This window comes from Adiantum capillus-veneris, chromosome 7, assembly GCF_014529385.1.
Source record: "Adiantum capillus-veneris isolate H3 chromosome 7, ASM1452938v2, whole genome shotgun sequence".
Classification (NCBI taxonomy): domain Eukaryota; kingdom Viridiplantae; phylum Streptophyta; class Polypodiopsida; order Polypodiales; family Pteridaceae; genus Adiantum; species Adiantum capillus-veneris.
Window position 1 is genome coordinate 38,701,498 of NC_140937.1, and position 144,179 is coordinate 38,845,676.

At 47.4% G+C, this 144,179-nt stretch overlaps 1 protein-coding gene across 2 annotated transcripts; it reads left to right on the top strand.

Annotated features, from left to right (window-relative positions):
* Window positions 1-1,884: 1,884 nt before the first annotated feature.
* SHOC1 (shortage in chiasmata 1) lies at window positions 1,885-105,405 on the top strand. 2 transcript variants are annotated; one of them, XM_086515809.1, is made up of 9 exons: window positions 1,885-2,107; window positions 2,333-2,751; window positions 2,950-3,018; window positions 3,167-5,211; window positions 62,281-62,473; window positions 101,583-102,116; window positions 103,079-104,081; window positions 104,317-104,804; window positions 104,893-105,405. In XM_086515809.1, the coding sequence occupies exons 2-9, from the start codon at window positions 2,338-2,340 to the stop codon at window positions 104,971-104,973; spliced, it is 4,827 nt and encodes a 1,608-aa protein (XP_086371935.1). In that variant the 5' UTR covers window positions 1,885-2,107; window positions 2,333-2,337; the 3' UTR covers window positions 104,974-105,405. The 2 variants fall into 2 exon arrangements, with proteins under 2 accessions (XP_086371935.1, XP_086371936.1); XM_086515810.1 differs by lacking the exon at window positions 1,885-2,107 and adding an exon at window positions 2,123-2,240.
* Window positions 105,406-144,179: the final 38,774 nt, after the last annotated feature.

Sequence of the window (144,179 nt, forward strand, 5' to 3'; positions counted from 1 at the left end):
GGATAATAAGAAGACTCATGCTTGCTTGAATACACCTGGTTTTTAAAATAGTTGAACTAAGAGTACTTTGTATATCAAGCGTGCAAATGATGGGTTTTTAATCATATATGAGTAGAATCTAGTTACAAGTTAAAAATATAATTTATCTTTACTGTCTCTTCCAAATAAAAAGAGTGTAGCTATGGTTAGAAGCACAATAAAAATCAAGAGTTTTCAATATCAAACACAAGTATTCCTCTTAAGTATTTTACAAATATCTTCATAAACTTGCGTCCAACTTTGTAATGCCAAATCTAGTTCTTAACACTAGGAGGCACTAAAGGAAACTAAGGGGAATCTTTTAATGGTCACTACAATTGGGGAGAATAGTTGCACCACCTCCCTCCACAAACTTGTTTAAAAAACATGCGTATGTTGGTGTGTGGGCTTTGTTTTGTGGTACCACCAACTCCTTGTGAACTCCTCTTTGTATTTTGTTAGGGTCTTCTTCAAAATCCTCTTGTTTAGTTAAATCCTGTGGAAGCTGGTCATGAGACTATCATGTGTACTTGATGAGTTTAAATGAGGTGTACATCATGCCAAAGGGCTCTCCTACTTTCATGGGTTGAATCCCCTTTATAGGGGCTACTTTGGGAGCTCCTTTTACACACTCACATGCTTGTACTACTTAGTTGTACTACCTCCCTTGAGCTTTGCTTTAAAAGCATGTCTTGTAAGGACTCTAGTGTTAGTTTATGACCAATAATTTAGTTCATTTTCACCTTGATACATTTTGTGTATCGTGCCATTTATTTTTCCTCTAATAACTATGAATGCTTCTCTAATTTATCCACCATATGATCAACAATTGATATAAAAGCCATAAGAGGGTAGTATATCTTAACTCATTATATTTGGACCTCTTAGCCAAGCGTGATTATGTACTTGGGATCTAGTCCCTAGTGCTACTAATTACTTTAGTTAACTGAACCTTGATTAGGAGAAGGCTTAGGCATTAGATTAAGAGATCACTAGTACTTTATTTTGTGTGCATTGCATTTCTATATGCATAATAAAAATCACACATTATTCCATTTCTATCCTCAAATTGATGTCTTTAAGTGGTATTGGAATTTTGGATTAATAGAAAATTGATTAGCACTTTTAATTGTGTGTCCATCAGGTCATTTTCTTCCCATGTTTGCCATAACTTTCATTTGCACCGTCATTGATTTCATTCGATTTCAAGTGCATTGGATTAATTGCAAGTGCATTGGGTTGGTTGCTACTGAAATCCTCTTCTATAATCTTAATTTTGAGCTCATAGTTCCCAAATCCGGGCCCCTAACCACCTACCTAAGTTTAGGTGTGTAAAAAAAGCAAAGTCAAATAGATTAATTAAGAAGCTCCTCATGTGGAAAGCCCATTGGGCTAGTTGGGTAGTGCATGTAAGGAGGCCTTGGGTTATAGTTACCTTCTTTATAGCAAGGGGAAGGTGGATGGATTTGAAAATTCTGCTCAATTGCACTTAAGTGGCTTGGCCGGCGGGCCATATATGGGCTATTTACATGGGCCACATATCACACGGGAGAGCCCCCTTTTATACTCAACCTTTTACAGGGAAAAGTAAACTCAGACAAGAATCTCATATTCTCAACCCATACATGCAAAAGTAAGCTCATACAAAAACGGTAAATTCGATTGGGCCCCTCCTCGTCCGATGGTCCAAGGCTCGGGAAAGGTAAGTTCTCTTTATCCAAAACCTATCCAAAGAAGGATATGAAGCGGCTTAAATTTCAAGATTTTTAGTTGAGAAGTTCAAATTTGTATAGGCCTATAATTTTTACTCCTTCCAATAAAGGCTCTCCATAAAATGATTTTCCCGAGCCGCAGTCCCTTGTACACCAAATTCCAATTCCTCACGACGTAATGTTTTGCGCACGTTTTCTCTGCATGAACGTTTTGATCGGCAGCTCGCGTACCCTTCGAGAAGATATTAGCTGAGCTTTATCTCGACCTTTTATGGCCTTTTGATCGTTCAGACCATGAAACGTTGCTCTCTGTACTGGCAGTATCCTTTCTAGAGTCAAAACTCGTTGTTAAGAGTTGTCACGAAAGCGCATTTCAGGTATGCGGTACAATGCTTCCCTCTTGCCCTGTGATTTTGTTGTGGTGTGTGCGCGCGCTCCATAGTTACATTCACAGCTTTTGGAAGCAATGAGTCCTTTTCGAGTTCACTGCCCTTTCACCAAGCTCAGAAAGTTGGTTGCTGTTGTGTTTGTGCCTCTCTCTATCTCGTGGAAATGTAACATCTCAGTATGAAGGTTTAGATTTTATGTCTTTTCTATGCCAGGAATCATGCGACTACGCTTCCTGTGGACTGATTACTTCGAGGAGGCTTCAAAGGCAGCAGGCGAGCTCTACCAACAGAACCAGCTTCCCGTTACAGTGCCAAGCTGCTGCCTTTATCCAGCTGCAGGATGTGCGGATTTGGTATCCTCATGGATACTACCTGCACTTTTGGGTGAAACGTGCCTAGTGGTGGTCGGCAGCTCTGTGGAAATGCAGCAGCTCTGCATCAGCATGGTAGAAGTACACTTTTTGGCAGCTGTTTTACCTTGTAGACTTGTACAACCATGGAGCTTCCCTCAGAGAGACACATTAGAGTATCTCTCAAAAGCTGGCTTCCCGGTCCAAGCTATTGAAAGAGGAGAGCTGAACTCAAAACTTTCCCCTCACTTTGAAGTGATGACGTTGGACGTGCCACAGCAGGTGACATGTTCTCATCTTGTCATTCTAAAGAGTAGAGTTTAGTTGTTTCCTTGATCTGCGAGTTTGAAACCCTTGGCTAGTGCTTGCTGACTACCAGCATGCAGTTTGAACGCCGTCGGGGTGCTCATTGCCTAAGTTTTACTGAACTGAAACTTATTACACCAAGTTTCTTAGCCTTGACAGTTTGTTACTGGACAGAACGAATTGGCGACTGTTGTTGTGTCAGAAGTGTCTGGCAGAATTGGTGGCTATGTCAGCACATGGGAGGTAAAGATGAGATTTATTAATGTCACCACATTGCTTGAGTGCAATGGGACTTCCAGAAGTACCTAGCAGTCATTTCATTTTTATATCAACAGAAACTGTTAAAAAGGATTTTGATATCGTTTGCACTGCCATTTTTTGCTTTGATCAGAGCCAATTGCACAATATATCAGGTGATAAGCTAAATACTTTATACATAGACACTGGAAAAGGGAGGCCCCCCTACCGAATTGAAAATGCTTCAACAAAGGATTTAGTTGGACATTCTGCCAGCTTGCAAGCTGGATTGAAACTAGTGTCCGGCGGAGGCACTCATGGCAGTTCCATGTTTCTAGAAAAATCAAAACTGAGCTTGCCAGTTCTAGAAGCTCCCAAGATGGAGGAGGCATTTGCTTGTTTGGAAATGCCATCTTTTTCACAGGTTGTGAACATGAGGACGATGGAGATGGGAATTCAGTCTTCTCATATTCATTTATTTGACTTAATAAACATTCTGGAAACAGAAACTGCCCAATCGGCTACAAGGATATTTACTATTAAGTTTTGTGAGCAGCTGCCACAGCACAGAAAATATTTCGTACATTCATGTGGAAGCTCTCATATGCAGCCTTTTGACTTATTATCACATGGCAAAGCTTTTCCAAGTTCTTCATCTACTCAGGCTCTTGGTGTGAAAGGATTGCCGTTGTTGGAGTTGCCCGTTCCCTTGTGGGAGGTTAATGAAAACATGACAAGTTTTGGTTGCAAATGCTTTGTTAAGGTGTTTGACATGCCTCATCAGCTCGTTTGTGTACATACTCCTCCAATTCTGGACTCCAACCATTCTGACACATTTGAAACCCTTATCATTGGACCTGAGCTAGTGTACAAAGATTACATTTTCAGCTCACTACCAGTACCAGCTCTGGGAGGAAACGAAAGAAGTTGTATTGCATTAGATGCAATGCAGGAAGCTCTCTTTGGGTATAAACATGCTGTGCCCCTTGCACTTGATTTTCTTTACCTGGACTGGCATTTTTCTCACAAGAGAGATTGTGGAAAGCAACCTTGCTTCGTTCTTGAGAGCAGATTCCTAGACATTGGAAAGTATAAACCTTTGTCATATGCTTTTCCTTGCAAAAAGAGTACTGATTTTCATGCTATGTCCAATGACAAAAGCATGGATGGTGAAACGAAGTGGTCTTTGCAAAAGGAAACTCCTGTTTGTAGTCCTAAGCAGAGTTGTAGCTTGGAGTCAAGAGAATCAGCTTGTCCTCTTCTTCCAGCTTGTCAACATAAGTCCCTTGAAAGGGCTTCTGGAGTTGGTGTTAGGATTCTTGCCGGATCACCTAACAAACATATGGACTCCCCTAAATTAGCGGCTTCTGTTGCAAAGAAATCATCACAGGATCTGTTCGCGTGCAACGAGTTGAGTTTTTTCCTACAGGCACGTCATGGGACTGTCAATGCAAACACTGCTCTTGAAGGTTCAGAGCAGAATACAATTCGAGAACCTGGAATTCTTGCTTCGTGTACCCAAGGTGCTTATCAAATGCACTGTATCAGGTTGAGCAAACCTATTTTGAAGTTGCAGGAATGTTTAAAGCTTGATTATCTCCGAATCCTTCAGAATGATGCGAATTTGGCCCATGAGCTAGAAAATCATGAGATCCTAAATAGCCTGCGAATGGAGGCTGATGCAAAGGCTGCTTTAGTTTTGCTGATAAAAGGGAGGGCAAAGGATCAGAACGCTCCACATGAGCAACAGCTATTAAGAGGACTTATTTCATTATACATATTGCAGCAAACAGCAGAGAATCTTTGCATGTATGGAATACAAGTTGGCCATCTGTACATGGAGAGCTGGTACTTAAATCTGAGGTTCTTGCAAGATTTAGTCTGCTGCTCTTATGCTGAGTGTGAAGACGCATATAGACAGGTGGAGAAAGGCTCGCTTCTTGATCATCCTAAATTGACTTGTCTGGGAGACATTGTATCAAAGCACAAGTGCAAAGTATGGAACCCAAAAATTTTAGTGATTGCTGAGAGGCGTGCTCTTTTTACTCTCTACAAGAAGATACTATCCTGTAATTTGAAGCCATATCAATTTGATCGTGAAGAGAATCTCTTGCAAAATTATTCCACAAGCACAGATTTGTTGAATCAAGCAGTCACAGAGGCATTACCCAAGTGTGATTGTCTTATGGTTCCTCCCGAGTAAGTGAATTTCTCTCATGCACTCAAAGCTCACAATGGTTGCATTGCTGCTTCTGTCAAAGCTTGTCTGTTTGCTTCTGATTGTGACTAAAGAAACGGGAAGATCTGAAGGACTTTATCATTAAAATATTGTAGCTTTTAATTTTATCTCCCTGTTTGTGTAGACATAGAAATTACACAAGTGTCAAATAATAACTGTTTGATTGAAGGCCTGAGGCTATCCGATCTTGAAATGGAATGTTATTAACATAGATGATTGTTGTGAGCAAACTTAGCAAACTTATCAAGACAAGGTTGCTTTGAAGTTATAGTAGATACTTTTTTATGACATAAGCATAAATGAAATCCATCATTATTTCATAGTTGCACTTCTAAAGAGAGAGAAATGTATTGTCTGCTTAAATTCTTAATTGTTTTGCTATTTTCAAGATTGTAATCCTAGTATTATGGAGATGGTCCTTGTTTGTGGCTGGGCACCTTCGCATGTGGGCACTTCCATTACTAGGGGGTTATCCTTCTCTCCATGTGTGGTGCTGCCCCTCTTTGTATTCATCGTGCCTTTCATCGAGTGCCTCAAGGCTTGGGCCTTGCACCCCTATCTCTACAACAAATTCCCCCCACCCCCCCCCCACCGCCCCCAAACACCCACACACACATACACACTACATGCCTCCCAAGTTTGGTTTGCTTGTGGTCTATCTGCATAGTTTGTTACCACCTTTTGGCAAGATTTATGGGTAAGTGGCTTTTAGAGGGATCTGCTAGTTTTTGTCTGATTGCCCATAGTGGCCTATGCATAGGGATATGGGCGAGGCAGATGCGTCATCCCCGAAGCGGCCTTTGATGTACACTTCAAAATCTGGAGTCTATCAAGCGTGTTGCTCGTAGGCTCAGTTGGAATGGAGAGCTATCTGTTTTTTTTGTGCAGAGATGGATGGATTTTGGCTACATTTTCAGGGGCACAATCGTCTGGCTTAGCACTTGCAAGGGCCTCATCTTACCTTTTGATGGGGAGGTGGTTGAGCTTCTTCTTGCTGACATAAGCATGTGCATGGTAGACTGATGCCTTTATCGGCACCTGACTTTACTGCCACAGCTCAGGATCAACATATCACATTCAAGTTTCACACTAAGCATTGGGGCCTGGTGTATTTGGAAGCCACACTATTCTCATGTTTTGGGGGCAGTCTTCCTCTCTTCCGATAGAGAAGAGTAGGAATGGAATGCTGCTGCCCAAGAGAGATGGTTGCCTTGACTTGCCATTGGTAGTGTCCCCTTGGGTATTTCTTTATTGAGTCTAGTTGAAAGATAGAAGTTTTAGTCATGCAAGATGACCGAGCACTATGTCTAATGCTCAAACATTTGTTTTCTAAGTTTGCCAAAGCTGGGTCAGTTAGCCTGGGTGAGCATCTTGGCAATATATCTTTGAGGGGAAAAGCAGGATCCTGAAAGCTTTTGCGTTCTCAAAAATCTCATGCTGCTGAAGTCTCACCTCAAAGCATATTATGCGTGAGAATAGAAAACATGTGAGAATAAAAAACATAAATCTGGGCATAAGCTTGCCATCCAATAGAAATTTAAACAAAGACAAAAACCTAAAGCTTTTGGTCTGCAGGGGCACCCAAAAAAAGCCGAAAATTGAGAGATATGCAGCCATAAAGAGAGAAAAATTGTCTAAAATGTGTATGATTGCTCATGTGGCTTACCTGTGGGACTTGAGCAGCTCTCTTTGGGCATGATTCATTTGTGTCCGATGTCTGATGCAGCATCCAATGTGCTCCATGTCATTGTTTGTAGAGCTATCCCCTTGTCATATGGTATGGAGGGTGGTTGTATGCTTTTCAGCAGAGTTAGCCTACACCATGGTTTTGTCCTTCGGGGATAAACTTGGCTGCTGCGGGTTCTTGTGCCTTATTTGTTTTCTAAGGAAATGGATGAGGATTCAGCCTTAATGTTGACAGCATCAGTATCCGTCATGCTCAGAGTTGTTCTCTTCCTTCAGACGGGTGGATACAGTGGCATTATGCTCCTCCACAGTGGTTTGTTTTTTGCATTCATCTTGTAGTCCCCCGTACATATTAGCCTAGGGCACCTGCCCTTGTTTGGTTTTTCAGAGTCTTGCAATGCTGCCCATTGAGACAGGCTCTTTACAGCATCTCATGGGATTTTTCTGTTTGTAGTAGTACAGACAAGTTTCTTTGAAAAAACAAAAGAAATTTGTTATGAGGAGAGAAAATCTGTCAAGGGATAGAAAATCAGATAGAGAGAAGGGGGTTTAGAGAGACAAGATTCTGTAGAGAGAAAATCATAGCACAGCCAGAGAGTTTGCTTGCTTTGTCCCAGAGATATGTTAGGACCACCTTCCTTTGAGCCAAAGCTACCCGTGCTCAATATTCGCAAATACTAACAATTTGACCCTTAGCTCACCAGCTCATGGGTTTAGCCCAGAAAATTGTGTTTGCTGTCTAAGGATTTGGGCTATAGCAGAGTTCACTTTGACACTCATGGGAAGTGTGATGTCATGTCTTACACTTAGCCTCCAGATGGATGTTGTGCCATTTTCTGAGAAGTCAGCCACAAATCTTGGCTGAGTATTATGCCAGCTGCTGCAAAAAATGCTAGTTAGGTGTTGCCAAAGGCTAGGGACTCTTCTCCTGTAAGAAACCAAGCTGCCTTTCCGTAGCAGGGCGATAGTGTCACTGGCACTTGACTCGGAGCAGTTACAGTTGGTCTCGGGTTCACACTTGGTGGATGCTCTTGACTGGTGGACTAGACCGTGTCGGTAGTGTTACAGGCTTGGACATTCCAAGCGAGAAATCAATAGCAACACACGAACAAAAACTGCAAAATCATTGAACTTGAAGAAATGAAATGAAATGAAATGTTATATTAACGTCTTCAAAAGGCCATAATGACCTATGAGACCCGAAAGTTACAAAGTGGTGGATCTGATACAAAGTCAGAGTAACAAAATAACCTAATAACCTACCAACAGTACAAAACAAAGATATATACTATGGGGTCCTAAGCTGGTCGATGTGAGCCAAGCAACAAACTAAGCAAAAAATGGGCGGCTTGTTGGGATAGCTGAATCACAAGAGATCTATCATCGGTCGTTGGTGAATCTCATCAATTTCCTCCATGGTTAGTAGTCTGACCGGGCGTTGTGCATGCCTGGCCAGCGTGCTTCGAATTTTCTGTTGTAGCCTTCGTCGATGCTGTGTAGTTCTTCGCAGTCGCGGGCGCCTGGAATTCCCCAATTCAATCGCTCGGTCAATCAGTGTGCCTCTGGTGTGAGACGAGGGGGAGCTCTGCTGTGGGAGTGGCTCTTGCGGTTGTCCCGTGTCTACTTTGAAAAAGTCTGTGATCCGTCTTTGAGACTGGCTAGCCTCTCCATTCATCAGTCTATCTCTGTGTCTGCGTAGCTCGAGCAAGAACAAACCCAGACATCTCTGATCTTCGTATCCCATGACTCTTGAGAGTGGTCCAAAACCCTCTCTGAATAGGCAGTGGAATCGGCCTCGTATCTCGTAGTAGACGGGGCAGCGGCATGTATAGTGTAGCTCTGTCTCAGGTTCCATGTTACACAAGGGGCATGTCCTGTCTTCTGCTGGTACTCCGTTGTATCTCCCAGTTTCAATCCGCAACTGGTGAGAGGATGTGCGTAACCGGCCAATAGCACATCGTATCCCATGAGACAAGTGGGTATCCATGTATTTGGGTCTCGTCACAAAACCATCTTCCGTAAGCTGGAGAAGGTGGTCTCTGTAGAAAACCATCTTCGTGCCCAATTCGTGTGCTGGTTGTATCCATGTCCTCCTGGTGTCTAGCTGGGTCAGGTCTTGGCGGATGAGCTTGGTGATTTCTGACTGTGTAAGAGTGAGAGATGGTGCATCCAATGAGTAATGGAATGGTGGCAGCCTGTCGATGCTGAACCCATGTGCCTGAAACCATGATGTCATCTCCCCATACCAGCATGTTGTATCTCCTTGTATGGCTAACTGTTGAGAGGATTCAAGTGCTATGCGAGCATATCTGTTTCTAGAAAGTTCCCATGCGTGGCTTATGAAGGAGACTGATCTGGTGAGCGCCTCCACCACTAGTGGGGGGGCCGCTAGCTCTGCTCGGATAATGGCTCGTGGTACTGATGCCTTGGCTCTAATGAGCCGCGAGATCATAGAGACGAGAGGTTTCTCCATGTTCCCCCAACCGTCTGTGTGACCCTGCCCCCCGTGGTGATCCAGTGAAGGTCCCCATATCTCGGTTCCATAAAGCAATGCTGAAGCCACCAAGGTGTCAAAGAGCCAGAGCTTCGTCCGGGGCTCCTGAAACTGGACCTGCGAACACATCCTTTCCAATCTACCCAATGCTGCGTGGGCTCTAGTAAGTCTGGTCTCAGCTGCTCTTCTGAGTGAGAATGCAGGTCCGCTGAAAACCACTCCAAGGTAAGTGTAAGCGTTTGTGTACTCCACAGTCTCCTGGCCGTATGTGAATGTAGGTGCTGACCTCCTGATCCACTGTGGGGTAGTATTAAACACCATAACCTTGGTTTTACCCAGGTTGACAGACAAACCACTTTCGTGGGCAAACGTATGCAAAGCATCCAGTTGACGTTGCATTCCCTCTGGGGATTCGGAGATCAACACTATGTCATCAGCATATAACAAAAGTGGAATCCATGTCCCTGCCAACTGAGCCCCTTTATCTCCATCGGTGTCAATGTAGTCAGAAATCTCATCCACATACATACTGAAAAGAGTAGGAGAGAGCGGGCAGCCCTGCTTCACCCCAATAGTGGAGTGAACCGGTGTAGAAAGTCCCTCCGGGGTGCATACATGCCCTACTACTGATCTGTACAATGCCATGGTCCCCCAAATGAGTTCTGTGGGTACTCCCATTTCCTGTAGTCTGCGCATCAGTCTAGCTCTTGGTACTGTGTCGAAAGCTTTGCGGAAGTCCACAAAGCTACAATAGATCCGTCTCCAATGAGATCTGTCTTCCTCGATGATGGCCCTGAGTGTCAGGATATGGTCAAGAGTAGAGAAGCCTCTCCTGAATCCTGCATGTCCAGTTGCACGTATTCCCTCCCTCTCTGCCCATCTACTCAGCTGTTGCTCAAGAATGGATGCATATAACCGTGCCAGTGTGTGCCTGATCATAACAGTGCGATAATTCCCAGGCTCCATGGGGTCTCCTAATTTGAAGATAGGTACGATCGTAGATAGGCTCCAAGTGTCCGGTAGGCCCTCACACATGGCACGGTTAAACATGACTGCTAGAAGCTCTGCTAGTAGGTCTTTGGCATGCATGAAATGCTCAGCGACTAGGCCGTCATGATCATATGCTCTCCCAGTCTTCATCCTGTCAATAGCTTTCTTCACCATCTAAGCGGTGAAAAAGACACATGCGTGTGGGCATGGATCGGGGGGGTCGGGGAGGGGCGGCTGTCCAGATACTGTGTACAAAGATGATGCGTACTGACCCCAGGTCTCTGCGGAGGAAATCGCAGGGGGGGGGGGGGGACTGCTCATGAAAGAGCCGCCATGCCTCACGTGAGTCCTGACTCAAGAATAGCTGATATAGATCCTGCTCGAGTAGAGCGAAAAAAGCCCTCTTCTTCCGCCGCACGAGGCGTCGGAAGTCAATCTGTGACTGTCTGTGAGTGACGTCCCCCAACAGCACCTCCTTCTGAGGTCTGGCTCTAGTTTGGCGGCACTCCTCATCGTACCAGCTGTTCTGAGGCATGCTCCCTTATCGGCGGCTCTGCTCAGGCTTGGTGTGTGGGTATGCCTTTGCTGCTGCCTCATGTAATGTTTGTGTCAGTATAGTAGTTAGCTTCTCCAGAGGTCGCCCCGGGTCCTCAGTGCATAGGCGTCTGTAGATTCCGTCCATGTATACAGAATCCGTCTCCCGTGTGAATGTGTAGCGAGTGGGGGCTGCTACTCGTGGCCTGTGTGCTACACTGAACTGGAAGGAGATGGTCATCGACACCAGAGCATGATCCACTACCACCCCGACCGGTCTGGGCCCAACTGTGAGATCCTGGATACTAGAGATGAGATTCGGCTGTGCCATGACATAGTCCACAGTGCTAGCTCCATGTCTGTGTGGGAAGCATGTAAAACCTCCCGCAGTAGGATATCTCTGTAGGCCGTTCAAGATGGCCAATCCATGTGCAGTGCCCATGTCTATGAGGCGTCGCCCACACAGTATATTCCACATCGTGTGATAGTCTGGAAAGGCCCGTCTCTGCTACATCTAGCTCTCTTAGCATCTCCTCTGAATTATCATAAAACACTGCCTGGTGATGGGCAGTCCTAGCATTGAAGTCCCCTAGGATGATGATGTCACCATCCCTAGAGAACTCCCATATGTCATCATCCAAAATAGAGAAAGGGGACTATCCTCTGGGTGATGCATAAACTGATGTACTCGGGGGAAAGTAGCAAATAGCTAGATAGAGGTGTCTGCCTGTCTCTGCTTTTAGTCTCACCCACATGTACCTAGCTTGCTCGTCCGTGCGGGCTATGTGTATCAGTGGCTGCAGATCCTCTCTAAATAATTTTGACCCCCCCTGAGCCCCGCCCTCTGTGCTCTGAGCGTGTCTCCTGTCTGTAGGCTGTCTCCCACCTGTATCCATTGATGTGTGGCATGGATTGCCCAGGGGCCTGGTGTGTCTCAGAGTAAAAGATGATGTCTCTTCCAGTAAAGCTATCCTCAAAAGCTCCCACATCAAGACGCATAGATGCATTGCAGTTCCAAGCAGCTACTTTGAGTGTGGTCCCATAAGTCTTGCACCGTCATGTGGAGCGTCGCTCTAGTATTACCACTTTTCCGTCTCGATAAAAAGCGATCTTGCCTTTTTCCCTTGCCGCTCTAATCTCTGGCATTGCTTCCTGCATATGAGTGATCTGCGAGAGGGTGAGATCATCCCCGAGAAAATGCCAGTCTCTTTAAGAGTTGGTCTTTTCTTCAAGAAGGACTTCTTCGGTTCCATGGAGGGAAAACAGAGGATGAGTGCTCTTTCTTTTGAGGTTTCTCCACTGCTTCCATTTTTCTTTATGTTGCCCACTCTCCATGCCCTTGTATGCGTCGGCTCATGAATCCCCATCAAGGCTGTGAGTTCTTTACTTCTTCGTCCACATTGCCTTTGTCTTTAAGACCGCAAATTCTCACATGTAAAGCGCGCACCCTTCTCCTCTGCTGCTCCTCAAGTGTCTGATTAATGATGTTGCTGGGTGTGGACGTGGGCGTTATCTCCTTGCCTTTCCCTTTCTTGGCCACCTTGATCCATTTCTCGGCTTTGTCCGCCTTCTGTTGAGTTTTGGTAAGAACATCCACCCAAGAAGTCATCATTTCTTTGTGCTGCTCTTCTCCCTCTTGGATGGCATGTACTTGCTCCTTGATCGTGTTCATTTCTTCGATTACTGAGGGTTGCAGTTCGCCCTCTTCCAGTGTGTTTCTTGATCGTGCTTCGGCGAGATCTTTCTTGAGTGACGCGATCTCTTCCTCTTGGGTCGTCACTCGGTCTTCCAGCGTGCTTATCTTGCTCTCTTGGATGAACACGCGTCCTTCGAGCATGTTTATTGTACCCCAGAGATTGCGGTTCATCTTGGTAATGGTCTCCGTCATTTCCTCTTTGCATTTTTGAATGGCATTCTCCAGGGGGTCGGCTTGTTCGTTCATCTTCCTCATGCTTGATCGCCGTCCGCAAGGGGGGGGTGGGTTAGATGTACGTGTGCACCCGCACTAGCAACGGGCGCGACAGCTGGGCGAGTGGGGGAGCCGTCCGCAAGGGAGAAGACGCGTGTACACCCACACTAGCGGCGGGCGCGGCGAGTGGGGGAGCGTGAGGCGATACGACTAGAGAGGGGCGTCGGTAGTTACAGACGGGAGAGAGGGGGGGGGGGGGGGGGGGGGGGGGGGTTAAGGTATGGTAAAGAGAATGGGGGAGGGGGGGCGAGGGTTAAAAAAAATAATAAAATAAAATAAATAAAATAAATAAATTTACTTCCTACGCGTAGAAGAAGGGGGGGAATCCTACGCGTTAAAACAGTTTTGGGGGGGGGGGGGGGGTTTGAAACCCTATGCGTAGAGGAAGAGGGAGGGACATCCTATGCATAGCGAAGCATGCGGGGAGGGGGGGGCGGGCCTGTAGAGGGGGGTGCAGCACACGAACAGGGCAGGGCCGCGGGGGCAGGGCGACGGGCGCGGTGGTGCAGCTCAGGCAGCGCGGGGCAGAGGCGGGGGGGCAATGAGGCGGGCGCGTGGGTGCAGTGCAGGGGAGGGCGCGAGGGTGCAGCGCGAGGGGCAGAGGCGGGAGGGGGGGGGGGGTTGGCAACACAGTGCGGGCAACAGGGCGCGCGCGCGAGCAGCACACACACACACACAGAGAGAGAGAGAGAGAGAGAGAGAGAGAGAGAGAGAGAGAGAGAGAGAGAGAGAGAGAGAGAGAGAGAGAGAGAGAGAGAGAGAGAGAGAGAGAGAGAGAGAGAGAGAGAGAGAGAGAGAGATTGAATTATCATCCACGAAGGTCAGATATGACCCATGGGACCAAAAACAAACATTACAACGATTCTGACTAAGCAGAAGATGACGATACATATTAGTTAAGGAGTGAGGGTCCATTGGGAGAGTAAAAAGAAAGGAAAATGGGGAAAACAAAAACCTAGGGAGGGTCAGCTGTGGAGAGAGCTAATTTGGGGTTTCGAAACTCTTGGATGATGGCTTTACCACCTCAATAAACTGCCCATTTACCTTTGTTGCGGGCTTCATGTACCTTCTTGAGCTCACTTGCTTTGGCTTTGAGTTGGTTTGTGGTTAACTCTTCGGTGATCCAAAAACGTTGTTCCCTTGAGGAAACCGGATTGGCGTAGTAGCTTTTTCCGTTCTTCTTTGTCCTTGAAGGTGAGAATACAATGCTCAGGTGGCTCATGCTTGTGTGTGTCATTGATCCAGGAAATGGTTTCAGGCTCGATGCTGACAGGATGAAGAGTGTCATTGAGTTTGGAGATTGCCTCTTCGAGAGTGTCCTCGCTTGTGCACCAAGGTGCGTGAAGTCCTTCAATCCTGACCTTCAAGCCAAGGGATTCTTGTAGTTTGCATTCTTGTAAAACTGCTTGAATCTTGGTGGTCGATCTTCTCGTGTGTGGCTTCACGAGCTTCCTTCACTGCTTTGACGGTTTCGGTAAGGGACGCTTCAACACCTTAGGCTTTTGCGAGTAGGGCTTGGCTCTCCATCTTCATCTCCTCTAACTTAAGCAAGCGTTGTTTGAGTCGCTCATTCTCTCCAATAAGTTCCTGAATCTGGGCTTCAAGAGCAGTAATCCTTGCTTCTTGACGAGTGGCGGGATCCTTCTTAGGCGCAGTTGCCACCGCAAGGAAACTCTTGCGTGTGCTGGCCATTGGTGTGTTGAAGGAGGCCATTGGATCTTTGGATCTTCTTGACTCTGTTGTGTGAGAAGGCCCAACTATGGGAACCAAACTCAAACTTGTTTGATGGTGCTTAAAGAAAATGAGAAGCAGGAAAACGGTAGTTAGATGATGTCGAAACGGGGCTCTGCAACTCGCAGAAATGGGGCTATCAGGTTATTGCGGCTGGCGATGGTGTGCACATGCTTCTGCTGGCAATGGCGGGACAGCGAGGGCCGGCTCCATTGTTCTTGCTGGTGGTGGTGGGATAATGCTGAGGGATGCAGACGCCCCCCCCCCCCCCGGAGGGCTGCCCCTCGCCCCAGGGGAAGACTTGCTGGCTAGGGTTACAGTTACGGGGAGTTACACACAGAGAGAGAGAGAGAGAGAGAGAGAGAGAGAGAGAGAGAGAGAGAGAGAGAGAGAGAGAGAGAGAGAGAGAGAGAGAGAGAGAGAGAGAGAGAGAGAGAGAGAGAGAGAGAGAGAGAGATTTATCGTCCACGGAGGTCAGACATGACCTATGGGACCATCACAAAAGCATTACATCGGCTCGTTGCTTCTAAGTGAAACGATCGGATACATATCAGTTAAGGACTGAGGGTCCAATCATCAAGATAAAAAGAAGGAAGAAAGAAATAGGATATAGGGAGGGTTGGGTAGATCCTTTTTAGGGGCTCGGAACTTTTGGATGATGGCTTTACCGCCCCGGTATATTGCCCATTCACCTTGCTTGCGAGCTTCGTGCATCTTCTTGAGCTCATTCTTTTTTATCTTCAGTTGACTTGTTGTCAACTCCTCGCTAATCCAAACCTTTGTCCCTTTGAAGTGTCGGGATTGCCGAAGTAATTGCATCTTATCCTCTTTGTCCTTGAAAGTGAGAAGACAATGCTTGGGCGGCACTTGCCTATGTGTGTCCTTGATCCAAGAAACCGTTTCAGGTTTGATGTTGATTGGTTGAAGGACGACATTGAGCTTGGTGATTGCTTCCTCGAGAGTGTCCTCGGTGGTGCACCATGGCGAGGGAAGCCTACCAATGCGAACCTTGAGGGCATTTTTTTCATGGAGTCTTTGTTCGCGGAACCCCACTGTCACGCAAGTCTGTACTTTAGCAAAAGCGGTCGATTGGGCTTGAGTGACCTTCGCCTCCACTTCTTTTACTTTGTCGGTGGCGAGATGGACCATGGAGTCGAGGCGTGCCTCGAGCTTGCTAGGTGGGCTTTAAGGTCACGATTCTCCTCCATAACCCGATCAAGGGCTGATTGAAGCTGTACAATTTGATTGAGCTTGCTAGGGGCTGCTACAACTGCGCAAAACTTGGTCGGACCCTTGCAGTGAGCTTTGGGGTATTCATCTAATGTGTTGCAGCGTGACTAGGTTCTGGGCAAAGTGGCCTCAATAGACTTTGTAAAGATCCCAAGGTTAAATCTTTGCAGTAAAGAGTGGTTTTGCAAAGGGCGTGTAAATGAGGCAGGGCGGCGTGGCTACCAAAAGGCACAGGGGCGACAAGGCGCGCGACGAGCAGAGACTGGAGCTGAAGCAAACCGCAGCTCGGGACGATAGGGCTATAGCAGTGCGAGCAAACAGGGCATGGCAGGTCGCGACGAGCAAACAAGAGCTGGGGCGACAGGGATACAGCAGGGTGAGCATCAGGCTTAACGCCCCCCCCCCCCCCCCCCCCACGGAGCTGCCTTTCGCTCGGGGGGAGACTCACGCGGGGAGAGCAACGGCTAGGGCATGCAGAGGGAGCAATGGCTCTTGAGAGAGAGAGAGAGAGAGAGAGAGAGAGAGAGAGAGAGAGAGAGAGAGAGAGAGAGAGTCTCCGACCCGACGCCACTCTGGAGGAGTTTGTCGCGGCTGCTACTAGGATAGAGAGAGCTAGCAAGTTGTTCACCAACACTCCTCAAGTAGAGACCCCTTCAGTGTTTTACGAAAGTCGTGATCCTTTAACTTCTTTACGCAGGGAACTGGAAGCCCTAAAGTTATAGCGGGCTCTTCAACAGGAGAGGTCCTTCTCTCTTAGACAAGAGAATCCTCCACATCACGAGGCATTGGAACAGATCAAGCGGGAGCTAGAAGAGCTCAAGTCTCAGTAGGAGACTAAGGCTATGGTTTGGTGTAGCTCATGCGGCTCTCCAGGGCACCCTCCACAGGAATGCCCCCTTCGGGTTTACTTCCACTTTTGTGAAAAGTCTGGACACGAGGACAAGGACTGCTACTACCTCAAGGGTGATTGCGACAAATACAACAAAGTCTTGGTCCTACTCTTCAACAAGGGCCAGCACCTGCATCCAACATGGTTTCTCCATGTGGCCATCCACACCATATGCCACCTTTGCTGATAGCCCCTCCTATGCAAGGTATGCAAAGTACTTTTTTGTCTCAGAGCTTTTATCATACCCATGCTCCCTCATGACCTCAAAACTTCTCGGAGTTTTTGCTGAGAAGTTTTGGGAAGAGCCTTCTCCACCCACTTCTTAACCATAAATTCACCTGGTTGTTGCTAGGGAAGCTTGGCAACCAGAGACTTTGTTTTAGTCACGAGTTCTGCAAAAGTCTCCTTTGGCTGGAGCACCGTGTTGGCTAACTCATCCAGCACCTTTTCCTGGTAGTCACCTGGCCTGAATGCTGCACAAAACTGTTGTCTTAAAGTTGCCCAAGTTGCAAAATGGTTCTCTGCAAACTGACTGTACCATTTATCTGCTAAGCCATTTAAGGTAGATGGAAAGAGTACCAAATAAGCATCTTTCCTGTTAAAACCACGACCTCTACAAAGAGATACAAACCTCCTTGCATGGTCGTCTGCATCTTCTGAGGAGAGTCCCTTGAAGGTAAGAAACTTGATGTTTACCTTGGCCAACACACCAATCAACGCCTCCATGGCCTCTTGCTCAGGAGCCTGTTGCTCAATAGCTTGCTGTAACAAAATGGGGGAGAGCTTCACTGGGGAAGGTGACCTGGAAGATGTCGAACTTGATGGAGGAATGGATGAGGTTGTATGTGGAGGTATGGGTGATGAGGTTGGTGGACTTCTACTAGGTACCAAGTGTCACCAGCGTGTGACTACTATCTATCCTTTTTGTTGATTTCTTTCTTATTATCTATTTACTTTCACTTTTTGGAAACACCCCTCGGGAAATCTAACTGCCCTGCATTGCATAGCTAGTGTGGAACTGTTCAGAGGGAGTCTAGGCCTGAGGGCAAGAGAGCACTAAGGTTGGACAAGGACTATGGTTAGCCAAGTGGGGTCATTGACTAGCCAAAGTGGAATCCTTTGCTACAGAGGCTACATTTTAGTTCTGGATGTGGCCGCAGTGTACAAAGAGGGTCGGATGACCTAGAAAGATACAATGGAAGCATCTCCTAAAATTTAGGGAACTGCTATTTTGGGACCTGAAAATGTGTTGACGTCATTACCTCCGGAATGACAAAGGGAACATTTTCTTACTGTGCCGTGAAGTCAACTGGGCAACCGGTTGGGATATTTTTAGACGGCAACCTCGAAACGGGAAAATGCTTATAAATGTGCCAAGTGGCACCTTCTGGTGCACTTGCCTCATGCAACAAGAAGTGGCGCTGAATTTAGGAGGGGGAGAGCCTCATTTTCAGTTTTTGTCACAGGTTAAGAGCTATGGAGTGCTTGCTTTCCCTCCTATGTACAGTGCGGTGCCAGGAGTGATGCCCTGCACGCTACGCACTGCCCTCTCTCTCCCCTTTGGCAGTATGTTATGCCCCACTAGTGGGCTTTTCATTTGACCAATGTACAGTTGTGTGGGTTCATGCGCGATTGCCGAGGCAAGAGCCTCTTGCACAGGTATTGGATTAGCTAGCGGCTAATCCCCCCGCAGGTACAGGTGAATTCGGAGAGGTTTCACGCGAAAAATCTCGTCCGATTCAAAGGGCAAGTAACCCTACAGGTGCGGGAGCTCGAGGACTTGCTAAGGATGCGACCGGCACGCGAAACGGAGCCCGAAACAGTGAATTACAGCCTGCTGTGTATTTTTGCAGGTTTAGGGTTTTGGCCCTAAACGGACCCTAATACCCCCAGGAGGTTCGGGGACGCAAGGGGACCGCTGTACAGGTGATCTGGTGCATTTTCAGGGCTGAAAACAGAGAATTCAGCGTGCTGCAGATTCTCGCCAGGTTTTGCAAAGTGCCCGTATGCGTCGGGAAAGTCGGCCAATGCGTGGGAATATTGACCGTGAAGGGTTCTAGTACAGTTATGTTGCCGAAATCGGGCTGGAACAGTGGAAATTCAGCCGAGTTTGTGTGGGGCAGCTTGTAGGGAACCACAACGTTCATTCCCTCTTTTGAACAATAAAGAAATACCGAAAGGGGCGCCTAAGTTAGGGGCCAATCTGGTGTCGGTCTTCTCATACAGGTGCATTCTAGCATCTGTATCCCATTCCCCTCTCTTGTGTCACTATAGCGCAGGTATAATAGACGACTAATAATGGGTGAAAGCTAAATCAAGGTTTAAAGTAAAGTCTACCGTCCTTTTTGGATTGAACAGGCCGGTTACATGGTTCCATTGTCGGGATTAAATCACTTTTTCCCATAGAAGTGAGCCTTGGTCAGTTTTGGGCTTGAAGACAGAGGGGATCATAGACCAGACACAGGGAATTGCAATTATGGCTGACAGACCAGATGATGTGACTGAAGAGGTTTCCTCTTCACAGGGTCAACAGACACATGAAGTGGGTGAGTCCTCAAGACCACCACAGACAGATGACGATATATTCAGGACCCAGTTGGCTACTGCTGTGGCTATGTTTACACAAGTAATGCAGAACCCAAGGTTTTTAGCCTTTCTGCAACCTCCTGTTCCGTCTCAGCAAGTTGGGTCACTGGATCATATTCAAAAGCCTGTTACGGCTCGAGCACAGGTGATTCATACCGCACAGTCAATGGAAACACCTGTACACTTGACGGAGAACATGCAGTCTCCACAACCTGTGCCTAAGGTGCAAGAACAGGTGGCTGAGATGCCAGTCTTTCAAGCTGTACCAGTTCAGCCCGCCACCTTTCAGCAGCCTATAGCTGGTTCTAATGGACAGGGAAGCAACCTACAGGCTATGCAACAGGTCTTCCCACCGCCTTCAGTACACCCTGGCTATTTTGGAGGTGGATCAGTATTCCAGAGCATGGCTGGTCATGCACCTGGAAATCAGTTTTACACGCCAGGAACAGTGTTCGGGGGTGCTCAAACGATGATGCCCAACCCCATGTATGGTGTCACGGGTATGCTACCAGGGTTTCAGAGCACTCAGGGCCAATTTGGGATGCCACAGACAAATTTTGGTATGGCTGGAATTACAAATCAGCAGCCAAATATGGCATTTCCAAGTCAAGTTAATAGCGGCCAAGGAACACAGATGAACCCTAATAGTGTTCCCATGTTTCAGTCACTTCCATATGACAATTTAACGCCGCTGGAGAGGCCAACTCTGTATAAAGAAGGTGGCAAAGGTGTGTCATTCACGACCTTTACAGGGTTTGATGACAGAAAGAAGGCTCTTTCATTCCTCCAGCAGTTTGACAAGGCCTATGCAGGGGGAAACTTTACAGAGGCTTCAAAGGTCCGCAAGGCAGCCACTTTCTTGACAGGGAATGCGAGACAATGGTGGACAACTTTATTGCTTCAAGGGCAAGCTCCGTCCACATGGATTTACTTCAAGCAGATTTTTGCAGCAGCATGGTTATCTGATGACTTTGAAGCAGATGTCATGACAGAATGGCACCAGCTAAATGCTGCCACTTGCAGAAATCTGGATGATTACAATCGGAAGTTTTGGAAAGCTCTACTTCCAGTAACTTCTTATAGGTTTGTGCCATTGACAGAACAGATTGAAAAATACTGTTGTGGCCTACCTAAAGGATTGAGAAAATACTGCACGAAGACAAAAGTCACTACTTTGACGCAGCCCATCGAGGTAGCAAACACTAGGAATGGTTTGCTCAAGGGAGAAGATTGTGAATTTAACACTGGCGTCAAGGCAGGATCAGGCAAGAAAAATTCAGCCAAGAAGCACGTTCCCAATGAGACTCCTAAAGGGACTCAGGAGTCAGCCAACGCAGGGAAAGACAAAGCTACGGCTGAATCAGAAAAAGGACCAGCAAAGAAATGGAAAAGACGTTTTCCTCGCAAGTCAGAAGAGCCAAAGAAGGTCCTGAGGACAGAGAACAAATGCTTTATATGTGAGCAGCCTGGCCACATTGCCTACAACTTTCCTACAAAGAAAAGGCCAGCTAATTCTGAAGACAAGGAGGACAGGAAAGGAAAGAAGCCCATGGCTGGTCTAGTGCTAGATATGGTGGGCGACAAGCCAAATTCAGATGCAAGTGAGCTTTGCAGAGCATGGGGAAAGGTCAGGGATCAAACAGTGCTGATCTTCTTTGATCCAGGTGCCAAAGCCAACTTCATTTCCCCAGAATTGGCTTCAAAGTTGGGAATCAGACCTGAAGAGATGGGGTATACAGCAGAGGCAGGTTTGGCATGTCCTGGCCATACAGAGGCTGTGACGCCCATCATTGGAAAGTTGCGTCTACATATCCAGTCCTATGTAGATGCTGAAGAATTTTACATCATGCCACTGGACGGATGTGATGTGTTGTTAGGTATTCCTTGGTTGTTTCGTGTACAGGGAATCATGGATGCCTACAACAAAAAGATCACTGTACAGAGCAGGGGAAAGACTCACATTCTGGATGTAAAGCTTAAAGGGGAGTCTATTCCTACTGTATCAGCTTCTGCTATTACTTCTGTAATGAAAAAGCATCTTTCTGCGTACTTGGTTTTTGCACGTGAAGTGTCAGATCGTGATGAATCAAATTTATCTGTGTTAGATAAAGAAAGGTCAATGTTTTTACAACAGTACAGTGACTGTTTTTCCGATTCATTACCGTCTCAATTACCGCTAGAGAGACCCGAGGACCATGCGATAGATTTGGTGCCAGGCAGTAGCCCACCAAATAAGCCTCCGTACAGGGTTAGTGCGGCTCAGCAGAAAGATAATGGGCCAAGTACAGGAGTTGTTAGAAAAGGGGCTGATTCAGCCCAGTTCATCTCCATTCTGTTCTCCAGTGTTGTTGGTGCAGAAAAAGGATGGCTCATGGCGTATGTGCATCGACTACCGTGCACTGAACAAGAATACCATCAAGAATAGGTTCCTTATACCTAGAATTGATGATATTATGGACAAATTAGAAGGAGCAGCTATGTTTAGCAGGATAGATCTAAAGAGTGGGTACCATCAGATCCGCGTTAGATCAGAGGATGTGCACAAGACTGCTTTTAGAACGACGTTTGGCCTTTACGAATTTTTAGTGATGCCCTTTGGTCTCACAAATGCTCCTGCTACGTTCAATAGGATGATGGACAGAATTTTCCATCCACACCAGCAGTTTGTTGGTACATTCTTTGATGACATGATAGTCTACTCAAAGAATGAAGAGGAGCATAGGCATCACTTGGCCATTGTGTTCAAAGAGCTACGCAGTCATAGGTTGCTCATCAATGCAAAGAAAAGTGAGTTTTTTCTGGAAGAGATTCACTTTCTGGGACACATTGTCTCAAAGGATGGTGTCAGAATGGATCCTGCAAAAGTTGAAGCGATCAAGTCATGGCCAAATTTGAAGACGGTGCATGATGTCCGAAGCTTTTTGGGACTATGCTCCTATTACAGAAGGTTTATCCGAAATTTCGTTGAGATTGCTTCACCTTTACATGCTCTTCAAAAGAAGGCAGTCACTTTTAGATGGACACAAAAAGAGATTTCAGCTTTTAATCTCTTAAAGGAAAAGATGACTTCAGATCCAGTCATTGTGTTGCCAGATCTTAGGAAGTCATTTGTGGTCCAGTGTGATGCCTGCGGTAGTAGCATTGGTGCAGTGCTAATGCAAGATGGCAGGGTAGTAGCCTATGAGAGCAGAATTTTGCAAGGGCCAGAGATGACCATGCAGGTCTATGAGAAAGAGTTACTGGCTGTGATTCATGCGCTCTTAAGTTGGAAACACTACCTGCTAGGTGCAGACTTTGTTGTCCAAACGGACCATCAGACCTTGCGATACTTCTTGACACAGACAAAGTTATCTGAGAAGCATATGCGATGGGCAAATATCTTGTCCATGTTCCATTTTCAGATTGTGCATGTAGAAGGCAAGAAGAATGTTGTGGTTGATGCCTTGTCAAGGAAGCCACAAATTTCAGCTGTGTCGATTCCTTATCATCATGAACTTGATGATATGAGAGAACAGTATGCAAATGATGAAGATTTTGCAAGGGTCTTCGAGCAACTAATGGATGGACAACGTCATGAACACTATCTTCTTAAAGACGGGTTCATGATAATGCATGGCAAATTGTGTGTCACAAAGCCATTGCGACGCAAAGTTATGTAAGAGAGTCATGTCCCACCGTATGCAGGGCATCGTGGTATCAATGCTACAGTTAAAGCGGTTGAGACATTCTTCTATTGGCCTACATTGAGAAGGGATGTGGATGCCTTTGTGCGAGAATGCCTAATATGCCAAAAGGTCAAGTTTGACAGGCAAAAGGCACCAGGGTTATTGCAACCACTACCTATTCCAGATAAACCATGGGAAAGTATTGCTATGGATTTTATCTTTGATCTTCCGAGAACGCAGACAGGAAATGATGGTATTTGGACCATTATTTGCAGATTCAGCAAACAGGCTCATTTTATTCCTGTCAGGAAGAAGATAAAGCCAGATCAGATGGCACACTTGTTTATGAGCAATATTTTCAAGTATCATGGCATGCCACAGTCGATTGTTAGCGACCGTGATCCACGCATGACAAGTTTGTTCTGGAGAGGCTTGTTTGAGAATATGGGCACCACGCTCAAATTCTCTTCGCCATTTCATCCTCAAACAGATGGGCAGTCAGAAGAGGTAAATTCTACTGTCCTAGATCTGCTGAAGTGCTATGTGTCAGAGCATAAAGGAAAGTGGGAGCAGTATTTGCCATTGGTGGAGTATGCATATAATAATACAGTGCATTCATCAACTGGCAAGGCACCCTTTGAGATAGTTGAAGGTGGCAAGAAAGTTCCTCCCATACTGCATACAAAGGACAAGATATTTGAAGCAGATAAATATGTTCAGGACATGGATGAAATGTACAAGAAGGTCAAAGTGGCCTTAGAAAGGACTCAGACAAAACAAAAGAAAGCAGCTGATCGTCACCGTCGTGAAGTGGTATATTCACTTGGTGATTGGGTGCTTTTACGCTTTGAAAAGGCAAGGTTAAAGAAGATGAAGGGCAAGGAAAGACTGTTTCCAAAGCTCAGCATGCGTTATTATGGGCCTTTTCAAGTATGCGACATAATCAGTGATGTTGCATATAGGCTGAAATTGCCTGACAGTTGGCAGATTCACAATGCATTTCATGTGAGTCTTCTCAGACCCTATGTGGGTGATGTGCCAGAAGATATGCCAGCTGAAGATCAGCCGGAAGTCGAGGAACTTGACGAGATCTTGGTCCCTGAACAGATTTTGGCACACAAAGAAAGGAAAGTGAAAGGCAAGGTTGCTAAGCGTTACTTGGTAAAGTTCAGAAACTATCCACCAATGGATGCTAAGTGGATGGAAGAAGGTGAACTTGCAGAGTCACCAACTGTGTTATCACTTTACCTTGAAGCCTTCGATTTGCAACCTACCTTGACCCCTTGAGTTTCAAAGCTACATGGATTGTCAGTGTGACAATGGCTTCTGAAACAAATGATGTACATGGTATTTAAAGTGAGCTCAAATGAAATACCTGTTACATGAATGTTAGAGCTGTACAGATTGTCAGTTTGGCAATTGCTCTTATGGAATGTCCAAAAGTTTGGTTAGTGCTATAGAAGTGAGTATTTCTTGTCAGTTTGTCAAGGATACAGTGATTGGTTCTATTCAAGAGTACATGTGTAACTGCATTCTTAAACTGTCGGTTTGGGTATGCTCGAAAGTGTTACGGGATCCAACATGTACTATAAGACAGTGGAAAAATGTGCAGCTACCATTTTGTCATTGGAAAGTTAGTGACTCAAAGCAATGGCACAGTGCGCAGCTACCACTATGTCATTGGGACAGGGTTCACACGCAGGCAATACATGAGTCGACGAGGTGTTGAATACACCAGGGTTGACAATGAGCATGTATGTGTCGTACATGTGTCGACAGGTGTTGAATACATCAGTGTTGACTAGGAGCATGAATGACATAGATGCAAACGAGGACGTTTGAGATTTCAAGAGGGGGGTATGTCACCAGCGTGTGACTACTATCTATCCTTTTTGTTGATTTCTTTCTTATTATTTATTTACTTTCACTTTTTGGAAACACCCCTCGGGAAATCTAACTGCCCTGCATTGCATAGCTAGTGTGGAACTGTTCAGAGGGAGTCTAGGCCTGAGGGCAAGAGAGCACTAAGGTTGGACAAGGACTATGGTTAGCCAAGTGGGGTCATTGACTAGCCAAAGTGGAATCCTTTGCTACAGAGGCTACATTTCAGTTCTGGATGTGGCCGCAGTGTACAAAGAGGGTCGGATGACCTAGAAAGATACAATGGCAGCATCTCCTAAAATTTAGGGAACTGCTATTTTGGGACCTGAAAATGTGTTGACGTCATTACCTCCGGAATGACAAAGGGAACATTTTCTTACTCTGCCGTGAAGTCAACTGGGCAACCGGTTGGGATATTTTTAGACGGCAACCTCGAAACGGGAAAATGCTTATAAATGTGCCAAGTGGCACCTTCTGGTGCACTTGCCTCATGCAACAAGAAGTGGCGCTGAATTTAGGAGGGGGAGAGCCTCATTTTCAGTTTTTGTCACAGGTTAAGAGCTATGGAGTGCTTGCTTTCCCTCCTATGTACAGTGCGGTGCCAGGAGTGATGCCCTGCACGCTACGCACTGCCCTCTCTCTCCCCTTTGGCAATATGTTATGCCCCACTAGTGGGCTTTTCATTTGACCAATGTACAGTTGTGTGGGTTCATGCGCGATTGCCGAGGCAAGAGCCTCTTGCACAGGTATTGGATTAGCTAGCGGCTAATCCCCCCGCAGGTACAGGTGAATTCGGAGAGGTTTCACGCGAGAAATCTCGTCCGATTCTAAGGGCAAGTAGCCCTACAGGTGCGGGAGCTCGAGGACTTGCTAAGGATGCGACCGGCACGCGAAACGGAGCCCGAAACAGTGAATTACAGCCTGCTGTGTATTTTTGCAGGTTTAGGGTTTTGGCCCTAAACGGACCCTAATACCCCCAGGAGGTTCGGGGACGCAAGGGGACCGCTGTACAGGTGATCTGGCGCATTTTCAGGGCTGAAAACAGAGAATTCAGCGTGCTGCAGATTCTCGCCAGGTTTTGCAAAGTGCCCGTATGCGTCGGGAAAGTCGGCCAATGCGTGGGAATATTGACCGTGAAGGGTTCTAGTACAGTTATGCTGCCGAAATCGGGCTGGAACAGAGGAAATTCAGCCGAGTTTGTGCGGGGCAGCTTGTAGGGAACCACAGCGTTCATTCCCTCTTTTGAACAATAAAGAAATACCGAAAGGGGCGCCTAAGTTAGGGGCCAATCCGGTGTCGGTCTTCTCATACAGGTGCATTCTAGCATCTGTATCCCATTCCCCTCTCTTGTGTCACTATAGCGCAGGTATAATAGACGACTAATAATGGGTGAAAGCTAAATCAAGGTTTAAAGTAAAGTCTACCGCCCTTTTTGGATTGAACAGGCCGGTTACACCAAGGGCTGACGCCTTTTGTTGTAGTACTTCAGAGGACTTAGTAGTGCGCTTTGACGCTCAAATGACCGCCTTGTATGTGTCGTGCAGTGACCACAAACCCAACCAAACTTTCGGCAAGAAGACCCTAACTCGCTGAACACAGGTCTAGACTCTACTAGACCAGACGCGTGACTAGACCACCTGGCTGGACCAGGGACGAGGAGAGACTAGACTAGGGACGAGGAACGACTAGACTAGGACGAGAGCTGGTTGGACCAAGGCGAGAGAGGACCAGACCAGTTGGACCAGGGGCGAGAGAGGACCAGACCAGCAAGTTGCACAACAAAAGGCAAAGTAGGCGAAGCTAGGTAAAAACCAGCTAGCGTCTCAATTTGTACCTCAACAGAGAGTGAGACTTCCCACCGTGATTGCCAAAATGAGAGCACATGTAGCGCGGATAGTGTGTCGTGCTTTTTACAGTGGGTGCTCCTTAGTGGAATGTGTGTGACAATCTCACTCAAAACAGACTGAAAACAAAGGAACAATAGATAACAATTGAGCTCACAGAGATACAACAGCAGACCAGAACATATGACTCGACTATCTCAAAGAACCGATACAGACTCTGGCGTGGCAGCACACTCAGCTCCAGCCCAGGACTCACAGGTACAATGGGGGTGTCGAGGCTCAGATGTGCAGGGAGGGTGAAGACGTGCTGCGTGTATAGACTCGCTACTCAAGATGACGACACTGGACCATATATGAAGAAGATGATCTCTATGACCCAACAACTACTACTCATGGCCCACCATAAAGAGCCACCAATGGCTCATAAATGTCAGCCATCTAAGTCTACCTCCAGACTGAGTGGTGGTGGTGACCTGGCCACGATGTCCACTAGAACCACCGTAGTATCCTTGCCACGTGTGTCGCTGCCCAGCCCAGAGAGTCCATCCAGTGTAAACCAGACCAGACCAACTGTACTAACTGTGTGTCCTGTGAAAGTGACATTGTAGCCTGCTACAGCAGCCTACCCACCCTGCTCCATTCATTGTTACATTGGCTGACCAAAGGACAATCTATCCAGTGGGCATAGCGGACAAGGTGCCTCTACAGGTACAAGACTTCACCTTTAACTTGGATTTTGTTGTGGTTCGTCTTCCCCAGGTTGAGGGAGGATTTCCTTTGCTCATCGGTAGACATGGCTACGACACACTAAAGCATTGCATGATTGGGGAAATGACGCAATGTGGATACATACTCCCGGCTCCCCAATGCAACCCATTAGCCTAGAAGGAGGCATGGATCGTGTTATGCAGTATAGTTCGTTGTCAATGAAATCCAAGCCTCAGCTAGAACAGCCTACTCCACCTGATGATTAAGATGAAGATCTGTTGGAGTGGTTAAAAGCTACCAAGTCTATGCCTTGTTATGGAGTCTCTATTCAACCTTTGCCTTTGCCCGAGGATACAAACTCCTCCACATTTTTAGATGAAGATGAGCCCGACGAGCCGCCTAAGCCAGCAGCCATTTACTTGAGGAGGGGCCTTCGATAGCCTCCTTGCCCCTTCTATCCTAGTTGCTGCAGCAAAAAACTCATCGAGAGTGGCTTCAGGTTGGAGAGTCTCCCGTACCTTCTATTGAGAAGCCTTGGGAAGAACCTTCTCCACCCAATTCTTAACTATGAATTTTCCTGGTTGTTGGGGAAGCTTGGTAACCAGAGCTTATGTTCTTGTCATGAGTTCTGCAAAAGTCTCATCAAGTTGGAGCACCAAGTTCCCCCAACTCATCTAGAACCTTCTCTTGAGATTCACCTGGTTTGAAAGCTTCACATAACTCTTTTCTTAGTGTCGCCCAATCTGTAAAGTGGTTCTCAACAAACTGATTGTACCATTTGTCTGCTAAGCTATCTGAGATTGATAGAAAGAGCATGAGGTAGGCATCTTTTCTGACTTTGGGCGCTAAGATCCAAAGTTGAGAGGGAAACAACCCAGATCGTACGCTAAGGTCCTTTAGCGATCACTTAGTTGAGACTACGACCTGTGTAGAGAGATACAAACCTCCTCACATGGTCCTGTGCATCCTTTGTGGGGAGTCCCTTCAAAGCTGGAAACTTTATGTTGACCTTGGCCACAATGCTCGTCAGTGTCAAAGGTGCAGCGGAAAAGGGTGAATCGAGTGATGAACTTGTCTGCAACCGCGAGCAAACCACTTCTACATATCGGGCAGCCAATAGATCTCGTATCTATGCGATGGATCTCTTGCCTGTCAAGGTCCTAGCGCGTATTGCCCACCGAACGGGCACGGGAACACACCGCACACATTGGAACACCGAAGAGGGTGTCCACACGTTGCAGAGGGGAAGTGCTAGCAGAGGGAGATGAGATGCAAGGGAAAATTGCCAGATGGAGAGAGATCGCTGTGGAGAGAGAAAACGCTAGAGAGATGTTGGCTGTGGCGCACAAAACGCTAGCAAGTAGAAACGCTAGAGAGAGAGAGAGAGAGAGAGAGAGAGAGAGAGAGAGAGAGAGAGAGAGAGAGAGAGAGAGAGAGAGAGAGAGAGAGAGAGAGAGAGAGAGAGAGAGAGAGAGAGAGAGAGAGGTGGAGCGGAAGTGAATGTTAAACTTTGCTCAAGATGAGTGCTCCGAACTGTGCTCAAGGGTTCCTTTTACTTATGGAAGGGAGAGCCTTCCGTTCCTTTAGTGAGAGAGTGCAATGGACACAAACAAAGTGGAGAACACTGTGAATGAAGGTACATGAGACTGAGAGATAGAGAGAGAAGAATACGACACCAGAATGTTGTCAAAACCCTCCTCCGAAGGCCCCACTCTCTATGGCGAGAGCGGTCTACTATTGATTGCACAAATCTCTATAATGCTTGGACTTGCCGACGATGTCAACAACGATGAGGACGACGAAGAGACGGCTGAAATCTGAAAACGCTAATGGCTGAAATCTGCAAATCTTGTATCTGCTGAATTCTGACTCTATGTCGGTGATGACGACGATGCAACCACGATGCGCTGAAAATGCAGATGCTGAAATCTGCGTTTTCCGGGCTGAATCTGCAAATTGTGGCTGATCTGACCGTGCGGCGAGGATCTGCTGCGGGAAGGTTAGATCTGCGAAGTTTGGGACTTCTATTGCGGTGTCTATGTGCTGAAAACTGAAAACGTTGATTCTATTCGGGGTCTTGTCGCGATGAATCTGCAAAATGCTGGTAGGTCATGATGATGCAAAAACGCTAGGCTGATTCTGCTATTTGATGCCAAAACGCTAGGTGCTCTGGTGCTCTGCTACTCCTGGGTTGATCTGCTGTGCAAAAACGCCAGGGCTGCTGTAGGGGAAAAACGCTAGGCTTTGCAAGTTGCAAATAGGTTTGCTGATGGGGGGGTCTTGCTGAGAATGTGCCTGTTGAACCTTGGTTCCTGCTGCCTCTTCTGCAGAAAGTGCTAGCGCTAGGTTTCCTTATATATTTCCTTGTCAAAATTGCCCTACCTAGTTCCCAACAAAAGTCACTTAAAAATAATAAGTGAAAATTGGCTAAAATAGGGAAAATAGGTCTATGCACTGTAAAAATGCTCTTGATGGGTTCTGATGGTAATCTGATGATCATGCTGTGTGCAACCAGAGGATATGCATCTACTCTAAGTGCCTGGATATCCACTGTCTGCGAACAGACTCACAAAGGTGCCAGATCACTTCCTAAGCTAGGCTAATTGACTGAACTGAACCCATGACGTGAAGTAGCTTGTCCACGTACACATAGGGTTAGATGTGCACGTGACATCCCCTCTTTTCAAAGTGAGGTACTGGTATCGAATTGTATGGCGTCGAGGGAGATCGCCAACAACGTCTGGAATCCTGGGAAGGACTGTTCGCCGGCCCACTCTGATGCGTGGGTCATGCGATACTTGAACTTCATAAAGGTCTGCAACACTTGCTTCTATGGGCCGCGCCGAAAGCCACACAAAGTCATCTGTGGCTCCTTCAATGCCAACTTCGTCTATAGTCATGCGTCTACCTTCTTCAAGAATCTCCGAGGATCAAAATTTTTGAAACCACTTCCAACACAAAAACATGAACATACCCATTCCATGTAAAGTGATTGGAAAAATACTACTCCTTCGAAAAAACTGTGCATGCAATGCAGATGAACAAAGTGACGTAGTGCCAAAACGTCCATCAAACACACGTAAACAATCGGGTCGAATCTTGACTTTCTGATCTTAATCAATCAACTGTGGCAAATCACAATGGACATGCCCATGCTTGGTGCTCAATCCTTCTTGTGCTCTTTCGGATATTGTGTAATGCCAAGGAAAAGACATGGAATGTGAATTCCTTGAATGCAAACATTTCATCTTTTCATGTGTAATCCTCATACATCTGTGCTCATTCATGAGTGACTCGTGTTCATTATGTAATATGGCATGCCTGTGAAAAGGGATCACATAAGGACGGTGACTAAAATACAGGAAAGCATCACGAATGAAACACCTAAACAATGCATGTTGACTAATCATTTGAACACATAATACTTCCTGTGGGGGTTCTTTGGACCTCGCCTCGAGAGCCAAGATCGTTTCTTCGTGATCTATCGAATCTGCAATGAGGCTAGCTTCACTAGACAAAGTATCAACTAAACCATCAACCTTGTGAACAATCACGTCTTTATCCTGCAAATCATCATGCTCGTGAATAATCACATCTTGATCATGCAATTTATCATGCTTATCTTGATCATGCGATTCATCATGCTTGTGAATAATCACATCTCGATCATGCAAATCATCATGCTTATCATTATCATGCAATTCCTGTGTTTCGTGCTTTGGAGAATACGAGCCTGAGAGAGTCTCCTTCTCCTGAATCTCTCTAAGGTGCTCCTCCACATGAGAAAATAGTAGGGCCAATGCGGCTTTCCTTTCGTTGTGCTCACGCTCTATGGTTGCCATTCTTTCTTCGTTTTCACGGGCTATGGCTCCATGCTTTCTTCGTGTTCGCGGGCTATTTCTGCTTCTCTTTCTATGAAGCTGGGCATAGGAGCTGAAGAGATGGGGTACACCACAGAGGCAGCATTGGCATGTCCTGGCCACTCAGAGTGCGTCACTCCCATCATTGGAAAGCTGCGTCTGCATATTCAGTCGTATGTGGACACAGAAGAGCTCTACATCATGCTGCTGGAAGGATGTGATGCCTTGTTAGGGATCCCGTGGATGTTCTGAGTGCATGGAGTCTTGGATGCCTACAACAAAAAGATCACTGTATAGCATAGGGGCAAAACTCATATCTTGTATGTAAAGCTAAAAGGAGAGTCAGTCTCTATTGTATCTGCTTCTACTATCACTTTTGTAATAAAGAATCATCTTTCTGTGTACTTGGTTTTTGCACTTGATGTTTCAGATAGTTGTCAGTCAAATTTATCTGTGTTTTGCAAAAGTTTAATGGCTGTTTTTCTGACTCACTTCCGTCTCAACTACCGCCGGAGAGGCCCGAGGATCATGCAATTGATTTGGTGCCAAGTTGTAGCCCACCAAATAGGCCACCGTATAGGGTTAGTGAGGCGCAACGGAAAGAGATTATGAGCCAAGTGGGGGAGCTCTTAGAGAAAGGGCTGATTCAGCCTAGCTCGTCACCCTATTGCTCTCTAGTGCTCTTAGTACAGGAAAAGGATGGCTCGTGGCGCATGTGTATTGACTACCGTGTGTTGAATAAGAATACCATCAAGAATAGGTTTCCTATTCCAAGGATCGATGATATTCTTGACCGCCTATAGGGTGCGGCCATTTTCAGCAGGATCGACAAGTGGGTGCCATCAGATTCGAATTAGGCCTGAGGATGTGCACAAGACTGCGTTTAGAACGACATTTGGTCTCTGCGAGTTCTTAGTGATGCCATTTGGTCTTACGAATACTCCTGCTACGTTCGATAAGATGATGGATAGGATCTTCCATCCATATCAGAACTTTGTCGGCACATTCTTTGATGACATGATTGTCTACTCGAAGAATGAAGAGGAGCATAGGCATCACTTGACTATTGTGTTCAAAGAGTTGCGCAGGAACAGATTGCTCATCAATGGCAAGAAAAGCGAGTTCTTCTTGGAAGAGATCCACTTTCTCGGACACATTGTGTCAAAGGATGGTGTCCGAATGGATACTGCGAAGGTAGAAGCAATCAGGACATGGCCAGCTTTAAGGACTGTGTACGATGTCCATAGCTTCTTAGGGCCATGTTCTTACTACAGAAGATTTATTCGCAACTTTGCAGAGATTGCTTCACCTTTACATGCTTTGCAAAAGAAAGAGGTCACTTTCAGATGGACCCAAAAAGAGATTTCAGCTTTTAATCTCTTAAAGGAAAAGATGACTTCAGATCCAGTCATTGTTTTGCCAGATCTCAGGAAGTTATTTGTGGTCCAGTGTGACGCTTGTGGCAGTAGCATTGGTGCAGTGCTAATGCAAGATGGCGGGGTGGTAAACTATGAGAGCAGAATCTTGCAACGGCTAGAGATGACCATGCAGGTCTATGAAAAAGAGTTACTGGCTGTGATTCATGCGCTCTTAAGATGGAAACACTACCTGCTAGGTGTTGATTTTGTTGTCCAAACAGACCATCAGACCTTGCGATACTTTTTGACACAGTCAAAGCTATCGGAAAAGCATATGCGATGTTGCCACATTCTTTCCGTGTTTCACTTCCAGATTGTGCATGTGGAAGGCAAGAAGAATGTTGTGGTTGATGGGCTATCAAGAAAGCCACAAATTTTAGCTGTGTCAATTCCTTATCATCATGAGCTTGATGACATGAACAGTATGCGAGTGACGAAGATTTTGCAAGGATCTTTGAACAGTTACAGGAAGGAAAACATCATGAACACTACCTCCTCAGAGATGGTTTTATGATGATGCATGGCAGACTCTGTGTCACTAGGCCATTGCGACATAAGGTCATGGTAAAGAGTCATGTCCCACCGTATGCAGGGCATCGTGGTATATATGCTACAGTGCAAGCGGTTGAGACATTATTTTATTGGCCTAACTTGAGGAGAGATGTGGATGCCTTTGTGCGAGCATGCGTGATTTGCCAAAAGGTCAAGTTTGACAGGCAAAAGGCACCAGAGCTGTTACAGCCATTGCTGATTCCAGATAAACCTTGGGAAAGCATAGCGATGGATTTTATCTTTGATCTTCCAAGAACAGAGACAGGGGAATGATAGAATCTAGACCATTATTTGCAGATTCAGCAAGCAAGCTCATTTCATTCCTGTTAGGAAGAAGATAAAACCAGATGAGATGGCACTTCTCTTTATGTGCAATGTCTTTAAGTACCATGGTATTCCACAGTCAATTGTCAGTGATCGTGACCCACGGATGACAAGTCTATTCTGGGGAGGCATTTGAGAATATAGGCACTACGCTTAAGTTCTCATCGTCATTTCATCCACAGACATATGGACAGTCAAAAGAGGCAAATTGTACTGTCTTGGATCTGCTTAAGTGCTATGTGTCAGAGCACAAGGCGAAGTGGGAGTAGTATTTGCCGTTGGTTGAGTATGCGATTCGACAGCGATTCGACAGGCAAAGCACCTTTTGAAATTGTCAAATGTCATGTGAAAGTTCCTCCCACTTTGCATACCAAGGAAAAGATCTTTCAGGCATATCAATATGTACAGAATATGGATGAAATGTATCAGAAGATAAAGCATGCCCTTTAAAGGACACAGGCAAAGCAAAAAAGCTGTTGATCTCCACCGTCGTGAATTGCTGTTTTCACTTGGTGATTGGGTAGTGTTGCGGTTTGAAAAGGCACGCTTAAAGAAGCGAAAAGGTAAAGAAAGTCTCTTTACAAAGCTTAGTATGCGTTACTACGAGCCTTTTCAAGTAGCCGAGAAGATCAGTGACGTCAGTTACAGGCTGAAATTGCCTGAAAACTGGAAGATTCACAATGCCTTTCACGTGAGTCTTCTCAGACCATTTGTTGGTGATGTGCCAGAGATTATGCTAGTTGAAGAGTAGCCAGAAGTTGAAGAGTTTGATGAAATTCTGGTCCCAGAACAGATCATGGCACACAAGGAAAGGAAAGTCAAAGGCAAGGTTACAAGAAGGTGATATTTGGTGAAGTTCAAGAACTATCCACCTATGGATGCAAAGTGGATGGAAGAGAGTGATCTGTTAGAGTCACCAAATGTTTTGTAGCTTTACCTTGAAGCCTTTGGTTTACCACCTACGTATTCTCCAACTCAAGTAGAGCAAAGGTCAAAAGGAAAGAGACCAGCGCTAGAGGGGGGTTATCCAGGAGCTAGCACTTCTCATGTATCTATGGATTTAGTGCAATAGAAGTGTACCCTGCTTGGCAATTGCCTTTGGGGAATAAAAGTTTTGTCCAGAAGTTTGTTCAGTGCTATAGAAGTAAGTATGTCTTGTCAGTTGTCAAGAGTACAGTAATTGCTTCTAATGAGTACATGTTGACGCATTTTTAAATTGCTGGTTTATTATGCTTGAAAGAATTCAAAGTGTACTAAAAGTTATGGACTGTATTAAAGCCAGTGGCACAACGTGAAAGCTATCCACTATGTCAATGGAATAGTCTCACAGGTAGACCATACACGAGTTAACAAGTGTTGAATACACAAGAGTGTTAACTATGAGCATGTATGTCTTGTACCATGTTGATCAAGTGTGTATACACGAAAAGGTTGACAGCTGTGATACGCTGTCCATGAATTGCTGTACACACTAATGGATTGATATTCATGCAAACGAGGACGCTCGCGATTTCAAGAGGGGGGTATGTCACGAGTCTATGGCAACTAACTTTACTTGTTGATTTCTTTTTTAGGAAATTTTATTTGGCTTGTTTTAAAGCACCCCTCTGAAAATGCCAATGCCCGAGTTGCATGGTGTGAGGCGGACAGTGAGAGTCTAGGCCGGACGGCCAATGAGCACTAAAGTTGGACAAATGGATTAAGGTTGGCCACGGTGGGGCTACGAGTGTAAATCACCTGATAGCTGGCGACAATTGCATTTTGCGATGTGGTTCTAGTGGTGATTGGTGGTCAGACGACCCGTGTGAGTGCCATGGAAGCATCTCCTAAAATTTAGGAAACTGCTATTTTAGACCAGAAAAAGTGTTCGCGTTATTCGCTCTGGAATGACAAGGGGAACATTTTATTGCTCTGCTGCCAAGTCAACTGACGCACCTGTTGAGATATTTTTAGCCAAGTTGACCGAAGTTGGAAGCTAGGCGAGATGTCACTCCGTGAGGGATTTGCCATGTTTGGGAGAGATCGGGCGAGCCTACAAGAGAAAGGGGGTGCAATTGTCAGCAGCTAAGTGGATTGCAACAGGTAGAAGAGCGATGGAATGCTTGCTTATTTTCCTATGTACAGTCCGGTGCCGGGAGTGATGCCCTCCATGCTACGCACTGCTCTCTCTCTCTCCCCTACGAGCAGATATGTCATGCCCCTCAAGTGGCTTCTCATTTGACCGATGTAAAGCTGTGGGGATTTATGCTTCTGTGCCGAGGCAAGAGCCTCTCTGAATAGGAACGGGTGTAGCTAACTGCTATATCAAAGCAAGCACCGGTGAGGGTGAGAATCTCACCCCACAGGTGCGTTTTCAGCGCTGTGTACACGCTGAATTTGGATTGTTTTGCAGCCGTCGTGATGCCGGGAGCATTGGGAACAATGCCCCACTGTTAGACGACAGTTCGAGGGCTGTTTAGGGCTGAAAACAGAGAGAAAACCAGTAATTATAGCGTGCTGTAATTACTGTTTTTGGGCAGGAAACAGGGGGCTATGCTATTGGAAACGAGTCAAAGCTTGGGAAACTGTCCAGGGCAAGCTTCAGGGCCGTTATGTTGCCAAAAATTTTGCCTGCACAAGTACCATCTTGCTGGATACATGTAAAGGTCTCAAGGACTCTGGTTTTTGTAGTCTATTCCTCATTCTTGAAAGATAATAAAGAAATACCGAAAGGGGCGCCAACCTTATGGGCCTACAGGTGTCACTGTGTGCTTGGGAGCATTCTAGCTTCTTGGCCGTGCTTTTGTTTTCAAGTGTAATTCCAGTCTCAGTTACAAGTTCCTTTAAAAGTCTCTACTTTGTGTCATTAAAGTCCAAGTGTTAAAGATCGGGTGAAAGCTAAAGTCCATCGCCCCTCGGGCCAGTTTCATGGTTTCGTCACCGGGACAAGATCACGTTTTCCTCAAGAAGTGAGCCTTGGTTGGTTTGCGGCAAATATACAAAGCACATGAACTTGGGATTACACTATGGCCGACAAAGGGAAGGGCATTATGGAAGAGGGTTCCTCTTCGAAGGACATGCAGGAAACTCTTATGGTCTTCGAGATTGGCTAGAGCTCATGGCCATGTCAGTCTCTACGTCCTGTTGATGTGAATGTCCCTCCAGTAGTACAAGGCTTTATGACTGGGCAACTTGAGGACGATGCGTTCAGGACTCAGTTAGTTGCCGTGGTGAATGTGTTTTCGCTGCTAGTGCAGAACCCAAGGTTTATGGAGTTCTTGCAAGCACCACCAGTGCAACAACAAAATAGGCAACCTACACCGCGTACGGAGCTTGTTGAGGCTCAAGCCCAAATAATTTATGCGACTCAGTACGATAGGGAACACTCGCATGTTGCGGAGTTGGGGGCTCCAAAACAGGTTCCTCCCGTGCTTGAACAGGTGGCTAGAACGCCTATTCCATAGGTTATGCCAGTTCAGCCCGCCACTTTTCAAAGCCCGCATGCTGTCTTGAATGGACAGGGAACTGGTTATCAGGCAATGCATCCAATTTTTCCACCACCCACGGTACATCCTGGGTATTTCGGGGGTGGGTCTGTATTCCAAAGTATGGCTGGTTATGCGCCTAGAAGTCAGTCGTACATACTAGGAACGTGTCTAGAAGTCAGTCGTACATACCAGGAACTGTGTTTGGGGGTATGCAAGGCATGATGCCAAACCCCATGTATGGTAGTATCGGCATGCAACAAGGTTTTCAGTGCAACCAGGGCCAGTTTGGGGTGCCACAGGGTCATTTTGGCATGGCTGGTTTTTCTGGACAGCAGCCAGATATCGCACCTCTGATACAAAAGTTAATGGCCAAGATGCGCCGATCATGCCTACTACAGTGCCCATGTTGCAGACTACTCCTTATGACAATTTGGGGCCATTGGAAAAGCCGAAAGCTTACAAAGAAGGTGGTGCAATTGTAAAGTTTAGCACTTTTAGTGGCTTCGAGGATAAAGCAAAGACTCTCACTTTCTTCCAGCAGTTTGATACAGCTTATGCAGGAGGGAATTTTACAGAGGCCTCTAAAGTAAGAAAAGCTGCCACTTTCTTAAAGGACAATGCGCTTACATGGTGGACGACACTACTAATGCAAGGACAGGCACCCACCACTTGGGTTTACTTCAAGCAAGTGTATGCATCTGCTTGGCTGTCAAATGAATTTGAAGCTGACGTCATGACAGATTGGCACCAGCTTACTTTGGCTACATGCAAGAGCTTGCTGGAGTACAATAGGAGGTTTTGTAAAGCGTTACTGTAGCGCGGATAATGTGTCGTGCTCTCTACAGTGGGTGGTCCTCAGTGCAATGTGCGTGACAATCTCACTCAAACAAACTGAACAGAAAGGAAACAATAGACATCACCAGAGCTCACAAAGATAGAACAACTGACCAGAACATATGACTCGACTATCTCAAAGACTGATACTCACTCTAGACGACTACGTACAAGATAATCCCTCTGGCCCAAAACGACTACTCATATGTACAACCATAAAGAGCCACCAACGGCTCATAAATGTCCAGTCAGCTAAGTCTATCTCCAAACTGAGTGGTGGTGGTGACGTGGCCACGATGTCCACTAGACCACCGTCGGTACCCTGCCACGTGTCACCCCCCAGCCAAGAGGGTCCGTCCAGTGTGAACCAGACCAACTGTAACTAACTGTCCAACTGTCTGTCTGTCCTGTGAAGTGACACTGCAGCCCTGCTATACAGGTTGCCCGCCACAAGACCGCTCACCGTCTCGGTGAGAGGAAGACTGAAACTGTGAAAGAAAACTACTAGTATGTACAATGGTGAGCTCTTGATTCTGTCATCCAAGAGATAGAGTGGTGGCCACTGTTGCATCCGAAGTATCAGCCTCTGGAGGTGGAGCCATCAAATCGATTGTGGGGCTGTGTTGTATGTGAGCTCTCTTGTCAGTAAGTGTGCTTCCTCGGAAATGACCAGCCACCTACCATTTGCTGGGCAGATGGTAGCACCTGTCCTGTAGTGTACTGAGGACGTCGAGTAACACAGCCATGGCGATGTGCTCCAGCAACTTCGTCACAACAAGTCATATTTTGCATCTGAGGCAATGGTGACGACTGAAACCCCTGAGGAGGATACTGTTGTTGTTGATTGTAGTACTGAACGGGAACTGGAGTCTGTGAGTAAAGTCCCATAAACTGCTGAGAAGGACCGGTTGCTGCATGCTGCACTGGTGTACCTGCTCCAGTCCACCCATATCCCATACCCATCATCGTAGGCTGTGTTGTCCTATTTTTATGTAAGAGCAATTCTCTAAATCCTTGTACTTGATTTTGAAGGTCACTAATCACTTAAGACTTTAATTTCAGGGCGTGTTGGAGTGCGAAAATAGTGGCATCCCTATCGGCGATGGCGCTCTCAGCAACCTTCAGAGCTCCCTCCATAGCTGCGTAAGTAGCTGCGTGACGCTGGTGTGTGGCTGCTAAACGCTCTGCTCCAAGCTCAATGGTGGCAATGGCTTGCCTAGACTCCTGCAATATATCCTCAGATAGCCGAAAAAATGATGTATAGTCCGACCCTGTGGAAGGTCTTGTAAACAGTGTCAGGGTGAAGAGAGCTGGCAAGTGGTACAGCTGGTGGGACTGCTCGTGGTGGACTGGGCGCATGCCTCTCTGTCGGAGTAGAGATGGTGGGAGTGGTTGCAGCATGCCTCTCTGTCGGAGTAGAGATGGTGAGAGTGGTTGCAGCAGGACTAGTCATAGGAGAAGAAGCAACTGCCACTGGGACGTGGGAGCTAGTCACTGTGGTAGGGGTAAAAATAGCAGCAGTAGAGAGGAACACACACTGTAGAAGCCCTAGCTGTGACATGCATAGTGTGATCTGCACCACCTGAACTTACCATCGAATCGGTAGCGACCGTATGCGAGGAACGTCGAACAGGTTGCTTCACTCGAAGCTGTTGGCTTTCCGAAACTGGCAGGGATACTAAAGATTCTACTGTGTCCTTCACTACCTTTGCCCTCTTTTTCTTTGGCTTTTTAGGGAGATCCATTGTCTGTTCAATATCTTTCCCTTTTCCCTTAGAGCTTTTACGTCGCATCTCCGCATCCACATCCATAGGACTAACAGCTATATTAATGACCCAGGCTAACATGGGAGCTGCAAAGCATTGAAAGCTAGATTGCACAGATTGCACCTGAGCTCTGAATCTTTTTGCCCGCGACTGTAAAGAGGTAAATAGAATTTGATGAAAGCCACATGGGATGGTGTGGATGAGGCAGTATAGGCCTTCCCAGTGCGAGAATATAGTAGGCACGTCACCTCTGCCCTTGTCCTTGCCCTTGCCCTTGCCCTTGCTGACTTTAGGATCTCTGACCAAAAAGTAATACTTGAAAATGGCCCAGAGCTTTTTATTCCTTGCATAGTCAGCATGACTCGTACTAAGTAGCTCTTTGCATGCCTCGATTGTCGCATCTTTCGAAAGTTGTGAATAGGTTCTCGTAGCCGGTTTGACTGCAGGAAAGGTTGTCATTCCCAAAGCGTTACCAATGCATGTAGCAGTCAGTGGGTGTCCTCTGACTTTGGGAAAAAACTTGAGAACTGCATGCACCATATCCATGGGAATATCAGAAGGCAGATTGGTGTCTGCTAATGCTGACAGACCTAGCGTATGTAGCTGGTCTTTTGATAAGACTTCTCGAAGAGACGGATGAGGTTGTTGCAGATGGAAGTTCAAAGTGAACTTGGTTTGGGTCTTGGAAGAAGGAAGCCGAGGTTTTATGACTCAGTACCTGCATGCTGGCTTTCCTCTTCTTTTGGTTTTTTACAGCTGCTTCTTCTTCATCCTCTTCCTCTTCCTCTTTGCTAGAAGACTCTGAGTCGGAAAGAGAGCCTGAGTCGGACGCCTTGTAATTTTCATCATTGTGATCAATGGACACATCGGTGAGGCCATGGTTGGAGGTATCCACATCCTCTTCCTCTGCAGAACTTTGGGATGTCTCAGTTGGCCTCTCTGGAGAGAGAGCTTTCTTCTTCCTAACTTGTTTGCTTGTACCAGCCATCGTAAAGCTAGCTACCTGGCTTGGCAGTGTGCAGGGTGAACTCTGGAACTCCCAGATTCAGAGATGTAGCGCTGTACTTGGAATAACTTGATTTCACAGGAGGCTGCACTTTAAAAGAGGGATGATTAAGCAATAAGCGAGTAGGCGGCACTTTCAAAAAAAGCGATGAAAGGGATTGGCAGGCGGATGGATGCAGGAAGAGTAGGGTGGGCGAGGGGATTTGTGAGGATGAGGGGTTTGGGTAGGGTATGGGCGAGGGGAGTAAGAGGAGGGTAGGGCGAGGGGTTGGGGTAGGGTAGAGGCGAGGGCCAAAGAGCAAGAGTAGGTAGGGGCGAGGTCCAAAAGAGGAGGGTAGGGGCGAGGGGGTTGGGGTAGGGTAGGGGCGAGGGGTGTGGGAGGATGGGTAGGGGCGAGTGGGTTCGGTAGGTTAGGGGCGAGGGGGTTGGGGTAGGGTAGGGGCGAGGGGTGTGGGAGGATGGGTAGGGGCGAGTGGGTTGGGTAGGTTAGGGGTGAGGGGGTTGGGGTAGGGTAGGGGCGAGGGGGTGTGGAGAGGGTAGGTAGGGGCGAGCGAGTAGGTAGGTAGGGGCGAGGGGAGTAAGGGAGGGTAGGGGCGAGGGGGTGTGGGAGGGTAAGTAGGGGTGAGGGAAAATTGTGTAGGGGAGAGGATGGGTAGGGACGAGGCGAGTAAGGGGAGGGTGTTGGCGTCAGTTTAAGTCAAAATCACTCAGTAAGCAGGGCAAAAAGCAATATTGGGTAGGGGCGAGTGAAAAAGCAAAGCTAGCCGTAAGCAAGCAGCAGGAAGCAGTTAGCGAAAGCACAAAGCAATATAGTAAGGAGCAACTAGTTGCAGCAGCGGTTTGGAGTCCAAGGTAGAGAGAGAGAGAGACATAGAGAGGGAGAGGGATAGAGTGAAGATGCTGCAGAATTAATAGCCAATGGCCTATCAGGGCTTCCACCTGATAGAATTAGAGTGTGGGAGAAGCTACTAATGACATTAGTGTGTGTGAGCAGTGTGAGAGAGATGCGCCAGAATATCGAGAAAATCCATATTCTATCTGATTAGAGTTGTACGTCGCCATTTTGAAGAAATCCACAAGGAGAGGGAGAGGGGTCAGTAGAGAGAGAACTGTAAGCTGTAAGGACCAGAGATATACCCAGGATACAGATAGACACGGAGACAGAGAGAAACAGGAAGCTGATTATCCAATCTATTTGTGAATTCCAATAATTAAAAAGAAAAAATTCGAGAGTAGCTGGAATCCAATTCGAATTATGTCAATGTGAGGTGAGAAGGAGTTTGATGCATGCATAAAACAAGAGAATTTTTACGATAACACAGATTACAACTGAGATGAGAACTTGAGATAAGGTAAATCTGAGAAGAGGGAAAATGGATTGATGGAGAGAGCCAAAAATTGAGACGGGACAGTCATACAGTTGTATGTGGGAGTCATAACACAACCAGATTCTATAGAGTCAGAGTCAGGCAAGTGAGTGATAGCACTTTATTCTTGATCCATTTACCAGTGGCAAACGCCTTCCAAAGTGACCTGCACAGCCCCTTGTGGCAAAATGTCCTGTACCTTGAATGGCCCTTGCCAGGCTGGGATCAACTTCTTAGCTTTCTTCAGATACTTAGCTTGATAGAGTAGCACCAGCGAGCCTTGCATTATTTTCGGCCTTCGGAGATGGCGATCATGCCACCCTTTGCGACGAATCTGCTCGGCTTGGAGAGCATGTGAAGCTAATCTCCTGCTTTCTTCTAACATTGAGAGACGAGAGAGGTTTGCTGAAGCACTCCCAGATGTGACATGAACGCTTCCCACTCTTGCTGAACCTGAGTTGAACTCATATGGTGCAATTGCCTCTAAGCCAAAAGCTAGTTGGAATGGGGTGTAGTTAGTGGTTGCCTTGAAGGAGGTGCGATAAGCCCAAACTGTGCCGAGGATAGCCTGAGCCCAAGAGGTTGGATGCAGATGACAAGCTTTCTTAAGAAGCGCGATTAGCACTTTGTTAGTGCTTTCAGCCTGCCCATTTTCTCTAGGATAGCAAGAGCAAGATTTGCGATGAAAAATCTTGTAATTTCTGAGGAGAGTGGAGATCAAGTCGTTGACAAAATGACTACCTCGATCACTGGTGACTTCCAAAGGACACCCAAACCTGCAAAAAATATTTTCATACAAAAATTTTGCGACAGTGGCAGCTGTGCAGTCGATGGTAGCCACCACTTCGGCCCATTTCGTTGCATAATCTGTTGCTACCAAGAGATACTTACGATTGCCTAGTTGGGCAGATGGACTAACTGGACCAACAAAGTCCAAACCCCATCTCTCAAAGGGCAACCACGCCATAGATACCTGGAGAGGGCGATTTGATTGCTTGCTAGGCTTAGGCGCACATCACTGGTGGCAGACATCACAAATCTTGACATGAGCAATAGCATCTTGAAATATATAGGGCCACCACAAGCCCGTCTGTAAGATTTTTTGTGCCGTGATGTGACCAGGGTAGTGTCCACCTGTAGGACCACTGTGTGCATCCTCCAGAATGTGGTCTACTTCATGAGGGGAGACGCACCTGCGCAGCACACCATCTGGCCCAGATTTGTAGAGCTGTCCACCAATCAAAGAGAACGGTCTAGACTTCAGCAAGAGCCTTCTTTTTTGCAAGGGAGAAGCATTCTCAGGATATAGGCCAGTAGAGAGCAGATGTAACACATCTCCATACCATTCTGGGGTTGTGTCCACCTTAAAAAGATGACTGTCAGGAAAATCATCATCAACCCCAGTATTGGGCTCACCTGTGTGTATGCGAGAGAGATGGCCGGCCATGACGTGCCGCTTGCATGGACTAAGAACTACTTCGAAGTCGAACTCCTGGAATATGAGTAGCCATGTCCACACTCTTTCTGCAACTTGGGGTTTATTTAGAAGATAGCGTAGCGTATGATGATCTGTGATGATAGTGAAGTGAACCCCTAACAAGTAATGACGAAACTTTTGTAAAGAATACACCATAGCCAAACCTTCCCTTTCTGTGGTGCTGTAGTTGCGCTCTGCTTTGGTGAGCAGGCGACTTGCATAGTGAACAGGGCGATCCAGGTTGTACTCTTTACTAGGTTGAGTCAGCACAGCCCCCAGAGCCAGCTGACTGGTATCCGTATGCACATGAAAAGGAAGAGACCAATCTGGAGCCACTAAAATAGGTGCTTCAGTGAGGCGCTTTTGGAGGTATTCAAATGCTTCAGCCTCAGGTTTTGACCATTGAAAGGGTACTGTAGCACTAGTGAGTCGGGTCAATGGTTGAGCCACCTGTGCATACATCCGTATAAACCTACGATGATATCCTGTGTGGCCTACAAAGCTCTGAACACCTTTCGGATTGATAGGAGGTGGTAACTTCAAGATTGCCACGATCTTCTCTGGGTTTGGTGCTAAACCTTTGGCAGACACCACATGGCCTAGAAGTGTGCCTTCAGTGACCAAAAAGTGACGTTTATTAGGATTGAGTTTTAGCCGTGCCTCTCTGCACCTGAGGAAGACAGTAGAGAGTTGAGCGAGGTGTTCCTCTAAATTTTCCACTGGGGTTGAACATTGAGCACGTGAGAAGGTCGAAAAATTGTCCATGAAGATGCGAAGATGATCCGTAAGCAGAGGACAAAAGATGAGATACACCGCTCGATTGAAAGAAGGTGGAGCGTTTTTCAACCCAAAAGACATTCTAGTGTAGATAAAAATACCCAAGGGAGTCACAAAGGCGGTTTTCAGCTGATCACCTGGATGGATGCCCCAATTGATTGTATCCACTAAAACCATCCATGAAACTATACAATACATGCCCTGCTACATCTTCGAACACACGCCCAGTGAAAGGTGTTGGGAAACCATCTGGGATAGTTACCTTATTTAGAGCACGGTAATCTACGCACACACGGATTTTGTTGCACTGCTTCTTAGGCGCTATCAGCATGGGTGATAACCACTCTGAGTGTTCCATAGGTACAATGATCCCTGTCTCTTGCATTTTTTCCAACTCTGACTTGACCGCCTCAGCATACTTCGGGTTGAGCTTGTAAGCTCGGCCTCTTACAGGCTTAGCCCCTTCAACCAGAGGTATAGTGTGGACACCCAATTCTGGTGGGATCCCCTCCAAATCCTTGTAGGACCAAGCAAAAACATCTTTAAAAGAGTGTATGAAAGAGACTACCTGATTGAGTAATGCGGGATGCTCCCATAACCAAGCTGCTAAGAGGACGTGCTGAGGGTTGTCAGGGTCGCCCAGGTTGACTTTTTTGACAGGGTGAGGAGGTGTAATTGTGGAGGGTACTTCAGAAGTTGAAATATGAGTTGCCTCTTGGAGCTTCGAGACATCATGTGCTGGCGTTTGATCGATTGGAAACTCCGCATACTCTTCTTGTAACCATCCAGGCGGAAGCTCATCGAAAGGTAAATCTTCAGACACAGACAAAACCGGGTGCTTTAGAGTGGGCGGGGCATCTGACCCGGGAGATGTTAGAGGAAGGGGGGAATCATTGGCGAGTTCATGCAGAGGAGATTTTTTCCCCCTTCGGTGATGTGTGATAGGTTCCCCAAGGCCGAGGGCTTCCATAGGAGGATCATCTGAATCTTGAGAATTAGGGACTGACCCACTTACTGCTTGGAATGGTCCACTGTCTGCTGTAGGACTACTGTCTAGTGTAGGATTTGTGACATCTGTGTCCGCCTGAGGAGTTGGAAGAGAGAGTGTTACCGGCACATGTGAGTTTTGAATAGAGACCATATAGCATGGCATCGAGGCGGTAGCTTCCAACAACTGCAGAGCAGGTCGTCGTCATACCCGTCAGGGGGATGGGCTGCTCAGGGTCGGGGTTGGACTGTACTGACAATGAGCTATGATGAACCACTGGATCCATACCTCCTTCGAGCCGAATTGGTTGCATGGGGGAGCCAGGAGTATGTATCCACATGGCGTCGTTGCCCCAATGATGAAGTGCCTTAGTATGCCTCAACCATGGTCGATCAATCAGCAAATGAAATCCTCCCTCCACGTGAGGAAGACTGATCACCACAAAATCCAAGTTAAATGTGAAGTCTTGTATCATCAGAGGCACCTTCTCTACTATGCCCACAGGGTAGACTGTCCTCTGGTCTGCCAATGTCACAGTGAATGGAGCAGGGCGGGTAGGCTGCAGGCCTAAGGCCAACATAGTAAATTCTGGCATCAGATTGATCCCAGATCCACCATCCACTATGACTCCTGAGAATTGATGCCCAAGAATAGACACAGTGAGACGAGGACTTTTATAGTCGGTGAGGGGAGCAGCTGGATATGAAATCATGTAGGACTCCAAGGGCTGCACAGGTAGGTGCCCACCACTAGGCCCTGCACCAGGGTACAGAGACTGGATGATGGAAAGGGTGTCACTTCTAAAATTTGCATCAAGTCTAAGCATGTCGTATAGTGACACTTGTTGAAAAGTGTTTTTCAAGATAGACTCTGCTGTGGGCTTGTTTCCTTTGATTAGAGCTTGCTCTGGTATGTTAAGCTTTTGTGTCGGGTCGGAGACTCTCTCGGAGTTTTTGTTGAGAAGTTTTGGGAAGCGCCTTCTCCACCCACTTCTTCACCATGAATTCACCGGGTTGCTGAGGAAGCTTGGCAACCAGAGACTTGGTCTTAGTCATAAGCTCTGCAAAAGTCTCCTCTGGCTGGAGCACCATGTTGGCTAACTCATCCAACACCTTCTCCTGGTAGTCACTGGACCTGAAAGCTGCACAGAACTGTTGCCTTAAGGCTGCCCAAGTTGCAAAATGGTTCTCTGCAAATTGGCTATACCATTTGTCTGCTAAGCCATCCAAGGTGGATGGAAAGAGTACCAAGTAAGCATCTTCCCTGTTAAGACCACGACCCCTACAGAGAGATACAAACCTCCTTTCATGGTCGTCAGCATCTTCTGAAGAGAGTCCTTTGAATGTAGGGAACTTGATGTTTACCTTAGCCAAAACGCTAACCAACGGCTCCATGGCCCCTTGCTGAGCCTGTAGCTCAGTCGCCTGTAGCAGAATAGGAGAGAGCTTTACTGGAGAAGGAGATCTCGAAGATGTGGAAGCGGATGAAGGAATGGGTGATGTATGTGGAGGGATAGGTGATGAGGTTGATGGACTTCTACTCGGTACCAAAGGTCCTCTTCTGTTATAGTACTTCGGAGGCCTCAGTAGTGCGCTTTGACGCTCGATTGACTGCCTTGTATGTGTCATGTAGTGACAACCAATCCAACCAACCTTCGGGCAAGAAAACCTTGAACTGGCTGAAGACTGATCTAGACTCTACTAGACCAGGCAAGTGACTAGACCAGGTTGGACCAGGGATGAGGAGGACCAGACCAGGGTCGAGGAGGTCTAGACAGGGATGAGGACAGGTTGGACCAGGGCGAGAGAGGAACAATTGGACCAGGCTATAGGAGAACAGTGCAAGGCAAGGTGGGTGAAGCTAGGCAAGGTAGGCGAAGCTAGATAAACCTAACTAGCTTCAAGATTTGCACCTCACAGAGTGAGATTTCTGTTGAGATCCCATCGTGGTCGCCAAAATGAGAGCACCTGTAGCGCGGATAATGTGTCGTGATCTCTACAGTGGGTGGTCCTCAGTGCAATGTGCGTGACAATCTCACTCAAACAAACTGAACAGAAAGGAAACAATAGACATCACCAAAGCTCACAAAGACACAACAGCTGACCAGAACATATGACTCGACTATCTCAAAGACTGATACAGAGTCTGGCGTGGCAGCACACTCAGCTCAAGCCGAGGACTCACAGGTACAATGGGGGTGTCGAGGCTCAGATGTGCCGGGATGGCGAAGAAGTGCTCTGTGCATAGACTCACTCTAGACGACTACGTACAAGATAATCCCACTGGCCCAAAACGACTACTCATATGTACAACCATAAAGAGCCACCAACGGCTCATAAATGTCCAGTCAGCTAAGCCTATCTCCAAACTGAGTGGTGGTGGTGACCTGGCCACGATGTCCACCAGACCACCGTCGGTATCCTGCCACGTGTCACCCCCCAGCCCAGAGGGTCCGTCCAGTGTGAACCAGACCAACTGTAACTAATTGTCCAACTGTCTGTCTGTCCTGTGAAGTGACACTGTAGCCCTGCTACAGTTACTCTCAGTGACGACCTATAGATTTGTGCCATTGACAGAGCAGATAGAGAAGTACTCTTGTGGGCTGCCTAAAGGGCTTCGCGATTACTGTACCAAGAACAAAGTGGCTACCCTCACTCAACTTATGGAAATTGCTAACACTGGTCTTGCCTTGTTGAAAGGAGAAGACAGTGGGTTTCCGAGCAACGAGAAAGGAGGGCAGCAAAAGAAAAATTCAGCAAAGCAGCCCTTTACGAAAGCGGCTCCTAAAGCGTCCAGGGGCCAGCGAAGTTCAATAAAGGCAAGGGTTCAGCCGAGACTTTTGGAGCGCAGGCAAAGAAGCAGAAAAGGAAGCCTTTTATGCGTAAGACACCTGAGGAAAAGAAGGTCTTGATAGCTGAAAACAAGTGCTTTATATGCGAGCAGATTGGTCATTTTGCAGCTGACTGTTCACAAAAGATAAGGCCAGCTGACTCAGATGACAAAGAGGACAGGAAAGGAAAGAAGCCTATGCCCTTGGCAGGTTTAGTCCCAGACATGTTGGACGACATGCCTAGTACAAATGCCAGTGAGTTATGCAGAGCGTGGGGTAAAGTTAGAGACCAGATGGCACTCATCTTCTTTGATCCAGGTGCCAAAGTGAACTTTATCACGCCAGAATTAGCTATGAAGCGGGGCATCAGAGCTGAAGAGATGGGGTACACCGTAGAGGCAGGATTGGCATGTCTTCGCCACTCAGAGTGCGTCACTCCCATCATTGGAAAGCTGCGTGTGCATATTCAGTCGTATGTGGACACAGAAGAGTTCTACATCATGCAGCTGGAAGGATGTGATGCCTTGTTGGGGATCCCGTGGATGTTCCGAATGCATGGAGTCTTGGATGCCTACAACAAAAAGATCACTGTACATCATAGGGGCAAAACTCATATCTTGTATGTAAAGCTAAAAGGAGAATCAGTCCCTATTGTATCTACTTCTTCTATCACTTTTGTAATAAAGAATCATCTTTCTGCGTACTTGGTTTTTGCACGTGATGTTTCAGATAGTTATCAGTCAAATTTATCTGTGTTAGATAAAGACAGGTTAGAATTTTTGCAAAAGTTTAATGGCTGTTTTTTTGATTCATTATCGTCTCAACTACCGCCGGAGAGCCCGAGATCATGCGATTGATTTGGTGCCAAGTTGTAGCCCACCAAATAGGCCACTGTATAGGGTTAGTGAGGCGCAACGGAAAGAGATTATGAGCCAAGTGGAGGAGCTTTTAGAGAAAGTGGAGGAGCTCTTAGAGAAAGGGCTGATTCAGCCTAGCTCGTCACCCTCTTGCTCTCGAGTGCTCTTAGTACAGAAAAAGGATGGCTCATGGCGCATGTGTATTGACTATCGTACGTTGAATAAGAATACCATCAAGAATAGGTTTCCTATTCCAAGGATTGATGATATTCTTGACCGCCTAAAGGGTGCGGCCATTTTCAGCAGGATCGACCTTAAAAGTGGGTACCATCAAATTCGAATTAGGCCTGAGGATGTGCACAAGACTGCGTTTAGAACGACATTTGGTCTCTACGAGTTCTTAGTGATGCCATTTGGTCTTACGAATACTCCTGCTACGTTCGATAGGATGATGGATAGGATCTTCCCTCCATATCAGAACTTTGTCGGCACATTCTTTGATGACATGATAGTCTACTCGAAGAATGAAGAGGAGCATAGGCATCACTTGACCATTGTGTTCTAAGAGTTGTGCAGGAACAGATTGTTCATCAATGGCAAGAAAAGCGAGTTCTTCTTGGAAGAGATCCACTTTCTCGGACACATTGTGTCAAAGGATGGTGTCCGAATGGATCCTGCGAAGGTAGAAGCAATCAGGACATGGCCAGCTTTAAGGACTGTGCACGATGTCCGTAGCTTCTTAGGGCCATGTTCTTACTATAGAAGATTCATTCGCAACTTTGCAGAGATTGCTTCACCTTTACATGCTTTGCAAAAGAAAAAAGTCACTATCAGATGCAGCCAAAAAGAGATTTCAGCTTTTAATCTCTTAAAGAAAAAGATGACTTCAGATCCAGTCATTGTTTTGCGAGATCTCCGGAAGTCATTTGTGGTCCAGTGTGACGCTTGTGGCAGTAGCATTGGTACAGCGCTAATGCAAGATAACAGGGTAGTAGCCTACGAGAGCAGAATCTTGCAAGGGCCAGAGATGACTCTACAGGTCTATGGAAAAGAGTTACTAGCTGTGATTCGTGTGCTCTTAAGTTGGAAACACTACGTGCTCGGTGCCGATTTTGTTGTCCAAACGGATCATGAGACCTTGCGATACTTTCTGACACAGTCAAAGCTATTGGAAAAGCATATGCGATGTTGCCACATTCTTTCCATGTTTCACTTCTAGATTGTGCATGTGGAAGGCAAGAAGAATGTTGTGGCTGATGCATTATCAAGAAAGCCACAAATTTCAGTTGTGTCAATTCCTTATCATCATGCGCTTGATGACATGAAGGAACAATATGCGAGTGATGAAGATTTTGCAAGGATCTTCGAACAGTTACAGTCATGAGCACTACCTCGTCAGAGATGGCTTTATGATGATGCATGGCAGACTCTGTGTCACTAGGCCATTGCGACATAAGGTCATGGTAGAGAGTCATGTCCCACCGTATGCATGGCATCGTGGTATATATGCTACAGTTAAAGCGGTTGAGTCATTCTTTTATTGGCCTATCTTGAGGAGAGATGTGGATGCCTTTGTGCGAGCATGCGTGATTTGCCAAAAGGTCAAGTTTGACAGGCAAAAGGCACCGGGGCTGTTACAGCCATTGCCGATTCCAGATAAACCATGGGAAAGCATAGCTATGGATTTTATCTTTGATCTTCCAAGAACAGAGACAGGGGAATGATGGAATCTGGACAATTATTTGCAGATTCAGCAAGCAAGCTCATTTCATTCTTGTTAGGAAGAAGATAAAACCAGATGAGATGGCACGTCTCTTTAAGTGCAATGTTTTTAAGTACCATCGTATGCCACAGTCAATTGTCAGTGACCGTGACCCACGGATGACAAGTCTATTCTGGAGAGGCATATTTGAGAATATGGGCACTACGCTTAAGTTCTCATTGTGGTTTCATCCATAGACAAATGGGCAGTCAAAAGAGGCAAATTCTACTGTCTTGGATCTGCTCAAGTGCTATGTGTCAGAGCACAAGGTGAAGTGGGAGCAGTATTTGCCGTTGGTTGAGTATGCGTACAATAATACAATGCATTTTTCAACAGGCAAAGCACCTTTTGAAATTGTCAAAGGTCATTTGAAAATTCCTCCCATTTTGCATACCAAGGAAAAGATCTTTCAGGCAAATCAATATGTACAGAATATGGATGAAATGTACCAGAAGATAAAGCATGCCCTTTAAAGGACACAGACACTGCAAAAGAAAGCTGCTTATCTCCACCGTCGTGAATTGCTGTTTTCACTTGGTGATTGGGTACTGTTGCGTTTGAAAAGGCACGCTTAAGGGAGTGAAAAGGTAAAGAAAGTCTTTTTACAAAGCTTAGTATGCGTTACTACAAGCCTTTTCAAGTAGCAGAGAAGACCAGTGACGTCAGTTACAGGCTGAAATTGCCTGAAAACTGGAAGATTCACAATGCCTTTCACCTGAGTCTTCTCAGACCATTTATTGGTGATGTGCCAGAGGATATGCTAGTTGAAGAACAGCCAGAAGTTGAAGAGTTTGATGAAATTATGGTCCCAGAACAGATCATGGCACACAAGGAAAGGAAAGTCAAAGGCAAGGTTACAAGAAGATGATATTTGGTGAAGTTCAAGAACTATCCACCTATGGATGCAAAGTGGATGGAAGAGAGTGATCTGTTAGAGTCACCAAATATTTTGTAGCTTTACCTTGAAGCCTTTGGTTTACCACCTACGTATTCTCCAACTCAAGTAGAGCAAAGGTCAAAAAGAAAGAGACCAGCGCTAGAGGGGGGTTATCCAGGAGCTAGCACTTCTCATGTATCTATGGATTTAGTGCAATAGAAGTGTACCCTGCCCTTGGGGAATAAAAGTTTTGTTCAAAAGTTTGTTCAGTGCTATAGAAGTAAGTATGTCTTGTCAGTTGTCAAGAGTACAGTAATTGCTTCTAATGAGTACATGTGGATGCATTTTTAAATTGCTGGTTTATTATGCTTGAAAGAATTCAAAGTGTACTAAAAATTATGGACTGTATTAAAGCCAGTGGCACAGCGTGAAAGCTATCCACTATGTCAATGGAACAGTCTCACAGGTAGACCATACACGAGTTAACAAGTGTTGAATACACAAGAGTGTTAACTATGAGCATGTATGTCTCGTACCATGTTGATCAAGTGTGTACACACGAAAAGGTTGACAGCTGTGATACGCTGTCCATGAAGTGCTGTACAAACTAATGGATTGATATTCATGCAAACGAGGACGCTCGCGATTTCAAGAGGGGGGTATGTCACGAGTCTATGGCAACTAACTTTACTTGTTGATTTCTTTTTAGGGAATTTTATTTGGCTTGTTTTAAAGCACCCCTCTGAAAATGCCAATGCCCGAGTTGCATGGTGTGAGGCGGACAGTGAGAGTCTAGGCCGGACGGTCAATGAGCACTAAAGTTGGACAAATGGATTAAGGTTGGCCACGGTCGGGCTACGAGTGTAAATCACCTGATAGCTGGCGTCATTGCATTTTGCGATGTGGTTCTAGTGGTGATTGGTGGTCAGACGACCCGTGTGAGTGCCATGGAAGCATCTCCTAAAATTTAGGAAACTGCTATTTTAGACCAGAAAAAGTGTTCGCGTCATTCGCTCTGGAATGACAAGGGGAACATTTTATTGCTCTGCTGCCAAGTCAACTGACGCACCTGTTGAGATATTTTTAGCCAAGTTGACCGAAGTTGGAAGCTAGGCGAGATGTCACTCCGTGAGAGATTTGCCATGTTTGGGAGAGATCGGGCGAGCCTACAAGAGAAAGGGGGTGCAATTGTCAGCAGCTAAGTGGATTGCAGCAGGTACAAGAGCGATGGAATGCTTGCTTACCCTCCTATGTACAGTGCGGTGCCAGCAGTGATGCCCTGCACGCCACGCACTACTCTCTCCCTCCCCTACGAGTAGATATGTTATCCCCCTCAAGTGGGCTTCTCATTTGACCGATGTACAGCTGTGGGGATTTATGCTTTTGTGTCGAGGCAAGAGCCTCTCTGAATAAGAACGGGTGTAGCTAATTGCTACACCAAAGCAGACACCGGTGAGGGTGATAACCTCACCACATAGGTGCATTTTCAACGGTGTGTACACACTGAATTTGGACTGTTTTGCAGCCGTCATAATGCTGGGAGGATTGGGATCAGTGCCCCACTGTTAGACGACAGTTCGGGGGATTGTTTAGGGTTGAAAACAGAGAGAAAACTAATAATTACAACGTGCTGTAATTACTGTTTTTGTGTAGGAAACAGGGGGTCTATGCTATTGGAAATGAGTTAGAGCTTGGGAAACTGTCTAGGGCAAGCTTTGGGTCCGTTATGCTACCAAAATTTTGCCTGCACAGGTGCCATCTTGCTGGATACACGTAAAGGTCTCAAGGACTCTGGTTTTTGTAGTCTATTCCTCATTCCTGAAAGATAATAAAGAAATACCGAAAGGGGCGCAATAAAGATATACAGAAAGGGGCGCCAACCTTTGGGGCCTACAGGTGTCTCTGTCTGCTTGGGAGCATTCTAGCTTCCTGGCCGTGCTTTTGTTTTCAAGTGTAAATCCAGTCCCAGTTATTACAGGTTCCTTTAAATGTCTTTACTTTATGTCATTCAAGTCCAAGTGTTAAAGATCGGATGAAAGGTAAACTCCACCGCCCCACTGGCCAGTTTCATTACGTGCGACCGCAACAAACAAAACAAATTCTGTGGTTCTTCTGGTTCTTTCCTTGAGTGATACAGAACACTGCCAAAGCTCTGATACTAATGTAAGGTGTAGCGGATGAGAATATTGAACTTTGCTCAAGATGAGTGCTCCGAACTAAGCTCAAGGTTCCTTTTACTTATGGAAGGGAGAACAAAGTGGAGAACAGTGTGAATGAAGGTACATGAGACTGAGAGATAGAGAGAGAAGAATACGACACCAGAATGTTGTCAAAACCCTCCTCCGAAGGCTCCACTCTCTATGGCGAGAGCGGTCTACTATTGATTGCACTAATCTCTACAATGCTTGGACTTGCCAACGATGTCGACGACGATGAGGACGACGACGAGACGGCTGAAATCTGCAAATCTTGTATCTATTGAATTTTGACTCTATGTCGGTGATGCCGACGATGCAACCACGACGCGCTGAAAATGCAGACGCTGAAATCTGCGTTTTCCGGGCTGAATCTACAAACTGTGGCTGATCTGACTGTGCGGCAAGGATCTGCTGTGCGAAGGTGAGATCTGCGAGGTTTGGGACTTCTATTGCGGTGTCCATGTGCTGAAAACTGAAAACGCTGATGCTGTTCGGGGTCTTGTCGTGATGAATCTGCAAAACGCTGGTAGGTCATGATGATGCAAAAACGCTAGGCTGATTTTGCTATCTGATGCCAAAACGCTAGGTGCTCTGCTTTTCTGCTACCACTGGGCTGATTTGTTGTGCAAAAACGCCAGGGCTGTTGTAGGGGAAATACGCTAGGCTTTGCAAGTTGCAAAGCGCTAGGTTTGCTAATGGGGGGGAGTCTTGTTGAGAAGGTGCCTGTTGAACCTTGGTTCCTGCTGCCTCTTCTGCTAGAAAGTGTTAGCGCTAGGTTTCCTTATATTTTCTTGTCAAAATTGCCCTACCTAGTTCCCAACAAAAGTCACTTAAAAATAATAAGTGAAAATTTGCTAAAATAGGGAAAATAGATCTATGCACTGTAAAAATGCTCTTGATGGGTTTTGATGGTAATCTGATGATCATGCTGTGTGCAACCAGAGGATATGCATCTACTCTAAGTGCCGGGACATGCACGGTCTACGAATAGACTCACAAAGGTGCCATATCACTTCCTAAGATAGGCTAACTGATTGAACTGAACCCATGACGTGAAGTAGCTTGTCCACGTACACGTAGGGTTAGATATGCACGTGACACCCCCACTCCCTAATCTTCTCGTGGGAGATACTGGAGCTACCACCGAATAGGAATTTGAACTCTTAACACCCCCTCTCAGCTCTTGGACGAGAAACAAGTTCAAGGGAGCTAGCATGAGAGGATAATGTTGCCTGTGGAAGAGGTTTGGTGAAGATGTCAGCAGGGTTATCCGAAGTCGGGATGTACTCTAGTCGGATAGAGCCATCCTTGGTCTTCTCACAAACAAAATGGTACTGTATCTCTATATGCTTGGTCCGGGCATGGAACACCGGGCTCCTCACAATGGCTATACAACTCTGGTTGTCTGAGTACATAATGGACGTCTGTTGCGAAAAGCCCATCTCCAAAAGTAGCCTAATCCACACCGACTCACATGTGGCACTGCAAACAGCACGGTCCTCTGCCTTTGTGGAAGACAAGGCAACTGCTGGCTGTTTCTTGCTGCTCCATGAAACTGCTCTTGAGCCAAAAGAAAAGGTATAACTTGTAGTCGACCATCGTCCATTTGGATCTCCACCCTAATCCAAATCACTCCATCCTTGTAGAATGATCTGGGAGTCTGTATCTCCAGTTGCATAGTGAATGCCTAATGACTTAATCGCTTCCAAATATCGCAGGGTCCGAAGAGCCTGCTCCAAATGTGACTTGACGGGTTTCTGCATGAAAGAATTGAGAAGACCCACTGAGAAACTGACATCAATCGGGTGTTGAGTACCCAAATGAGAAAACCAACCAATTTTCGATATTGTGTAGCATCTGCAACAATGGGGAGATCAAACTGTGACAACTTTTGATTGGGTCCTTGGGAGTTGAGATAGGTTTGCACTCGGTCATACCAAATGCTTCCAACAATTCTTGGATATAGCACTCCTGAGAGAGGAAGATGCCCCCCTCTGTCTGCCAAACCTCTAATCCAAGAAAATGATGACCTGTCATCTCAAACTCCCTTGCCAAGGTTGCCATAACTCTGCGGATGTGCATAACATGGCTACCTGTAATCACAAGATCATCGATGTAGAGGATAACAAGTGTCACTATTCCTCCCTCATGGTAAATGTACAAGTCTGGGTTAGCAGAAGATCGTTGAAAGGAGTGTCGTATGAAGAATGAATCAATTTTCTGATACCATGCTCGAGGGGATTGCTTTAGGTCATAGAGGGCCTTGAGCAACCTACAAACCATGTCTGCAAAATCTTGATCTTCAAACCTGGAGGTTGTTCCACATTACCTCCTCCTGTAGATCACTGTTGAGAAATGACGAAACAACATCCATTTGAAAAACCGGCCACCCAAAAAGGGCAGCAAGGGCAAAAACAATCCGTATGGTTGCTATTCATGCAGTCGGTGCAAAGGTCTCCTCGTAGTGTACAACGGATTTTTGGGAAAAGCCTTTGGTAACTAGTCTTGCCTTGTGCTTGTCCAAAGAACCATTAGATTTGTACTTGGTTTTGTAGACCCATTTGACACCAATCACTTTCCGCTTGGCAGGCCGCGGAATCAATACCCAAGTGTTGTTCTTCTTGATGGAATCAAGTTCTTTCGACATGGCCAACTTCCACTTTGGTTGTGAAAGTGCCTCCTCAACTGTAAGAGGATCTCTGTTATCAATCACTGTAGACATCAAAGCATAGTTAACCTGTAGTAAAGGGTCATCCACCTCAGCATGTCAAAGTCACTGAGATTCATAGTCACAAGGGACGCATTCCGGGACGGGGAATGAGGGACGGGGCTCAAATGGATTTTTTAGTGTAAAAAAGAGGGTGGCACGGCAAGTGGGGACGGAAAAGTGGGGACAGAAAGCCTGAAAAAGGGCGTCCCGTGTGACTATGTTGAGATTGTCGTGTAGGGTAGGCTTCACTCAAACGGGTGGAAAATCTGAAGTTGCTGAATCTCGCGAAGTCTCCAATAGCCACTTTGGTAACTTGTCGGTCTTGCTGCCCGAGGGAGGAACCAATGGTATATCTGGCTCTAACTCGGTACTATGATGTTCATCTGGAATGGGTGCATGCTCCTCCGAAGCTTGAGGAACAGGGATAGGGCTCATCAAGAGGTAGATCAAAATCCGGTTCTCCAAGTATCAACAAATTGGGGGTCGTTGTGGAAGACTTGGGAGTAGGAGCCCCCTCTGAAAGTAAAATCTCGTCAAAGATAGCATCACGGCTGAGTACAACATCCCTTTTCTCTGGACCAGAAAGTCAATATCTCTTGGACAGAGAGTTGTAGCCGACAAAAATCATTCTCCGGGTCTTGGGTCAAACTTCCACCTTTGCTCCTTTGGTACATGGATCGCTCTTAAAGATCCAAAAGTGGGAGATGTCGGTCTTCTTACCAAAGTAGACTTTTGTCACAAACTGTTGACGTGTCAAGACACTGAAGAACGAAGCCAGCCTGTAGATCCCGGTTGAGAAGCCTAAACTCTAAGTGAAGAAGCAGAAGAAGTTTTACCAATTTGCAAAGTCTTGCGGAGTGGCCTATTTTTAAAGAGAAGGTTTCACCAACTTATGGGACCCGGTCTGATGGGGGCCAAGTGACACAAAGAATAAATAAAGTTGGTCACACACACACACACACAGATGCATCAAAACGTGATGACGTGGCAATTGTACAGAAAACCCAAAAATTGCGTTGTCATGATGATGTGGCAGACTGTACGGAGAGTCCCGGATTTTGCGCTGACAGGATGTACGGACTTTTGAAAATTGTGCTGACAGCTTTTAGGCACCAGCTTTTGGAGCAGTTGCTTTAGAGTTTTAAGCTTTTCATAGGCCAAGGGCCTTTAAATATGTGCAGAGGGCTTTGTCTCTAGCACTCTTCCAGGTGAAGGTGCAGAGCGCGAGTACCGGCATTTGTACTTAGTTCAAGCAAGGTTTGGTCTCTCGGGGTGGAACTCCCCTGTCCCCGTCTCGTGTGTCGTCTATCAATTTCAGTTCAATTGTTATTTGAAGTGCTTAAAGTTGTTCAGTCTGCTCTTTTCTGTTGGCACGTGGTGCTCGTCTGATGACAGTGTTATCAGAGTTTCAGGCGTGTGCTTTTCTGAAAGCATACCGGTCCTATCAAAGAGTAGATAGAGCAAGATGGCGCTTCCAATGTTTTCGAGAAATTTTATTAAAGAATGTTCGTGTCCCTCCCCAAACTTATTAGCCACTTTCACCCTTACTTCATCGCTCATTGGGCGGGCTCCCGTCTTCATCGCTCTGTCTTACAGGGCATAAGCCATAATGATCACTTGCAAGAGAAGGATCATATTTTTTTTTTCAAGCCGTTATTTTTCTTAGAGGCAGTGCCATGCAGTAGTGGATGTCTGTAGCTACCAAGCCGCACACTCCAAAGACTTGGCAAGCTTTCAAGAAAATTTTTGCCCAAAGTTATATGGTTTCTGGCAGCTTTTGGTAGAGTCGAGTATCCTGAAATGCTTGCCACGGAAACCCTTGAAGAGATTATGACTTGAAATCTCTCACGACATCTCTCATCAGGTGTCTCTTCTCAAGCTGAAAAACTTGGAGGTCCAGTGTGATTGCCAGGTCTTCGAACTACCATCACCGCCACAGGAACATTGCTTGTCGAGCTTGTTTCGACTATTCAAGAGCTTATGTACCATGCTGCGGACGACTACAACCTTATGGAGGAAATCTAACCCTAATCTTGGTGTAGGTTTCAGGATTGGAAAGCCAGTCGTCTTTTCGAGCTCGACCAATGTCGAGATTGCTTTTTAAGTTTGAATTCTGTTGGAGAACTTGTTTGGTGATCCTATTTGGAATTTGTTTAAAATGGATGGTATCTATTTTGAACCTATCTTGGTGCCGACATGAATTGTTTTACTCTGGTTTTAATACTGGTTTCAATGATTGGTGATTTTACTCTCGGGTAGAGTACTGAGAAACGATGTTTGCGAATGCTTGTTCATACTCATGGCAGGGACCCTTGTGGTTATTTGCAGGGGTAGTATTGAATGTTTGAAACGTGTTGTTTTTACTCATGGCCCGGGCCCTTGTGGTTATTTACGGGGGGAGTATTAAGAAGTCTAAGCAGTGGTTACTCTCAACACCTCCAAACGACGTAGGCTGCGGTCTGGGGCGTTTGGTTGTAAAAAGCCGCTATATCTCCCGGCGCGGACCTTTTTAGGTTACGCGGGAGGAGTGATCAGGAAGTCATTGAATAGCACATGGCTTGGACCTGGATGGTTATTTACGGGGGGAGTTTCATCGGCAACTTTATGTTTCTATGTCTTGTAACATGCATATGTGAGCATTCGTGTTGCATTGTGATGTGCCAACCACTGAATATTTCCTTATTGGATGAGATACTTCCAATCTGGAATGGGACTCCTTATTGGATGAGATTCTTCTGGGAAGCCAACAACCTAGGAAATCAAGAGCTCCAATTTGGAATGAGAAAACTGATTGTCCCTCGGAAATTTTTGAGCTAACTTGAGTTGTTTTGTAGATATGTTATAATCTAGGACGATTACTTTCATTTAAGGGGGGGGAATGCCACAAACTGCTGACGTGTCAAGACACTAAAGAACGGAGCCAACCTGCAGATCTTGACCGAGAAGCCTAAACCATAAGTGACGAAGCAGAAGTAGCAGAAGAAGTTTTACCAACTTGCGAAGTCTTGCCAAGTGGCTTATTTCTAAAGAGAAGTTCCCACCAACTTATGGGACCCGGCCCAAGTGACACAAAAAATAAATGAAGTGGGACACAAACAGACACACACACACAGATGCATCAAAACGTGATGACATGGCAGTTGTACGGAAAACCTGGAAATTCCGCTGGCATGATGATGTGGCAGCCTGTACGGACAGTCCCAGATTTTGCGTCGACAGGCTGTACGGATTTTTCCAAAATTGTGCTGACAGCCTTTGGGCGGCAACTTTTGGAGCAGCTGCTTTTGAGTTTGAAGCTTTTCAAGGAAACTGTTTTTCATAGGCCAAGGTCCTTTAAATATGTGCAGAGGGCTCAGTCTCTGGCACTCTTCTGGGTGAAGGTGCAAAGCGCGAGTACCGGAATTTGTACTTAGTTCAAGCAATATAAAGAAATATTGAAAGGGGCGCCAAGGTTTGGTCTCTCGGGGTGGAACTCCGTCACTCCCTCTCTCGTGTGTCGTCTATCACTTTAAATTCAGTTGTTATTTGAAGTGCTTAAAGTTGTTCAGTCTGTTCTTTTCCGTTGGCATGTGGTGCCCGTCTGGTGACAGATTCAAATGGTGTCCTCTTAGGAACTGAAGAGGTTGGAGTTTGGTAATGCAAGGTTTTCCAATACATCCTGGCAGACACTTCAATTTTTTCAAATTTGACGCCAAATTCTGCAGTGAGTGCCTGCTAGGAGTTGTTGGTGCCATCCCATTTGTCTTTTCATCGCCATGCACAAGTTTACTTTGTTATGTTGTATTACTTCTTATTGAAGGCTTCCACAATGTAGGTAGTCATCCCTATTGCACCAGCCATCTGTGATGCGTTTTTCTGCATGTCAATACCTCACCTACTGGCCATTCAAGACAGGGTAAAGCGGAAAGCCAAAGCTGAAACATTCAATTGCTTTGCAGCGCCGCGCCCATCTTGGAGTGAATTGTGGACTTACTGCAATCAAAGGGGGATGCTACAAGACAGGATGATGATGTCCCATCATAGTCTAAGAGGACAGCTAGTCCATGCTCATAGGCTAAAGGCAAAGAGGTTAGTAAGAGAGCCCGAGTAATAAGAGACAACAAACCTGCAGACTTGGTCACTTTACCCTTCTCCAAGAGTCAGGTCCACATCACTTCACCTCTACCCTCCGTCGCTTCCACAACCACTTTCAGTACTCCCACTCCTACCTCTGTCACCGCGCCTTTTCCATCACACCATCCATCTCACCCACTTTGCACTGCACCCGCTCCTATCTTCACTCCATCCACCACAAATCCCACCTCTTGACACTTTCACCTACTTCACTACTCCATCTGCACATACACCTTCCTTCGCACCAAAAGCCTAGGAATTTAGGAGAGGGGGACCCCATGATTATGCTACGTGGACTCAACATGCACTCAATAGTAAGAATCACGCTATTGCCAAAGCATTGATTACTATGGACAGCAGTCAGCAAATGCATCGCACCCCTTATGATGTAATGTATATGGACTTGATTAAGCGTCATTAGCGCATCTCTGACAAGGAAATCCAGCTAGTCAGGCAGGTTGACATTACACGAAGACTGAGCACCCAGCTAGGAGATCTTCAAGCTGAGAATAGACAGGAACTCCAAGATGCTGCATCGATTTAGTTAGCCTCTGTTGTCATTACCAGTACTAGTCTAGTTGAGCATGCTGTTCCGGAAACGGAAAGTGCACCAGCATGTACGTCGACACTGTGGCAGAAGGGACTTGACCAGAGGTCTTGCGTCATCCGGGTGCTTCTCAGGTAGAGGCTCAGAGAGATTTCTACAATCAAATTCCACACCTCAGGCCTCAGTCTCCTCTTAGTTTGTTGCTCCATCAGCGGCTCTGTCAACTGCAGCAGCCAGTCTATGCTGTGGGCACATATCAGAACTATCCATTCACAGGCTCCACTCTTAGATGTACCCTCCACCTTTTGGTTTGGGATCGATATGGCACGGTACATGTGGCCTCCACATCCTTACACGCCCTTTTTACCAGTAGCATGGAGGCCTTCTTGCATTGTGTATACCTTGGTGTTTTAGTGTCATTAACAGTTTGGTTTGGTAGCTTCACTCGCTGAGACTGCGAATGGTCTTGTGATGGACAACCTGTAGCAGGGCTACAGTGTCACAGGCACCGGACTGGCAGCAGTTACAGTTGATCTTGGGTTCACACTTAGGGGACACTCTTGATTGGTGGACTAGACGTGTCGGTGGTCTAGTGGACCAGGCGCTTTGCAACCAAGGAGTGGTAGTCGAGTGGATACCCTGGCTAGCCGACCACCACCATTACAGTCCATAGATATACATAGTTGTCTGTTCAGAGATATTTTGCTAGTAGTTAATGCTTACATTGGGCGTGGAGTGTATCTGTCTTATGTTTCGAGTACATTTCTGTTCTATGTGCCTTTCCAGATCTCTGTTCCATTTTAGTTGTCTAGAGAGTGCATGGAGTGAGGTTTCTTGCATAATGCACTGAGGAGCACCCACAGTAGAGAGCATGACATTGTATTCCTGCTACACTTTCATCACGTGATTGCGAGTCTTGTTCCAGCACAATTAAGTGTACTTTGAGAGTTTAAGAATGAGTGGTTACAAGTGAGCCTTTAACACGATTTGTTTATTACACTCTGATGTTATTGTCCAAGGCTATTTATTTTAAAATACTGAAATCTTGCATATGATGTTATTGACATGTGTTCAGGTGAATGTCAAACTACAGGTATATAACAAAATCATTTCCATTCAAACAATTCAGATGCATTGTCCACTATGGGGATTTTTCTTCTAGCATTGAGGATTTCAAATCCTTGATACAGAGTTCTGGTCCAGAAGTTCATGTGCTGCAGGTTGCAGCCGAAGAAAATGTTTGCAATCATGATGAAAAAGACTGGAGCTGTAAAGAAGTGTTGCAGGTCTGACCCAATTTTCAATGCCTATGCAAGGATAGTGTTTAATTTTTTTTTGCTTTCTTAAATTTTTCTTATCTCTAATTATATCATCTTGTTTCGATGCACAAGATGTAGGGTTTTTGCATGCTATCCTTTTAATTTGAAGCCAGGCACACTTGCTGTGACACACGTTTAATAGACATCATAGCTACTGGGTATGTCGAAGTTAAAGGACCAGGACATGACAGGGAACAAAGTTATGCCTATTTCTAAACAAAGATTGAGATGTGAAACTTTGGTTAGAGGCTGAGAAGAGAAACTGCATCATCAGCGAAACATGTTGTGCCCTTGTTTTATGTAAGGGAACGGACAGCGTCAATGAGTAAGCTGCTCATAGTAGCCTCCTCATCTAGAGTGTGTAGTGCCTCTGGGTCCTCGTGGTCATATGCCTCACACTGCTCACTGCGCGTACGAGCATTGAAGTCTCCCATAAGGAAGACTTCACCCAGTGTGGAGTACTCCATAATCTCCTCTGTGAGGCATGCGTATGGTGACTCCTGCTCAATAGGGGCGAATCTGGAGCCTGTGGGAGCAAAGTAGCAAAGGGCAATGTAGACGATCCTGTCTCGTGAGAGCTCGAGGCGAATCCACATGTAGCGGGCCTGTGGGTCCCGGGCAACAATCTGTAGTCTGTTGTGAAGCCCCTGTCTAAAGAGTATGGCCACTCCTCCTGAGCCGCGAGTGGTGTGCTGGCGCATACATCCCCGATGTAGAGACTCCCACTGGAATCCATGTATCCGTGGTAACCCTCTCTCTGGGCTCTCGTGTGTCTCTGTAAGTAGAATGATGTCTCGACCTCTCATCACCTCCTCAAGTCTCTCTGGGTGTGTCCATAGGTCTCCATTGCAATTCCAAACCGTGACATGAATCTCCTCGTGTGTCCCACAGGCCGCGAGTCCCTATGCGATGGTCTTGCCATCAATGATAACCCTACCATCTCGATATACTGCCTTCTTCTCTTCTTTGCGGGCTTGGTGGACTCTAGGCATGCACGCGCGACGGTGATCTTGTTGCATCTTTGTGAGGTCATCATCAAGATAAATCGGGGGGCCTTCTAGCCCTCTCAAGATGACCCTCTTTCGGAGGAAAGAAGTTCGAGACTCCTCGGAGGCGAATTGGAGGATGAGAGCTCTCTTCTTTGGATCTTTGCCGGCTCCCCAAACTTTGGAGAAAGGGATCTCTTCTTCCTTGTATCCCACTTTCTTGCATAAAGCTTTCCCATCGCTCTCGGGTGTAGACCCTTCTTCTTCTTTGATGCCGGTCACTCGCACATTAAGACGGCGAGCTTGTCGCATCTTCTCCTCCTCGATGGTTGTGTGTACGATGAGTACCTCATCTTTTTGGGCTTCCTCTCTTCCTACCTTCTTGATGTTCTTTTTGACCACTTCGACCCATCCTTCTTTGGTGGCCTCTAATTTGTCCTCAATGCTTGCGGTGAGGGCTTTGGTGATCTCCTCCTTGAGGGCTTCCTTAGCCTCCTCTTTAATCTCTCCTTCCTCGGGGGTGAGGGATGTGATGGAAGCATGAAGGAGATCGATTTGTGCCTTCATCTCTTCTTGTTCTTTCCTCCATCTCTCCCTCTCCTTCTCGTTCTCCCGTTCCCTTCTCTCCTCCTCTTTGAGATTTTGGATTTCCGCTCTCATGTCCTCCTTCTCTTCGTTCCATAGCTTGATGAAGGTGGCTTTCTCCTCCTCCCATATCTCTCTCTCCATCCGCCATTCTTTCATGTCCTTCTCCAATTGTGCAAGCCTCTTGTTCGTGAGCATGAAGGTTGTCTTCATTGTCGATGTCGGCGTCTTGATGATGGGGGAAGACATGGTCGTCTTCGTAACTACCCTCTCTTCATATTGTGAAGAAGAGGGGAGAAGGGGAAGAGAGGGAGTACATGTGTGTATGCGTGTATGTGTGTAGTGTGTGTTTGGGTATGTATCCGTGTGTGTGTGTGTCTGAGAGAGAGAGAGAGAGAGAGAGAGAGAGAGAGAGAGAGAGAGAGAGAGAGAGAGAGAGAGAGAGAGAGATGGCTGCGTGATGGGGAGCGAGGAGGGGCTGCGTGAGAGAGAGAGAGAGAGAGAGAGAGAGAGAGAGAGAGAGAGAGAGAGAGAGAGAGAGAGAGAGAGAGAGAGAGAGAGAGAGAGAGAGAGAGAGAGAGAGAGAGAGAGAGACCTGCGCGTTGCTTGGCACCTCTGCTCTGCGCGCCCTCTGTGCCAGTGGACCTTCCCTGATCAGCAGCCTGCCAGAGATCCCTTCACCCTCGCGCTTAGCAGTCCCCGCCAAAGCGTGAGAGAGAGAGAGAAAGCCTGTGTCGCGCTTAGCAGTCCCCGCCACACACAGAGAGAGAGAGAGAGAGAGAGAGAGAGAGAGAGAGAGAGAGAGAGAGAGAGAGAGAGAGAGAGAGAGAGAGAGAGAGAGAGAGAGAGAGAGAGAGAGAGAGAGAGAGAGAGAGAGAGAAATGAAATGAAATGTTATATTAACGTCTTCAAAAGGCCATAGTGACCTATGAGACCAGAAAGTTACAAAGTGGTGGATCTGATACAAAGTCAGAGTAACAAAATAACCTAACAACAGTACAAAACAAAGATATATATTATGGAGAGAGAGAGAGAGAGAGAGAGAGAGAGAGAGAGAGAGAGAGAGAGAGAGAGAGAGAGAGAGAGAGAGAGAGAGAGAGAGAGAGAGAGAGAGAGAGAAATGAAACGAAATGTTATATTAACGTCTTCAAAAGGCCATAATGACCTATGAGACCCGAAAGTTACAAAGTGGTGGATCTGATACAAAGTCAGAGTAACAAAATAACCTAACAACAGTACAAAACAAAGATATATACTATGGGGTCCTAAGTTGATCGATGTGAACCAAGCAAAAGACTAAGCAAAAAATGGGCGGCTTGTTGGGATAGCTGAATCACAAGAGATCAAGCATCGGTCGTTGGCGAATCTCATCAACTTCCTCCATGGTTAGTAGTCTGACTAGGCGTCGTGCATGCCTGGCCAGCGTGCTCCGAATTTTCTGTCGTAGCCTCCGTCGATGCTGTGTAGTTCTTCGCAGTCGCGGGCGCCTGGATTTCCCCAGTTCAATCGCTCGGTCAATCAGTGTGCCTCTGGTATGAGAGGAGGGGGAGCTCTGCTATGGGAGTAGCTCTTGCGGCTGTCCCGTGTGTGCTCTGAAGAAGTCTGTGATCCGTCTTTGAGACTGGTTAGACTCGCCATTCATCAGGCTATCTCACTGTCTGCGCAGCTCGATCAAGAACAAACCCAGACATCTCTGGTCTTCGTATCCCATGACTCTTGAGAGTGGTCCAAAACCTTCTCTGAACAAGCAATGGAAGCGGCCTCGTATCTCGTAGTAGACGGGGCAGCGACATGTATAGTGTAGCTCTGTCTCAGGTTCCATGTTACACAAGGGGCATGTCCTGTCCTCTGCTGGTACTCCGCTGTATCTCCCAGTCTCAATCCGCAACTGGTGAGAAGATGTGCGTAAGTGGCCAATAGTACATCGTATCCCATGAGACAAGTGGGTATCCATGTATCTGGGTCTCGCCACAAAACCATCTTCCGTAAGCTGGAGAAGGTCGTCTTTGTAAAAAGTTATCTTCGTGCCCAATTGCTGTGCTGGTTGTATCCATGTCCTTCTGGTGTCTAGCTGGGTCAGGTCTTGGCGTATGAGCTTGGTGATCTCTGACTGTGTAAGGGTGAGAGATGGTGCATCCAATGAGTAATGGAATGGTGGCAGCCGGTATGTGCTGAACCCATGTGCCTGAAACCATGATGTCATCTCCCCATACCAGCATGTTGTATCTCCTTGTATGGCTAACTGTCGAGAGGATTCAAGTGCTATGCGAGCATATCTGTCTCTAGGAAGTGCCCATGTGCGGTTTATGAAGGAGACTGATCTCGTGAGCGCCTCCACCACATGTGGGGGGGCCGCTAGCTCTGCTCGGATAATGGCCCGTGGTACTGATGCCTTGGCTCTAATGAGGTGCGAGATCATAGAGACGAGAGGTTTCTCCATGTTCCCCCATCCGTCTAAGCGACCCGTCCTCCCGTGGTGATCCACTGAAGGTCCCCATATCTCGGTTCCATAGAGCAATGCTGAAGCCACCAAGGTGTCAAAGAGCCAGAGCTTCGTCCGGGGCTCCTGAAAATGAACCTGCGAACACATCCTCTCCAATCTACCCAATGCTGCGTGGGCTCTAGTAAGTCTGGTTTCTGCTGCTCTTCTGCGTGAGAATGTAGGTCCGCTAAAAACCACTCCAAGGTAAGTGTAAGCGTCTGTGTACTCCACAGTCTCCTGGCCGTATGTGAGTGTAGGTGCTGACCTCCTCATCCACTGTGGGGTGGTATTAAACACCATAACCTTGGTTTTACCCAGGTTGACAGACAAACCACTTTCGTGGGCAAACGTATGGAGAGCATCCAATTGATGTTGCATTCCCTCTGGGGATTCGGAGATCAACACTATGTCATGAGCGTATAACAAAAGTGGAATCCATGTCCCTGCCAACTGAGCACCTTTATCCCCATCGCTGTCAATGTAGTCAGAAATCTCATCCACATATATACCGAAAAGAGTAGGAGAGAGCAGGCGGCCTTGCTTCACCCCAATAGTGGAGTGAACCGGTGTAGAAAGTTCCTCCGGGGTGCGTACATGCCCTACTACTGATCTGTACAATGCCATGATCCCCCAAATGAGTTCTGTGGGTACTCCCATTTCCTGTTATCTGCGCATCAGTCTAGCTCTGGGTACCGTGTTGAGAGAGAGAGAGAGAGAAATTAAATGAAAATGTTATATTAACGTCTTCAAGAGGCCATAGTGACCTATGAGACCCGAAAGTTACAAAGTGGTGGATCTGATACAAAGTGAGAGTAACAAAATAACCTAACAACAGTACAAAACAAACATATATACTATGGGGTCCTAAGTTGGTCGATGTGAGCCAAGCAAAAAACTAAGCCAAAAATGGGCGGCTTCTTGGGATAGCTGAATCACAAGAGATCTAGCATCGGTCGTTGGCGAATCTGATCAATTTCCTCCATGGTTAGTAGTCTGACCGGGCGTCATGCATGCCTGGCCAGCGTGCTCCGAATTTTCTGTCGTAGCCTCCGTCGATGCTGTGTAGTTCTTCGCAGTCGCGGGCGCCTGAATTTCCCCAGTTCAATCGCTCGGTCAATCAGTGCGCCTCTTGTGTGAGACGAGGGGGAGAGCCTCGCCATTCATCAGGCCATCTCTGTGTCTGCGCAACTCGAGCAAGAACAAACCCAGACATCTCTGATCTTCGTATCCCATGACTCTTGAGAGTGGTCCAAAACCCTCTCTGAACAAGCAATGGAAGCGGCCTCGTATCTCGTAGTAGACGGGGCAGCGGCATGTATAGTCTAGCTCTGTCTCAGGTTCCATGTTACACAAGGGCCATGTCTTGTCCTCTGCTGGTACTCCACTGTATCTCCCAGTCTCAATCCGCAACTGGTGAGAAGATGTGCGTAACGGGCCAATAGCACATCGTATCCCATGAGACAAGTGGGTATCCATGTATCTGGGTCTCGTCACAAAACCATCTTCCGTAAGCTGGAGAAGGTGGTCTCTGTAGAAAGCCATCTTCGTGCCCAATTCCAGTGCTGGTTGTATCCATGTCCTCCTTGTGTCTAGCTGGGTCAGGTCTTGGCGGATGAGCTTGGTGATCTCTGACTGTGTAAGAGTGAGAGATGGTGCATCCAATGAGTAATGGAATGGTGGCAGCCTGTGTATGCTGAACGCATGTGTCTGAAACCATGATGTCATCTCTCCATACCAGCATGTTGTATCTCCTTGTATGGCTAACTGTCGAGAGGATTCAAGTGCTATGCGAGCCTATCTGTTTCTAGGAAGTTCCCAGGTGCGGTTTATGAAGGAGACTGATCTGGTGAGGGCCTCCACCACTAGTGGGGGGGCCGCTAGCTCTGCTCGGATAATGGCTCGTGGTACTGATGCCCTTGCTCTAATGAGCCGCGAGATCATAGAGACGAGAGGTTTCTCCATGTTCCCCCATCCGTCTCTGCGACCCAGACTCCCGTGGTGATCTAGTGAAGGTCCCCATATCTCGGTTCCATAGAGCAACGCTGAAGCCACTAAGGTGTCATAGAGCCAGAGCTTCGTACGGGGCTCCTGAAACTGAACCTGCGAACACATCCTCTCTAAATCTACCCAATGCTGCGTGGGCTCTAGTAAGTCTGGTCTCAGCTGCTCTTCTGAGTGAGAATGCAGGTCCGCTAAAAACCACTCCAAGGTAAGTGTAAGCGTCTGTGTACTCCATAGTCTCCTGGCCGTATGTGAATGTAGGTGCTGACCTCCTGATCCACTGTGGGGTGGTATTAAACACCATAACCTTGGTTTTACCGAGGTTGACAGACAAACCACTTTCGTGGGCAAACGTATGCAAAGCATCCAATTGACGTTGCATCCCCTCTGGGGATTCGGAGATCAACACTATGTCATCAGCATATAACAAAAGTGGAATCCATGTCCCTGCCAACTGAGCAGCTTTATCCCCATCGCTGTCAATGTAGTCAGAAACCTCATCCACATACATACCGAAAAGAGTAGGAGAGAGCGGGCGGCCCTGCTTCACCCCAATAGTGGAGTGAACCGGTGTAGGAAGTCCCTCCGGGGTGCGTACATGCCCTACTGTGGGTACTCCCATTTCCTGTAGTCTGCGCATCAGTCTAGCTCTGGGTACTGTGTCGAAAGCTTTGCGGAAGTCCACAAAGCTACAATAGATCCGTCTCCCATGAGATCTGCCTTCCTCGATGATGGCCCTGAGTGTCAGGATATGGTGAAGAGTAGAGAAGCCTCTCCTGAATCCTGCCTGCCCAGTTGCACGTATTCCCTCCCTCTCTACCCATCTACTCAGCTGTCGCTCAAGAATGGATGCATACAACCGTGCCAGTGTGTGTGCCATCATAATAGTGCGATAATTCACAGGCTCCATGGGGTCTCCTGATTTGAAGATAGGTACGATCGTAGATAGGCTCCAAGTGTCCAGTAGGCCCTCACACATGGCATGGTTAAACATAACTGCTAGAAGCTCTGCGAGTAGGTCTTTGGCATGCATGAAATGCTCAGTGACTAGGCCATCATGATCATATTCTCTCCCGGTCTTCATCCTATTAATAGCTTTCTTCACCATCTCAGCGGTGAAAAAGACACATGCGTGTGGGCATGGATCGGGGGGGTTGGGGACAGGTGGCTGTCCAGGTACTGTGTACAAAGATGATGCGTATTGACCCCAGGTCTTTGCGGAGGAAATAGCAAGGGGAGGGGGGACTGCTGATGAAAGAGCCGCCACGCCTCACGCGAGTCTTGACTCAAGAATAGTTGATATAGATCCTGGTCGAGTCGAGCCAAAAAAGCCCTCTTCTTCCGCCGCACCAGGCGTCGGAAGTCAATCTGTGAGTGTTTGTGAGTGATGTCCCGCAACAGCGCCTCCCTCTGATGTCTCGCTCTAGTTTGGTGGCACTCCTCATCGTACCAGCTGTTCTGAGGCATGCTCCTTGATCGGCGGCTCTGCTCAGGCTTGGTGTGTTGGTATGCTTCTGCTGCTGCCTCATGTAATGTCTGTGTCAGTATAGTAGTTAGCTCCTCCAGAGGTCGCCCCAGGTCCTCAAAGCATAGGCGTCTTTAGATTCCGTCCATGTATACAGAATCCCTCTCCTTTTTGAATGTGTAGCAAGTGGGGGCTGCTACTCGTGGCCTGTGTGCTACACTGAACTGGAAGGAGATGGTCATCGACACCATAGCATGATCCACTGCCACCCCGACCGGTCTGGGCCCAACTGTGAGATCCTGGATACTAGAGATGAGATTCGGCTGTGCCATGACATAGTCCACAGTGCTGGCTCCATGTCTCTGTGGGAAGCATGTAAAACCTCCCGCACCAACAAATCTCTGTAGGCCGTTCAAGATGGCCAATCCATGTGCAGTGCCCATGTCTATTAGGTGGCGCCCATACTCAGTATATTCCACATCGTGTGATAGTCTGGAAAGGCCCTTCTCTGCAACATGTAGCTCTCTTAGCATCTCCTATGAAGTATCATAAAACACTGCCTGGTGATGGGCAGTCCTAGCATTGAAGTCCCCTAGGATGATAATGTCACCATCCCTAGAGAACTCCCATATGTCATCATCCAAAATAGAGAAAGGGGACTGTCCTCTGGGTGATGCATAAACCGATGTACTCGGGGGAAAGTAGCAAATAGCTAGATAGAGGTATCTTCGTGTCTTTGCTTTCAGTCTCACCCACATGTACCTAGCTTGCTCGTCCCTGTTGGCTATGTGTATCAGTGGCTGCAGATCCTCTCTAAATAACACTGCCACTTCCCCCGAGCCCCGCCCTTTGTGCTCTGAGCGTGTCTCCTGTCTGTAGGCTGTCTCCTACCGCTATCCACTGATGTGAGGCATGGATTGCCCAGGGGCCTGGTGTGTCTCAGAGTAAAGGATAATGTCTCTTCCAGTAAAGCTATCCTCAAAAGCTCCCACATCAAGACGCCTTGCCTTTCCCTTTCTTGGCCACCTTGATCCATTTCTCGGCTTTGTCCGCCTTCTGTTGAGTTTTTGTAAGAACATCCACCCAAGAAGTCGTTATTTCTTTATGCCGCTCTTCTCCCTCTTTGATGGCCCGTACTTGCTCCTTGATCGTGTTGATTTCTTGGATTACTGAGGGTTGGAGTTCGCCCTCTTCCAGTGTGTTTCTTGATCGTGCTTCGGCGAGATCTTTCTTGAGTGACGGGATCTCTTCCTCTTGGGTCGTCACTCGGTCTTCCAGCGTGCTTATCTTGCTCTCTTGGATCAGCACGCGTCCTTCGAGCATGTTTATTGTACCCCAGAGATTGCGGTTCATCTTGGTAATGATCTCCGTCATTTCCTCTTTGCATTTTTGAATGGCATCCTCTAGGGGGTCGGCTTTATCGTCCATCTTCCTCATGCTTGATCGCCGTCCGCAAGGGGGTTAGATGCACGCGGGCGCGTCAGCTGGGCGAGTGGGGGAGCCGTCCGCAAGGGAGTCACTAGATGTACGTGTGCACCGACACTAGCGGCGGGCGCGTCGAGTAGGGGAGCGTGAGGCGGTATGGCCTGGGAGGGGCGGCGATAGCTAGAGATGGGAGAGAGGGAGAGAGAGGGGGGGGGGTATAAAGTATGGTAAAGAGAATGGGGGGTACAGTATGGTGAAAAAAAAATAAATATTTTTTTTTACTTCCTACGCGTAGAAGAAGGGGGGGGGACATCCTACGCGTTGAAAATTGGGTTGGGGGGGGGCACCCTACGCGTAGAGGAAGGGGGAGGGACATCCTACGTGTAGCATGTGGGGAGGCGGGGGCGGGCTTCTAGAGGCAGCTCGATGGGAGGCGGCAGCGCAGGGGTTACAGGGGCTCATCAGATCGCCGGGGTGCAGGCGGGCAAAGCGGCGCGCGGGCAAGAGCAGGCGGGCACCACGGGCACAGCGGGTGGGCATAGCGGGTGCGCGAGCAAGGCGAGGGGGGCGCGGGGGGGCAGCGAGCAGGGCGAGGGGACAGGGGCACAACAGGGCAGCGGGCATAGCGGGGAGAGTGAGGGGGGAGGCGGGACTGCAGGGGTAGCACGAGAGGGGGGGCAGCGATGGAGCAGGGCAGCGGGGCACAGCGGGGCACGAGAGAGAGAGAGAGAGAGAGAGAGAGAGAGAGAGAGAGAGAGAGAGAGAGAGAGAGAGAGAGAGAGAGAGAGAGAGAGAGAAATGAGATGAAATGAAATGTTATATTAACGTCTTCAAAAGGCCAAAGTGACCTATGAGACCAAAAAGTTACAATGTGGTGGATCTGATACAAAGTTAGAGTAACAAAATGAGAAAACAAATATGCTATGGAATCCTGGACTGCTAGGTGTGAACGGGGCAGAGCAGCTAGCTGGGGTAGGTAAATCACAAGAGATCCAGCATCGGTCGCTGGCGGATCTCATCAATCTCCTCGATGGTCAGTAGTCTGACCGGGCGTCGTGCATGTTGGGCCAAAGTGATCCGAAGCCTCTGGTGCAGCCTTTTAGTGTGTAGTCCTCCGCAGTCGTGGCCGTCTGGATCTCCCCAGCTCGGTCGCCCGGTCGATCAGTGTGCCTCTGGTGTGAGGCGATGGGCTCTGCTATGGTAGTGGCTCCTCCGGGTGTCCAGTGTCTGCTCTAAAGAAGTCTGTGATGTGTCTTTGAGATTGGCTAGCCTCTCCTCTCATCAAGCTCTCTCTGTGTCGGCGCAGCTCGAGTAGAAACAAACCCAAGCATCTTTGATCCTCGTACTGCATGACTCTGGAGAGAGAGAGAGAGAGAGAGAGAGAGAGAGAGAGAGAGAGAGAGAGAGAGAGAGAGAGAGAGAGAGAGAGAGAGAGAGAGAGAGAGAGAGAGAGAGAGAGAGAGAGAGAGAGAGAGAGAGAGAGAGAGAGAGAGAGAGAGAGAGAGATGAAATGAAATGAAATGTTATATTAACGTCTTCAAAAGGCCAGAGTGACCTATGAGACCAAACTGATACAAAAGTGGTGAATCTGTTACAATGTCTGAAAAGTGTGAAAGTGTGAAAATAAATGCGAAAAACTAAATACAAAGTATTAGATAAACTTCTTAGGAGCATTCTGGGTGTCTGGCTAGAATACTTCTAATCCTTTGTTGTAGTCTCCTCTGATGAAGTGTGCTTCTGCATCTCGGTCGTGGTCGTCTCGATCTCCTAAGCTCAATCGCCCTGTCAATGAGGGTGCCTTTGGTATGAATGTGGTTACCTTTGTGCTTGCTGCTGGCCTCTTGCTTCTCCTTCCATTCTTGCTTCTCTCGATCCAAAGAAATCTGTGATCTGCCTCTGAGGCTGTAGTGCTCTTTGTCTTCTCATTAGATTATCCCTATGCCGATGTAGTTCCAGTAGGTACAGGCCTAAGTATCTTTGATCTTGGTATTGCATGACTCTATCTAGAGGTCCAAAGCCTTCTTTAAATAGGCAATGGAAACGCCCACGTATCTCATAGTATACGGTGCAATGGCATATGTAGTGTAATTCTGTCTCCTGCTCCATTCCGCATAACTTGCAAATTCTGCTCTCAGGTGGGATTCCCCTAAATCTGCCAAATTCAATTTCCAGCTGGTGTGAGGATGTACGGATCTGACCAATAGCACATCTCAAACCATGAGACAGGTGGGTATCCATGTAGCTCGGGCGAATCACAAAACCATCTTCAGATAGCTGTAGGAAGTTTTCTTTGTAGTCGGCCATCTTCGTGCCCAATTCTTGTGTAGGGTCTACCCATGTCCTCTTAGTGTCCAACTGTATAAGATCCTGGCGGATGATTTTATTAATCTCCGTTCGTGTGATTGCCAGTGATGGAGCCTCAAGAGAGTATTGGAAGGGGGGTAATCTTTCCATACTGAACCCGTGTCTTTGAAACCACGAGGACAGTTGCACATACCAGCATGATGTATCTCCTTTCATTGCTAATTGTCGAGAGGATTCGAGGGCCAATCTAGTATATCGGCAATTTTTTGTATCCCATAAACCATGTATAAAGGACACTGATCTGGTAAGAGCTTCAATTTCTATCGGAGTTCCCCTCGGATAATTGCGTGTGGTACGGAGGCCTTTGCTCTAATCATTCGGAAAATCATAGATACCAAAGGTCTCTCCATTGACTTCCAATTATCCTGATCCACAGATGGTCCCCAAATTTGGACCCCATAAAGCATAGCCGAAGCCACCACAATATCAAAGAGCCAAAGTTTTGTTCGTGGTTCCTGAAACTGCACTTGTGAACACATCCTCTCCAACCCTCCCAAGGCCGCAGAGGCTCTGGACAATCTAGCATCCGAGTAACAAGATGACAAAATGACAAAATAAAATACTATGGAATCCTAAACTGCTAGGTGTGAACTAAGCAACTAGCTCGGAAGCTGAATCACAAGAGATCTAGCATCGGTCGTTGGCAGATCTCATCAATCTCCTCCATGGTTAGTAGTCTGACCGGGCGTCGTGCATGCCTGGCCAGAGTGCTCCGAATCTTCTTACGTAGCCTCCGTCGATGCTGTGTAGTCCTCCGCAGTCGTGGGCGCCTGGATTTCCCCAGTTCGGTCGCTAGGTTGATCAATGTGCCTCTGGTGTGAGACGAGGGGCAGCTCTGCTGTGGGAGTGGCTCTTGCGGCTGTCCGTGTCTTTTCTGAAGAAATCTGTGATCCGTCTTTGAGACTGGCTAGCCTTGCCACTCATCAGGCTGTCTCTGTGTGTGTGCAGCTCGAGCAAGAACAAACCCAGGCTCCATGTCACACAAGGGGCATGTCCTGGCCTCTGTTGGTACTCCGTTGTATCTCCTAGTCTCAATCCGCAGCTGGTGAGAAGATGTGCGTAACTGGCCAATAGCACATCGTATCCCATGAGACAAGTGGGTGTCCATGTATCTGGGTCTCGTCACAAAACCATCCTCCGTAAGCTGGAGAAGGTGGTCTCTGTAGAAAGCCATCTTCGTGCCCAATTCCTGTGCTGGCTGTATCCATGTCCTCCTGGTGTCTAGCTGGGTCAGGTCTTGGCGGATGAGCTTGGTGATCTCTGACTGTGTAAGAATGAGAGATGGTGCATCCAATGAGTACTGGAATGGTGGCAGCCTCTCTATGCTGAACCCATGCACCTGAAACCATGATGTCATCTCCCCATACCAGCATGTTGTATCTCCTTGTATGGCTAAATGTCGAGAGGACTCAAGTGCTATGCGAGCATATTTGTCTCTAGGAAGTTCCCATGTGCGGTTTATGAAGGAGACTGATCTGGTGAGCGCCTCCACCACTAGTGGGGGAGCCGCTAGCTTTGCTCGGATAATGGCCCGTGGTACTGATGCCTTGGCTCTAATGAGCCGCGAGATCATAGAGACGAGAGGTTTCTCCATGTTTCCCCATCCATCTGTGCGACCCGGTCTCCTATGGTGATCTAATGAAGGTCCCCATATCTCAGCTCCATAGAGCAATGCTGAAGCCACCAAATTGTCAAAGAGCCAGAGCTTCGTCCGGGGTTCCTGAAACTGAACCTGCGAACACATCTTCTCCAATCTACCCAATGCTGCGTGGGCTCTAGTCAGTCTGGTCTCTGTTGCTCTTCTGAGTGAGAATGCAGGTCCACTAAAAACCACTCCAAGGGAAGTGTAAGCATCTGTGTACTCCACACAACAACACTGCGAGAACCTCCATCAGCATATCCGTGGCATGTATAAAGTGCTCCGCTACTGGACCATCATGATCATATGCCTTCCCGGTCCTGATCCTGTCGATGGCCCTTTGTACCATCTGAGATGTAAAGAAATTGCTCATAGCTGGGCAAGGCTTGGTAGAGTCTGGAAGGGGTTCCTGTCCAGGAACCGTATATGATGATGTCGCATATTGGCCCCACACATCAGGTGAAATAATCACTGGGGGAGGGGAGTGCTCATGAAGGAGTCACCATGCCTCTCCTGAGTCCCTACTTAAGAACATCTGATGTAAGTCTCGCTCCATTCGAGCTAGGTAAGCTCGCTTCTTCCGTCGCACAAGGCGTCGGAAAGCAATCCGAGACTGTCTGTAAGTGATGACTCCTAAAAGAAGATCCCTCTGAAGCTTGGCTCTCATCTCTCTGCACTCCTCATCATACCAACTATTCTGGGGCGTGCTCCCAAAATGTCGTCTCTTGCCCGGCTGAGTGTGTGGGTATGCCACTGATGCAGCCCCATGCAGTGTCTCAGTCAGTAGAGTGGTGCACTCCTTCACTGAGAGGGATGTACCATTTGTGCCAGCTGTGCCTTCCAATAGACGGTCCCAGATCTCCTCTGTATAAACGAAATCAGTCTCTGGAGTAAATGTATAGCGGGTGTGTGACCTCCCTCCTGATGTTTGGGTTGTACTATATTGAACTTTAACGGACAGTGTCAAGAGAGCATGATCTACTGCTATGCCCACTGGCTTGGCTCCCACTTTGAAATCCTGAATGCAGGGGACAAAGCTCGGTTGTGTCATAACATAATCCACTGTACCGGCCCCATGTTTGTGTGGAAAGCATGTGAAACCGGCTGCTCCAGAAATCGCTGTAAGCCATTAAGTATGGCTAATCCATGTGTAGTCCTCATTTCCATGAGGTATCTCCCATACTCCGTCTGCTCTCTGTCATCCGAGCATCTATCAAGTCCCAACTCACTCACATCCATGTCTCTAAGCATCTCATCTGAAGCGTCGTAGAAGACTGTCTGCAAGTTTCCCGTTCGGGCATTGAAGTCCCCTAGGAGAATGATATCACCATCCCTAGAAAACTCCCATATGTCATCATCTAGTATAGAGAAAGGCGACTGCCCTCTGGATGCAGCATACACTGATGTACTGGGAGGAAAGTAACATATGGCAATATATAGGAATCGACCTATTTGATCTCTCATTCTCACCCATATATATCTAGCATGATCATCTCTTCGTACAATATGCAGTAATGGTTGTAGTTCATCTCTGAATAGCACTGCTACTTCTCCTGAACCTCTACTTCCATGCTCAGATCTCGCACTTGTCCTGTGAGCTGTCTCCCATTTGTATCCCACCACATGTGGCATCACCTGTCCAGGGGCCTGATGAGTCTCTGAGAAGAATACAATATGCTTGTCTTTGAAACTGTCCTCAAATACACCCACGTCCAACCTCATAGACCCATTACAATTCGAGGTAGCCATCTTCAGTGTGGTCCCATAGATCTCGCACCGTCATGCAATGCGCCGCTCTAAAATCACCACCCGTCCATCTCTGTAGAAGGCTGTCTTTCCCTTCTCCCTTGCCGTTGTAATCTCTGGCATTACCTCTCTCATATGTGTGGGCTGTTAGAGAGTCAGGTCATCCCTGAGGAAAATACCTGTCTTTTTGAGAGTAGGCCTCTTTCTCAAGAATTCCTTCTTATCTGCCAACGAGGGGAAGCGTAGTATGAGAGCTCTCCCCTTTGAAGACTCTCCCGTGCCATCAGTTTTCTTACCTACCCTCCATGCCTTTGTGCGCAGAGGCTTCGCAATCCCCATCATGGATGTAAGGCTTGTGACCTCTTTCTCCACATTGTTTATGTCCTTGAGACCGGTCACTCTCACATGCAGTGTTGGCATCCGCCTTCTTTGTTCCTCTTAGAGGGTCATGTTGATAAGTGTCGGTGTACAGGGAGTTTCTTGACCTTTCCCTTTCTTGGCGATCTCAGTCCATTTTTCGTCTTCGTCTTCCTTTTTCTGTGTCCTTGTTATCATCTCTGCTCCATGAAGATGCCTTTGCCACACTCAGTTTCTGTAGCAAGCTACAGTGTCACTTTCACAGGACTGTTATTTTGGACTTTACAGTTGGTCTTTGGTTGGTCGGTTGACACTGGATGGACTCGCTGGGCAGTGACACGTGGTAGGGATACGGTGGTCTAGTGGACATCGTGGCCAGGTCACCACCACCACTCAATGGAGATAGACTTAGGTGCTGTCATTTATGAGCTGTTGGTGGCTCTTTATGGTTGTATATATGAGTAGTAGCGGTTTGATCATCGGGATCTTTACGTAGTCGTTTAGAGTGAGTCTATACACAGAGCACATCTTCACCATCCCTGCACATCTGAGCCCATTGTACCTGAGAGTCCTGGGCTGGAGCTGAGTGTGCTGCTACGCCAGAGTCTGTATCAGTTCTTTGAGATAGTCGAGTCATTTGTTGTGGTCAATTGTTGCTGTTGTGTCTCTGCGAGCTCAGTTGTTGTCTATTGTTTCCCTTCTTTTCAGTCTGTTTGAGTAAGATTGTCACGCACATTGCACTGACGACCACCCTCTGTAGAGAGCACGACACATTATCCGCGCTATAGGTGCTTTCATTTTGGCGATCACGGTGGGACCTCAACTGAAATCTCACTCTGTGAGGTACAAATCTTGAAGCTAGTTGGGTCTATCTAGCTTCGCCTACCTTGCCTAGATTCGCCTCCCTTGCCTTGCACTGTTCTCCTCTCGCATGGTCCAATTGGTCTAGTACTCCTTCGCCCTAGTCATCTCTCGCGTTGGTCCAACCAGTCCTAGTCATCTCTCGCCCTGGTCCAACCAGCCCTCGTCCTGGTCTAGTCCTCCTCGACCTTGGTGTAGTCCTCCTCGTCCTTGGTCTAGTCACTAGCCTGGTCTAGTAGAGTCTAGACAAGTCTTCAGCCAGTTCAAAGTTTTCTTGCCCAAAGGTTGGTTGGATTGGTGGTCACTGCATGACACATACAAGGCGGTCAGTCGAGCGTCAAAGCGCACTACTGAGCCCTCTGAAGTACTATAACAGAAGATGACCCTTGGTACCTAGTAGAAGTCCATCAACCTCATCACCGATACCTCCACATACATTACCCATTCCTTCCTCCGGTTCCACATCTTCCAGATCACCTTCTTCAGTAAAGCTCTCTCCTATTCTGCTACAGCAGGCTACTGAGCAACAGGCTCAGCAAGGGGCCATGGAGCCGTTGGCTAGCGTTTTGGCTAAGGTAAACATCAAGTTCCCTACATTCAAAGGACTCTCTTCAGAAGATGCTGACGACCATGCAAGGAGGTTTGTATCTCTCTGTAGGGGTCGTGGTCTTAACAGGGAAGATGCTTATTTGGTACTCTTTCCATCCACCTTGGATGGCTCAACAGACAAATGGTATAGCCAATTTGCAGAGAACCATTTTGCAACTTGGGCAGCCTTAAGGCAACAGTTCTGTGCAGCTTTCAGGTCCAGTGAATACCAGGAGAAGGTGTTGGATGAGTTGGCCAACATGGTGCTCTAGCCAGAAGAGACTTTTGCAAAGCTTATGACTAAGACCAAGTCTCTGGTTGCCAAGCTTCCTCATCAACCTGGTGAATTCATGGTTAAGAAGTGGGTGGAGAAGGCGCTTCCCAAAACTTCTCAGCAAAAACTCCGAGAGAGTCTTCGACCCGACGCCACTTTGGAGGAGTTTATCGCAGCTGCTACTAGGATAGAGGGGGCTAGGAAGCTGTTCAACAACTCCCCTCACAGAGAGACCCCCTCTGTTTTCAGAAAGTCCTGCTGATCCATTGACTTCTTTGCATAGAGAACTTGAAGCCCTAAAACTACAACGCGCTCTCCAAGAAGAGAAATCAATCTCTCTTAGGCAAGAGAAACCACCACATCTTGAGGCTTTGGATCAAATCAAGAGAGAACTATAAGAGCTTCGGTCTCAGCAGGAGACTAAAGCTATGGTATGGTGCAACACTTGTCGCTCTCCAGGGCGTCCTCCACAGGACTGTCCCCTTCGGGCTTATTGCCACTCCTGCGAAAATCTGGGCACGAAGACAAGGATTGCTACTATATCAAGGGATTGCGGCAAATACAACAAAGTCTAGGTCCTTCTCTCCAACAAGGGCTAGCACCTGCATCGAACATGGTCTCACCCTATGGCCATCAAAACCCGTTGCCACCTCTGCTGACAACACCTCCTATGCAACAAGGTATGCACAACAATTTTGCATCTCCTAGCTTTTATCATGCTAGTACTCCTTCAGTTCCCCAAAGCTTCTACACGTCAGCATCCGGTCTCATGCAGCAAGGGCAGAGACGACCTCGCCCCTCCAATAGGCCAATTTTGTGCTACAGGTGCGGAGAGTATGGACATTATCAGAGCAAATGTCCATTGCCAGAAGGGTCCCCTCCTTGCTGACACTGTCTTGAAGCTAAGGATCACTATAGTAAGGACTGCCCAAAACAACGAGCATCCACATCTGCAAGCACAAACCAGAACCAGAAGGAGTTTACATTCCCAAAGCTTAACCTCATCACAATAAGCACCATTCCAGAGGCCCGGCCTTCCACTCTTATAGTTGCCTCTCGAGATGGGTTGAAGCAAGTGGAAGAGCCGGCTTGTGTGCTCACACGCGCACAGAGAGTTGCTCTTGGCCTCAGCCTCCCTGGTCCAATTTTTCCATTCCTTGTCGCATAAATGAGTCAAACTACCTTAGTAGCTGACAAACCAGCAGGCAGTGTCAAGAGCCAACCTACCTCGCTTCTATCAGATATTGATGGTGCTTTCATGGAAGCAGTAGAGGACTTGCAGAAGCTTAAGATACCAGGGCAAGATCTAATCAAAGGAGTGAAGCCTACAGCAGAGTCTATCTTAAAAAACACCTTTCAGCAAGTGTCACTGTACGACATGCTTCGACTTGATGCAAATTTTAGAAGTGACACCCTTTCCATCATCTAGTCTCTGTCTCATGGTGCAGGGCCTAGTGGCGGGCACCTACCTGTGGAGCCCTTGGAGTCCTACATGATTTCATATCCAGCTGCTCCCCTCACCGATTACAAAAGTCCTCGCCTCACTGTGTCTATTCTTGGGGATCAATTCTTAGGCGTCATAGTGGATGGTGGATCTGGGATCAATCTGATGCCAGAGTTTACTATGTTGGCCTTAGGTCTGCAGCCTACTCGCCCTGCTCCATTCACTGTTACATTGGCAGACCAGAGGACAATCTACCCTGTGGGCATAGTGGAGAAGGTGCCTCTGATGGTACAAGACTTCACATGTAGCTTGAATTTTGTGGTGGTCAGTCTTCCTCAGGTGGAGGGAGGATATCCTTTGCTGATTGGTAGACCATGGTTGCATCATACTAAGGCACTTCATAGTTGGGGAAACGACGCCATGTGGATACATACTCCTGGCTCCTCCATGCAACTAATTCGGCTTGAAGGAGGTATGGATCCAGTGGTTCATCACAGCTCATTGTCAGTACAGTCCAATCCAGACCCTGAGCAGCCCATCCCACCTGACGGGTCTGACGAAGACCTGTTGCAGTGGTTGGAAGCTACTGCCTCGATGCCATGCTATGTGGTCTCTATTCAAAACTCACATGTGTTGGTAACACTCTCTCTCCCAACTCCTCAGGCGGACACAAATGTCCCAAGTCCTACAGCAGATAGTGGATCAGTCGAAGAAGTAAGTGGGTCAGCCCCAAATTCTCATGATTCAGATGATCCTCCTATGGAAGCCCTCGGCCTCGGGGAACCTATAACACATCACCGAAGGGGGAAAAAATCTCCTCTGCATGAACTCGCCAATGATTCCCCCCTTCCTCTAACATCTCCCAGGTCGGATGCCCCGCCCACTCAAAAGCACTCTGTTATGTTTGTGTCGGAAGATTTACCCTTCGATGAGCTTCCACCAGGATGGTTACAAGAAGAGTATGCAGAGTTTCCAATCGATCAAACGCCAGCACATGATGTCTCGAAGCTCCAAGAGACAGCTCGTTTCTCAACTTCTGAAGTACCCTCCACAGTTACACCTCCTGACCCGGTCAAAAAAGTCAACCTGGGCGACCCTGACAACCCTCAGCACGTCCTCTTAGTAGCTTGGTTATGGGAGCATCCCGCATTACTTGATCAGGTAGTTTCTTTCATACACTCTTTTAAGGATGTTTTTGCTTGGTCCTACAAGGATTTGGAAGGGATCCCACCAGAGTTGGGTCTCCACACTATCCCTTTGGTTGAAGGGGCTAGGCTTGTCAGAGGCTGAGCTTACAAGCTCAACCCAAAGTATGCAGAGGCTGTCAAGTCAGAGCTCGAAAAAATGCAAGAGGCAGGGATCATTATACCGGTGGAGCACACTGAGTGGTTATGACCCATGGTGATAGCGCCCAAGAAGCAGTCCAATGAAATCCGTGTGTGCGTAGATTACCGCGCTCTGAACAAGGTAACTATCCCAGATGGTTTCCCCACACCTTTCATTGAGCGTGTGCTCGAAGATGTAGCAGGGCATATATTGTACAGTTTTATGGATGGGTTCAGTGGATACAATCAGTTGGGCATCCATCCAGGTGATCAGCTTAACACGGCCTTTGTGACTCCCTGGGGTATTTTTATCTACACTAGGATGTCGCTTGGGTTGAAAAACGCCCCACCTTCCTTCAATCGAGCAGTATATCTTATATTCTGTCCTTTACTTACGGGCCATCTTCGCATCTTCATGGACGATTTTTTGACTTTCTCAGGTGCCCAATGTTCAACCCCAGTGGAAAATCTAGAGGAGCACCTCGCTCTGCTCTTTGCTTTCTTCCTTAGGTGCAGAGAGGCATGGCTAAAACTCAATCCTAACAAATGTCACTTTTTGGTCACTGAGGGTACACTTCTAGGCCATGTGGTATCTGCCAAAGGTTTAGCACCTGACCAAGAGAAGATGGTGGCAATCTTGAAGCTACCACCTCCCATCAACCCGAAAGGTGTTCAGAGCTTTGTAGGCCACACAGGATATCATCGTAGGTTCATACGAATGTATGCACAGGTGGCTCAACCATTGACCCGACTCACTAGCGCTACAGTACCCTTTACATGGTCAAAACCTAAGGCTGAAGCATTTGAATACCTCAAAAAGCGCCTCACTGAAGCACCTATTTTAGTGGCTCCAGATTGGTCTCTTCCTTTTCATGTGCATACGAATGCCAGTCAACTGGCTGTGGGGGCTGTGCTGACTCAGCCTAGTAAAGAGTACAACCTGGATCGCCCTGTTCCCTATGCAAGTCGCCTGCTCACCAAAGCGGAGCGCAACTACAGCACCACAGAAAGGGAAGGTTTGGCTATGGTGTATTCTTTACAAAAGTTTCGTCATTACTTGTTAGGAGTTCACTTCACTATCATCACAGATCATCATGCGCTACGCTATCTTCTGAATAAACCACAAGTTGCAGGAAGGGTCCGGAGATGGCTACTCATATTCCAGGAGTTCGACTTCGAAGTAGTTCTTAGTCCATGCAAGCGGCACGTCATGGCCGACCATCTCTCTTGCATACACACAGGTGAGCCTAATACTGGGGTTGATGATGATTTTCCTGATAGTCATCTTTTTAAGGTGGACACAACCCCAGAATGGTACGGAGATGTGTTACATCTGCTCTCTACTGGCCTATATCCTGAGAATGCTTCTCGCTTGCAAAAAAGAAGACTCTTGCTGAAGTCTAGACCGTTCTCTTTGATTGGCGGACAACTCTACAAATCTGGGCCAGATGGTGTGCTGCGCAGGTGCGTCTCCACTCATGAAGTAGACCACATTCTGGAGGATGCGCACAGTGGTCCTACAGGTGGCCACTACCCTGGTCATATCACGGCGCAAAAAATCTTACAGACAGGCTTATGGTGGCCCTATATATTTAGAGATACTATTGCTCATGTCAAGATTTGTGATGCCTGCCAGCGATGTGCGCCCAAGCCTAGCAAGCAATCAAATCGCCCTCTGCAGGTATCTATGGCGTGGTTGCCTTTTGAGAGATGGGGCTTGGACTTTGTTGGTCCAGTTACTCCATGTGCTCAACCAGGCAATCGTAAGTATCTCTTGGTAGCAACAGATTATGCAACAAAATAGGCCGAAGTGGTGGCTACCATCGACTGTACAGCCGCCACTGTCGCAAAATTTTTGTATGAAAATATTTTTTGCAGGTTTGGGTGCCCTCTGAAGGTTACAAGTGATCGAGGTAGTCATTTTGTCAACGACCTGATCGCCACACTCCTCACGAATTACAAGATTTTTCATCGCAAGTCTTGCTCTTACTGTCCTAGAGCAAATGGGCAGGCTGAAAGCACTAACAAAGTGCTAATCGCGATTCTCAAGAAAGCTTGTCACCTGCATCCAACATCTTGGGCTCAGGCTATCCTCTGCACAGTTTGGGTTTATCGCACCTCCTTCAAGGCAACCACTAACTACACCCCATTCCAGCTAGCTTTTGGCCTAGAAGCAATTGCACCATATGAGTTCAACTCAGGTTTAGCAAGAGTGGGAAGACCATCTGGAGGAGGTTGGCCTTCTCCTTCCACCATCCTTCTATCTCTGTTTTCCACTCCTTCATTTCCCTCTCCATCTGCGCCATCCGCTTTTTCGTGAGCATGAAGGTTGCCTTTGCTCGCGACCTGCAAACAGTTGAGACATTGACGGCTTCCGTGTCCTGTGTAGGGTCCTGTGCAGGTGAGATTGCTTCCATGTTTTGTCGTTCAAGAGATGTATCGGGCTCACTTACCATTTCGATCCTCTTGCATCAGGAGACTTGCTACTGTCTTGCTTCCGGGCTTGCAGTCTTCACGCGTAATCTTGCTGTGCCGTGCTGCTATTTCGTACGAGCATGTAATTTAAATAATTTGCTTATGCGGCCTATGGTTTAATTATCACACTGTTTTCAATAGTGCTACGAATTTACATCATGTGCTCTAACTCTGTCCTTCACCCACAGGCGACCATTTTGCAAGTGGTTGCACGAGCTGCTCCAAATATAAAAGTAGGACGACCTACACCTTGGACTGTGTGCTCACTGTTCAGCTCATCACCAAGAGAGAGAGAGAGAGAGAGAGAGAGAGAGAGAGAGAGAGAGAGAGAGAGAGAGAGAGAGAGAGAGAGAGAGAGAGAGAGAGAGAGAGAGAGAGAGAGAGAGAGAGAGATGAAATGAAATGTTATATTAACGTCTTCAAAAGGCCATAGTGACCTATGAGACCCGAAAGTTACAAAGTGGTGGATCTGATACAAAGTCAGAGTAACAAAATAATCTAATCACAGTACAAAACAAAGATATATACTATGGGGTCCTAAGTTGGCCGATGTGAGCCAAGCAAAAAACTAAGCCAAAAATGGGCGGCTTGTTGGGATAGCTGAATCACAAGAGATCTAGCATCGGTCATTGGCGAATCTCATCAATTTCCTCCATAGTTAGTAGTCTGACCGGGAGTCGTGCATGCCTGGCCAGCGTGCTCCGAATTTTCTGTCGTAGCCTCCGTCGATGCTGTGTAGTTCTTCGCAGCCGCGGGCGCCTAGATTTCCCCAGTTCAATCGCTCGCTCAATCAGTGTGCTTCTGGTGTGAGACGAGGGGGAGCTCTGCTGCAGGAGTGGCTTTTGCGGTTGTCCTGTGTCTGCTCTGAAGAGTCTGTGATCCGTCTTTGAGACTGGCTAGCCTCGCCATTCATCAGGCTATCTCTATGTCTGCGCAGCTCGAGCAAGAACAAACCCAGACATCTCTGATCTTCGTATCCCATGACTCTTGAGAGTGGTCCAAAACCCTCTCTGAACAAGCAATGGAATCGGCCTCGTATCTCGTAGTAGATGGGGCAGCGGCATGTATACTGTAGCTCTGTCTCAGGTTCCATGTTACACAAGGGGCATGTCCTGTCCTCTGCTGGTACTCCGCTGTATCTCCCAGTCTCAATCCGCAACTCGTGAGAAGATGTGCGTAACTGGCCAATAGCACATCGTATCCCATGAGACAAGTGGGTGTCCATGTATCTGGGTCTCATCACAAAACCATCTTCCTTAAGCTGGAGAAGGTGGTCTCTGTAGAAAGCCATCTTCGTGCCCAATTCCTGTGCTGGTTGTATCCATGTCCTCCTAGTGTCTAGCTGGGTCAGGTCTTGGCGGATGAGCTTGGTGATCTCTGACTGTGTAAGAGTGAGAGATGGTTCATCCAATGAGTAATGGAATGGTGGAAGCCTGTCTATGCTGAACCCATGTGCCTGAAACCATGATGTCATCTCCCCATACGAGCATGTTGTATCTCCTTGTATGGCTAACTGTCGAGAGGATTCAAGTGCTATGCGAGCGTATCTGTTTCTAGGAAGTTCCCATGTGCGGTTTATGAAGGAGACTGATCTGGTGAGCGCCTCAGCCACTAGTGGAGGGGCCACTAGCTCTGCTCGGATAATGGCTCGTGGTACTGATGCCTTGGCTCTAATGAGGCGCGAGATCATAGAGACGAGAGGTTTCTCCATGTTCCCTGATCCGTCTGTGCGACCCGGCCTCCCGTGGTGATCCAGTGAAGGTCGCCATATCTCGGTGCCATAGAGCAATGTTGAGGCCACCAAGGTGTCAAAGAGCCAGAGGTTGGTCCGGGGCTCTTGAAACTAAACCTGCAAACACATCCTCTCCAATCTACCCAATGATGCGTGGGCTCTAGTAAGTCTGGTCTCAGCTGCTCTTCTCAGTGAGAATGCAGGTCCGCTAAAAACCACTCCAAGGTAAGTGTAAGTGTGTGTGTACTCCACAGTCTCCTGGCCGTATGTGAATGTAGGTGCTGACCTCCTGACCCACTGTGGGGTGGTATTAAACACCATAACCTTGGTTTTGCCCAGGTTGACAGATAAACCACTTTCGTGGGCAAACGTATGCGAAGCATCCACTTGACGTTGCATTCCCTCTGGGGATTCGGAGATCAACACTATGTCATCAGCATATAACAAAAGTGGAATCCATGTCCCTGCCAATTGAGCACCTTTATCCCCATCGCTGTCAATGTAGTCAGAAACCTCATCCACATACATACCGAAAAGAGTAGGAGAGAGTGGGCAGCCCTGCTTCACCCCAATAGTGGAGTGAACCATTGTAGGAAGTCCCTCCGGGGTGCGTACATGCCCTACTACTGATTTGTACAATGCCATGGTCCCCCAAATGAGTTCTGTGGGTACTCCCATTTCCTGTAATCTGCGCATCAGTCTAGCTCTGGGTACTGTGTCGAAAGCTTTGCGGAAGTCCACCAAGCTACAATAGATCCGTCTCCCATGAGATCTACCTTCCTCGATAATGGCCCTGAGTGTCAGGATATGGTCAAGAGTTGAGAAGCCTCTCCTGAATCCTGGCTGCCCAGTTGCATGGTATTCCCTCCCTCTCTGCCCATCTACTCAGCTGTTGCTCGAGAATGGATTGGATGCATACAACCGTGCCAGTGTGTGCCCAATCATAATAGTGCGATAATTCCTAGGCTCCATGGGGTCTCTTGATGTGAAGATAGATACGATCGTAGATAGGCTCCAAGTGTCCGGTAGGCCCTCGCACATGGCACGGTTAAACATAACTGCTAGAAGTTCTGCTAGTAGGTCTTTGTCATGCATGAAATGCTCAGCGACTAGGCCATCATGATCATATGCTCTGCCAGTCGTCATCCTGTCAATAGCTTTCTTCACCATCTCAACGGTGAAAAAGACACATGCGTGTGGGCATGGATCGAGGGGGTTGGGGAGGGGCGGCTGTCCAGGTACTGTGTACAAAGATGATGCGTACTGACCCCAGGTCTCTGCGGAGGCAATAGAAGGGGGGGGGGATTGCTCATGAAAGAGCCGCCAGGCCTCACGCGAGTCTTGACTCAAGAATAGCTGATATAGATCCTGCTTGAGTCGAGCCAAAAAAGCCCTCTTCTTCAGCCGCACGAGGCGTCAGGAGTCAATCTGTGATTGTCTGTGAGTGGCGTCCCCCTACAGCACCTCCCTCTGAAGTCTGGCTCTAGTCTGGCGGCACTCCTCATCGTACCAGCTGTTCTGAGGCATGCTCCCTGATCGGCGGCTCTGCTCAGGCTTGGTGTGTGGGTATGCTTCTGTTGCTGCCTCATGTAATGTCTGTGTCAGTATAGTAGTTAGCACCTCCAAAGGTCGCCCCGGGTCCTCAGTGCATAGGCATCTGTAGATTCCGTCCATGTATACAGAATCCGCCTCCCGTGTGAATGTTTAGCGAGTGGGGGCTGCTACTGGTGGCTTGTGTGCTACACAGAACTGGAAGGAGATGGTCATCGACACCAGAGCATGATCCATTGCCACCCCTACCGGTCTGGGCCCAATTGTGAGATCCTAGATACTAGAGATGAGATTCGGTGTGCCATGACATAGTCCACAGTGCTGGCTCCATGTCTATGTGGGAAGCATGTAAAACCTCCCGCAACAGGAAATCTCTGTAGGCCGTTCAAGATGGCCAATCCATGTGCAGTGCCCATGTCTATTAGGTGGCGCCCATACTCAGTATATTCCACATCATGTGATAGTCTCGAAAGGCCCGTCTCTGCAACATCTAGCTCTCTTAGCATCTCCTCTGAAGTATCATAAAACACTGCCTGGTCATGGGCAGTCCTAGCATTGAAGTCCCCTAGGATGAAAATGTCACCATCCCTAGAGAACTCCCATATGTCATCATCCAAAATAGAGAAAGGGGATTGTCCTTTGGGTGATGCATAAACTGATGTACTCGGGGGAAAGTAGCAAATAGCTAGATAGAGGTATCTGCCTGTCTTTGCTTTCAATCTCACCCACAGGTACCTAGCCTGCTCGTCCCTGTGGGCTATGTGTATCAGTGGCTGCAGATCCTCTCTAAATAACAGTGCTGCTCCCCCCGCGCCCCGCGCTCTGTGCTCTGAGCGTGTCTCCTGTCTATAGGCTGTCTCCCACCTCTATCCACTGATGTGAGGCATGGATTGCCCAGGGGCCTGGTGTGTCTCAGAGTAAAAGATGATGTCTCTTCCAGTAAAGCTATCCTCAAAAGCTCCCACATCAAGACGCATAGGTCCATTGCAGTTCCAGGTAGCTACTTTGAGTGTGGCCCCATAAGTCTCGCACCGTCATGTGGAGCGTCGCTCCAGTATTACCTCTTTTCTGTCTCGGTAAAAAGCGATCTTGCCTTTTCCCCTTGCCGCTCTAATCTTCGGCATTACTTCCTGCATATGAGCAATCTCCGAGAGGGTGATATCATCCCCGAGAAAGAGCCAGGCTCTCTAAGAGTTGGTCTTTTCTTCAAGGACTTCTTCGCTTCCATGGAGGGAAAAGGGAGGATGAGTGCTCTTTCTTTTGACGTTTCTCCACTGCTTCCATTTTTCTTTATGTTGCCCTCTCTCCATGCCCTTGTGTGCATCGGCTCATGAATCCCCATCAAGGTTGTGAGTTCTTTTACTTCTTCGTCCACATTGTCTTTGTCTTTAAGAGCGCAAATTCTCACATGTAAAGCGCGCACCCTTCTCCTCTGCTCCTCCTCTAGTGTCTGATTAATGATGTTGTTGGGTGTGGACATGGGCGTTATCTCCTTGCCTTTCCCTTTCTTGGCCACCTTGATCCATTTCTCGGCTTCGTCCGCCTTCTGTTGAGTTGTGGTAAGAACATCCACCCAAGAAGTCGTGAGTTCTTTGTGCTGCTCTTCTCCCTGTTTGATGGCCTGTACTTGCTCCTTGATCGTGTTAATTTCTTCGATTATTGAGGGTTGCAGTTCGCCCTCTTCCAGTGTGTTTCTTGATCGTGCTTCGGCGAGATCTTTCTTGAGTGACGCGATGTCTTTCTCTTGGGTCGTCACTCGGTCTTCTAGCGTGCTTATCTTGCTCTCTTGGATGAGTACGCGTCCTTCGAGCATGTTTATTGTACCCCAGAGATTGCGGTTCATCTTGGTAATGATCTCCATCATTTCCTCTTTGCATTTTTGAATGGCATCCTTTAGGGGGTCGGCTTTATTGTTCATCTTCCTCATGCTTGATCGCCGTCTGCAAGGGTGTGGCGGGGGGGGGGGGGGGAGGAGAGAGAGAGAGAGAGAGAGAGAGAGAGAGAGAGAGAGAGAGAGAGAGAGAGAGAGAGAGACTTAAAAGACTTAGAATTTAACAAACGATAGACTTAAAAAATGGGGGGTTAAAAGGTTAGTGCATTATGAAAATTAACAGCGCGATATATATATATATATATATAGAGAGAGAGAGAGAGAGAGAGAGAGAGAGAGAGAGAGAGAGAGAGAGAGAGAGAGAGAGAGAGAGAGAGGAGAGAGAGAGAGAGAGAGAGAGAGAGAGAGAGAGAGGGCAGCGCGCGAGCAGAGGGTGGGAGTGCAGGGTGCAGCGCGGGTGAGCAGAGGACGGGAGCAGGGGGCGGGGGTGCAGGGACAGCTCGCGAGCAGGGGGGGGTACGGGTGCTGGGGAGCAGAGGGCGGTGGTGCAAGGTCAGCGCGCGGGTGGAGAGCAGGGGCAGGGGCAGCGGCAGTGGGAGAGCAGGGGGCAGGGAGACATTGCGAGAGAGAGAGAGAGAGAGAGAGAGAGAGAGAGAGAGAGAGAGAGAGAGAGAGAGAGAGAGAGAGAGAGAGAGAGAGAGAAATTTTATATTAACGTCTTCAAAAGGCCAAAATGACCTATGAGACCAAACCGTTACAAAATTGTGAATCTGATACCATGTCTGGGTACAAAAGACTAGAACAAAAATACTACTACTACTTCTAGAATCCATCCTCATCTGCACTCTGGATGTCGAGAGAGTATGGCTCAAATCCTCTGCTGTAGTCTCCGTCGATGCTGTGTAGCCCCTTTTCTCAATCGTGGCCGTCTGGATCTCCGTAGCTCCAGTGCTCGATCGATGAGAGTGCCGGTAGTGGTCGAATGAGTGTGGGCGGAGCTCTATAGTGATGGCTGCTCCTCTGGCTGTCCCATATCTAGTGAAAAGAAATCTGTAATCCGTCTCTGGGACTGTCTCTCTCTAGCTCTCTCCAGTAAAGTGTCTCTATATCTGTGTAACTCAAATAGATATAGCAGAAGACATCTCTGATCCTCATAACTCATGACCCTAGAGAAAGGACCGAAACCCTCTTTGAATAAGCAGTGGAAACGGCCCGAATCTCATAGTACACTGTGCAATGACATATGTAATGTAGCTCTGTAGCTCTGTCTCTGGCTCTAGCTGGCATAAACGGCATATCCTTTTGTCTGATGGTATCCCTCTGAATCTACGAGACTCAATCTCCATCTGATGTGAGGATGTGCGTATCTGACCAATGGCACACCGCAAACCATGAGACATATGTGTATCCATGTAGCTGGGTCGAATCATAAACCCATCTCCTGTGAGGTGGAGAAGATTCTCTCTATAGAAATCCATCTTCGTGCCCAACTCATGCAGCGGCTCTATCCATGTCCTCTTGGTATCCAACTGGATCAGGTCCTGACGAATGAGTCTAGTAATCTCCACACGTGTAAGAGACATCGAGGGTGCCTGAAGAGAGTACTGGAAAGGGGGCAGCTTGTCCATGGTGAAACCATGCGTCTGAAACCATGATGTCATCTGTGCATACCAGCATGAAGTGTCCCCCTGAAGAGCTAACTGTCTAGAAGACTCAAGGGCCAATCTAGCATATCTGTCTCTAGTAGTGTCCCACAAGCTGTGCACAAAGGAGACTGATCTGGTAAGCGCCTCAATCTCCATAGGAGGGGCAGCTAGCTCTGCTCGAATGATAGCGTGGGGTACGGAGGCCTTAGCTCTGATCAGTCGAGAGATCATAGATACCAAGGGCCTCTCCATACGTCTCCAACCATCTTGGCCTACATAAGGTCCCCATATCTGCACCGCATACAACATAGCTGAGGCTACTAAAGTATCAAAGAGCCATAACTTTGTCCGAGGTTCCTGGAAATGAACCTGCGAACACATCCTCTCCAAGCCTCCCGAGGCCATATAAGCTCTAGTCAGTCTAGTCTCTGTTGCTCTCCCCAAAGAAAACCTCGGCCCAGTGAAAACAACCCCAAGGTAAGTGTATGCATCTGTATAGTCTACAATCTCCTGACCATATGTGAAAGTCGGTGCTGATCTCCTAATCCACTGTGGTGTGGTGTTAAACACCATAACCTTGGTTTTACCAAGGTTTACAGACAATCCACTTCCTCTGTAAAATTGTGTAATGCATCCAACTGTCACTGCATACCCTCTGGTGAGTCAGAGATCAACACAATATCATCAGCATATAACAACAATGGGATCCACGTCCCTTCCAGCTGGGCACCTCTATCACCCTCTGTCAATTTAATCAGACACCTCATCAACATACATACCAAATAGAGTAGGAGACAATGGGCAACCCTGTTTCACCCCAATGGTGGAGTGAACTAAATCAGATATCCCCTCCGGGGTGTGTACATGTCCCATCACTGATCTATATAGATCCATAATCCCCCAAATCAACACTATGGGCACCCCCATCTCTTGCAGTCTGTGCATCAATCGAGCTCTCGGTACCATGTCAAATGCTTTGCGGAAATCCACAAAGCTACAATAAATCCGTCTCCCATGTGACGTGCCCTCCTCAATGATGGCTCTGAGTGTCATAATATGATCAAGAGTGCAGAGAGAGAGAAATGAAATGAAATGTTATATTAATGTCTTCAAAAGGCCATAGTGACCTATGAGACCAGAAAGTTACAAGGTGGTGAATCTGATACAAAGTCAGAGTAACAAAAATAAATAACCTAACAATAGTACAAAACAAAGATATATACTATGGGATCCTAGATTGGTCGATGTGAGCTAAGCAAAAAACTAAGCAAAAATGGGCGGCCTGTTGGGATAGCTGGATCACAAAAGATCTAGCATCGGTCGAATCTCATCAATTTCCTCCATGGTTAGTAGTCTGACCGGGCGTCGTGCATGCCCGGCCAGCGTGCTCCGAATCTTCTGACGTAGCCTCCGTCGATGCTATGTAGTCCTTCGCAGTCGCGGGCGCCAGGATTTCCCCAGTTCAATCGCTCGGTCGATCAGTGTGCCTCTGGGGTGAGACGAGGGGGAGCTCTGCTGTGGGAGTGGCTCTTGCGGCTGTCCCGTGTCTGCTCTGAAGAATTCTGTGATCCGTCTTTGAGACTGGCTAGCCTCGCCATTTATCAGGCTTTCTTTGTGTTTGTGCAGCTCGAGCAAGAACAAACCAAGGCATCTCTGATCTTCGTATCCCATTACTCTTGAGAGTGGTCCAAAACCCTTTCTAAACAAGCAATGGAAGTGGCCTCGTATCTCGTAGTAGATGGGGCAGCGGCATGTATAATGTAGCTCTGTCTCAGGCTCCATGTCACACAAGGGGCATGTCCTGGCCTCTGCTGGTACTCCGTTGTATCTCCCAGTCTCAATCCGGAGCTGGTGAGACGATGTGCGTAGCTGGCCAATAGCACATCGTATCCCATGAGACAAGTGGGTATCCATGTATCTGGGTCTCGTCACAATACCATCTTCTGTCAACTAGAGAAGGTGGTCTCTGTAGAAAGCCATCTTCGTGCCCAATTCTTGTGCTGGTTGTATCCATGTCCTCCTGGTGTCTAGCTGGGTCAGGTCTTGGCGGATGAGCTTGGTGATCTTTGACTGTGTAAGAATGAGAGATGGTGCATCCAATGAGTACTCGAATGGTGGCAGCCTCTCTATGCTGAACCCATGCACCTGAAACCATGATGTCATCTCCCCATACCAGCATGTTGTATCTCCTTGTATGGCTAAATCTCGAGAGGACTCAAGTGCTATGCGAGCATATTTGTCTCTAGGAAGTTCCCATGTGCGGTTTATGAAGGAGACTGATCTGGTGAGCGCCTCCACCACTGGGGGGGGGGGGGGGGGGGGGGGGGGGGGGGGGGGGGGGCTAGCTCTGCACGGATAATGGCCCGTGGTACTGATGCCTTGGCTCTAATGAGCCAAGAGATCATAGAGACGAGAGGTTTCTCCATGTTCCCCCATCCGTCTGTGCGACCCGGCCTCCCGTGGTGATCCAATGAAGGTCCCCATATCTCAGCCCCATAGAGCAATGCTGAAGCCACCAAGGTGTCAAAGAGCTAGAGCTTCGTCCGGGGTTCCTGAAACTGCACCTGCGAACACATCCTCTCCAATCTACCCAATGCTGCGTGGGCTCTAGTCAGTCTGGTCTCTGTTGCTCTTCTGAGTGAGAATGTAGGTCCGCTAAAAACCACTCCAAGGTAAAGTGTAAGCGTCTGTGTACTCCATAGTCTCCTGGCCGTATGTGAATGTAGGTGCTGACCTCCTGACCCACTGTGGGGTGGTATTAAACACCATAACCTTGGTTTTACCAAGGTTGACAGACAAGCCACTTTCGTGGGGAAACTTATGCAAAGCATCCAATTGACGTTGCATTCCCTCTGGGGATTCGGAGATCAACACAATATCATCAGCATATAACAAAAGTGGAATCCATGTCCCTGCCAACTGTGCACCTTTATCCGCATCGCTGTCAATGTAGTCAGAAACCTCATCCACATACATACCGAAAAGAGTAGGAGAGAGCGGGCAGCCCTGCTTCACCCCAATAGTGGAGTGAACCGGTGTAGAAAGTCCCTCCGGGGTGCGTACATGCCCTACTACTGATCTGTACAATGCCATGATCCCCCAAATGAGTTCTGTGGGTACTCCCATTTCCTGTAATCTGTCCGTCAGTGTAGCTTTGGGTACTGCGTCAAAAGCTTTGCGGAAGTCCACAAAGCTACAATAGATCCGTCTCCCATGAGATCTGCGTTCCTCGATGATGGCCCTGAGTGTCAAGATATGGTCATGAGTAGAGAAGCCTTGCTTGAACCCTGCTTGCCCAATTGCATGCATTCCTTCCCTCTCTGCCCATCTACTCAGTTGTTGCTCAAGAATGGACTCATACAATCATGCCAGTGTGTGCCCAATCACAATAGTGCGATAATTCCCACGCTCCATGGGGTCTTCTGAATTGAAGATAGGTACGATGGTAGATAGGCTCCAAGTGTCCTGTAGGCCCTCACACATGGCACGGTTAAACATAACTGCTAGGAGCTCGGCTAGTAGGTCTTTGGCATGCATGAAATGCTCGACGACTAATCCATCATGATCATATGCTCTCCTAGTCCTCATCCTGTCAATAGCTTTCTTCACCATCTCAGCGGTGAAAAAAGCACGTGTGGGCATGGGTCGGGGGGGTTGGGGAGGGGCAGCTGTCCAGGTACTGTGTACAAAGATGATGCGTACTGACCCCAGGTCTCTGTGGAGGAAATAGCAGGGGGGGGGGGGGGATTGTTCATGAAAGAGCCGCCATGCCTCACGCGAGTTCTGACTCAAGAATAGCTGATACAGATCCTGCTCGAGTTGAGGCAAAAAAGCCCTCTTCTTCCGCCGTACCAGGCGTCAGAAGTCAATCTGTGACTGTCTGTGAGTGACGTCCCCCAAAAGCACCTCCCTCTGAAGTCTGGCTCTAGTCTGGCGGCACTCCTCATCGTACCAGCTGTTCTGAGGCATGCTCCCTGATCGGCGGCTCTGCTCAGGCTGAGTGTGTGGGTATGCTTCTGCTGCTGCCTCATGTAATGTCTGTGTCAGTATAGTAGTTAGCTCCTCCAGAGGTCGCCCCGGGTCCTCAGTGCATAGGCGTCTGTAGATCTCGTCCATGTATACAGAATCCGTCTCCCGTGTGAATGTGTAGCGAGTAGGGGCTGCTACCCGTGGCCTGTGTGATACATTGAACTGGAAAGAGATGGTCATCGACACCAGAGCATGATCCATTGCCACCCCTACCGGTCTGGGCCCAATTGTGAGATCATGATACTAGAGATGAGATTCGGTGTGCCATGACATAGTCCACAGTGCTGGCTCCATGTCTATGTGGGAAGCATGTAAAACCTCCCGCAACAGGAAATCTTTGTAGGCCGTTCAAGATGGCCAATCCATGTGCAGTGCCCATGTCTATCAGGTGTTGCCCATAATCAGTATATTCCACATCGTGTGATAATCTTGAAAGGCCCGTCTCTGCAACATCTAGCTCTCTTAGCATCTCCTCTGAAGTATCATAAAACACTGCCTGGTCATGGGCAGTCCTAGCATTGAAGTCCCCTAGGATGATAATGTCACCATCCCTAGAGAACTCCCATATGTCATCATCCAAAATAGAGAAAGGGGACTGTCCTCTGGGTGATGCATAAACTGATGTACTCGGGGGAAAGTAGCAAATAGCTAGGTAGCTGCTTTCAATCTCACCCACATGTACCTAGCCTGCTCGTCCCTGCGGGCTATGTGTATCAGTGGCTGCAGATCCTCTCTAAATAACACTGCTGCTCCCCCCGAGCCCCGCGCTCTGTGCTCTGAGCGTGTCTCCTGTCTGTAGGCTGTCTCCCACCTCTATCCACTGATGTGAGGCATGGATTGCCCAGGGGCCTGGTGTGTCTCAGAGTAAAAGATGATGTCTCTTCCAGTAAAGCTATCCTCAAAAGCTCCCACATCAAGACGCATAGATCCATTGCAGTTCCAGGTAGCTACTTTGAGTGTGGCCCCATAAGTCTCGCACCGTCATGTGGAGCGTCGCTCCAGTATTACCTCTTTTCTGTCTCGGTAAAAAGCGATCTTGCCTTTTCCCCTTGCCGCTCTAATCTTCGGCATTACTTCCTGCATATGAGCGATCTGCGCGAGGGTGACATCATCCCCGAGAAAGATTCCAGTCTCTTTAAGAGTTGGTCTTTTCTTCAAGAAGGACTTCTTCTCTTCCATGGAGGGAAAACGGAGGATGAGTGCTCTTTCTTTTGAGGTTTCTCCGCTGCTTCCATTTTTCTTTATGTTGCCCACTCTGCATGCCCTTGTGTGCGTCGGCTCATGAACCCCCATCAAGGCTATGAGTTCCTTTACTTCTTCGTCCACATTTCCGTTGTCTTTAAGAGCGCAAATTCTCACATGTAAAGCGCGCACCCGTCTCCTTTGCTCCTCCTCTAGTGTTTGATTAATGATAGTGGGTGTGGACGTGGGCGTTATCTCCTTGCCTTTTGCTTTGTTGGCCACCTTGATCCATTTCTCGGCTTCATCCGCCTTCTGTTGAGTTTTGGTAAGAACATCCACCCAAGAGGTCATCATTTCTTTGTGTTGCTCTTCTCCCTCTTTTATGGCCCGTACTTGCTCCTTGATTGTGTTGATTTCTTTGATTACTGAGGGTTCCAGTTCGCCCTCTTCCAGTGTGTTTCTTGATCGTGCTTCGGCGAGATCTTTGTTGTGCGACGCAATCTCTTCCTCTTGAGTCGTCACTCGGTCCTCCAGCGTACTTATCTTGCTCTCTTGGATCAGCACGCGTTCTTCGAGCATGTTTATTGTGCCCAAGAGACTGCGGTTCATCTTGGTAATGATCTCCGTCATTTCCTCTTTCCACTTTTGAATGGCATCCTCTAGGGGTCGGCTTTATCGTTCAGCTTCCTCATGCTTGATCGCCGTCCGCCAAGGAGTCCGTAAACATACGTGTGCACCCACACTAGTAGCGGACGCGTAGAAGAAGAGAGGGGGAGGGGGGGGGGGGGAGAGGATACCGGATGTGAGACTTTCTACGCGTAAAATAAGACATGCTACGCGTAGGGGAAGCGGGAGCAGGTTCATCGCGCGATGCGCGGGGGGGCAGGGCAGGGGGCAGCGGGAGCACACACAGAGAGAGAGAGAGAGAGAGAGAGAGAGAGAGAGAGAGAGAGAGAGAGAGAGAGAGAGAGAGCACCTTACGAAATTGTTGGCTGGAGCACCTTACACGCTGCTGCAGCTTGCTTCGAAAAGCCTTCGCGTGTCACTTTGCTGCTGTGGCTCCCTGCGTGCTGCCCCCTGCTGCCCGAAACCCTAATGCACAGGCAGCGCTGCCCTGTGGAATGTTGCACGCTGCCCACAGAATGTTGCACGCTGCTCGAACTGAGTGTGTAGAGAGAGAGAGAGAGTCACTGTGCTGCTTGTCCCTAGCGCATGAAACCTGTCACAGCCTCGCGCTCAGCCCGCCACAGACCTTCAGCCTCGTGCCAGACCTGCCCGCCACAGATCTGCTCGCCCGCCAGTCCTGCTTGCCCGTTCAGAGAGAGAGATGAGAGACTACTGAACCAACCAACTGGGCAATAGATTATTATACAATGGGAGCTAGGTGCTACTTATATACTAGCCTAGGGGCCTTAAGTACCCCCTCAGAGAATTGCCATACCCTGAATCTTGTCAAATAAGTAAATAAGTGACAAAATAAATATTGGGATCACATTGGGCTATTCACTTGAGATGCTATAACTTTAGCAGATACTTGGGCAGGAACTTAGGATGGAGTGGAGGATTCTCCAGTATATAATTAAGTTCTCTTGTTGTTGCCAACGGAGGCCTAGTGGTGCTAGTTGAGGGTGCACCGGTTATTACCAGTTCTTCTGCATTTGCTTCCATGTCCCTCTTAGTGGAGATTTTGTCAGTGGGTATTCCTTTTGCCAGTTCAGAGGTAGTGGGTTGTCAAGGTGGTACTTCACACAATATGGGATTAGAGGAGCTTACACTAGTAGATTCTACACATCAGGCATCGACATCATCACAGTTTGTTCCGCCCTCATTAGCTCCTTATGTGCAACAGCTATCCATTCTGCAGCCATCAGTCTATGGTTTGGGCACCTTTTGTGGCTATCCATTTACATCCTCTCATACCCTCCATCTAGCAGCTTCTTCTCTAGCATAGGGAGCTGGTATATGCCATTTCAGATGTACCCTCCACCTCAAGTTTTTGTACTTACCTGCAACATACACTTGGCCCTTTGCAACCTTACCCGCCCTTTTACCCTCGTCAGCCTCTTTCTTCGGAGCAGCAATAGCATTGGGGTGTCTTTGCATTATATATACCTGGTTTGTTCTTGTGTGAGAGAGTAGTTTTTGTTTAGTGGCTTTACTCACACCAGGACTATCAGTTATCTTGTGACAGGCGACTTGTAGCAGGGCGATAGTGTCAGTTGCACTGGACATGGAGCTACAATCAACAGGTTGTGATGGTTCCACTAAATTTGGAAAAAGCCTTTGATTAACTTAGCGGGTCTTTCATTGCCCTAGCCCCAATATCATACACACTAGAAGTGCAAGCTCCACCTATTGTGCTGTGGTGAATGGTGGTATCACTAACCCTATATAATTGACTCGTTCCGAATGGAAAGGTTCTGGTCTCATCCCTCTTGGCCACTTCTACTCTCCCCATATCAACAATTTTTTCTCATTTGGCAATGCTTAATAATATTGTGGGAGTTTCCTTACTTTTGGACAACAACATGTAGGCCAAGCATTGGCTAATGTTTCTTTTATGTTCCTCACGGCAGACAAAGCAAATTTGGACAATGCAATGCAAGTTTAGTCTCTCTAAGCACTTGTGTCTAGTCTACGCATAAACATATGTAAATTTTTCCCTAATAGCTTCAAAGAGGAGGATTTGCAGGTCTTGGGGTGGTAGGGACATGTAGTACACAAACGTAATGTGTTTAGGCACTTTCGCTATTGAGGTGGTGTGGATGTTAGTGTTAAACAATTACTATCTTGGATCTCATGCCCTTGCTACCTTGAAATTCTGAAGTAATTTCTAGAGTTGTTCAACCCATTTTCTTCATGCTTTCGATGAAAAATAACCTCAAGTCAGGGATGGTTTGGGTCTTGTGGGAGCACATATCCACCCTAAACGAACGGGTGGCATAACAATTTGGATTTATTTAGATGTATGATAGCTAGGTGTTAAAGTCTTCCTCACGAAATGTCTGTTGATCCATCAGCCATTGGTTTCTATTGCTGAGTATTCCATATGCAAGATAGGTCTCTCGCATGGCAAGACTCTAAATAGAGGTACCATGGTGACATATTTTAAACGGAATTGGCCATTTAAATGTAAGCAATCCTCTTTGCTCGCATGCTGAAATTTTTCTAGAGTCGGTCAACCCATTTGCTCCATGCTTTCGAAGAAAAATAATCTCAAGTCATGGATGGTTTGGGTCTTGTGGGAGCACATATCCACCCCTAAATGAACGGGTGGCATAACATTTAAATCTATGGAGATGTGTGATAGCTAGGTGTTAAAGCCTTTCTCACGAAATGTCTGTTGATCCATCAGCCATTGGTTTCTATTGCTGAGTATTCCATATGCAAGATAGGTCTCTCGAATGGCAAGACTCTAATAGAGGCACCATGGTGGCATATTGTAAGCGGAATTGGCCATTCAAATGTAAGCAATCCTCTTCACATGCTTGGTGCTTTCATGGCAAGGGGTATAGAAGTTTTTTGCTTGGAAGCCATCCTCTTGCAGAGAGGTAGAAAATTCTATACAATCTGAGGTCCTTGCCACCTCTAGAATTATTGACTAGCCTGGTAAAGAGACCCTTTGCGAACAATTCAACCGTGTGGCAAGGCTTGGTACTGTTTGCCTCTTGAATACCATGTTGCCACAATGCAGGCTGCCGCCAACTGTGCTCTTTTCATAGAGCATGACAACGATGTCATGTCGTTGTGGGTATCGACTCTCGAGGTATTTGGGAGCAACTTTGTGGTCTCCTTTCTTCTTTCCATGTGCTCCCTCCCTGCCTTGTATGTTGATTGGCCTTGGCAAGATTGGAAAGTCAAAGGCATTGGAGACCATTCTGCAAATCATGTCTCACTCTCTTATTGGACGAAAGGATTGGTTGGTTGACAAGGTCAACAAGGCTTGGCGGGTCAAAAAATTCGCTGCTCGATGGAGAGATTAATTGCTTTGGGGCTGGCAAATTAAACTTCCTATAAGACAAAGATGTTTCTTTGGTGAGCTATGATGGGAGGGCTTGCATTGGCAGCGAGTCTGCACCGTTGCCATCTTTCCTCCGGCATGTGTTTCTTTTGCACCACTTAGACAGAAGACAATAGACATCGCTTCATCACCGTTCTCTTGCCAAGAAGACATAGTTTTTTGTTTCCTCTACCTGGTTTCATACTGATGATAAATTGTTTTTCTCCTCGTGACTGGGTTTTTGGAAGCACTCTCATGCATGTCACCCTTTTTCAAACTAAAGTGACAACAGTACAGTTGCAACTTGAGATTTCTGTGTCAAAATATAACTTTTGATATTTTGACCTGAGTATACACTTTCTACAAAATTCTGCAACCTCGTTAATTGCAATTGTATATATTGGTGGATGTAACCCTACTTCAAGGCATAGGTTCTTTGTTTGTTGATTTTGTCTTAATTTATGAACACAGATGGTAGGTTTTCAATTTCAAGTTACGATGTTCTCTGACTGATGTGATGTTTTATGTAGGTGCAGTATTCCTTTTATTTGATAGGTAGATTGGTTGTAGTTCTTAGACTTTTTGAAAATTTCGTTTGTTGTCACAATTCATGACGTGCATGGAATGTTTATATTAACTAGCAAAAGGAACAAGTGTGCACATTCCTAGCTTGTGGTGCTAACTCTTATCAAACTGAACAGTGTTGTTCAAGGAGATTGTTTCAACATATTTCAGCTACGTACAAGTTTGTTCTGTTTTTAAAAGAATATCTTCTAGTCTGGGTCAAAAGGTATGCTTAGTTTATCTTCTTGAAAACAAAAGAATTTTCCTACGTGGCTAGAGTAAAAGACTTCATACTGAAATATATATTCATAAAGGTTTCAACATGGGGGCCCAGTTTTACTGCTTAGTGTAAGTGACATCTAACTTTGCCTGCTGAAAGCTCCAGAAAAGGAAAGAAGCCATTGTGGCACTTCAAATGGTTGACTGGAATATAGTTGGTAGTAACCTCTGTAAAAAACATTTGGATTGCTTTTCAGGGAGCATCATTGTTTCTGAACGCTAATATTGACCCTTGCCATGGACAGGAATTGCTTCCTAAAGATCAGGGCAGTACACCTGCACTGCAAAATACTGAAAAGTTAAGCAGTAAAGTGCAAGAGGCACTCACAATGGAGGGGTCTACGTCAAGCCACAATAAGCCTGATCTGGAAATGCATGCTTTTGGGAAGTCTACAGATACGTTGGAGCTTGATAGTACGAGTGCTTCTATATTTCCATCCACTGGCATTTTCTCCAATGTTCCACTTGCTTACAGGCAGTGTGAGATGAACATTGTTGTTAATATAAATCAGTCTTACAACTATCTATTGGGTGGTCAGCGTAGCACTTATCAGAAAATACTTGCTTTCGAAAAAGAGGGGATGAATGTTGTTGAAAGAGATCTTTCTCTTCCAATTGACATGATATTGAGCTCTACAGTTTGCTTAATATGGTATATCAAAGAGAAGCTTCCAAACAGGGAGCCTGCCTTGGATCAGATTATGCCTTTAGCATGTATTGAAGGCATCACCAACGATATCATGAAAGCTCTTAGTTTTTCTTTCAGAACATGCATCATGGTAAATATATCTGGTCTTTTTCTCTTTTGGCATATTCTTCGGAGAAACATATGCACATGCACGCAAACGTTTTAGTGAAATCTAGTTTGCATTAATTACAACAATGATATGCCTACCCAAAATGGGTGGAGCCATTTCACAAGGCTAGAAACAATCATAGAAGACCTCAAATTGCTCAAATGAAAGGTCTCTTAAATGGAAACTATCACAAAAAGACTAAAGGCGCTGAGTTCAAAAGCATGGGTAGGGCCAACTAAAAGAACTGCTGCCCTAGAAAAAGGCCTGTTGAAGACAATTCTCTCTCTGTATGATTTCCTCAGAGCTTCGTGGATCTATTGCTGCAATGTGGATTTCTCTTGTCCACTGTACCCTCTTGCTAGGGGAGATGTTTCCCATCTAAGTTTTGGTTTCTGCATGTTGCTCGTCATGTATATAGATGACCCTAGCACACAGAAAATGGTATGAAATTTGAAGTGAGTGGGAAGCGATTGCAGAACAGTTTAACATACCACATGTACAGGTGAACCATGAGAGTACATCGATGAATGGAGCGCACATTCGTTTTTCTTTTTAATTTGGGAGGGGTGTGGGTTGTTTTGTATTGGCACACACTAATACCACTCAACACAAATTGGGGGCATTCTGTAATAAGCACGATTTTGAAGTTAAAGCATGATATGATTCTTATCTACACACCATTACGACACCCAAATACAAAACAGCATAAGTGAGGGCTTGTCGGAAGCAATTGATTTTGAAGTTTAAGCATAATATGGTCTTCATTTAAACATCATTACCACACCCAAATACAAGGCAGCAGGAGGTGAAGGCTTTTTGGAAGCAATTGATTTCAAGTTTAAGCATAACAAGCTCTCAGTATATTGTGTTCAGTATTGTTGGATATTCATGCTTCTTTAACTGCAGAATCAAGGAATTTACGAACTTATTCATGTTGCTTGAAGATTTTTGAAGGGCAGCCTGAATTTATAGCAGAGGCTATGCAAATCTTTGGCTACCTGCAAGCTGCAGCTATTGGTTTGGATCTTCAGCTCCAATGCTTCATATCTGGCAGTTCCTCCAGCACAGATTTAATCATTGCTAATTGCATCGTTGAGATGAAAAGGTTGAGAAAAACCAGCTCAGTTCCTGCTATGCTGGAAGCAGAGCCCTTGGCAGAATCATTCCTTACATCATTTGCTTCAATCAATGCTTTAGCAGCTCATGCAATACTATCATGTGGCATTGAACTTCGTCAGTTCATGTCTTTAAAAGTTGAGGAACAGCTTAAACTCACTGAGCTATTTGACTTGAGTGAAAGGAGCTTATTGCTATTTAAGCAACAGGCCCAAAGTGGAAGTTCTAGAGCTATCTACAAAGAAGCAAAAAGCGTATGCTCAGGTGGTCACTTGATCACAACACAATCCAAGATAGAAAAGATTTGGCCTGCAAGAAGCTTCAAAGAAAGCTCACCTAAGGTGGGATTCATTTGGCGCAAACAACATCACTTGATTGATGAAGAAGAGCAGCGACACCTCCGAACAGGGCTAAGAAAAACTGCTGTAGATGATGATGATGATGATCTTCTGCTGAGAAATGACATTTGGTTAGAAAAAAATGACAATGATGAGGAGGATTCCTGCCTGAAAAGTACACATATCACAAAGAGAAGGGTTCATTCTGTTGAATCGCCATTACCCTTAAACACTACTCTTCCAAACGAGCATGATAAGAGGCTGAAGAGAACAATTGACCTGATATTGCAAAGAAATTCCAGTAAGGTGGGGAAAGCCATTCAACCCGTAAATGAAGCAAGAAGCTACATGAAGTCACCTGCAGCCGAAGTCACAAAAGATTCTTGGCTTGACCTCAATGCAGGAAACTCTCCACATACATCACTTTACTCGCCAGTGGATATTTTCCTAAGCCCTGAATTGGACCCAGAGATTACATTAAAAAAAAAGACAGGTTGGTTTTGTTGTCCAATTAGTAATCAGAACTTTCAAAGAGTCATGTTGCACCTGAATTTAGTCACAATTCAGGCCATTTGGAAAAACTTCACTTTAGTGCAAGTATGTATAATGAACAAGGTCAGATCACTGTCTTAAGCAGATGATACAGTGTCGGCCAGTAAATGGTACAATAGAAGCCTGGGTTCAGTTCAGATGACAACTTTTTATTTTCTATGTACTCTATTTTTCAGTTAACAAGAAGGCACTGGAGATGGATTTGGAAGATCTCTTTGACTACAAGTTGAAAGGCGACATTAACAAACACTCTGAAAAGGAATGTCCTATGGAATTCGCAAACGAAACAAGAGAACACCTCAAACGCAAGCTAGATTTTGAGTCACCTGCTAATTCAAAGCGCCTGAATAAGTGCCCATGGGAGAGACAAGAGTGCCTGAAACCCAGCATTTTGGACAAATATAGATACGAGGGCAGAGACCAGTCTGAATCAACTTCTGCGAGGCATTCTTCCATGGACATATTTGCTAGCCCTCAAAGAGAGACACAACTGGATGCATGTACGCAAAAATATGTTAGCTGCAAGGGTCCCAATATGCAAAGAAAGACTTACAAAAATCTGAAGAGAGGTTTGCCACGCACAAACCAAAATTCATACAAAGGTCCTGCACAATCAAAAAGACTCTGTGCTTCGTGGACTCCTTATGATAAAAGATCCAAGAAGGTAAACGATCCTTTCAAATTGCTTCCAGACCATGCAAATACTCCTTGCTAAAAGCTAGGGTTTTAAAAAGACGCCTTCCCTTTTGCAGGTTCTTTCCTTCGCAAGAAAAGGCAATGATGGTCAGAGCCGTCTTGTCTGGGAAAGCTCACAAGATATAAGTAGGAAGTAGAAGCCTTCTTGCCTTTTCTGAAAGAATTAATCAAGGAACACATAATTATGTTGAGATCTGTGAACTTGCATTGTCTGTACATATATATTTCTGAGGCTTACTATTCGCTCCAATATTAGTTATGAGGCACCGGGCTTCTGTCTTCAAGAAAAATCGATACAATACCGTGCTTATCCATAGTAAGACATCAGAGATAGTATACACACAAGATTGAGTCTGCTTTTACAAATGGTTCCCAGATCTTATTAGGCAAAGGTGTCTATTGAGAGGCGAAAGATAGAAATGTTCTTGGCTGTTATAGACTTTGACTCTTATCACTTCCCATGTCTTGTGTGGAGAAAATTAAGGTCATTACATTACAGGGGCTATCTTGCCTTGAGGCTCTAGAGTTAAACTTTCAACTCATGCAATAATGGGGTGATTAAGAGCCGAGTCCCGCTGGTGCTTTAATATATTAGTAGTATTAAGAGTTAAATAAATAATCCAGGTGGTCCTGCACAAAGCGTGAAAAGAAAAGCTTGAACTCTCACTCACCAAATTTCTTAAAGAGGTGAGAGTGCACGTTCGCGAGGAAGAGGGAGTGATTTTTGATTGGTTAGTATGTTTTCTAGGCTCTTAATACAAACAAATACGAATGGATTTGTAGCTCTTCAATTTTTATGGGAGTCGTCTCACTATGATGGATGACCACTCTATTAAGATATTAAGTAGATCTCACAAAAATTGCTAGTGTGCACAGTGAGACCCGGCTCCAAGTCCTTTTCCGCAATGTCATCGTGTTAAGGCACCCCGATTTTCCTCAGCTGGTGTTTTTCATAGGCACTTTGATTTTGGGGTATCTTGCTCTTTCTTGTAGAGCTTTGTGGAGATAACAAATAAGAGCTTGGGACATTTTTATCCAGGCCATTCCAAATAACTCGGAGTCTTTAAGTGCTCTATGAACCTTTTGCTTGCATTGATCGTGGCGTTGAGCTTGGCCTTGAGCTTCAAGTTGGTGATATCAGAGACCCTGGCCATGTCTCCAAAGAACCCTAAAGTTTTCCAACGGTTCTTAGTAGCATCTCCGCTTACCAATTCTTGATGTGTGTAATGTGTATGTGTGTGTACCTGTATGTATGTATGTACATACGTATGTAATTCTGTGTGTATATGAGGTAACCCATGGAGTCTCAACTCTCAGATGATATGCACTGCATTAGGAAATGTTTTCACAATGATTTTCGAACTGCCTATGAGAGATGATTGGGATAGGTAGTTCGTCCTCCCGATGGGTAGTTCGTCCTCCCAAAACAGATGCTAACTCGAACAGATTTTGTTTATTGTGGGATACAAAATGCCTAATCCCTCTGGCATATATGTTAATTTTAGGGATGCGCTTATTGGTAAACATCCCTTTGGATTAATATGGGGTAAATTTGTTGGTGCTTGTTTCCATTGTGGCCAATTTGGTCATATGCAATTAGAATGTCTAGAGCCTGTCTTACAACCTCCTTTATCAGTGGTTTCCCCTTCAGGCTAGTGGTAATGCCAATAAGAGAAAGCATATGTGTCCTGATAACCTATCAGATGTGCATGAGAAAGGGAAAGGCAAAAAGGACATAAATTTGCCTCCTTTCCTCGCTTGTTCTCACAAGTTTTTGGCGCTCAAGACAGATCCCCTCTCTGACGTTTTCTAGAGTAGGATTTCCCTTCCTCTTGGAAGCGTTTTTCCATCCCTGCATCACCCCATCTGCAGCTCTTTCCAAGTGCTTCTAGCAGCCATCTGTCACCCTCTCTCTTGTGATTTAGCTATCCCGGCAAGCTGCCCCTTTTGCTTAGTTCACATCGACGAGTCTAGGATCCCATAGTGTTTTTTGTTTTGTTTTGTTATGTTGTTAGTTAGTTTTTTACTCTGACTTTGTATCAGATCCACCACATTGTAACTTTCTGGTCTCATAGGTCACTTTGGCCTTTTGAAGACGTTAATATAACATTTAATTTCATTTCATTTCTTGTGCCCCATGGCCCTCGAGTTGGACCTCATCTGCTGCCCATCATCCGCTCCATCTTCAGCTGTGTTTTCAGTGTTGTATTCGCGACAAGATCAGATCTGCATTTTTGCAGCCAACATTGAGCCCTTGAATCCTCTTGCATCGGGTGTGCAAATCAGCATGAGGTCTACCGTGTGGTGGCCATCCGCAACCCTCATCGATCCAGACCTCATTGGCGCATCAAAGCATTCTCAGAGGTGCTTCATCACAAAGAATTACCGCAGCCACATCATCTATAGAGTCGAGGAGAGTCTTGCATTGAGGTATTGCATCGGTGTACATCCATTTACGCAATCGAAAGCAACTACCACATCGGTAACAGTGTGGGGGACCCTTGAGAGGGTTGATTGGGCCCCCGTTTGTGCTCTCTCTCTCTCTCTCTCTCTCTCTCTCTCTCTCTCTCTCTCTCTCTCTCATCACGCCATCTCTCTCTCTCTCTTTACCATGCTTTCGTTTAGGGTTTGCTGCTGTATTTTAGGGTTCGCGACCTGTTTTTAGGGCTCGCGACCTTTTTTTTTTGGGGGGGGGGTTGTTGGACAGATCTGCGTTTTAGGGTTAGCTGCATTTTCTGCACTTTAGAAACATCAATCCTCTCTTCTCTCTCTCTCTCATGTCATCCCCAACCTCACCTATGGCAACAAGCAAACTCAAATATATGCTTCACTCCAAACGAATTTCCATCATTGAATTGGAAATGAAAGCATGGAGAAAAGAGATGGAAGATTGGAGGAACGCGAAGACCGTTTTCCTCCGAGAAAATGAAGAAAAGGAGAAGAGGTGGAAGGACGAGAAGGATCATCTTCTCAACAAGATCGCCACGTTGGAGAATAGCATTTTGGACCTCCACAAAGAAGTGTTGGAAACACGGTCAAAAAATGGGCTTGAAGAGGGGGAATTTCAGCCCTCTTTGAGGGAAGAAATTGACAACATCAATGAGGAGAAGAAGTCATGGGCCGCGGTCATATCCGAAACGCAAAAGAAAGTAGAGGAGGCCGAAAAATGGATTGAGGTTGCCAAGAAAGGGAAAGGTAAGGAAGCTCCTTGTACACCCACTCTTATCAACATGACCCTCGAAGAGGAACAAAGAAGGAGGATGCGGGCTCTACATGTGAGGGTAACCGGCCTCAAGGACATAAACAATGTGGAAAAAGAGGTCACAAGCCTCACATCAATGATGGGGGTGGAGAAGCCTTCACACACAAAGGCATGGAGAGTGGGCAAGAAGAGTGAGGGCCCCGGAGAATCTTCAAAGAAAAGAGCTCTCATACTACGCTTCCCTTCATTGGAAGAGAAGGAGGAATTCTTGAGGAAGAGACCTACTCTCAAGAAGACAGGTATTTTCTTAGGCGATGACCTCACTCTCTCACAACTTGCGCATATGAGAGAAGTAATGCCCGAGATTCAAGCGGCAAGGGAGAAGGGGAAGATGGCCTTTTACAGAGATGGTTGGGTGGTGATTGTAGAGCGGCGCTCTACATGACGGTGCGAGACCTATGGGACCACATTGAGGATGGCGACTTGGAATTGTAATGGGTCTATGAGGTTGGATGTTGGTGCCTTTGAGGACAGTTTCAGAGACAAGGACATTGTTTTCTTTTCAGAGACTCACCAGGCCCCTGGCCAACTGTTGCCACATGTGGTGGGATACAAATGGGAGACAGCCCACAGAACAGTCACGAGATCTGAGCATGGGAGTAGAGGTTCAGGAGGAGTAGCGGTGTTGTTTAGGGAGGAGCTACAGCCACTACTACATATTGTACGGAGAGATGATCAGGCTAGATACATGTGGGTGAGGCTGAGAGCTGGCACAGGTCGATTTCTATATATTGCTATATGTTACTTCCCCCCCAGTACGTCAGTATATGCTGTATCCAGAGGACAGTTTCCTTTCTCAATTCTAGATGATGATATATGGGAGTTTTCTAGGGATGGTGATATCATCCTCCTAGGAGACTTCAATGCTCGAACGGGCAACTGTCAGACAGTCTTCTACGACACTTCAGATGAGATGCTTAGAGAGTTGGATGTGGGTGAGTTGGGGTTTGACAGATGCTCACATGACAGAGAGCAGACTGAGTAATGGAGATACCTCACGGAGATGACGACTACACATGGGCTAGCCATACTTAATGGCTTACAGCGGTTTCCTGGAGCAGCAGGCTTCACATGCTTTCCACACAGACATGGGGCCAGTACAGTGGACTATGTTATGACACAGCCGAGCTTTATTCCTTGTATTCAGGATTTCACAGTGGGAGCCAGACCAGTGGGCGTAGCAGTGGATCATGCTCTCTTGACACTGTCCGTATCTTTTCAGTTTTAGTACAGCCCAGAAATCAGGAGGCAGGTCACACACCCGTTATACATTTACACCAGAGACTGACTCGGTTTATACGGAGGCGATCTGGGATCGTCTATGCACAGTTGCTCCAGGCCTCTCAGTATAGGAGTGCACTACTTTACTGACTGAGACACTACATGATGCAGCATCAGAGGCATACCCACACACTCAACCGGATCGGAGGCGACATTCTGGGAGCATGCCCCAGAATAGTTGGTATGATGAGGAGTGCAGAGAGATGAGAGCCCAGCTTCAGAGGGATCTTCATTTAGGAGTCATCACCTACAGACAGTCGCGGATTGCTTTCCGACGCCTTGTGCGAAAGAAGAAACGAGCTTACCTGGCCCAGATGGAGCGAGACTTGTATCAGTTGTTCTTGAGTAGAGACTCAGGCGAGGCATGGCGACTCTTCCATGAGCACTCCCCTCCCCCAGTGATTACTTCTCCTGATGTGTGGGGCCAATATGCGACATCGTTTTATACGGTTCCTGGGCAGGATCCCCTTCCAGATCCTACAGAGCCATGTCCACCTACGAGCACCTTCTTTACTACTGAGATGGTAAAGAGAGCCATTGACAGGATGAGGACCAGGAGGGCTTACGATCATGACGGTCTAGTAGCGGAGCACTTTATACATGCTAGGGATATGCTGATGGAGGTTCTTGCAGTGTTGTTCAATTGTGCCATGTGTGAGGGATTACCTGAGACTTGGAGGTTGTCTACTATTGTGCCTATATTCAAGGCAGGTGATCCTACAGAGCCTGGAAATTACCGCACTATTATGGTTGGACACACACTGGCACGATTGTATGCATCCATTATTGAGTAGCAGTTGAGTAACTGGGCAGAGGGTGAGGGTGTACGGGCAAAGGGACAGGCAGGTTTCAGGAGGGGTTTCTCCACTCTTGACCATATTCTCACACTCAGAGCCATCATTGAGGAGGGCAGGTCACATGGGAGACGGATTTATTGTAGCTTTGTGGATTTCCGCAAAGCATTTGACATGGTACCGAGAGCTCGACTGATGCGCAGACTGCAGGAGATGGGGGTGCCCACAGTGTTGATTTGGGGAATTATGGCTTTATACAGATCAGTGATGGGACATGTACGCACCCCAGAGGGGATATCTGAATTAGTTCACTCCACTATCGGGGTGAAACAGGGTTGCCCATTGTCTCCTACTCTATTTGGTATGTATGTTGATGAGGTGTCTGATTACATTGACAGAGAGGGTGATAGAGGTGCCCAACTGGCAGGGACGTGGATCCCATTGTTGTTATATGCTGATGATATTGTCTTGATCTCTGACTCACCAGAGGGTATGCAGCGACAGTTGGATGCATTACACAGTTTTGCAGAGGATAGTGGATTGTCTGTAAACCTTGGTAAAACCAAGGTCATGGTGTTTAACACCACACCGCAGTGGATCAAGAGATCGGTACCGACCTTCACGTATGGTCAAGAGATTGTGGAGTATACAGATGCATACACTTACCTTGGGATAGTCTTCACTGGGCCGAGGTTTTCTTTGGGGAGAGCAGCAGAGACTAGACTGACCAGAGCTTATGCGGCCTTGGGAGGCTTGGAGAGGATGTGTTTGCAGGTTCAGTTCCAGGAACCTCAGACAAAGTTATGGCTCTTTGATACTTTAGTAGCCTCAGCTATGATGTATGGGGTACAGGTATGGGGACCTTCTGTAGGCCAGGATGGTTGGAGACGTATGGAGAGGCCCTTGGTATCTATGATCTCCCGATTGATTAGAGCCAAGGCCTCCGTACCTCACGCGATCATTCGAGCAGAGCTAGCTGCCTCCCCCATGGAGATTGAGGCGCTTACCAGATCAGTGTCCTTTGTGCACAGCCTATGGGATACTACTAGAGACAGATATGCTAGACTGGCCCTTGAGTCTTCCAGACAGTTAGCTCTACAGGGGGACACTTCATGCTGGTATGCACAGATGACTTCATGGTTTCAGACGCCCATTTGGCTTCACCATGGACAGGTTGCCCCCTTTCCAGTATTCTCTTCAGGCACCCTCGCTACTCTTACACGGGTGGAGATCACTAGACTCATTCGTCAGGACCTGATTCAGCTCGACACTAGGAGGACATGGATAGAGCCGCCTCAGGAGTTGAGCACGAAGATGGCTTTCTATAGAGAGCATCTTCTCCACCTCACAGGAGATGGGTTTGTGATTCGACCCAGCTACATGGACACACATATGTCTCATGGTTTGCGTTGTGCCATTGGTCAGATACGCACATCCTCACATCAGCTCGAGATTGAGACTCGTAGATTCAGAGGGATACCAGCAGACAGCAGGATATGCCGATTATGGCAGAGAGAGCCAGAGACAGAGTTGCACTACATATGTCATTGCACAGTGTTCTATGAGATACGGGGGCGTTTCCACTGCTTATTCAGAGAGGGTTTTGGTCCTCTATCTAGGGTCATGAGTTATGAGGATCAGAGATGTCTTGGACTATATCTACTTGAGTTACACAGGTGTAGAGACACTTTACTGGGGAGAGCTAGAGAGAGGCAGTCCCAGAGACACATTACAGATTTCTTTTCACTAGATATGGGACAGCCAGAGGAGCAGCCACCACTGCAGAGCTCGTCCCACACTCATTCGACCACTATTGGCACTCTCATCGACCGAGCATTGGAGCTACAGAGATACAGACGACCGCGACTGAGGAGAGGAGCTACACAGCATCGACGGAGACTACAACAGAAGATTCGAGCCATACTCTCTCGACATCCAGAGTGCAGATGAGGATGGATCCTCACCATTTCTTCCATCTTTGTTTCACACACTGCTACATCCAGTTTACCGGGTACCTATTGTATCAGGTGCTACACCCACGTAGTTTTAGATTGTAGTAGTAGTAGTAGTATTTTGTTCCACTTCTAGTTCTTTTCTAGTTCTTTTGTACCCAGACATGGTATTAGATTCACTATTTTGTGATTGATTGGTCTCATAGGTCATTTTGGCCTTTTGAAGACGTTAATATAACATTTCATTTCATTTCATTTCTCTCTCTCTCTCTCTCTCTCTCTCTCTCTCTCTCTCTCTCTCTCTCTCTCTTGTTGGCACTGCCCTTTTGGTAGAAAGGGAGGTGTATGCTAAGGGAGTTTCAGCCTGTGTACAACAGAGTACCCTTGAAATTTCTGAATGTCCATGTTAGTTCTCTCTCTTTCTCTCTCTCTCTCTCTCTCTCTCTCTCTCTCTCTCTCTCTCTGTGCAGCACGCGGCTGCTCCCTTCTGTCCTGAGGTGCAGCTGCCGTGCACCCCCACCCCGCCTCAGCCCATAGCCGCCCTCAGCCTGCAGCTGCTCGCCCTGCCCCACATCAGCCCACAGTCACCCACCCTGCTCGCGTCAACTCGCAGACGTCCAGTTTCATGCAGCACTGTCGTTCCTCAGCCTGCCTGGGCTTGGCTGCTCTCTCTCTCTCTCTCTCTCTCTCTCTCTCTCTCTCTCTCTCTCTCTCTCTCTCTGTCACGCTGCGGATCCTCCCCCTCCACTTGCTGCTGTGACAGCACGCACAAGTTTCTCCCACCCCCCGCCCACCTGCTGCTGTGACAGCGCGCATAAACTCCCCCCACCTCCCGCCCATTTGCTGCTGTGACAGCGCACCCGTAGATTTTCAGCCCGCCCATCGGCTGCTGTGACAGCGAGCCCGTAGATTTTCAGCCCGCAGACCTGCAGGGATTTATTTGCAAGGAATTTGGAAACTGCAGAGCTCACAGAAATTGCAAATTGACACATACAGAAAGCAAACACATGCCATGTAGGCTGAATGGGGAAACATATGTATGCATAATGCGGTGCGTATAGGTTGCTCTCTCCTCTCTCTCAGAAAGTGAAACAAATAAGGCAAGACAAATGGCGGCGCACTACATGGTCACAAGCAAGAGGATGACAGCCATTGAAAAGGAGTTGAAAGAATGCAAAGCCCACATGGATGAGTGGAAGAAAGAGAAGAATTTAATTCTTGAATGGAAAAAGAGGGAGGAACAGGAGAGGGAACTAGAATGCAAGGAGTTCCGGGATGAAATTCAAGCTTTAAAAAGTAGCATCTCAGCCCTTCGGGAGGAACTCGACGAAACCAAAGAGGGAAGACGCCTTGAAGATGGGGAAATTCAGCCATCAATGATTGACGAGCTGAATAGTATACGAGCACAAGTCAAAGAAATAAAGGAGGAAGGAGAAATGAAGACCTCATGGGTGGAGGTTCTCTCCAAAACGCAAAAGAAAATGGACGAGGCTGAAAAATGGATTGAAGTTGTCAAGAAGGGAAAGGGCAAGGAAATTCCGACTACACCCGACATTATCAACAAAACACTAGAAGAGGAACAACGAAGAAGGGTACGCGCTCTACACGTGAGAGTGACCGGCCTAAAAGATTCAGATAAGGTGGACCAAGAGGTGAAGAGCCTCATGTCCATGATGGGGGTGGAGAAGCCCTCGCACACACAAGCTTGGAGAGTGGGCAAGAAGAGTGAAGGTAATGGGGAGAGTTCAAAAGGACGGGCTCTCATTTTGCGCTTTCCCTCCATGGAAGAAAAGAAAGACTTTTTAAAGAAGAGGCCAACCCTCAAGAAAACAGGTATCTTTTTAGGAGATGATCTTACGCTCTCACAGCTTGCGCATATGAGAGAGGTCATGCCAGAGATTATAGCAGCAAGGGAGAAGGGGAAGTTAGCTTTCTACAGAAATGGACGAGTAGTGATTACAGAGCACCGCTCTACATGACGGTGCGAGACCTATGGGACCACTCTCAGGATGGCAGTTTGGAACTGTAATGGTTCGTATAGACTTGATGTGGGGGCCTTTGAGGATAGCTTCAGAGACAGAGACATTGTTTTCTACTCAGAGACTCATCAGGCTCCAGGACAGTTGATGCCGCACATATCAGGATACAGATGGGAGACAGCTTGTAGGACATGCACCAGAACTGCGCATGGGACTAGAGGATCAGGAGGTGTAGCAGTTCTTTTCAGAGAGGAGCTCCAACCACTATTGCACATAGTTTGGAGAGATGATCAGGCCAGATACTTGTGGGTGAGGTTGAGGGCAGAGACTGGACGTTTCTTGTACATCGCCATATGCTATTTTCCTCCTAGCACTTCAGTATATGCTTGACCCAGAGGACAGTCTCCTTACTCTGTACTTGATGGTGATATCTGGGAGTTCTCTAGAGATGGAGACATCATACTCCTGGGGGATTTCAATGCCCGTACAGGCAGCTCACAGACAGTCTTCTATGACACATCAGAGGAGATGCTTAGAGAGCTAGAGCCAGAGGAGTTGGGACTTGAGAGATGCTCACACGACAGAGAGCATACAGAGTATGGGAGATACCTGAGAGAGATGACGACTACTCACAGTTTAGCCATACTGAATGGCTTAACGACTTTCCCATTGTCTACAGGTTTTACTTGTTTTCCACATAGACATGGGTCCAGCACTGTAGACTATGTTCTGACACATCCGAGCTTTATCTCTCACATTCAGGATTTCACAGTGGGGCCCAGGCCAGTTGGGATAGCAACTACTCACAGTTTAGCCATACTGAATGGCTTAACGACTTTCCCATTGTCTACAGGTTTTACTTGTTTTCCACATAGACATGGGTCCAGCACTGTAGACTATGTTCTGACACATCCGAGCTTTATCTCTCACATTCAGGATTTCATAGTGGGGCCCAGGCCAGTCTTGGAGATTATCTACTATTGTACCTATCTTCAAGACAGGTGACCCCACAGTGCCGGGGAATTACCGTACTATCATGGTAGGACACACATTGGCACGGTTATATGCATCCATCCTCGAGCATAGGCTGAGCAGTTGGGCAGAGATTATGGGTATACGAGCACCTGGGCAGGCTGGTTTCAGAAGGGGTTTCTCCACACTAGATCATGTCTTTACACTCAGAGCTATCATTGAGGAGGGTCGAGCACATGGTAGACGGATATACTGCAGCTTTGTGGATTTTCGCAAAGCCTTTGACACAGTGCCGAGGGCCAGATTGATGCACCGGCTTATGGAATTGGGGGTACCCACAGAGCTGATGTGGGGGATCATGGCATTGTACAGTTCAGTGATGGGTCATGTACGCACATCAGAGGAGATATCCGACATAGTTCACTCCACCATCGGAGTGAAACAGGGATGCCCACTGTCCTCTACTTTATTTGGTATGTATGTTGATGGGGTCTCTGATTATATTGATAGAGGAGGAGATAGAGGTGCTCAGCTTGCAGGGACATGGATCCCTCTTTTAATGTATGCTGACGATATCGTGTTGATATCAGAATCGCCAGAGGGTATGCAGAGACATTTGGACGCATTGCATAGTTTTGCAGAGGATAGTGGATTGTCTGTCAACCTTGGTAAAACCAAGGTCATGGTATTTAATACCACGCCACAGTGGGTTAGGAGATCAGCACCTACTTTCACATATGGACAGGACAGTATGGAGTACACTGATGCATACACATATCTTGGGGTGGTCTTTAGTGGACCGAGGTTCACACTGAAAGTGGCAGCAGACACTAGATTGACTCGTGCCTATGCAGCCCTAGGTGGTTTAGAGAGGATTTGTTCGCAAGTTCAGTTCCAGGAACCTCGAACAAAGCTCTGGCTTTTCGATACTTTGGTCGCTTCAGTTATGCACTACGCGGTTCAGGTTTGGGGACCGTCTATTGACAGTGCTGGATGGACTAATATGGAGAGACCCCTGATATCTATGATTTCTAGGCTGATTAGAGCCAAGGCCTCAGTCCCACATGACATCATACGAGCGGAGCGGGCTGCCCCACCTATGGAGGTTGAGGCACTCACCAGATCAGTATCATTTGTACACAGCTTATGGGACACCACCAGGGACAGGTATGCCAAGCTTGCTCTCGAGTCATCCAGACAGTTGGCATTACAGGGAGATACATCATGTTGGTATGCACAGATGAGCTCATGGTTTCAGAGGCATGGTTTCAGCATGGACAGGCTGCCCCCTTTCTAGTATTCTCTTGATGCACCATCCTTGGCTCTTACACGGATGGAGACTACTAGACTCATTCGGCAGGATCTTATCCAGCTTGATAGCAAGAGGACATGGATAGAACCATCACGGGAGTTGGGTACGAAGAGGGTTTTCTATAGAGAACATCTTCTTCAACTCACGACAGACGGATTTGTCACACGGCCCAGTTACATGGACACACATCTATCTCATAGGTTACGATGTGCTATTGGCCAGATTCGCACATCTTCACACCAGCTTGGGATTGAGACAGGTAGATTCAGAGGCATACCAGCAGACAGTAGGATATGTCAGTTATGCCATGCAGAGCCAGAGACAGAGTTTCACTACATATGTCGCTGCACAGTCTACTATGAGATACGGGGACGCTTTCATTGTCTATTCAGAGATGGTTTTGACTCGTTAGATAGAGTCATGAGATATCAGGATCAAAGATGTCTCGGATTATTCCTACTTGAGATTCAGAGACATAGAGACGCTCTATTGAATGGGCAAAGACAGAGACAGTCCCAGAGACGCATCTCAGATTTCTTCAGTCTGAGTACCACAGAGTCAGAGGGGACACCACCACCAGAGAGCTCGGTTCCCACCCATACACACATCAACGGTACTCTCATTGATCGAGCTACAGAGTTAGGGAGATCGATACGACCGCGACTGAGGAGGGGAGCCACACAGCACCGGCGGAGATTGCGGCAGAGGATCCACAGGATTCTAGCACGACACCCAGAATGTCGATCGGGATAGGCTTCATGCTACTGCTATATTGTATCATGGTGACACTTATCCCCACTTTGTACCTTTATGGTGATACCATTGCTCAGCCTACCAGCCACCCATAGGAGTCGGTAGCACTCCTATCAGTTCTTTGTTTGTAGTTTTCTTGTTTGTACCCAGACTTGGTACTAGACTCATCATTGTAATCAGTTGGTCTCATAGGTCATTTTGGCCTCTTGTAGACGTTAATATATCATTTCATTTCATTTCATTTTCTCTCTCTCTCTCTCTCTCTCTCTCTCTCTCTCTCTCTCTCTCTCTCTCTCTCTCTCTCTCTCTCTCTCTCTCTCTCTCTCTCTAGAGAGCATCTTCTCCACCTCACGGGGAATGGGTTTGTGATTCGACCCAGCTATATGGACACGCATCTTTCTCATGGTTTGCATTGTGCCATTGGCTAGATACGCACGTCCTCACATCAGCTCGAGATCGAGACTGGCAGATTCAGAGGGACACCAGCAGATAGCAGGATATGCCGCTTATGCCATCTAGAGCCAGAGACAGAAGTACATTACCTATGTCATTGCACAATGTACTATGAGATACGAGGCCGTTTTCATTGTCTATTCAGAGAAGGTTTTGGGCCTCTATCTAGGGTCATGAGTTATGAGGATCAGAGATGTCTTGGGCTATATCTAGTTGAGTTACACAGGCATAGAGAATCTTTACTGAGGAGAGCTGAAGAGAGACAACCCCAGAGACAGATCACAGATTTCTTGACACTAGATATTGTACACCCAGAAGAACAGACAGAGGACCAGCCAACAGTGGAGAGGTCTACCCGCACTACTGGCATTCTCATAGACCGAGCATTGGAGCTAGGGAGATCTAGACGACCCCGATGGAGAAGAGGAGCTACACAGTTTCGAAGGAGGCTACAGCAAAGGATTCGAGCCATACTCTTTCGTCGTCCAGAGTGCAGATGAAGACGGATCTCTACTCCCCTCCCATATTGTCTTCACATTGTACTGCTTAGTTTAGGATCCCGCAGTATTTATATTTTGTTATCCTAGTTTAATTTATTTTGTTAATCTGACTTTGTATCAGATACACCGCATTGTAACGTTCTGGTCTCATAGGTCACTTTGGCCTTTTGAAGACGTTAATATAACATTTCATTTCATTTCTCTCTCTCTCTCTCTCTCTCTCTCTCTCTCTCTCTCTCTCTCTCTCTCTCTCTCTCTCTCAGTCTCCTTTGTACACAGTCTGTGGGATACTACCAGAGACAGATATGCCAGGGTGGCTCTAGAGTCCTCCAGACAATTAGCTCTTAATGGGGATACATCATGCTGGTATGCACAGATGGCATCATGGTTTCAGACACATGGTTTCACCATGGACAGGTTGCCTCTTTTTTAATACTCTCTACAGGCACCCTTGAGGTCTCTGACACGGGTAGAGATTAATAGACTCATTCGTCACGATCTGATCCAGCTGGACACGAGGAGGACATGGATAGAGCCGTTACAGGAGTTGGGCACGAAGATGGCTTTCTATAGAGAGCATCTTCTCCACCTCACGGGGGATGGGTTTGTGATTCGACCTAGCTATATGGACATCCATCTTTCGCATGGTTTGCGTTGTGCCATTGGCCAAATACGCACGTCCTCACATCAACTCGAGATTGAGATTGGCAGATTCAAAGGGACACCAACAGATAGCAGGATATGCCGCTTATGCCATCTAGAACCAGAGACAGAAGTACATTACATATGTCATTGCACAGTGTACTATGAGATACGAGGCCGTTTTCATTGTCTATTCAAAGAAGGTTTTGGGCCTCTATCTAGGGTCATGAGTTATGAGGATCAGAGATGTCTTGGGCTATATCTACTTGAGTTACACAGGCATAGAGAAACTTTACTGAGGAGAGCTGAAGAGAGACATCCCCAGAGACAGATCACAGATTTCTTTACACTAGATATTGTACACCCAGAAGAACAGAAAGAGGACCAGCCAACGGTGGAGAGGTCTACCTGCACTACTGGCATTCTCATAGACCGAGCATTGGAGCTAGGGAGATCTAGACGACCGTGATGGAGAAGAGGAGCTACACAGTTTCGAAGGAGGCTACAACAAAGGATCAAGCCATACTCTTTCGTCGTCCAGAGTGCAGATGAAGATGGATCTCTACTCCCCTCCCATATTGTCTTCACATTGTACTGCTTAGTTTAGGGTCCCGGAGTATTTATATTTTGTTATCCTTGTTTAATTTATTTTGTTAATTTGACTTTGTATTAGATACACCGCATTGTAACTTTCTGGTCTCATAGGTCACTTTGGCCTTTTGAAGACGTTAATATAACATTTCATTTCATTTCATTTTTTCTCTCTCTTAGGTTGAGGCGAGGGCGAGGAGTCTGAGGCGAGGACGAGCAGGCTGAGGCGAGGTTGAGGGCGAGCAGCCTGAGGCGAGGGCGACCTCTCCTGAGACGAAGGCGAGCCAGAGGCAAAGGCGAGCAGCCTGAGACAAGGGTGACCACTCCCGAGACGAAAGCGAGCCTGAGGCGAGGGCGAGCAGCCTGAGACGAGGACAAAGGCGAGCATCCTAGACGAGGGCAAGGGCAAACAGGCTAGACGAGGACGAGTAGCCTGAGACGAAGGTGAGCATCCTAGACGAAGGCGAGGGCGAGCAGCCTAGACACGGGCGAACGGCCTAGACGAAGACGAGGGTGAGCAGGTCGTCTGGCGAGGGCGAGGGCGAGGGCGAGCAGGTCGTCTCGCGAGGGCGAGGTGCAACAACTTACATTACTCTGTCACATCAACACCAGTGGCAGCTGGTGAGGGCTTGACTGAGTGCTCGCTCTGTTCCTCTCTCGGATGGACCAACGAGTCGAGGATGGTGATGCAAGTGGTTTCACCACCCCAAAAAAAATGAAAGCGACATTCAAGCGGAAGAATAGAGATAGTATACTCTCGCCAAACTCTCTACGGGTAGGTAAAACCGTTAGTCCAAGATAATTAATGATGCAGAGGGTTCAAGTGATGATTAAATCGGAGCTCAGCTTTATGAGAGATGACATCAGGAAAGAGATGTACGCAAACGCAGATAATTACAAGGATTCTATGTATGCAGATATGAGGAAAGAATTGGATAAAGCGATGCTTGATAAGCATGATGAGATGTATCTATTTGTGAAAGGGGAGATGCAGGCTCTAATGCGGGCAGAAGTGAATGTAATGGAATGTATTACGCAAAAAGTTGGATGTGGCAATTGCAAGTTTTGAATCTTGGAAAACCACTATGTAAAAGTGCATGAAGGATAAAGATGCAGTGATCGAAGAACTTAAAGGGGAACTTGCAGCTTGCAAATCTATGCCCAAAATGGAGGGGGGAAATCAACCCTTGATGCTAAAGGAGCTCGAAGAAATTAAGGAGCAGGTGAAAACCCTGCGCGAAGGGGAAGAACAAAACTCGAAAGAGGCTTCCTCATGGGCGGAGCGCCTTTTTAAAACACATGAGAAAGTTGACGAAGCAGAAAAATGGATTGAAGGTGCAAAGAAAGGGAAGGCCCGGATGTCAGAAGCCGCAGAGACTTCTACCATCATCAATATGACCATTGAGGAGGAACAGAAGAGGAGGACTAGAGCCCTCCATGTGCGTATTACTGGTATCAAAGACACCGAAAATGTAGAAGACAAAGTGAAGGAACTCTTGCAGCGCATGGGCATCCTGGAACCTATGCACACAGGTGCTTGGAGAGTAGGAAAGAAGGGAGTGGATGATAAGGGAAACGTCAAAGAGAGAGCACTTATTTTGCGTTTCCCGACTTTGGAAACAAGGAAGGAATTCCTGAAGAAGAGACCAACACTTAAGAAAACTGGAATATTTATGGGGGATGACCTTACTTTAGCACAAATAGCACATATGCAAGAGTTGATGCCAGAGATCAAGGCAGCAAGGGAGAAGGGGAAAATGGCCTTTTATAGAGGAGGGAAAGTAGTGGTTTTGGAAAAACGCACAACATGATGGTGCGAGACATATGGGATCACACTCCGGATGGCGGCATGGAATTGTAATGGATCATATAGGCTGGATGTGGGTGCCTTTGAGGATAGCTTCAGAGATAGAGACATTGTCTTTTACTGAGAGACACATAGAAATCTGGACAATTGATGCCAAGTGTGACTGGTTACTTATGGGAGACAGCTTGTTGGCCAGACGCTAGATCCCAGCATGGGAGTCGAGGTTCAGGAGGGGTAGCAGTCTTATTCAAGGAGGAGTTGCAGCCACTATTACAAATTGTCCGGAGAGATGACCGGGCGAGATACATGTGGGTAAGACTGAGAGCTGAGACAGGCAGATTCTTATACATTGCTATATGTTACTTTCCCCCTAGCACATCAATCTATACCTCACCTAGAGGGCAATCCCCCTTCTCTATACTTGATGATGACATATGGGAGTTCTCTAGAGATGGAGATATCATTCTTTTGGGAGACTTAAATGCCAGGACGGCCAACTCCCAAACGGTATTTTATGATACCTCGGAGGAGATGCTTAGAGAGATGGATATATCGGATGGGGCTTGACAGACACTCACAGGATAGAGAGCACATAGAGTATGGGAGATATCTCATGGAGATGACGACTACGCATGGTTTGGCCATACTTAATAGTCTAGAGATTTTTCCTTCGTCTGGGGGATTCACATGCTTTCCACACAGACATGAGGCCAGTACAGTGGACTATGTCATGACTTCACCGAGCTTTATCTCTAATATTCAGGATCTCAGTGTGGGTCCTAGACCTGTTGGAGTAGCAGTGGACCATGCTCTCTTGACTTTTTCAGTCTCTTTCCAGTATAGTGCCTCTCAGACACCACGGAGGATTGCACACACATGATATACTTTTACACCAGAGACGGACTTAGTTTATGTGGAGGAGATTTACAGACGGATGTGGGCAGCCGAGCCTGTATATACCGTGGAGGAGATCACCACTTTATTGACGGAGATCTTGCATGGGGCAGCAGCAGAGGCATACCCACACACTCAACCAGATCAGAGAAGACGTTCTTGGAACATGCCTCAGAATAGTTGGTATGATGAGGAGTGCTGAGAGATGAGAGTTCAGATTCAGAGTGAGCTTATACTTGGAGTAATTACATATAGACAGTCTCGGATTGCCCTTCTGCGTTTAGTGCGATGGAAGAAGCGGGCCTTTTTAGCCCAGATGGAACGTGATTTGTATCAGCTCTTTTTGAGTCGCGATTCAAGTGAGGCCTGGCGTCTCTTCCATGAGCACTCACCTCCTCCAGTGATTACTTCTCCCGAGATTTGGGGTCAGTATGCAGCATCAATATATACAGTACCTGGGCAACCACCATTACCAGACCCTCTAGAGCCATGTCCAGCCACTAGTACCTTTTTTACCACTGAGATGGTGAAGAACGCCATTGACAGGATGAGGACTAGGAGAGCATATGATCATGATGGTTTGGTGGCAGAGCACTTGATACATGCTAGAGATTTACTATCAGAGGTTCTTGTGCGGTTGTTTAACCGTGTCATGTGTGAGGGACTACCCGAGTCCTGGAGATTATCTACTATTGTACCTCTCTTCAAGGCAGGGAACCCCACGGTGCCAGGGAACTACCGTACTATTATGATAGGGCACACATTGGCAAAGTTGTATGCGTCCATTCTTGAACAGCAACTGAGTAAATGAATGTTCAGCCAAGTGAAGGTTGTCTTGCCCAAGTGAAGGTCTTCTTGCCCAAAGCTTGGTGGGGTTGGCGGTTACTACATGACACATACAAGGAGGTCTTTGGAGCGTCAAAGTGCACTACTGAGTCCTCTGAAGTACTACCACAGACGGCGTCAACCCTTGGTGCCTAGTAGAAGCATATTAACCCCATCACCCATACCTACTCATACTGCTACCTCCATTCCTTCGATCGGCTCTACATCCTCCAGGTCACCCTCTCCGGTAAGGCTCTCCCCCATTTTGTTACAGCAAGCTAGTGAGCAACAGACTCTGGAGCAAGAGGCCATGGAGGAACTCACGAGTGTTCTGGCAAAGGTGAACATCAAGTTCCCTACCTTTAAAGGTCTCTCCGCAGAAGATGCAGACAACCATGCTCGGAGGTTTGTCTCTCTTTGCAGAGGTCGTGGCCTCAACAGAGAAGACGCATACCTGGTGCTCTTCCCTTCCACCTTGGATGGTCTTGCAGATAAATGGTACAGTCAGTTTGCTGAAAACCACTTTACTACTTGGACCATGTTAAGACAGTAGTTCTGTGAAGCTTTCCGACCAGGGGATTATCAAGAGAAGATTCTAGATGAGTTGGCCAACCTGTTGCTCCAGCCCAAGGAGACATTTGCAGAGCTCATGACCATAACAAAGTCCCTGGTCGCCAAGCTGCCTTAGCAACCAGGGGAATTCATGGTGAAGAAGTGGGTAGAGAAGGCTCTGCCTAAGACTTCTCAACAAAAGCTCAGAGAAAGTCTCCGTCCTGAAGCCAGTCTGGAGGATTTTGTTGCTACTGCTACTAGAATAGAGGGAGCAAGAAGGCAATTCACTGACTCTCTTCAGTTAGATACTGCCCCTGTACTCATGGACAGTCCATCAGACCCCTTGACTTCTTTAAGAAGGGAACTGGAAGCCCTAAAGTTACAGCGGGCCCTTCACGAAGAGAGATCCTTCTCTCTCAGACAGGAGAAGCCTCCACATCAAGAGGCTTATGATCAACTTAAAAAAGAGTTAGAAGAGCTCAGGTCTCAGCAGGAGACTAAGGCTATGGTATGGTGTAGTTCATGCCACTCTCCAGGACACCCTCCACAGGACTGTCCCCTTCGCTCTTATTGCCACTTCTGCGAAAAATCGGGTCATGAAGATAAGGATTGCTATTATATAAAGGGATTGCACAAAATGCAGCAAAGTCTTGGTCCTACTCTCCAATAGGGATTAGCACCAGCATCAAACATGGGTTCCCACTACAGCCATCCCAACTACATGCCACCTTTGCTCAATACCCCTGTTGTCCAAGGTATGTCAAGTACTTTCCCGACTCAAAGTTTTTATAATGCTAATGCCACCTCAACCCCTCAGAGCTTCTACACTTTAGCCTCCAACTCCATGCAGCAACCACCTCGTCCCCCTTTTCGTCCTTCCAATCGGCCCATACTTTGCTACAGATGCGGAGAATATGGGCATTATCAGAGCAAGTGTCCTTTACCTGAGGGGTCCCCTCCTTGTCGTCATTGCCCTGATTCGAAGGATCACTACAGTAAGGATTGTCCCACGCAAAGGGCATCCACGTCTTCAAGCTCGACTCAGAACCAGCAAGAATTCACCTTCCCAAAGATAAACTTGATTACTGCGAACACAGTGCCTCAACCATCACCTGCTACTCATGTGGTTAAGCCACTGCAAGTGGAGGAGCCTGCTGGTGTCCTTACTCGGGCACAAAGAGCAGCTCTTGGTCTTAGTCTGCCCACAGGTCCACCTCGCCAGTCCCCACTTCCTCAAGGTGGTCTATTTGACCCAAAGGACGAGTCCTTCAAAATTGCTCTAAGCAAACCAACTTCCCTGTTATCTAACATTGATGGAGCCTTCTTGGAAGCAGTGGCTGACTTGGAACAGCTTAAGGTCCCAAAGGGAGCCCAGTTTGAAGGCGCCAAGCCCATAGCAGAAGCCATCTTGAAAAATACTTTTCAGCAGGTGTCACTATACGACATGCTAAGGCTCGACGCAACACTTAGAAGTGACACCTTGTCAGTCATTCAGTCTCTGTACTCGGGGGCTGGGCCTAGTGGCGGGCACCTCCCTGTACAGCCCTCAGAGTCTTATTTGATTTCCTATCCATCTGCTCCCCTCACCGATTATAAAAGTCCTCGCCTCACTGTATCTATTCTTGGGCACCAGCTATTCGGCGTCATCGTTGATGGAGGATCTGGAATCAATTTGATGCCCGAATTCACTATGATGGCCTTAGGTCTAAAGCCTACCCAACCTGCTCCTTTCACTGTTACATTGGCAGATCAGAGAATAGTCTACCCAGTGGGCATAGTCGACAAGGTGCCTCTGAAGGTACAAGATTTCACTTTTAACTTGGATTTTGTGGTAGTTAATCTTCCCCAGGTAGAGGGAGGTTATCCCTTGCTGATTGGTAGGCCATGGTTGCGACATACGAAAACACTTCACGACTGGGGAACCGACGCCATGTGGATACATACTCTTGGCTCTCCAATGCAACAAATTCGTCTCGAAGGAGGTATGGACCCGGTCGTTCAGCATAGCTCTTTGTCAGTAGAATCCAACCTTGACTTGGAGCAGCCGGTCCCTCCTGATGGGTCTGATGAAGACTTACTGCAGTGGTTAGAAGCCACCTCTTCGATGCCATGCTATGTAGTCTTTCTTCAACCTTTGCCAGAAGATTCACCCTCTCCCCTTGATCCTACATCTGAAGCTACACCTGAAGCTAGTAATCCCAGTCAGCCAAGTGAGCCAGAACCAAGTGGACCGGTCTCTGGTGCCCATCCTTCAGAGGGTCCCTTGATGGCAACCGTCGGCCTGGGTGAGCCTATAACCCACCATAGAAGGGGAAAAAAGTCTCCCTTGCAAGAGTTGGCCAACACCCCAGATCCTTCCTTAGCCTCTACTCCATCTGACTCTCCACCCATGCCGGAGCACTTTGAGGTATCTGAGGATTTACCATTTGCAGAGCTTCCATCAGGATGGTTGCAAGAAGAGTATGATGATTTCAACATTGATCAGACCCCAGCTCATAATGTCCAAAAGCTAACAGAGGCGGCACCGTCTTCTCCCCCTGACGCAGCCTCGCCCACTGCGCCGCCTGACCCAGTCAGAGAGGTCAACCTAGGCGGCCCTGACAACCATCAGCCCATCTTATCAGCCACTTGGTTATGGGATCACCCCGCTCTTCTCGACCTGGTAATCTCTTTCGTGCGCTCTTTCAAGGATGTGTTTGCCTTGTCTTACCACGATTTGGAAGGAATCCCAGCAGAGCTAGGAGTCCACACAATTCCTCTGGTTGAGGGGGCTAAGCCGGTCAGAGGACGGGCTTACAAACTGAATCCCAAGTATGCAGAAGCAGTCAAAATCGAGTTAGAAAAAATGCAAGAAGCAAGTATTATTGTACCAGTAGAGCACTCAGAATGGTTGTCCCCTATGGTTATTGCCCCAAAGAAGCAGTCCAACAAAATTCGAGTTTGCGTCGACTACCGGGCTCTGAATAAGGTCACAATCCCGGATGGATTTTCGACACCTTTCACTGAGAGAGTCCTCGAAGATGTCGCTGGCCATGTACTGTATAGTTTTATGGACGGGTTCAACGGCTACAATCAGTTAGGAATACATCATGACGACCGAATCAAAACAGCTTTTGTGACTCCCTGGGGTATTTTCATCTACACTAGATTGTCTTTTGGGCTTAAAAATGCACCGCCTTCTTTCAATCGCATAGTATATCTCATCTTTTGTCCTCTGCTTACTGATCACCTTCGCATTTTCATGGACGACATTTCCACCTTCTCCGGTGCTCAATGTTCGACCCCAGTAGAAAATCTAAAGGAGCATCTTGCTCAGCTCTCTGCAGTCTTCCTCAAGTGCAGAGAGGCACGTTTGAAGCTCAATCCGAACAAGTGTCATTTTTTGGTCACAGAGGGCACACTGTTGGGCCATGTGGTGTCTGCTCAAGGTTTAGCACCTGACCCAGAGAAGATAGTGGCCATCTTGAAGTTACCTCCTCCCATAAATCCCAAAGGTGTTCAAAGCTTTGTGGGCCACACCGACTATCATCGCAGGTTTATACGTATGTATGCACAGGTGGCTCAACCATTGACCCGGCTCACTAGTGCTGCTGTTCCCTTCCAGTCGTCAACACATGAGGCCGAAGCATTTACATACCTCAAAAAACGCCTCACTGAAGCGCCTATTCTAGTTGCCCCGGATTGGGCCCTACCTTTTCATGTGCATACAGATGCCAGTCTGCTGGCTGTGGGTGTTGTGCTGACTCAGCTTAGCAAAGAGTTCAACTTGGATCGCCCTGTACATTATGCAAGTCGCCTGCTCACCAAAGCAGAGCGCAACTATAGCACCACAGAGAGGGAAGGTTTGGCTATAGTGTATGCTCTACCAAAATTTCATCACTATTTGCTAGGGGTCCACTTCAGAATTATTATTGATCACCATGCCTTGCGCTATCTGCTTAATAAGCCACAGGTCACAGGTCGAGTATGGCGATGGCTCCTCCTATTCCAAGAGTTTGACTTTGAAGTGGTACTCCGTCCTGGTAAACATCGTGTAATGGTTGACCACCTCTCTCGCATTCACACAGGTGAAGAAGCTATCGGGATTGCGGATGACTTTCCAGATAGCAGTCTTTTTAAAATCGATACAACACCGGAATGGTACGGCGAGGTCCTACATTTTCTATCTACTGGGCTGTACCCAGAGAAGGCATCTCCACTGCAGAAGAGGAGATTGTTGTTGAAGTCCAGGCCTTTCACTCTGATTGGGGGCCAGCTCTACAAATCGGGACCAGATGGTGTTCTGAAGCGTTGTCTCGCCTCATGAGGTGGAGCATATTCTGGAGGATGCCCACAATGGTCCCACTGGTGGCCATTACCCTGGTCACATCACTGCCCAGAAGATTCTACAGAGTGGTCTATGGTGGCCCTACGTTTTTAAGGATGCAATAGCATATTCTAAGGTTTTTGATGTGTGCCAGCGCTGTGGGCCGAAGCCAAGTAAGCAATCCAACCGTCCTCTGCAGGTTTCAATGGCGTGGCTACCTTTTGAGAGATGGGGCTTGGACTTTGTGGGTCCAATATATACCCCGGCTCAACCAGGTAATCGCAAATATCTGCTAGTGGCTACAGACTATGCAACAGAGTGGGCAAAGGTATTGGCGACAGTAGATTGCACTGGCAATACAGTAGCCAAATTTTTATATGAAAATATTTTATGCAGATTTGGATGTCCCTTAGAGATCACGAGTGATAGGGGCAGTCATTTTGTCAATGACATGATCTCAAATTTGCTGGCCAATTACAAGTTTTTTCATCGCAAGTCGTGCTCTTATTACCCTAGAGCCAATGGGCAGGCAGAGAGCACCAACAAGGTTCTGATCGCCCTACTGCGGAAAGCATGTCATCTCCATCCAGCATCGTGGGCTCAGGCTGTGCACGGCACTCTTTGGGCATAGCGCACATCTTTCAAAGCAACAACGAATCAAACGCCTTTTCAACTCGCTTTCGGTTTGGAAGCCATAGCTCCATTTGAGTTCAACTCCGGATCCCCTAGGGTGGGCAGTCTGCGTGCAAGTTGGGGCATGGAATCTGCTTCTATATCCCGTCTCACCTTATTGGATGAAAGCCGCCGTTTGGCTTCACATGCTTTGCAAGCGGAGCAACTTCGTCGCAAAGCGTGGCATGATCGCCACCTCAGAAAGCCGAAAATAACACAAGGCACACTGGTACTACTCTATCAGGCAAAATATTTGAAAAAAGCAAAGAAGCTGGTTCCAGCTTGGCAAGGGCCCTTCGTGGTGGAAGAGATTTTACCACAGGGAGCAGTTCAGTTAGTCACTCTAGAAGGCGTTCCCTTGCCACTGGTAAACGGATGAAGGATTAAATGCTATCACTCGCCCTAATTATATACACATCTACTGATGATAGATATCCCAACACCATATGATTATTCCCTCCTCTCAGTTCAGTATTTCTCCCTGGCTCACCATTTTCCCCTCTTCTCAAATCTTCCTCATGACAGCTCTTATCTTTCAAAACTCCCCTTGTTTCAATGCATGCATCAGTACTGTTGTTCTGTCTCTGTCTCTGCTCCCCTCTGTAATTTCCGAGGTTCAAGTCTCCTCTAATAGATCTTTTGATTATTGGATATTGTTCGACGATTAAACTAGCTCAACTGCATCTCTCTTTTCCGTCTCAAATTTTTACACGCACTATATCACCATCAAATCTCTCTCTTTGCCTTCTGGGACTATCTCTTGTAAAAGACTCAAATTGATTCGGTATTGATGTTTTCCTTCTGTCAATTGGAGCCCGTTCTGGTTAATAAACCCCATAGCCGAAAAAGATAAGGCCTAAATCGTTATTCTCTATCACTGACAACATTTCCCCTGCACTGTTCTTGCTTACTTGCTTACTGAACCTTGTCATCTCTAAACCTGTCCCACATTCTCTCCTCCTACAGAGTTCCCATCCTGAACATGCTTGAATGCGTCTTTTTGCCATGTCTCAGGTTTTATATCCCCTATCAATGCCTCGTAGACATCCACATGGAGCTCTTCTTTCGATGAATTGGCACTTCTTACAGCAAATTGGGATTCTCAAACCGTGCTGCCCACCAATTTCCTTATATTTTCAGTAAACCTCTTCTCATAAGTGCTTTTTGTCCAATCAAGTGCTTTTTGTCGATGACATAAGTGCTTTTTGTCGAATGTGGCTGCCCCCTCACCATTCACCACTAATATCCCAACCCCCTCCCCCTACCTACCCTCCCCTTACTGCTCGCCCCTACCTACCCTCTTACTCCCCCTCGCCCCTACCCTATCCCACCCTCTCCCTCGCCCCTACCTACCCTCTCACATCCCTCGCCCCTACCTACCCTCTCACACCCCCTCACCCCTACCCTCCCTTACCCCCTCGCCCCTACCCTCTCCTCACCCCCTCGCCCCTACCTACCCTCTCCACACCCCCTCGCCCCTACCCACCCTTACTCCCTCGCTCCTACCCTACCCAACCCCCTCGCCTCTACCCTCTCCCAACACCCTTGGACCTACCTACCTTCTCATACCCCAAACCCTCGCGCCCTACCCCTCATATTTTGGTTCTCGCCACTACCCTCCGCCTGCATCCATCCTCCTGCTCAACGTTTTTTGAAAGTGCAGCCTACTAGAGTATTACAAAATCATCGCTTTTTTTTGAAAAACCGGAGCCTACTGTGTAATTAGGCTTTTCAAGTACAGCTTTTCAGAGTGCAGCATTGGGAGTTCGTTCCAGAGTTCCTGCACACTACCAAACCAAGTAGCTATACGATGGCTGGTACAAGCAAACAGGCTAGGAAGAAGAAATCTCTCTCTCCAGAGAGGCCGACTGAGACATCCCAAAGTTCTATAGAGGAAGAGGATGTGGATACATCCAGCCATGGCCTCACCGATGTGTCCTCCACTGATCACAGTGATGAAAACTACAAGGAGTCCGACTCAAGCTCTGCTTCCGACTCAGAGTCTTCTAGCAACGAGGAAGAGGAAGAGGAAGAGGCAGAGGATGAAGAAGAAGAAGCTGTAAAAAACCAAAAGAAGAGGAAAGCCATCATTCAAGTATTGAGTCATCAAATTCCTCGGCCTCCTTTTGCCAAGATTCAAACCAAGTTCACACTGAACTTCCATCTGCAGCAGCCTCATCCGTCTCTTAGAGAAGTCTTATCCAAAGACCAACTACACAAGCTAGGTCTGTCAGCATTAGCAGACACCGAGCTGCCTTCGGATATTCCCATGGATATGGTGCATGCACTCCTCAAGTTTTTTCCCAAAGTCAGAGGACACCCACTGACTACTACACGAACAGGTAATGCTTTGGGGATGACAACCTTTCCTGTAGTAAAACCGGCTACGTGCACCTATTCACAACTTTCGAAAGATGCTACAATCGAGGCATGCAAAGAGCTACTCAGTACGAATCATGCTGACTATGCAAGGAATAAACAGCTCTGGGCTATTTTCAAGTATTACTTTTTGGTTAGAGATCCTAAAGTCAGCAAGGGCAAGGGCAAGGGCAAGGGCAAGGCCAGATGTGACGTGCCTACTATATTCTCGCACTGCGAAGGCCTATACTGCCTCATCCACACCATCCCGTGTGGCTTTCATCAAATTTTATTTACCTCTCTACAGTCGCGAGCAAAAAGATTCAGAGCTCAGGTGCAATCTGTGCAATCTAGCTTTCAATGCTTCGCAGCTCCGATGTTGGCCTGGGTCATTAATATACGTGTTAGTCCTATGGATGTGGATGTGGCGATACAACGTAAAAGCTCTAAGGGAAAAGGGAAAGATATTGAACAAAAAATGGATCTATCTTAAAAGCCAAAGAAAAAGAGAGCAAAGGTAGTGAAGGACACAATAGAATCTTTAGTATCCCTGCCAGTTTCGGAAAGCCAACAGCTTCGAGTGAAGCAGCCAGTTCGACGTTCCTCGCATACGGTCGCTACTGATATGATGGTAAGTTCAGGTGGTCCAGATCACACTATGCATGTTACAGCTGTGGCTTCTACAGTGTGTGTTCCTCTCTCTGCTGCTGCTATTTTTACCCCTGTCACAGTGACTAGCTCCCACGTCCCAGTGGCAGTTGCTTCTTCTCCTATGCCTAGTCCTGCGGCAACCACTCCTACCATCTCTACTTCGACAGAGAGGCATGCGCCTAGTCCACCGCGAGCAGTGCCACTTGTCACACCAGTCCCACCAGCTGTACCACTCTGCAGCTCTCTTCACCGTGACACTGTTACAGAACCTTCCACAAGGTCGGACTCTACATCATTTTTTCGGCTATCTGAGGATATATTGCAGGAGTCTCGGCAAGCCATTGCCACCATTGAGCTCGGAGTAGAGCGTTTAGCAGCCACACACCAGCGTCACGTAGCTACTTGCGCAGCTATGGAGGGAGCTCTGAAGGTTGCTGAAAGCGCCATCGCTGATAGGGATGCCACTATTTTCGCACTCCAACAGGCCCTGAAGTTAAAGTCGCAAGTGATTAGTGACCTTCAGAATCAACTACAAGGATTTAGAGAATTGTTGTTACATGAAAATCGGGCAACGCAGCCTACAATGATGGGTATGGGATATGGGTGGCAGCCTACAAATATGGGTATGGGATATGGGTGGACTGGAGCAGGTACACCAGTGCAGCATGCAGCAATGGGTCCTTCTCAGCAGTTTATGGGACTCTACTCACAAACTCCATTTCCCGCTCAGTACTACAATCAACAACAACAACAGTATCCTCCTCCTCAGGGGTTTCAGTCTTCACCATTGCCTCAGATGCAAAATATGACTTGTTGTGATGGAGTTGCTGGAGCACATCGCCATGGCTGTGTTACTGGACGTCCTCAGTACACTACAGGACAAGTGCTACCATCTGCCCAGCAGCAGGTAGCTGGTCATTTCACACTTACTGACAGGAGCGCTCACATACAGCAAGGCCCCACAATCGATTTGATGGCTCCACCTCCAGAGGCGGATACTTCGGATGCAGCAGTGGCCACCACTCTATCTCTTGGATGACAGATTAAGGAGCTCACCATTGTACATACTAGTAGTTTTCTTTCACAGTTTCAGTTTTCCTTTCACCGAGACGGTGAGCGGTCTTGTGGCGGGCAACCTGTAGCATGGCTACAATGTCACTTCACAGGACAGGCAGTTGGACAGTTAGCTACAGTTGGTTTGGTTCACATTGGACAGACCCTTTGGGCTGGGAGTGACATGTGGCAGGGTACCTACGGTGGTCTAGTGGACATCGTGGCCAGGTCACCACCACCACTCAGTTTAGAGATAGACTTAGCTAGCTGGACATTTATGGGCCGTTGGTGGCTCTTATGGTTGTACATATGAGTAGTTGTTTTGGGCAGTTCTAGGATCTTGTACGTAGTCGTCTAGAGTGAGTCTTACACAGAGCACTGCTTCACCATCCCTGCACATCTGAGCCTCGACACCCCATTTGTATCTGTGAGTCTTGGGCTGGAGCTGAGTGTGCTGCCACGCCAGAGTCTGTACATGGTTCTTTGAGCTAGTCGAGTCCACATGTTTTGGTCCACTGTTGTGTCTCTGTTGTTATCCATTGTTTCTGTATTTCATTCTGTTTGAGAGAGTTTCCATTCGTTTGAGTGAGATTGTCACGCACATTGCACTGAGGGGCACCCACATTGTAGAGAGCACGACACATTATCCGCGCTACAACTTTGGACCATATTCTTACACTCAGAGCCATTATTGAGGAGGGCCGGGCACATGGGAGACGGATGTATTATTGCTTGTGGACTTCCGCAAAGCATTTGACACAGTGCCGAGGCCAGATTTATGCACAGGCTACTGAAGTTGGGAGTACCCACAGAGATCATATGGGGGATCATGGCTTTATACGGCTCAGTGAGGAATGGCCAGGTACGCACTCTTGAGGGGACTTCTGACATTGTTCATTCCACTATTGGAGTGAAACAGGGGTGTCCTTTGTCGCCTACACTTTTTGGTATGTATGTCGATGAGGTCTCTGACTACATTGACAGAGAGGGTGACAGAGGCGCTCAGCTAGAAGGGACATGGATCCCTTTATTATTATATGCTGATGATATTGTGTTGATATCAGAGTCGCCAGAGGGCATGCAGAGACAGTTGGATGCATTGCACAATTTTGCAGAGGATAGTGGACTGTCTGTGAACCTTGGTAAAACCAAGGTTATGGTGTTTAACACCACACCACAGTGGGTCAAGAGATCGGGACCTACACTCGTATATGATCAGGACACTGTGAAGTACACAGATGAATATACATATCTAGGGGTGGTATTCACAGGACCGAGGTTTACTTTGAGGAGAGCAGCAGAGACTAGACTGTCCAGAGCCTATGCGGCATTGGGAGGGCTAGAGAGGATGTGTTCGCAGGTTCAGTTTCAAGAACCACAAACAAAGCTATGGCTCTTTGATACTTTGGTTGCTTCAGCTATGCTTTATGGGGTCCAGGTTTGGGGACCATCTGTGAATCATGACAGTTGGAGGAACATGGAGAGACCCTTGGTATTTATGATATCCTGGATGATTAGAGCCAAGGCCTCCGTACCACATGCGATTATTCGAGCGGAGGTAGCCGCCCCCCCTATAGAGATTGAGGCTCTTACCATATCAATGTCCTTTATGCACAGTCTATGGGATACACATAGAGGCAGATACACTAGATTGGCTCTTGAGTCCTCTAGACAGTTAGCGATGCAGGGAGACGCATCATGTTGGTATGCGCAGATGACCTCATGGTTTCAGAGGCATGGTCTGAGCATGGATAGATTGCCTCCTTTTCAGTATTCCCTGGATGCACCCTCCCTACCAGTCACATGGACGGAGATCACTAGACTCATTCGTCAGGATCTTATACAGTTGGACACTAGGAGGACATGGGTAGAGCCGATGCAGGAGTTGGGCACGAAGATGGCTTTCTACAAAGAGCATCTTCTCCAACTTTCGGGAGATGGGTTTGTGACTCGTACGAGCTACATGGACACTCATTTCTCTCATGGTCTGCGATGTGCTATTGATCAGATTCGCACATCCTCACACCAGCTGGAGATTGAGACGGGTAGATTCAGAGGGATACCACCGGAGTCTAGGATATGCCAACTATGCGGTAGAGAGCCAGAGACAGAGCTACACTACATATGCCATTGTACTGTGTATTATGAGATACGAGGGCGCTTCCATTGCTTATTCAGGGAGGGTTTTGGACCCCTAGATAGAGTCACGAGGTATCAGGATCAGAGATGCCTTGGCTTATATCTACTTGAGCTACACCGACATAGAGATAATATGTTGAGGAGACATGGAGTATGACAGTCACAGAGACAGATCACAGACTTCTTTGGATCGAGGGAGCCAGGAGACCAACCACCAGCACAGGGTTGTACCCGCATTCATACCAGAGGCACCCTCATTAACAAGGCGATTGAGCTCGGGAGATCTAGACGACCACGACCGAGACACAGGAGCACATTCCATCGACGGAGACTCCAGCAAAGGATCAAAGGCATTCTAGCACGACACCCAGATTGTCATTGAGGGCCTATTCTACATTTTCACATTTCACACTTCAATTTCAGTTTTCATTTTTACATTCAGTACTACTTTTTGTACTTGTACTTCAGACATTGTATTAGATTCACCACTTTGTATCTGATGGTCTCATAGGTCCTTTTGGCCTTTTGAAGATGTTAATATATCATTTCATTTCATTTCATTTCTCTCTCGAGAAGAGGAGCTTCACAGCATCGACGGAGACTACAACAAAGGATTCGAGCCACACTATCTCGACATCCAGAGTATAGATGAGGATGGATTCATCACCCATTGTATCTCTCTCTTGTATTGGGCACCCATTGTATCAGTGCTCACACATACCCACAGCTAGTAACACTTCTAGATTCAATTTAGTATCTCTTTATTTGTACTTAGAAACGGTATCAGATTCTCCAGTATGTAACAGATTGGTCTCATAGGTCATTTTGGCCTTTTGAAGACGTTAATATATCATTTCATTTCATTTCATCTCTCTCTCTCTCTCTCTCTCTCTCTCTCTCTCTCTCTCTCTCTCTGTGTGTGTGGTGCGTGAGGTGCTTCAGCGGGCCTTGACCTGCTGCGCGCTACAGCCCCTCGCGCCACTCTCCCCCCCTGCAGTCCGGCCTCCCCTCGTTGCAGTGCTCCTGGCCTGCTCGTCCGCCCTGCAGCAACCCTAATGTGCACCCCTCTGTCAGCGCGACCTACTCACAGCCAGCCGTGCAGCCAGTGCACGTCGAGCTCACAGCCCACTCGCTAGGAATTGCTGCAGGCAGCGCGTGGACAGTTCGCGCGTCACACTTCGTGCAGCGTGAAATGCTTCAGCGGGATGCTGTCTGAATGCGAGCAGGTCTGCCATGCTCTCTCTCTCTCTGGTGCATGAGGTGCTTCAGTCCCTTCATCGCGTGGAACTCCAGGTACTCTCTCTTTGGCTCAGTAGGGGTGACAGGTGCAGGTGACAACAGCATATCACAAAGGGGCTGAACCTTTGGAACTTTGGCTGAACTGGTCGAGCGACCGTAGTAGGCTGTGGATGTAAAGATACCCGCATCGGGTTGTGGGGTTTTGGTTTCTCCGCCTGGACTCAGCTGAGCCAGAGCGTCGAGTTGTTTTCCAGGTCGTGGCTGATCTCTCGAGTGGGTCTTTAGCCCATACTTTGTATGCCAGTAGAAGGGTGAGCCCCTTGAGCTCCGAACCCTTGTTATCTTGTATTGTGAGCCATGTTGGGCTTGTCGAGTTGAGGAGGACATACCCTCGCTCACATATCCTTGTTTGGGAGTGGTTTCTAGTGTGCCGGCCACTATAGACCCAGCCATCATACGCGTAGGATTCAATGGGAAATTCTGAGTGCGGAATGGTAAGTGAGCCCTATACATCTCTTGAACGACAAAACATGGAAGCAATCTCCCCTGCACAGGACCTTGCACAGGACACAGAAGCTGTCAATGTCTCACCTGTTTGCAAGTCGCGAGCAAAGGAAACCTTCATGGTCACGAACAAGCGGATGGCGCAGATGGAGAGGGAAATGAAGGAGTGGAAAACAGAGATGGAAGGATGGTGGAAGGAGAAGGCCAACCTCCTTCAGATGGTCTTCAATGAAGGCGCACAATGGAAGAAGGAGAAAGAGAGCCTTAACGCAGAAATATAGACACTCAAAGAAGAAGTCTTAGCCCTCAAACATGAGAACCCAAACGCCGAGATATGGACACTCAAAAAAGAAGTTTCAGCCCTTAAACAGGAGCTTGCTGATAGAGTAAGCAGTGAACTAGAGGAAGGCGAATTTCAGCCCTTGGTAATAGATGAAATCAAGGAAATCAAGGAACAGGTAAGGATGCTGATAGAGTAAGCAGTGAACTAGAGGAAGGCGAATTTCAGCCCTTGGTAATAGATGAAATCAAGGAAATCAAGGAACAGGTAAGGATGATCACAGAGGAAGAGAAACTGAGTGTGGCAAAGACATCTTCATGGGCGGAGATGATAACAAGGACACAGAAAAAGGCGGACGAGGCCGAAAAATGGATTGAGGTCGCCAAGAAAGGGAAAGGTCAAGAAACTCCTTGTACACCGACACTTATCAACATGACCCTCGAAGAGGAACAAAGAAGGCGGATGCGAGCACTGCATGTGAGAGTGACCGGTCTCAAGGACATAAACAATGTGGAGAAAGAGGTCACAAGCCTTACATCCATGATGGGAATGGAGAAGCCTTTGCACACAAAGGCATGGAGGGTAGGTAAGAAAAGTGATGGCACGGGGGAGTCTTCAAAGGGGAGAGCTCTCATTTTACGCTTTCCCTCGTTGGAAGAGAAGAAGGAATTCTTGAGGAGGAGGCCTACTCTCAAAAAGACAGATATTTTCCTCGGTGATGACCTGACTCTCTCACAGCTCACACATATGAGAGAGGTAATGCCAAAGATTACAACGGCAAGGGAGAAGGGAAAGATAGCCTTCTACAGAGACGGACGGGTGGTGATTTTAGAGCGGCGCACTGCATGACGGTGCGAGACCTATGGGACCACACTGAAGATGGCTACCTGGAATTATAATGGGTCTATGAGGTTGGACGTGGGTGCATTTGAGGACAATTTCAAAGACAAGGATATTGTATTCTTCTCAGAGACTCATCAAGCCCCTGGACAGGTGATGCCACATGTGGTGGGATATAGATGGGAGACAGCTCACAGGACAAATGCGAGATCTGAGCATGGAAGTAGAGGTTCAGGAGAAGTAGCAGTGCTATTCAGAGATGAACTACAACCATTACTGCATATTGTACGAAGAGATGATCATGCTAGATATATATGGGTGAGACTGAGAGCTCACATAGGTCGATTCCTATATATTGCCATATGTTACTTTCCTCCCAATACATCAGTGTATGCTGCATCCAGAGGGCAGTCGCCTTTCTCTATACTAGATGATGACATATGGGAGTTTTCTAGGGATGGTGATATCATTCTCCTAGGAGACTTCAATGCCCGAACGAGCAACTTGCAGACAGTCTTCTACGACACTTCAGATGAGATGCTTAGAGACATGGATGTGAGTGAGTTGGGACTTGACAGATGCTCGGATGACAGAGAGCAGACGGAGTATGGGAGATACCTCATGGAAATGAGGACTACACATGGATTAGCCATACTTAATGGTTTACAGCGATTTCCTGGAGCGGCCGGTTTCACATGCTTCCCACACTGACATGGGGCCAGTATAGTGGATTAGGTTATGACACAACCGAGCTTTGTCCCCTGTATTCAAGATTTCACAGTGGGAGCCAGGCAGTGGGCATAGCAGTAGATCATGCTCTCTTGACACTATCCGTTAAATTTCAGTATAGTACAACCCAGACATCAGGAGGTAGGTCACACACCCTCTATACATTTACACCAGAGACTGATTTCGTTTATACAGAGGAGATTTGGGACCGTCTATTGGAAGGCACAACTCGCACAAATGGTACAGGCCTCTCAGTGGAGGAGTGCACCACTCTACTAAGACACTGCATGGGGCTGCATCAGTGGCATACCCACACACTCAGCCGGGCAAGAGACGACATTCTGGGAGCATGCCCCAAAATAGTTGGTATGATGAGGAGTGCAGAGAGATGAGAGCCCAGCTTCAGAAGGATCTTATTTTAGGAGTCATCACTTACAGATAGTCTCGGATTGCTTTCCGACGCCTTGTGCGACGGAAGAAGCGAGCTTACCTAGCTCGAATGGAGCGAGACTTATATCAGATGTTCTTGAGTAGGGACTCGGGAGAGGCATGGCGACTCTTCCATGAGCACTCTCCTCCCCCAATGATTACTTCACCTGATGTGTGGGGCCAATATGCGACATCATTATATACGGTTCCTGGACATGAACCCCTTCCAGACCCTACCAAGCCTTGCCCAGCTACGAGCACTTTTTTTTTTCCGAGAAAAAGATCCTTCTATTAGTTCATGAAAACTGCCCATAGGGCTACATCCACCTCTGCAGGAGAGGGCTACAACAAGCATGGTGGGGAGACTCTCCCAATGAAAAAACAACATATATACAATGGGGCTAAATCAAGAGATGGGAGGAGGGAAGAGCCACACAAGTGGACAGTAGTGCCATCTGAGCACCCCCTGGACCATGGTGTAGAAAGGCCCAGGGCGCCAGAGTCGAAGGAAAGCCTCGCGGCGCTCTCGCATGCGGTCGGAGCTGCCCTGTAGTCCCTCAAGCTCTCCTCTAAGAGTATGGATCAGCTCTAGCCAAAAGTCACGAACAGTCTCTGCTGGTGGCACAGGGCGAGCCTCAAAGATACGGAAACAGCGGGCCCGCCAGATGAACCAGAGAGCTAGGCCGCTGATGAGCTCCTAACACTCCTCTCTCTCACTGCACCACTCCTGTGGAGTAAGATCTGTAGCAGGCTGGAGTGTAGGTCGCCCCCCCTGTATCACTATCATCCTACTGATGGAAGATAGCTCAAACTGAAGTGCCGGGCCCGTGAGGGCGGACCAAGCCGCTGCCCCCCAAGTGTACTGTCGAGCCGTGGAGAGGGCAGGCATCAGCCGAAGAACTCGTAGCCACACCTACTGGGCCGAGGGACAGTCCCAAAGACAATGACGCTGACTCTCCACCAACTGGTCACAGGCTGTACATGCGGCCAAGAGACCACTATGCACAAGCCAGCTCCCTACTGCTGTGGCTCTGTGTGCAACCAACCACTGGAACAAAGTGACGCGCCTCGGCTGTCTGGAGTCCCACAGCCTCTGCCAAAAAGCTGCCAAGAACTCGACTGTGAGGTCCTCCTCCTGCCAATGACGTGCTGCAGCGGGGCGGGCCTCTCTCTGTGCTGCAAGTATATGACGTCCAAGCCGAAGAGTGTGAAAGAAAGGGACTCCTGGGCGGTCTGCAGAAGAGAAGGGGTCCCTCCATAGCCACTCACCAGGATCCCACTGTACTCGTGCCAATGGACAGCACTCCCAAGCCCATAGCCTCCAGTGTCCTGTCTCAAGAGCTCCTGGGTCAGGGTCTATGACGCAAGTCCTCCCACAGATGCCCACAACTCGGATCCTCTGGAAACAGCACTCTGCTACCTGCGGGGCCTCTACTGCAACTCGCTGTAATCGTCCCCCACCCTGAGGCTCGAAGAACAGGGCTCGGACAGTCTCTGAGCAAGCCCTGACTGAAATGAGAACCTCCAGTCGTGTGAAGGCTCCCATCCACCAAGGTGCTACTGGCTCGAGAGGCGTGAGCCACTCAGCTGGAACTGACTATGAGATGTCCTGACACATGCTCTGAACCCCTCTCATGCCCTGTAGCTGGACAGCCTGCACCTCCTCTAACAAACCTGTGAACTCTAGCCAGTCACCTAGAGAGCGCGCTAGACTTGCTGCCATGGGACCCCAAGAAACATGAGGCCTACTCCCAACCAAGTGGCCTCTCTGAGTGCTAACCATAGGGTTCCAGACGAGGGGTTGCCGTAGGCGCTCCTCCGTGCACGTCGGCTGTCTCTGCTCTAGGCCACGCCGTAAGAGCTCCCAAGAACGAAGCAAACTCACAGCGAATCGGTCCTCCAGTCTCCTGCTCAAACCAACTCGGCGCAACTCTGTAAAGATCCATCTGGTCGAAGGTTGCCAAGGGCCTCCTGACTGAGGCACCCTGGCACGAAGCCTCTGCAGCAAGAACTCCTTCTAGGGCTCCTCGCCTGGAAGAAGTCCTCTCACGACGAACTTCCCAAGAAGGGCTCTGCTGTGCTGTGCTGGATCAATGATCCCAAGCCCTCCCTGAGAACAAGGAAGTGTGATGACCGACCAAGCCACCTTGGCTCGGGCAATCTGAGTGTCGCGACCTGACCAAAGGAAGTTCCTGATCAGCCTCTCTACCTGGCTGATACAAGAACTCCAGAAGATCCAGCAAGAAGTGATGTACCACATAGTCGCCAACAACACCTGGTTGGCAACTACTACTCTACCAGCCAGTGAAAGTCGTGCTGAGCTCCAATGTAACAGCTTTCTCCTGATGGACAGGAGAAGAGGAGCAATCTGCTGCTCGGGGGACAAATCCAAACCAACCTGACAACCCAAGTACCGAGCTGCAGTCCGTGGAGGAATCCACCTGAAACCCTCTCGTGGCATCCAATCTGGCACAGGAGCACTGCCAACCGAGAAAGCCATTGTCTTTCTCCAGTTGATCAGTGCGCCCGATGCACAACAGAAGATCTCCAAAGCCTGCCCACATCTGTGTAAATTGGCCTCCTGGCCCTCTAAGTACAAGGCTGAGTCGTCGGCAAACTCAGCGTCCAGAAGCTTATCTCCCCGTATAGGGAGTGCTAAGCCCCTCAAACCAACCTGCTTTGACAACAAAAATCTGCTCATCGCCTCTGCATAGAACAGAAAGAGAAAGGGGGCAAGAGGACAACCCTGTCTGACCGATCGTGTGAGCATGAAGCGCTCACCTCTACCTCCTGCCAAAAGCACCTGACTGTGAGCCTATCTGTACAAAGCTGACACCCCTCTGATCCAAGCATCTGAGAAGCCCATCCTGCGAAGCGTGCCCTCTAGAAAGTCCCAGTCAACTCTGTCGTATGCCTTCTCAAAATCGAGAAGAAGAATCACAAGGTCCTCCCCACGGAGACGTGCCAGGGCAGAAGCCTCCCTGAAAGTGAAGATGTTGTCAAGGATACTGCGTTCCTTGACAAAACCTGTCTGAGTCCCATGTATAAGGCTCTCCAAAAGTGGCTGAATCCTCAAACTCAGAGCCTTGGCAAGAATTTTGTAGGTTGAGTTGAGGATGGTGATGGGGCGCCACTGTCGAATATCATCCAAGGAGCCACCCTCCTTTGGGATGAGGTAAATCAGGCCCTCACTCATGCTATCCAGCATCACTCCTGTGTGTAGAATGTACTGAAAGGCACTACACAGATCTGGGCCAAGCAGGTCCCAGTACTCCAAGAAAAAGCTGGGAGTCAACCCATCCTTACCTGGACAGCTACCACGCGGGAGGGCCCTAAGAGCCGTGTGCAGCTCCTCAAGCTGAAGAGGTATCTCTAGCCTCTGGGGCATCTCCTCAGTCACAAGACAAGGCATCTGCGCCCAAACCTGCTCCCTGCATGCATCGTGTCTCTCTGACTGGGGCTCAGCCGACAGTAGCTCACGGTAAAAGTCAGTAGCAACTGCACGCATATCCTCAGGCTCACAAATTCTATAGAGAGGATCTTCTCTACCTCACGAGGGATGGGTTTGTGATTCGACCTAGCTATATGGACACGCATCTTTCTCATGGTTTGCGTTGTGCCATTGGCCAGATACGCACGTCCTCACATCATCTCGAGATCGAGACTGGCAGATTCAGAGGGACACCAGCAGATAGCAGGATATGCCGCTTATGCCATCTAGAGCCAGAGACAGAGGTACGTTACATATGTCATTGCACAGTGTACTATGAGATACGAGGCCGTTTTCATTGTCTATTCAGAGAAGGTTTTGGGCCTCTATCTAGGGTCATGAGTTATGAGGATCAGAGATGTCTTGGGCTATATCTACTTGAGTTACACAGGCATAGAGAAACTTTATTGAGGAGAGTTGAAGAGAGACAATCCTAGAGACAGATCACAGATTTCTTTACAGGAGATAATGTACACCCAAAAGAACAAACAAAGGAGCAGCCAACAATGGAGAGGTCTGCCCGCAGTACTGGCATTCTCATAGACCGAGCAATGGAGCTAGGGAGATCTAGACGACCCCGATGGAGAAGAGGAGCTACACAGTTTCGAAGGAGGCTACAGCAAAGGATTCAAGCCATACTTTTTCGTCGTCCAGAGTGCAGATGAAGATGGATCTCTACTTCCCTCCCATATTGTGTACACATTGTACTGCTTAGTTCACACATTTCATGTCTTTCACCTTTCACACCTATCAGCTTAGTTTAGGATTCTGCAGTATTTATATTTTGTTATCCTAGTTTAATTTATTTTGTTAATCTGACTTTGTATCAGATACACCGCATTGTAACTTTTTGGTCTCATAGGTCACTTTGGCCTTTTGAAGACGTTAATATAACATTTCATTTCATTTCATCTCTCTCTCTCTCTCTCTCTCTCTCTCTCTCTCTCTCTCTCTCTCTCTCTCTCTCTCTCACACACACAGACAGATATGCCCGCCTTGCACTTGAGTACTCTCGAGAGTTAGCTTTGCTGGGAGACACAACATGCTGGTATGGGGAGATGACATCATGGTTTCAGGTAAATGAGTTCAGCATGGACAGATTGCCCCCCTCCCAGTACTAATTGAATGCACCATCTCTGAGTCTTACACAGTCCGAGATCACCAGGCTCATCCGCCAAGACTTGACTCAGCTAGATACTAGGAGGACTTGGATACAACCTGGCACAGGAGTTGGGCACGAAGATGGCTTTCTATAGAGAGCATCTTCTCCAGGTTATTGAGGAAGGTTATTGAGGATGGTTCTATGACAAGGCCCATATACATAGACACCCACTTATCTCATGGGATATGATGTGCTATTGGCGAGATACGCACATCTTCACACCAGCTTCGGATCGAGATTGGTAGATACAGCGTAGTACCAGCAGAGGTCAGGACATGTCCCCTATGTCACATGGAGCCTAAGACAGAGTTGCACTACACATGCCATTGCCCAGTTTACTATGAGATACGAGGCCGCTTTACTCCTTGTTCAGAGAGGGCTTTGGACCACTCTCTAGAGCCATGGGGTATGAGGACCAGAGATGTCTGGGTCTGTTTTTTCTGGAGCTGTGCAGACACAGAGAGAGCCTGATGAGAGGAGAGGCTAGCTAGTGTCAGAGACGGATCACAGACTTCTTTAGAGTGGACACTTGGCAGCTAGAGGAGCAGCTACCACAGCAGAGCTCACATTCTCCTCACACCAGAGGCACGTTGATCGATCGAGCGATTGAGCTAGGTAATCTAAACGCCCATGACTATGGAGGACTACACACGACGGACGCTTTGGCCCGACATGCACGATGCCCAGTCAAACTATTGACCATGGAGGAGATTGATGAGACCTGCCAGCGATCGATGATGAATCTCTTATGATTTAGCTCTTTTGGATTGTACACCTTGCTCATCTTGTATCAGCCTTTGTATCAGCTCTCATCCATTATAGTCCCACACGCACACCCACATTGTGTTGTATTAGCCCCCAATCACTACTTTCACCCCCCTAATCATATCCTACATAGTTCTAGCTAGCTGCTTAGTTCACA

Bases quoted from the DNA above. Each gene is read 5' to 3' on its own strand.
- SHOC1 (XM_086515809.1), top strand. From the start codon at position 2,338: ATGCGACTACGCTTCCTGTGGACTGATTACTTCGAGGAGGCTTCAAAG. The intron at 2,752-2,949 runs GTGACATGTTCT...GTTACTGGACAG, and splicing joins CGTTGGACGTGCCACAGCAG to AACGAATTGGCGACTGTTGT. The intron at 62,474-101,582 runs GTCTGACCCAAT...TGCCATGGACAG, and splicing joins GCTGTAAAGAAGTGTTGCAG to GAATTGCTTCCTAAAGATCA.